This window comes from Rhodnius prolixus, unplaced genomic scaffold (assembly GCF_049639745.1).
Source record: "Rhodnius prolixus isolate KJV_2025 unplaced genomic scaffold, Rpr scaffold_13, whole genome shotgun sequence".
NCBI lineage: Eukaryota > Metazoa > Arthropoda > Insecta > Hemiptera > Reduviidae > Rhodnius > Rhodnius prolixus.
The window spans coordinates 14,139,275-14,283,453 of NW_027411583.1; the positions used below are offsets into that span (position 1 = coordinate 14,139,275).

A 144,179-nucleotide genomic window follows, 5' to 3' on the forward strand; every position below is an offset into this window, starting at 1 on the left:
GCTGATGGTAGAGTTCAGTAGATCAGCACCATGCGCGGCAGTCTTTCAGTTTAGCCAGTTTCAGTCTTTTCAGCTTCAATTAGTTCTTCGCCACGAACTGGTGCCGGTCTGTAGGCGCCACATTACTACTCAGTCTGAAGCCCTAATGCTATTTACCTCGTTATAACCCTAATATTTTACCTCATTAATTTAATTTTTCCTCCAGTCTAGATTGCAACTAGCTCGTGGTTTTCTGTACGGGTTAGTGTAGATGATTCCAGATTCAGAGACTTTTGAAAGGTGACTCTTGAAATTTTGAAGACTGTTGCTCGGAAAAGTTGAAGGTACAAATGTATTATTGCCGGAAATGAAAGTAGAAAAGTGAGCAAAAGAAGTGAACCGGATGTTGCCAAATCTAAAACTGAGCGGATTAAATCTCAGTTAATTATTGAATTAAGAACCATTAGATAAGGTACTCTAGGTTTAGATGGCTGCTGAGGAAGCTGGGGACATCAAACATCAAAACGTATAATCTATTTAATCTGCCCATCGAGATTGGCTAGGAAATCCTCTTGGACTTGGACTTGCTGACGCAAAATGCCTTAATTTATCAGATTGATTCTTTTTTCACCCCTTATTTATCTATTATCGAATTCTATTGGTCCACAATCCCGTAAGTGTGAACACCTACACCACCTCCTCTTACTGCAGCTTCCGCAAATAGTTTGTTTTTAATTTGCTCAAAAAAAAGAAGAAGAAAAACTAGAAAATTCATTCTCTAAAGTGGCACTTCCGCTCAGTCGATGTTCACCAAATTTGATTACTATCAGTATAGCAGTGGCAGGGAGACCGTACATTACACTTAATCAACTCACAATTAGCAAAGTGAAGCTCACCTCTCCCCCAGAACTGCCACAAGGAGCATTTTCCTGGAATAATGCTTCAAATGCCAGATCTACAGCTGTGGGCTTACCGGAAGTCTTGGTATCCGTTTTCGAGAAAAATTAAATTAAAAACTATTCAGTGAATTGGCTCTTCCGATCAGCTGACTTCCGCCAGATTATCGGCGTCCTAAGTCACAGTTTCAAAGTATCAAATTTGAATTACTACGATTTAGAAATTATGCTAATATTTCACTGTTTCCGCTTTGAACTCAACAAGGGAATAGTTACTATTTTCTTGGGATTTGGCCACTGCTGTTCTCAAGTCGATCTTCATTGGTCACGTTTTCCCAAGAATAAGCCGGCAGTTCTGGGGAAACGGCTAAACATTGATGTGCTACTCTTTGAACCAAAGTTAGATTTACCTTACTATTTCGTAGGCTACAATTTTGAAAAGACGATCATCTCGATTAAGAATAAAGATTTTAGCCTGCGCTGAACGAGAGCGATATTCCTTACTAGGCTCAAAGCCCCTATTAGTAGTGGTAGGTCCAAGCACAAGTTTAAGATAAAACTCTGTCGCTCGATATATTATTTAACGAGCCTAAGTAAACGGTTTTTAAAAATGCTATCTACAAACGAGCTGCTGGTCAAATATGAAAACATAAAACGAAATATGAAAACAAACGTAATAAATTAAAAAAAATTATATCGGTAGCTAAGAATAAGGAAATTTAAAAATGGTTCACCGTGGCTTTTATCACAAGGGTATCTCCTTGACGCAAGCTAGAGGGAGCAGTGTTATCAGAGAGGGACTGTTGAGGAGATAAAGCCTGGTAGGGGTGGATGGAGGCGACCAGCAGTGGAGGGGATAGTGGCCGTGGGCCGGAGTGTGCGCCTAGAGACCCAATAGGTGTGGAGTACGCCCCACTCCGGCACCGCCCATAGCCGTCTGGTGGGGGCTGCCTGTGAGCAGTGCTGCTCCCTGGCGCGCCTAGCCGCAAGTTCCCGCCGCAACCTGCTCCGGCCCTGCCGTTCGGCCCCATTACCATTAGAGTTGCCGTTCGGTTAACAGCTCGCATATTTTTTTATGTTTATATATATATATAGATTGGAGCTCATTAAAGTGGCGGTCAGTGTTTCGGACTACGCCCCGTCTGCAAACCACGGACCCATAATTAGCGGTAATCGGGCCGGCCGGACCTCATCATTTGGGCCAATTTTGTTTATTATTAGTTTTTCTTTTCTTTTTGTTCTTTGTTTTTGGTAATCTTCAATTGTTTTTAATCTTGAAGAGGATCAGTGCAGTGGGCCACCTGTTGTTATCTCGCGACAGCTCGCAGCGTGTGTGTTATGATAACATAGAAGTGCATTTTATGTATTAGTGTAGTGCTTTTGTTGGTTTGTTTTTGTTTTTTAATTTTCAATTATTTTGGGACCAAGCTGAGGAGCCGCGACCATGGCTGCCAACTGAGCCAAGCTGCCAAAATTTGATCCTTCCCCCTCCTGGTGTGACATTGAAGGAAGAATCAGTGCGGCCGGCTGGGATCTAGCTGTGCAAAATACTCTTCAAAAACTATCTCCATCAAAACCAGAAAATTATTGGTCCTAGGCGACCGGAAAGCAAACAGGAAAAAATCTCTGACCGGGTGATTAAGTGTTCACCACGCTGAATTACACAGACCTAGGGAGCCCCTTCGGTGAAGGGGCCTCTGGCGGTTCGAACACGCCAACGCCGACGAGTATGGCCGCCGGGGATATGGATCACCATCATCTGGCCGGAGCTGGCGGTGTGCACCAGGATTCGACGGGGGCGGGTACCCCGGCGCCTCCGACTTCCAAATCAGCTTTCATCGAACTGCAACAGCACAGCTACAATCCTGTACGATCCTACCATCCGCATCATTTCGGCACACCACAACAAAGCCAAGGCAATCCTGGCCATCATGAAGGACCCGGGTTTGCCAGTCCTAGAGCCGCACTTTCCGCTTATCCATTTCCACCGATGCATCATAACTCTTATACTGGATACCATCTGGGAACTTATGCACCACAGTGTCCGTCGCCACCCAAAGACGGTAAGTGTTTATTCTTACTTGCTTTTCTCAATAAATCCTCCCAGCCGAACCTTTTGGCTCAGTACCCGAACTTCACGGCCTAGTTTAGTGATTCCCGCCTAGATCGTGTTTTGTCAAACGTCAATTTCCGTTTTGTTCTTTTATTTTAAATTGTGTACTACGCCATGGCGTTTTCAACAAACCGCTGGTTGGTCAATCCACAAAATACAAATTTTGTAGAGAATTCGCTTAAATTTAAGCATATATTTGTCTAAAATTTTCTACCGCCAAACGAACATCTAGAAACCAAGAAACAAAGAAAATTAATCTTTTATAAAATATTTAGTTTTATAAAACCTCGGACACAATTTTGAGACTTTGTTTTCATTTAACACTCTCGTAAAACATTTTACTTAAATTCCGCTGATCAAAATTGAAAAAGTAAACTGTTGAATAAATTTTTTTAGATTAAAAATAAACAGGATTTGTTTGATGAGTTTAGGAAATTAGAAGATATTTAAAGAAAATAAAATAATACACGGTTAGTGCTTTTTCTTTTCGGGAAAATTTCTAATAAGGAAAAACAATTTTGAATTTTACCGATTTTTCCGACTAAGTGGCCGTTAATTTAATTTAAAGAACGGAGCCTATGATTTGGATTCCAAAAACACAATTGCAGCTAAGTGCAACGGTAAATAGTTGATTATCTAAACAAGCCGTCTGTTCTAAACAAACACAATGAAGGTGTCCTAAAGTGATTAGTTTAGTTAGACTACTTCAGAAGGGTGGGAGTAAGACTTAGACTAGTTCTGTTTTAGTATTAATTTTGGGGGCGTAAAATAAACCCTCTGCTGTCCGTTAGGGAATCAATTGGGCTTATTCTCGCGGTCCATTGCGCGCATAAAGATCGTTTAGTTTATTCCAAATTGTAATTTTAAATCCAGCGGTAAACTTGGCACAGTTTAAAGAATGGGCGAGCTTAATTTAAAGTGTTAGTGTTCGAAAAATTAGCGATGATGTATTGTAATACTTACCATGATAATCACATTGAACATATAAAATATCTTTCATAAAATAGAAATTGATTTTTAAGTAATTCATTTGACGAAATCCAATTTGACGGTTTTGTTAATGTGACTACTTGGTTCTCGTACTTTTTACCCTGTTCAGTTTTAGTTCTCGGTTCAAGTTGCGAAGTAGTTTTCTTAGCATCACGTTGAACGCCACGGCGGGTATTAGTGAGTCGCAATCACAGTAAACATCTAGAGTAGTTTGGTCTACTATTAATTAATTTATACAATTCTATAAGATATTGTAGAGCATTTTTATGTTCAAAATTTGGTCCCTTATTTATTTTATTCTTTTGTACAATTCCCCTTCTAATTGTTAACAATGCGCTCAATTTAAGAATGGGCTTGCGCGATTTGGTCTTTTCTCTGGCGATAAAAAGCTTTAAACGAAATTGGTAGGCTAGCGTGGCTCAGCTAAATTCTGATGCGCTCCCTGTAACCGCTAAAAGTGGATTTAGTCGGAAAAACTCTCTATTACAAAAAATTGGGAAAAAAGTTTAAATAATGAAGAATAAATCATAGCCGAACCTTTTCCTCGAAATTACCACTTTTATTTGACCAAATAACATCTTGCTATTAATTTTGGCGACGTTAAAAAATTGGCCATTGTACTGACTTAAAAATAAGGATTCGTTTTACTAAGGAGCAGTATAGTTGCAGAAAATACCGAAGTCAATCGCTAACTGACTTCGCCGTGAAATGCTACATACAATGAATTAAGTTTACTTCTACAAAATAGCGTGTCTAAATGTTCCGTGGTTCAAAATGCTTATTAAATGATGGGTATTTTGTTTTCGTTTAAAGTTTAATTTAAATTTTAAAATTTGTATTTAGAAAGGTGTTTAGAACACCTTAAAGTTTTAAGAAAGTGCGCGGCGTTTTGCAAGAAGATTCAAAATTAAAGGAATTTTACGGGAAAAATGTGGTTTATAATTAGAAAATTTGTTTATTTTAAACGTCTCAAATTTGATCTAAAACTATTTTAAATTGGATTCGTTAAAATAAAACTTAGTTCATTTTAGCGAGTGTTTATTATTTTAGTGTTCATTAATTTATCTTTATCTTTAAGGCAAACTGGACCAATCTTTAAATTAGTCACTCTTTCGAACGGTTTGAATAAAGTTAAAAAAATATCTCAATTTTTTGTGTGTAAATATCTTGGTTATAAAGAAATTAAAAATACCTGTAAAAAATAATAGAATAATAATATAAACGGCGATTCAAAAGAAAGTAATAGAATAAAAATATAAACAGATAGTTGTGCGGAGAGGTTTTTCAAAGGGAATGTTTGGAATCCGCGTGGGACATATTTCCGCGCTGGCCGAGGCATTTGTTTGATGTTGGCCGACGCTGTGGTCTTCGCTAATAAAACATTTACTGAGCTCGAACGGCCGCGGTAAGCTGGTCCAGTCTGCTTCTTGCCCGATTCCTTTTCCTTCTTCTGCTTCTTCTCTCTCAGTTCATTCAATTCCTATTCTCCTGCTTATCGCGTACAGTTCTTCATCCGGTATCTATCGTACATGTTCTAAAAAATCTATCTCATACGATGTCTGCTGCGCGCTAGCTGATCAAGTGGAAAATCTTTTAACCAATTTGCCGTGTGTTTTGTTTTCAGTGCGATTTTGAAGAATGTAGAAAAATAGAAATCTGCTTTGTGGCCGCTAGATGCTGGGTTCAGTTTAGGAAGGGTCCATTGATGTTGGTTTTTTTAGGCGAAATATATATTTTTTTAATGCTCCAAGTCCTGATAGTTAAATCAAAAGTATTAGAATCTATTCTATTGTTCGATGATAGCTCTACATATTATCTCTACATAATACAATATAAGAACATGTATTAAATCTGTAGCCGAGAAATTAGACAAACTTGAATGAAAAATCGGTCTCTTTTTGAAGATTCTAATAAGTGTAACGTAAATTACGAGAATAAGAAATGAGAACTGGAAAATAACTAAACCAATTTGGAACTTCTTGTAATTTTATAATTTTTGAGATTTTTCCCGCAGAAAAACCCATTTTCCGGGAATGAATAAATAAACAATTATTGCAAAAGAAATATCAGATCGTGTTTAATTTTTTAAATTCACTATCTGAATAGTTTTAAATTGAATGTTGTATTTACGAAGCGATTTATTGCCTTAAAAACGGCGCGTTAAGTTTTCTTGTTCCACGAAATGATGATTCTGCAAATAAGAATAGTTTACAAACTTATTGCGGTAAAAATCGCTAGTCCTTATCGTTGGAATCATAGTTCAAGAAATCGCCGTTTATTGCCTTATCAAAATCAAATTATTAAACAAAATCTCTCAAATATGACCAGATGTTCTAAAATTATTTTTATTTATTTATTTATTTTCGAATAAGAAGCCGAAAATCATTTCGAAAATAGAAATTGTGGTTTTATAAGTACAATAAGCTGATTACGTTTTCCCGTTTTCGTAATGTTGGCGATGCAGCTTCCCCACAAAATCCTCCCAAAAAATGAATTTTTCTTTAATAATTGTTTCAATTAAAACTGAGAAAGCTAATTATAAAATTCTTGCGTTTTTAGAGAATTTTTTTTCTGAGCAAATCTCGAACTCCTTAAGAAACAAAATGCGAGAATTTTCTTACAAAACTCCTTGTTGATCTTTTATTTAAATAATTTAATTTAACTGTTCGTATTCTAAGACTAAAATCGCGCCCCGTACATTGTCAGAGCTACACATGGGTGAAATTTGTGTACAAATTGAATCAAGTTATTTTATTAATTTTAGGCACGTTTGTTTGCAATTTCAAACGTACTTTATGAGCAATTAGGGATCCAAAATTGGCGAGGAATCGATCCAAATAAAAACAACAACTCAAAAGACAAAAGATGGGCAAAAAGACGAGTTGTTGTTTTTTATTTGGATCGATTCCTCACCAATCTTGAATCCATAGTTCAATAATTTACGGTCACGAAACCTAGATATTCATATTTACAAACAATGTTTGTTAGCAGCACAAACAATCATGCGTTGAAGCATACTTAAGGCTAAAATCTTCAGCTAGAGGTGTGGCCAATCTTGAACAAAAACTTGCACAAGATTTTCTCAAATGTTTCCCTAATTTTCTTATCTATCAGCATCTCTGTTTAAAATCTATTTTTAGATCGAATTGAATTTTTTTTTTTTTAAAAAAAAAAGAGTCGAACAAATAATTGCGATAATTAAGAGAAAAGTGTTAGGTGGAAGAAAAACTTACTATTTGAGGAAAGCGAAACGGAAAAGCGCAAAGAAATGCAGCGAAACTTCTTTTCCCGCTTTTCACGATGTGCGGTAACCGGAAACTTGCTGAAAGTTTCTGCATTCATTCATTCGCGTCATCAAATAAATTTACGTTAATTTGTGTATTATTTTATTGTAATATATACTAAATAATGTACATTAGAACCGCAAGAAAAACTGTTATAATTGAGCTGTTCAATTAAAATAATCACAACCTCCTAGATATAATAATAATAATAATAATAATTCATTAACAACATAGCTTTAAATTTTTATATAAATGTTTAGTTGGTGGTAGAAATAGTGTGTTCAGTTTTAATAGTCGGCTCATTGTTGTGAGTTGGTATTGTCGGCTTTGTTAGTTTGTTATATCGTGACAATGGCAGCTTTCATTATTTGTTAGTTTTGGGTTGAGATAATTTCTTTCTTTTTTCCGCACAAACAAACTATTTAGTTTATTTATTTATTTTTGTTTGTATAGATCCAAGTTAGTTTTAATAATAGACATTTTTATTAAATATTTTGTTTTGAAATTTCAAATAAATATTTCTTTTACAAAAAGAACATTTTAATCGCTTTGATTAAACTTTTGATTGTATCGTTTGTGTCGTTTAGTTCCATCGTCAAATTAAATTTTACTGTAATTTAAACGAGATATGAAACTTAGGAAAGTTTTATTTTAAATTAGGTTTAAATTATTTCGTTTTTTAAAATTTTTAATAAGTGAACTAGTCAACCTTTTGGGAAATTGTTTTCCCTCTGGGTTTCCTTCAGTTTTAACGTCCTCTGAGCTTTTCCAATTTTTATGCTTTTCTTCTCGCGAAGTACAAGGCGAAGCGATAAAAGCACTTTTTGGTAACTTTTATATTTTGTTTCCGTTTTATTGTTTCATAAATGAAATTAAAAATCTGAAACAAGATACTGGTACAGCTTGCTCCTAATGCAGTTAACGTCATTGAATTTTCATAAAACCACGAATCAATGCTCACAAATTTTTGCAGTAAATTTTAAAAGTTACCTTGAAAATAACGACAATTAGTACGGGACGGGTAGAAAAGAAAAATGGCCATGTTAAAGGAAAGGAAATATTTATTACCCAATAAAGTATGAGAATTATCCTATAAGAGAGATGAGGATTGCGGTCAAAACAAGAAAAATATCATCTAAAAGGGGAACTTTTTAACAGGATTGCAGGTTAGAAGTTTATATCTAATTGTATCTGTGATGCATTTATACGAGTACATAAATTCATCATCTCCTGATGTATGAACTGCAGCTGAGAAACTGTGTTCCTGCAAAAAAGAAGAAGAAAACAGATAATGAAAAGAGAGCAAAGTAAGGGTTAGAGATTAAAGGAAGCGAGACGTCACAGTTCCCTTAGTACCCTATTAACGTCAGCGTCATCTGGAGAGAAAAAAACTCTTGATTCAAGTTGAAGGATCCAACCAGGTCTTGTCCAAGTCGGAAACTTTGTGGCGGAAGCCTAGCAAACTGTAGAAACAACCTCAGAGACGCCTTTTCCGGGCAGTGAACTGACCGACTGGGTCAAATGGGGGATATATGGCCAAAAGAGAAATTTACTAAACTCGGAAATCCTCGAAGATAGAGGAGTGAAGAGGTAGGTGAAATGCATAATTCTTGAAGATGAGAAAGAACTCCGAAATCGTGACAGTTGTCCAGTAGAAGGTGACATGGACAACTTGGTTAGTCAGCTTTGCCACCACCAGGTCCTCCTCCTGGGAGTCTGCGGAGGAGGTAGGAGGCAACTAGAAGTGACTTCTTCTCTTATTTTGTTAAGTTTAAAAAGGGCAGGTAAGCCGACTGGATCTTACGCAGGACAGAGCTTCGACTCTACGAGTTTTTTTGTTTTTTTGTTTTTAGAGGGAAGATAAGTCTGAGAGATCTAGCAGGCAGTGAGTACGACCACGCCCCTTCACTGACGGGATGCTGGTTCTGCTTCTTCCTCCATCCCTCACTCCTCACTCTCTCTTTCTCTAAACAAAAACAAGAAAAAATATTTCATACATAAATCATTTTTATTTTAATCGGGAACCACCCCCCCGGTACAAAGCTGGGCACAGCCTCCTCAAAAGCACTCGCTATCTCTCTGTCAGTTGGTAGTACTGTCTCGCAGGATACAGCCAGTGCTGCCACAATCTCCTCTCTCTCTCTGGCTATATACTCATGCACAACTATAAGTCAATGTGACTAAAACACAACTACAAAGTAAATAAAAGTATATAAGAGCTGCGAGCTTATGAATTTTTATTTATTACAAAGGCCGTGCATATTTTTGTTTTTACCGTCGCTGATTATTTATTAGCTATATTAAAAATAAATTTAACGAAGTATTTATTATACAATACAAAATATTTTACATTAATACGTATAACAGACCAGTAAGTGTTGTTTTCAAGTCATCCCTTTTGATCGGAATATAAAAGTTACCGAGTATGAACCAGGGATATCTAAATCTGCATCCCAGGAGGCCCTCTGAAGTAGATGTGAAGAAACGTAAGATAAACCAACGGATTTCCTTCGCAGCGATTCTGTCACTGTCGCTACCCTATACAACAGGAGATCAGAATATTACTGGGGTTATAAGGAGCAGCATCGTCATGTTTCCGCCAACAGTATCTTTGTCATTTCCGCTTATCCCTTTTAAAAGGAAGTTTTGCCAGGGGTCAATTTTAAAATTGACGCAAACTATTTAATACAAATTTTAAGTTAAAAAAAAAATATGTGTAATTACGTCAAGTGCAGTAAGAGCGAGAACATGATACCGGATGTTCAATTTCTTTGTCCAGGTTCGAAGAGAGAACTATAAGAAGTTAATGAACTCAAATATTTCAGGGGAGTTTGCGCTTTAAGCTGGATATCTGCAGGAAACGTCGGATGTGACCGTATCGCTAAAGTAAATGACATTTTTCTCGGTTAGGCTGTTTGCATTTAATTTCTAAGATTTTTTTTAAGTATCGCGATCGACGTCTACTTTTCGACCTCGAAATTTCAATTAAGAATGTGACCCGGGTGTGTGTATTAACAACTTAGCCTAAAGCCCAAAAAATTAAAGAAAACTTTTAGATAAGTTTTATTTTGGCACTTTGTCGTTGCCACTACCAACAAATTGGCCGGAACCCGATCGCAGGAAGTCGGCCCTTACTCAAGCGATTTTATAGTTTTTCACGATTTTCTATAAAATAGCTCCAACGATTTATTTAACTATTTACTCACCTAAGAGCCAATCACTATTTCTTTTACGTTTTTCCAAGGAAAATAGATTTTTTTCCACATTTAGACAAGTTTTCAAGGAATTGTGTGCCAGTATGAGGGTATTTAATTATTGCTAGCATTCCAAAATCGACTACAATCGATTAGCCGTAAGTTTGCGTTGATTTGAAAGTTGGTCAGAAACCAATTCGACGGTGGCCATCTTGTTGCTTACTTTTCCAACCTCTCAGTTTGCCTTGGAGTAGTGACATGTTCAAGAAAATTCACCTTTTGTGGAAAACTTATCAATCAGAAAATTTGTTCTCTTCCTTGAAGTCTAAATTTTATATTTTCCAAATTGGTTAGGGTGAAAATGGTTTTAATTTAAACTCAAAATAATTCAAATAATCAATCAAATGGGTGAAATTTAGAGAAAGGAATTTTCTTGACGAAATAACAAAACCTCGTAAAATGAAAATAAAGAAATATTTCCAACTACGGGGATTAATAACACAATAAACTTAACCTTCTCAGGTTGAGATCATACATTAAACTTTATTTCACTTCAAGTTTTCAGCAAACTTCAAGTTACCCTCAATCCGTCATTAATTGACGTCCGTCAAGGAGTTCAAAGGTTGGTACTCCACAATCAATAGAGGGCGATATGTGTTTTAGTAAGAGAATTTCCCAATATCAAACTGATTTTCTCTTTCTAGATTTTAGAAAAACAATTTCATTTTAGTTGTAATTCGATTTCTAAAAAAATGGCTGCCCAAAACAACAATCATATGACTTAATTTGTTTTTTTTTGGTGATGGTGAAATCAGCTGTTTTTAAGAATTGGAATTTAACTGACAGTCAAACTAGTTTTTGTTTTGTAAACAATTTTTTCTTAATTTATGAGGGGGGCTTTCGATTATTATTATTCATGGGAAAATTTCCCCTTGTGAGGGGGGAAAGATTCTAAAATCACGGCCCACGCCTAAAATACTGCATTGGTAGGAAGTATTAAAAAAAAAAAACGGAACACTTTTATGAAGATTCACCAAGCTACGCCATCGTTCCTGCCTAGCAGAAACCCCAGCTTTATTCGGCGAGAGAACTGTTTTTATTGTCAGTATATTCTTTTTTGCATTTAAGCTTTAAGTTGTACACATTTAGAAGAGCTTCTGGAAACGCTGAAAAACGTTTTGTTTACTTTCAAGAAATCGAGATTGCTTAATTAGCTGAGCAAATGAATGTATCGATTACCAAAAGAAACAGAAATAATGTTTGAAAACGTTCTTCTGGAGGTTGTAAAAAGGTTTCCTTTACTTAAAAAGATAATGTATGTAGAAGAGAACCACAGTAATGTAATAGAAAATACATACTTTTTACTTTATATAGAAGGCAGTGTAAAACACGATTCTAGCATTAATCTATGTTCCATTAGAGCCTCCAGTCCTTAGAGGGCTCGCCGAGGTTATAGGAGGTTATAGAACACACAACTTTAGGGCTCAAGGGGTTGGCCCTATTAGTTCTTCTTGTCCCTATAATAACCATCATTAACCTTTACATGCACAGATATTATAGTTCAACAAACCCTACGCCAAAGCCAGTGAGAGTTGGCCAGCATTTTTGCAAGTGGTTATGACGAGAAACATTCTCTGTTCTCCTCTAAAATGAGGCAAGTTCTGGGAATTTGTAGTTTTTATTAATTTGTTTTAGTTCGTTCGATGAAAAACAGGATATAAAGCGATGGTGGCAGATTTCGCTAGAATAGCTTTGGCCATATTCAGTATTATTGGGATTGGGCGCGAAACGGTTTTCGACCGCTAAGCTGCAGTCAGGTCCTGTGTTAAATTATAATCGCAGCTTCCTGCCAGTTTTCATGCCTAAAATACTTATTCACCGTCAAAATAGTGCGTCATCAAATCACCGTAAATTTAACTAATAAAATTAATAAATTATTAATTACAAAATGGCGCAACCTCTAGTCATGCGCAAGCGCATAAAATATTTGTTAAAACAAATTGAAACATAAATCCAGAAAGAACTGGTTACAAAATGTGATGTTTATTTTAGGCGATGAACACATGGGCGACATTGTTCGCTCAATTTGTTAAACTGATTACTTGCTTAAATATCCGTGAATCAAAAAAAAGGAGTAGAATTTGAACTCTTAAACGATTTATAGAAATAATTAAAAATATTATATTTTACAAGAATACTACTAGAACTTAATTGTCCAATATTTGAACTAATAATTAAAATGGAAGGTATTATACATCAAAATTGAGTTCTGTTCATCTTTTGTTCGATGTTTGATTGATTCAAGAGTGAGTTGAGAGAAGATACTGCCAAACTTTTTCATTTATTATCGCCAAGTTTCAACTCTAAATTTCGAAAAAACACCACGTTGACATTTGACCAATTAGGTGGCCGTGGTTTTCTTCTGGCAAGATAAGCGGGCGAATGAGGATCCCATTGCGAGATAATTTGAACAGATAGGTGTTATCTGACTCTAATTATCTGACATTTACAGTTTACCCCGCATTGAGTCGAAATCGATGATTTAGTGAAAACGGAAGCTCTGCTGCTTTGTTATTAGTGCTTATCGACCTCAGGCGGCCGGCCAACTTGATCGTCCACTTCAGATCAAACAAGCAGATCAAAATTAGTTTGGCTACAAGCAAAGTAATAAAAAAAAAAAAAAATTCAAATTTCTGTTTACTTAGCAATTCAGCATCCTATACTTTAGAGTAAACAGTTAAATAATGTGAGATAGGGATGCTAATAATGGTCCAGTGAAGTCCCGCTGTATTCCTACATCATCAAAGCCAGATAAGATCCGTAAGATCACAGGGGGTTGTGCAGAGAGCCACGAACTACCAGAAAAGACGGACCAACCTTCTCTTTACAGGATACAGCTGCTGCTGATGAAGAACCCGCTCTAACGACGACGTACTTAGCACAGCCTCCATATTTAAGTCAGAGCTCTGGCTCTAATACTGAAAGTAGTTTGCACGGTGTTGTTTGGTAACGTGTTATTTAGATTGGAGATTAACTCTTAGTCTGTAATGGGTTTTTAAAAGAATATTTTAGATATAAAACAGTAGTTTAAAAGATATTTTTGATTCTAGTTTATTTTATCAAAAAGCAAACAGAAAACCTTTTTTTTTATTTTTTATTAGACACAAACACACACTCGAGTTTAGCTGCCCTTAACATAAAGATTGGAGAGGGAGAGAGAGGGCTAACCCATCTCGGAATATGAATGTGATCACAGAAACTAATTACAGCACTTTAGTTCGGGCTAAACTACAACTATAATGAACAACCCCAATGCTGTTCTTCTTAAGGAGTCTTGAAGAGATTCCTGCCAACAAACTTTACAGGACCCAAATCCCAGCATAATAGGACACAGGGCTTCCTTTTAGTCTTCCAAGACTGATCCTCCTTAAAATATTTAAAAAAAAAAACTTTTATTAGGTTTCTATTACTAAATTTCAGCATGCAAATGTAGATTTTTTAAATTTTGGAAAAACAAACTTCATAAATAAGTCAAGCTCGAAAACGTCTCGAAATTAAGGAGTTAAAGTAATTAACGATCCAGCTTTTTAAAGCCGCTGCTGAATCTAATTTGCATTTAAAATAAAATAAAAACTTTATATTGTAGTCCGTTTAAAATGATAATTTAAAAGACTAATATATGATTTATATGATATTAATTGCCCACATGTCAGTAATGACTGTAATCAATCCGGCCAATAATTACAATTGCAGCCGAACAATTACCGTGCAATTTATAGCATTGAATGAACCTTACTATTCTGGTATTTGTACTTCCTTGCAGTAGTTTCCGTTGCGATTGTTGCAGGGGTCCCAAAATCCCCTGCGCTTGGAGAGGTTACAATCTTGCCATTTAAGTATTCAGGTAGAATATTTCAGCTTTAGTGGCGATTCTCGATGCATCGATAATTACGAAGAAATTGATGTTTTATGAAGACCTTTAAATTGTCAAAGAGTCGAAAGAACCGAACATTGTGTCGAAAAGGTTCCGCGGAAAGATGCTTGAAGCAGCAGGTGTAGGTCCTATTTCGCCAATTTTTCTTTTTTTTTAACCAAGACTAAAGGCTTTAGTGACTGATTATCAGTCGTCAATCAGTAGTCTCTAGTTAGAGGCAACACTTTCCATCGCCGGGCAGTTCAAGTTTTTCATACAAATTGGAAAAGTTTGATAGATACATTTTCAATATCTCTTCTTTATAATGCTAATAAAGCTGAGAGTTTTTCCGCGTTGGTACTTTAACCCACATAATACTTTAAATAACAATTGGCTTCATAAAAGTAAATAAAATGAATTGAATTCAGCCACCTAATAGTTTGGTTTACTACAAACAATCTTTTAATCATTTGTGACAAGAAAATAAAAACAGCTGTTTTTAGAAAGCCAAAATATTAAAAATAACAGCTGATTAACAAAATGAAAATATAGATTACCAAGTGAAATGTGTTAAACGCACACTCAGTGTTTTCTATGCACTCAGTTGCGTACATTAGTCGCTACATTGGACAGCTATTCTTGACCGAATAATTGAATTTCCGGACCGCTGTAATCCGAGTAGAACTAGTGGGGGGAAGTTGGTTTAAGTAGTAATTGTGATCTAGTCAGTCACGCGCAATCCGTCACTCGTTTAAATCAAAACAATGCAAAGTAAAATTTTACTTTTAATATTTCTGTTTTCTTTTCCATGGAGGAGCAAACTAAGGGGCTGTTCGTTGTCATGGTTTCTTTATTCGTTTGATTCTATTTCCTTAATCCAAAAGCTGAAGACGGCTAAAAATGATTCTTCTTAATCGAGGCATATTTTCAAAACATGGTGAAGTTCGTACAGCCTTTGAGACGGAAAGGCGGCAGGCCTACCACAGTGGTTGTCTCTTCCTTTCTTCAAAGCAGAATTCCAGACTCCCAGATGGAAGTAGACCTATTCACAGGTGGTTCTACAGAATCCTGAGAGGTTTTATCTTAAAGGAAGTTTTATAATCGTTCAAAACTTCATCATTTGATTTTACTCACCTGAGGTTCACGTCTTGTGATCTCCTGAGTAAAAGGAATACAGTGTGTAGAACTGTACACGTTACTATGAGATGGCATTTTAGAGTAAAGCCTCATCCCTTCTTAGGACAGTACTAAAATAAATTTTACGAGAAAAATAATTTGAATGAAAGGGTTGGGTGAAGTTTATGTGACGCTCACAGGAACCCGCAGCAACCATTTCCGGGGAAAATCTCAGAAAAAAGGGCAAAAATCCATCATGGACATTCATTGCCACTTCGGAATATGGTTCCATCTGTGCGAGATGTTCTTCAGGTCTTGTTCCAGCATTCTCCATTATCCAGTCTGTGATATTTCAGACTTTGTATAACAATACTTCCTGAAGAAGAGTTCCAAAATACTGAAATCAATATTTAGAGCTACCAAATTGTATCTGGACACAGTGGTTATATAAAATACAAGAATGCGCCAAAGTTAACCAACGACTTGATAGAAATCAAGTTATTGGTTCGTTAAACACTAAGAATATCTCTTAGAGCCGGCAGTAAATCATCTAGACTTTGTGGCGATATCGACGCGAATGAGAGTGAGCTTTGAAGTAGCATCAAAGCTACATGAACTGGAAAAAGAATTCACAGCTTTTTGGGCCGCATTAATCAACTTCTCACTTCTGGCAAAATATTTTCTGCGGACATTTTTAAAAAAAGGAGAAAGAGAAACTGAGTGTTATAATAAGAGGAGGATGAATTTTAAATTCAATTTGAAAGTAACTTTCAAAAATCTATGAATAAATCATTGGATAATTTATTCAAAAGTAATAAATAATAATATAAATTAGTTCATGAATCTTTATTCTATTTTTAATTACAATCACTTCGGGAAGGGAAGAAAATTGATTTACACAAAAACAAATTTCTAGTTGAATAGAAAATTGCTTGCAGGTTCGAATCCGGGATGTGGGCGTTTATTTTTTTTTAGTTTGAAGTTTCAGTACTTGGCTCTAATTTGAAAAACAAATATGAGGCCAGATGTAATCGATGTGAGCTGGCCGTTTAATTACTAACTCATCGTTTAAATAGTATCCCAGTCAATATTTTATAATCGATATAATTTAGATGAATTAGTTGATCTCGCTAATGTATGTAATCAAATTTGTTGATGAATATTCTGTATCTGGTTGGAATTAATTATTCGATAAGTGAGATTGATTAGACGATATTAGTTTCTGGAACTGCTCTCTCCACCTCCCATGAGTGGGGGATGTGAATTTCCGGCGTTTCAGGGTTTCAGAGGAAGAAATGGTCCCGTTCGCATTCCCCTTTTGCTTCACATTCTGGAATATGATAGTTTTGGTTTTCGACCGTTGTTATGATGAAATAGTTATGATGGTGTAGCTTAACGTTAAACACCAGAAATTTTACAATACCCAGAAGAAGGTAATAAATTTAACGAAACGTTGGAATGAAGAGAGAAATCTGTTTGTGAATGTATTGACCGCGTCTCAATATTCCCAAAAATCATTCTGGAATATCTCAGCATTCAGGAATACATGAGGCCAACATTGAGATGTTCAACCCAATTCGACCCTTAGCTGGGTCACCGCTGCAATCAGATCAGTTGCCAGTCTCTGCAATGAAGCTCTAATTTGTATACGAGATCTCCTAGTCACAGTTTAGTCAAAATATTTATTAATCCATTAGTTTGAGCTTCGGTCACCAATCTGAACTTAAATTAAGCTTTTTTAAACTCCAGCTTTTTTATAACTTCAGTATACTCTATATTCCTTTAAAATAGTATTGTTACTTCCAAAACTACCTGCCCTTTCGAGTCCTTTGTCCGGCTACCTGCCGCAAGAAATGCATTTCGAGATTGGTACTGCGGCAAAAAAGCAATATTCGCGTTTCTCCACAAGGTTTAAGAATCTGGTTTTCAATACTTTTAAAAGTGCGGAGCACATTTAACTTGATATTTTTCTCGAGGATCATTAACATACAAAAATTATGTTGAAGAAAATAAATCAAGTTGTATTATTACAGTTTGATGAAATCTATTAGTAAAGTAACGCCTACATCTTCAGGCGGGGCTTAACGTCCAACTACCAATTAGGTGACGTGGACGGAAGCGACTAGCAAACATACTTTACTATAAATTTCTTATTTAACCATTAAATAAAATCCAAGGCCTAAGATTCCCGAATCGAACCCACTAAACCAACAATATATCTTAGCATTGCGGGTCTAGCGTATAACCGCCTAACATACTTTACTATTAATTTCTCATATTACCCATTAAATAAAATACAAGGCCTAAGACCGGGAATCGAACCCACTAAACCAACAATACAGCTTAGCGTTGCGGGTCTAGTATCTTAACCGCTCGGCTACCGTGACACCTATGAAATCTATTAGTTTTATTTCATTAATGTTATTTTGATTAAAGGTTAATTTAAAACAAATTCGTAAACAACGAAATATCAAATTTAAATATGAAACATGTGCCAGATGTTTCTCACGAATTGCTGGAATATTTGGTCGAACTATCGGCACTGCTATTTCCTTTTCCTGCTCTAAGTTTTCCAGTTTGAAAATAAACTAATCCAAGAGCAATCACACATTTCGTTTTAATTGACACTAATCTTTCGGGGATCATTTTTCATATTTTGAACTTTCCGCGTTCCGAAGAATCCTCTTCCGTTTTGAAAGCTAACAGCACATTAACCTTCTGTTTTACATGAAGCATGATCTAGTCTCTCCTATCTTTTTTATTTCAACGGAATAAATTTGACGGTCATAATATTATTAGAAAGCGATATTTTGTTCAAATGAACTTCTGATCATAAAGCTAAAGTAAGATGGTGTCCGATGCTCCCCTCTACGTTCTGTTGGACGTCTTTATTTCCGCTGCCGATGGTAAGTATTTTCAGTTTGTCCTGGCGATTATTTAGAAAGAAATTATATGAGAAAACTAAAAGAATTTTTATTAGAGTATACAAAAAAAAAAAAAATGTTTAAAATGATAATAATAGTAATAAAAATTGATACGCTTCTATTTCCGGCCAGGTGGAGATACCGGCTATTTGCCGGCGAGCTCTTTATAATGACGTGACTCATTAGAACTATCGTCCGCGGCATTCAACTTTCCCGATTATTAGCGAAAGAAGTTCAATTAAGTTACCACTTAAACGAACTCCAGGTTCTCTAACTGGACAGCACTTATTGGCGCAAACAAATAGGCCTACCTAATGCCAGATAATATTTGGAATTCTAAACAATCCAAATTAGCTGATACTACCATAACATCGATGATGTGCTTCCGCTCCAAATATGGTGTTCGTATCAATAACCGAAATAAATGGTTTATCTAATGTAATAATTGAGGAACATTGTTCATTTCTATTAAGAATAAAAACACAGAACTAAAGCGCGATTTGGACTACAGCAAGACCACCTCACATGCTGAGTGGTTGGTTCTAATTTAGTTGAAGGGCTGGCATTGGCCCTTAAAGGACTTTTTACTAGCCATTAAAAAAGGAAACTGGTACTGTACTCTAGATTAGAAGAGTTGGGAAAGCTTGTCTGGAGGATCTACGTGAATTCGGGTTACAATTTAAACATTTTCGATGGGAGTTTGTTTTTAAATAAGAAAGGGGACAAGGAAGCTAACGGCTGCAAAAAAGAAGGTTGGTAAAGCCGAAGGAGTAGAAAAACAACCTTTCAATCAGAAGAACCGAAAGAATGGAGGAGAAATATGAAGAGTAGCTGTTATTCCGTTATGTAGAACTTGAAGGAAAGAATCAATGTTGTCTGACAATAGGTAGTTGGTACAATGGAAGGTTCCAGCCGAAGTAGAAGAGGGTGTTGGCTGGAGGCACAAGTAAGAGAGAGGTTCTTCAGAGCTGAAGTGTCTTCACACTTGGCCATCAAACTGGAGAGGGAAGTCTCTCGCTACTCTGGTCTATTGTGTACTCACGCACTGCTACAGACATCTTCACGATCTAGACTGGATATTGGGAACAAAAAAGTGAGCTTCACTTTCAGTCTAGAAGGGCTTGACTTCCAGATTGAATGTTGTCTCCAGATAAAGTGGTACCATATCCAGCAAGAACTGCTTATAGCCGTTTGCTTATCTGTAAGTCTCGCTGTTAAGTATCATTTAGTCTTGTCGTGATTTGTGAGCTTACTAAGTTGCTGATGATACGATGGAGAATAGATGGGACGATGAGGTTTTTTTTAACACTCTTCGTCATGTACAGATCGCAGCATCCCACTCGCGAGTAGTGGAAACTATTAAGACATTAAATTACAAGTAACTTGTCGAAAATTGTAGTTCATTCCATGTGCTTAGACTACATAGACTACATAGTACTTCATATATAAGTTGTAGCTTCAAAAACCAAAATGGCGTACAAAGATATGCTAACAGAATAAATGTTGGAGCTGTTTTCCGAGTAAATCCCCTCCTAAAATGAAGAAGATATTCAGCAAAGGGACTTTTAATTAGTTAGATTTTATTGACGTTTCTGGAATTCCAAAAAACGGAAGTACTTAGTTAGTTGATTATTCAGATTTATTTTTCTTTAAACATTGTTTCCTCATCTCGCTAGTGTTGACTTTCAATTTCCGTTTGAGGAATTGTTCCAGGACAATTCTATTAAAGGGACTCTTGGGAGAAGATTTGGATTTTCTACCCACTAAAGTACATTTCTAGTATAATGTACGATTCTTCCTGATTTACATTAAGGAAAGGAGGTTAAATATCTTAATAAAATTATATGTTCGTTGACAATGCCAAAAGTTTCGCCAAAAAGCACCGGAAGTACCACATTATTCAATTAACTTTTCTGAGATTGTTTTGTTTATTTGACTTCAAAAGTTTTTATTCGGATGATAGTTCTGGGACAATTCGTTTCGGACATTTTGAGGGGTAAGTGAAGAGGATCCTGCAGGAGAACAACTCGAGTCTAACAGATAACAGGAAGCGGCCACTCCAGCTTTTTTGGTCTCTCTGTCTATTGGCTGAAATATCAATAGTTCAATTTAAAACTAAAATTAAGCAGTATTACTGCAACTTGCAGTACCACGAGCTGTGTAAGATAGCATCTCATTGGTAGAATCTACAATACATCTACATTGTTCCTGTAATCTGATAAGTGGTAATGAGTTCTAATAATAAGTTTCACATATTTTTAATTTTAAATTTATTTACACATTTGTATTTTTCCAATATCTAATTATTTTCTTTTCTGTTTTCCGAAAAAAAACCCAAATCTAGAAAAGTGCGGGGAAGAAGGCGGTCTCAGGGTGAACGGAAAAGGCAAAAAGATGAGAAAGCCGCGAACCATCTACTCCAGTTTACAGTTACAACAGCTGAATCGAAGATTTCAGCGCACCCAGTACCTTGCCCTACCTGAAAGGGCCGAACTAGCCGCATCCTTAGGACTTACGCAAACTCAGGTAAGCTGATTGAATTTCTGTGTGTTGTAGTTTTTAGTTGTTGGGGCAAGGCTGTTTTTTTGTTTCGGTTGTTGTTGATATAAATGATATTGGCACTGTTAGCCTGAATGATTTCTAGTCGCGGATATTTGCGCCAATTGAGATTTTTTTTTGACGATTTACGTCAAAACGTCTGAGAATATGCTCACACTTTTTCATTTACAAAACTTTATTTAGAAAGAGAAAGTATGAAGTCCGCTGTAAGTCCCGGTTCCCAAAGTATTCCTCGAGAAACCCATTTTATGTTCTCCCCTCTTATCTCATTTATTAAATAATGAATAATTAAATACATTAATAAAATTATCATGGAAAATATAAGGAATTCCTGTTTGAAATGGTTAATAAAAAACATTCTTACGTGATGAACATAATTTATAATAATATTATAAGGCGATGAGGGGCGAAGGGAGAGTAAAATCAAGTTTTGAATTTTGAATAAATTCCGTTTGAAGTGGTGTTATAGTGTATGGCAATGTTGTAGTTTACATGGCATATTCAAAAAGGTAACGGAGAACTAGTAATTATAAGCTAACTTTGTTTGTGTATGTGTGTGTGTGTATGAGCTGTCAGATTTGTGACAACTCAAAAAAAGAAATGTATAAAGCTCATTTCCTTCTATCTATACAGAGGTATAGACACAACTCGCCTTCTTCCCTAATCTATCATTGCATGAATATTACTGGTTCCGCCTCCACACAACTTCATTATTGTTATTCAATTTTATTTGTAAGTGCTTATCCGCAATAAAGTGGTGGCAACACTGCAAATAGGGCTCACTTCCGATTTTGAGTATTTAGGGAAGTGCCTGTTTGGGAAGCGGCAATTGTGGTTTTGGACGAACCTGATGTGTCACTGTAACTGTCCAATCGAAACTATTGTAGCTTTTAGTTCCGCTGTTTATTAGTTTATAGTTTATAGTTCGTGTTATCGTCAACTTTGTCTACACCGGATGTTTATTTTGAAAAATGTAAAATAAACATAAGATGTTACTTTTTTTCTCCTCCTAAGTGAATTCGAAGTTTTTTTTGGTACTTTCAATTTATGTAAACATTTCGTTTAGAATCAAGAAAAAGCGGATACGAACAGCTAGAGATACTGAAGGCAGTGGAATTTTAATATATCTTGAGAAGATATTTCGTAGTATTTCTCAAGAACTCCGTTTGACGAAGTTACACTATACAAAGAGAATACAAATTGTTGTGATAAATTGTAATTTGGACATAATATCCCTGTCTCTTTCCCTTAACAATCCCATTTACTTTGGGGTTAGGGCTTCTCGCGCGCGATACCCCCACCAAGTGGGACGGATGGTGATCACAACGAAGGACAGGAGAGACTGTTTCTTTTTGCCCTAGTTAGGGCTTACACCCATCCACTTTGCGACACTCCGTGATGTTATTTCCACAGCCCATAGTGCCCTACATAAGACCAGGATAAAGTTTGGATCGCCAGTTTTTCACTATTGAGCTTGAATAATGCTGCACGAGAATCGAGACAAATCTCGGTCTCGGTTTTTCAAATATTTATTTTTAGCTACAAAATTATGAAATTGTGTTCTTTATTAATAAATAATCATTACGGGTATTGAATTAATTATTCAAAGATACGATTTTATTATATATGTTCAATAATACTACATCTATTTGACTTCGAATTACATAATTTTTTATATCATAAATTTCACTATCATTAACCTAATACTTTGAAGTTTGATATTATTTGAATTATATTGTAGAATGCGGGAAGTTTTATTTTTTGGTTTATTTCACAAATCGACTTGTCATAACAGGCAGATATGTTATCTGGGGTCTTTCATTTGGGGCGTTTTTAACATCTTTTTGAAATTATATAAAGATATAGAACAGTAATAGTAACATATGATGCATTAAAGTGTAAGTAGTTGTCTTCTTTTACACACATTTTCATTACCAATATATAAATTAAAATAATTATTAGAAAATAATAACAATTTTTGAAAAGATTATTAATAGCAAACCATTTTTTTATTCATTTTTAATACTTAGAAAAAAAATCGAAAAACCCAGGAATCTCGACCTCGACTGACCTCGACTGAGACGAGACTTGATCGACCGAGATCGAGACGAGACACTTGTCATACAAGACGAGGCGAGATTTGCATAAAGTCTCGCCTCGTCTCGGTCTCGTGCAGCACTAAGCTTGAGTACCCAGTTTTCGAACTTGTGGGACCTTAACATGGAACATTTCCGGTGCTAATACTATTCCGGAAGTCTATTTGCTAAGCTCACTAAGCTCTAAATTCGGTCCCTTCACTCAACCTCATGCTGCAATATCGCCAACAATGTTGACAATTTTATTTACATTCAATTAAAATAATAAGCCAACAATTGCATATTTATTAGATAATTTTATTTAATGTTGTTGGTAGAAAATTAATATTTAATAACCAATTAATTAAGAGACATTAAAACTACGAACAGCTGTTTAATTATCTACATATTATTATTACATTAGAAATTGATATTTTATTGCGCTTTGAACATTTACAGTTTTAGCTGCTTTTTTTCCTTCAACTTTCTTCCCTTTTAGATAATTTCTTTGTAAAATATATTGTCATGTTATATTGACGCAATTTTATTGGCCATAATTTCAGTAGCAGAAGTTGTTTACTAATTAAACATTATTAAACTGAGAATTCATTCTTCAGTTTTGCTTAACGCTGAAGAATCCGGTTGTGAATCGATTCATTACACGATATTAAGTTGTTTTAAAATTATCTGGTATGACAGAATTTTCTTAGTACATAATTTGTGAACATAAAAGATGCTCAATTGACTTGAATTGTGCATTCAGGTACAGGATTGTGTCGATGTTAACCAATAACTGGTGAAGGATAGATTAACTGAATGTGACGTAGTTAAGTGTTCAGTGGTGACGTTGATTATGTGTTGAGTGTAGGATACAAGGGAGTCTCTCCTGCCCTAACTCCATACTTCTCTAATTCTATTCCCCGTATTCCTCCAAAATCACCTTTTAGGTTGCTTTTCCACTGCACAGATTTCATTACGTTCGTTTCGGGATAGTGTCCAAAATAACCCTTTACTCCTCTCAACTTCCAACCGTTTTTCGGCCACAAATTCGGCATTAGATAGAACAATAGATTAGAGCGTGTAAATCTGGGTAATAGAGTGGTAACCCAACAATTAGTCCATTCCTTGGTTAATGTAAACACTTTTGTCGGCAGGTGCACCGTCATCGTAGTGAACAATAAAAAGAATCCCTTCAACCGGAAATACTATCCTCAAGATCTTTCCGGCGGAGGAAAAAACCCACTCCTTCTTTGTTTTTAATGCGGAGCCACCGGCTCCTACCCATGGCTGGCCACGTTCGGAACGCAGTCACTAATCGACGCACAAAATCAGTTGAATCTTCGGAAAATGATGCCAAATATTGCTGCTAAGTTCGTTTCCGGTCGGCATGAACTCGCCTGTCCGATGCTTATCTCGCAATTTTCGATGCACTTCCGTTGACGAGAAACCATCAAAAATGAAGAATTTAATGGCGGCAAGATATTTTAACCAAATACTAAAAAAACATAAAACTTTAAAATCACGTAGAAAGGAAACTTTATTCTTTTGATCAAGTTGGCCATTGAGACACGTCATTGTGTGACGTGTACCCACATAACAAAAAACAAAATTTCATTGATAGCAGCGCCATCTCTGTGCTAGGCCGTAGTATTAAAAAATGTTTCTCCTGTTTATAAAAATGTAATAAATTATAATTTCAAAGCAGCAAGATGTCGCTGTAGTCTAGTGGATTATTTGATTTGGCTAAATGTAGTCCTTCCTCGCTGTAGACCAATAGTGCAACGATGTACTGCCCTATTGATTGGTGTGCGGTCACAGACTGAATAACAAACGAACACCTTATTAGAACCAATGGGGCCTCAAGACAACCATTAGGAGATTGTAAAAATGGAATTTCATACCTGTGCGCTCTGCCACAACTTGATGATTTAAATATACGTAAAAGCTAAATTAAGTGTTCAGTTTGTGCGGAGAGTATTTCCTAGAGCGTGTTCTGTTCGGCGCTCTGTTCCGCGGCTGTCCATGTGTGTGTGTGTAGGAGCTGACCTTAATACATGCACACCAAAACAATGCTCCGCAGTTTGGTGGGTGGAGGCTTGATTCCAGCGAACCGGCTCTCCTAATGCTAGAGCTCGGCCGAGCGTGTCCTCTCCACCGTCGTAATGCATGTCTTTGGAAGTCTGTCGTTCCCTTCGACATCCTCAGACCGTCCTCGATACGCTCGGCCGCTCGTCCTGTCCCACACAGCCCCGCCTACTTCTCTTCCTATTTTGTCTATTTTTTCCTAAACACATCCTTCCACGCCTGTTCAGGCCTGTACATGTTTTTCTTTTTTAATTTTTTTCATCTATTTCTCTCACAATGTTGCTTCCTCTTACCGTTCTACAGGAGAAGGTATTGTAATCGTGCATAGTTTAGATCTTGCCCGTCCGTGCCACAATCAAACTCGTCCCTAAGCTTTATCGCAAACCTAGCAAGCCAGCGGTACAACTGTATAGTGTTTGGGGGATTCCCTGGATCACGAGATTTCTCTAGCCTGGGATACTCAATGCACGCATCCAGATCTTACAATCTGGATTTCTAACTTTTCACCGGGAAATCATAGTAAGAGAGTGGGCTAAACTTAGTGTAGCACTTGAACAAACTATTCCCGGCAATCTTCCACTTTACTTCTTATACTTAGTCCCCACCTCAACCCCCTTGCGGTGTAGAGGATTGCTAAATAATGAGCATAAAATTGGGAAGTCATACATTTGTTGTTAATATTCCTAGTTTCATGGAAATTTCCCGACCGGAAATGGCTTTTCCGCTTCCTCCAGATTAGCTGCACACATTTCTCTTTTAACAAGTTGACTTCAATAATTAGGATTAGGTTTCCCCTAAAGTGTCATCTAAATTTTAATGTACAGTTCTACTATATGGATAAAATTAAAGATGTCACAAAATGCGCGTGCTGATTCTTGTAAAATCAATTAAACGGAAGTGAGATAAATATCTCGAGTTTTTTTAAATTTAATTTTCTTAAAAATTGCTCCGACGAGTTTTCTTTTTACGTGGAAAAGTCACTTTCTTAGGTGAACAATGATCTAGAGTAGGAGTCGGCAACCTATTTTAAGTCGAGAGCCATTTCTCCTTAAATAATTTTAATAAATCTTACCAAGAGCCGCAAGGATGATAGTGTACAAAAACTCTGTAGATCATTTGTATTCACAAATTACTATTTTATGATATTCAATAACATTTAAACGTTTTATATATTTATTTTCACATATTGCAAAGTAAATAAACAAATAAATAATAACTAAACCTGTGTTTGAATGTAAATGGCGGCAGTCTTTTATAATTACGTACTTTATTTTAATATAATTCTATTCAAATTACTAACCTATCATATTTAAAATTCTTTTTGAAAAAAATATCTTTACTTTAATTTGTTTACTTCATTTGTTCCAATAAAATTGAAATATACAATATATTTTAGGCACGCTGAAGAGCCACACAATTTGGATAAAAGAGCTGCAGGTTGCCGACCCCTGATCTAGAGTAATCCTAAAACTGTGGAAACCGTAATTGATCAATTTTCAACTGTCTTGACATCATTCTTTAGCTTATTTTGTTTTTACTTAGATTTTATATTTACTTTACCTTATATTATAAATAAGAATTGCTAAAAATACTTGAATTAGTAAAGAAATTTAGGATAACCTGACCGTAACCTTACTCTATACATACGCAAATGGCCGCCTAGAGAGATGTGTTCAAGACAAAGGTTCTTATTGATGTGGAGAAATCTAGTAAGGAGCAAACAAAACGATGCATTTTGAAGGTGGAAATTAAAACAATTAACTTAAAGAGGGGAGCATAAAAAAGGGCCACCATATTATGCAGAAATTAATGGAATTCAGCGCGGCCTACACCGAATGATGGATTGCAATATAATTGGACAGTTTAGTGTGTGTTAATTATGTAACTGGTTAATTTAACATACTTTTGCAGCGGGAGGGGAAACCGCTAAAACAAACCATTATTAAATAGTTTTGGTTTGTTTGCTTTTTTTAATTTTTGAGCTAAAAATCATCGGGCAAAACTCGACGTGTGTATCGATTTCGAACGTTCATTCTCGTCGAATTCTTGTGTTATCATTTTTCTTGTGTTTAGGCGTTATTCCTCTCTCGCTCACTCTGTATTATCGCCGAATGACCTTTTTGGTTCGTCGACTCTCTAAAATCAAGGAGAACGCACTATCCCTGAACTAGTTTGGACTAGGTACCGAGTGTTCATAGATACAGTCCCGTTCTAGTGTGACCAAATATTCTTTACATAAATGTTTGCACAAAGTATGCAGGATATGACTAAATAGTTTGAACATTTAGTGATAATGGGGTCTGAAGGAAGTCAATGGAGTGAACTTTGATAAATTAGCCCGTTCTCCAGGTACAAGTCTGAGATGACCTCACATTTATTGCCTTTCATTGTCTGAGAGTTTATTCTTTAGTTATTATAGGCCATTGTTTCTTCTAACATTAAATTGGTTCTTATTACATGGGCGGGATGACCCAGAGACGAACAGCCGAAGATGAGGATCATTCAGAGTGTAAAGGAGATTCGAGATCGTTCCAGGAAATCCGCAAGGCAGCTTAAAAAAGAAAACGTCATAGCACCATCGGAGCTGGTTTCTTTTGAACCCGCTGAAATCTGCTAGCGACTTAGCAGTAACATTCCATGGCCTGGCAGCGCTATTCAGGATTATTGATTTCCGTCGTAGCTTCAATAGAATATTTTTAGATGAGTTTCAAACCTGTGTTAAGCCTCCAGACGGACCAGAACTCTTCTACTCTCGAATACGGTGGCTTCCAATTGCCCTATAAAACTACATTCATTACGTTTGATTTCACAGTTTGACTGGATTTTGTGCTGTTATTTCCCTTTCTCAGAATTTTGGGAGCACAGTAGTCCGTTAGGTTCAGCTTTCTCGCAGACATTTCCTATATATTGGGCACACAGTTAGTGTTAACCGCAGGCGAACATGGAGGAAATGCAAGATACATTGCATTATCCTGGAATGGCCGTGAAATCAAGGAGACATTGGTCATCTAGGTTGTCAACAGCGCTGTTGTGCTCGGCCAATCTCCTGGGGGAGCTCGGCTTTACAATTGGTCTACAATTCAGCTAAACTTTTCATCCAAAAAAAAGGATAAATTTTAAAGGGGAAAGGGGATAATGTTTTGCATATCTAAGCTAAACAGTTATCTAGTGGGAATAAAATGCAAGGTTGGTCAGTTCATTAACACGGTTCTTTGCGAAATCCCAATAAAAAAGATTTCCACGCTGTGAAAACAGTAGTGATAACTGCACATCTCCTTCAAACTCTCAGGGAACCTCCTCAAAATTCTAAAGAAAATCAATTTGGAAAAATCGTCACACTCACAGCACTTCCGCTACTGTAAACTGTAAACATACAGGAAATTCTAATAGAAATAATAATAAATTAGTAAAAGAAGTTGATGGGTATGAGGTTAGCAAGCGTAAAATATGGTGGAATGGCCGTGAAATCAAGGAGACATTGGTCATCTGGGTTGTCAACTGCGGTGTTGTGCTCGGCCAATCTCCTGGGGGAGCTCGGCTTTACAATTGGTCTATAATTTAGCTAAATTATTGGTGTAATTTTATGCCGTTTATATGGCGAGGGTCGGCCCAGCTCTATTTACTGCTGGTCCACTGATACCCAAATCGTTAGCAACCCTTTCTCTGCCACTGATCTCCGAAAAGATGATCAACACGGACCACTAATAAGCACGCTGGCCGCCTATAGAATATCATCCGCAACTAACTACTGCAATCAACGTCAGCTATTACTCATCTTAATACAACTAATTATTTCTCCAGGGTGACCATCGCACTACGAACTTCTCTCTTCTTCAGGAGCCATTGTCTTCTCTTAGTCTACGGCTAGCGAGAGAAAGAATTGTAACATCGCAAATTTTCGATTTCGTTTCTGAGTCCGAACAAGTGGTTTCTACATATTGGTCTGTGTGTGCCTACCGTGAAAAAGCTCGGATGTTCATTGTATCTCTGACCGGTTTCGGAGATTCATCCAACATCAGAGGCTGTTTGACCAGTTTGGTGCAGAGATTTAGACTTCACCAGCTGACATAGCTCAGTTCAATTTCGTAAAGTCTGTAATAAAAAGTCTTTACTTCCTCTAACATGGTGCCTAAGTACTCGTATTAAACAATTTGATCACATTCGGCTTGTTCGAATCTCTCTTAGAGTCATTGTGAAGCGAACAAATAAGGAATTCGAAAATACAGTCTCTGTGTATCGATCGCTGTGGGACGCTGACCACGATCAGCTTCACGGGTTTTTCTCTTCTGCAGACGCACGCTGCTGAGGGATGTTTCAGGTAGCAGTGGACAGCCAGCTGTACTAGACAGTCCTACCAGCGCACTCTACTCCCGGCGATTGTAGCCTAGACTTGTCCATGACAGTCAGTCACACGTGTCAGGTCGTTCTGATTGTCGTACGATAGCTTCCTTAAATGTTATCGATTTATTTATTACTCCACTATTCGATATTTCATATTTATTCAGTAATTTATTAACGAGATATCTGTTTCTGAGGAGAGAATATGCAAGTGTGTACGTGTTTTTATTTTCTATTATGTTTTATTTAATGAATACAAGTCCAAGTTTGGCAGTTCCTCCGCCGCTTCCTCGGCCAGCCAGCCGAACATGCGAACTAACAGACAAACTTAAAAATTAATAAAGTAAATCTCTCTAATTAATATTTCATTGTTGATTTTTCATTATTTTTGTATTTACTGTCACACGCTATGGGGGCGCAAAGGGCGGCCTGCCTACTGTAGGGACTTTCGGCCTCAGTGGTTGCCCATCTGGCGGAATACCCTCGCATGACTTCCACTTACTCCAGTAATAAATTGAACTTCATTTTTCTTTAGTTTCACTCAAATTAACGTTCAAATGCTTGGGCTACTCCTCTGTAAGGTATACAGTGACGTCATGGAGAAAATGCCCGGAAGGAAGGCGATACTGCAGATCTCAGCGCCACCTCCGTGGATCCATTGCTGAGGAAAATCTGGTGCTGGAACGCTCACATGACTTTTTCTTACTATAATTGTAAACTTTCTATCTTATAAGTTTTTCCAGCTTCGAACGTTTATAGTTATCCTCTTTTTAGATAGATTATAAAATTTGTAAAGCTTCTGTGAAACTTTATAACTCTCACCATAACACTGAAATACCCTGGACAGAATTTTATTTGAACAGCAATAAGTTATCGTTAAAAGTTATCGTTCTATGTGCAGGTGATGCACAAGTCAAAGTTCAGATCTGTGGGAACCAGTTCCTAGAAAATCTAAGAAAAGGTGAAATATATATTGGGTAAAAGGGTACTTCCGGCTACACAGCAGCGTCTCCTGGAGAGACCAAATTGCAAGTTTCAAGCTTCCTTTTGAGGTCACATACGTCGACACTCATCGTAGACTATTTCCTGATTTTCCAAAAACACTTTTGCGGAATCAAAAACCTCAAACGGGATGTTTCCAGGTTACAATTACAATACTTCCCTCATCTGGGAAGGGAAAATAGAGAACTAATTTAATGCCAAAATCTGCGTAATCAAGCACCAAACTGGTTACCGGTCCTAAAAGAAATATGCGAAGTTCTGCAGTTCATGGTTACATGTACTGTGCTATCTAGTAGCGAGTATTTCCCGCAATAAAGTAAGCCTTAAGCCTTCTATCCTTCCCAGGTAGGCCAATCTCTTCTGCTGGAATGATTGGAGTAAAAGAAATTCTGTTGTAGTTTTGGGTTAAGGAGTTAATGTAGAGTTCAAGAGCTTTCGGAATTCAGAATTGCCACATTCAAGATCTGTAGCACTACAAGAGAAAACTACATCCCAATACTGGTACTGAAATGAAAGAAAATGATACATTTAATGCAGAATCACTTTAATTGGACCAAGATGAAGTCGTGTGTGAAGGCGCCTGCACCAGAATTGCTCCCTTGGCGATCTGAAGGCCCCAACTAAACCACTTCAGCCGCTTAGCTGAAATTACGATCAGAAATCAATAGCCCAAACCGTCAGTTTTAATGGTCGTCCAAGTGTTAAAGCGTCTACCAATTTATCTCTAATGTATTCCATTCATTCTTTTTTATACTCCTCATATTGGCCATTGTTGCTAATATTTGATTATTAATTAATTTATTAAACGAAAGAGTGTATGAATAATGAACTATGTCCATTAAGCTAAGATTATAGATTTCACGGAGACAATTATATGATGAATAAATGAAACAATAATTAGATTTAGCGGCCAAACCGTTGACAGCGCCACTGTTCTTAATTTCAGTAACCAGTGCCTTCTTAATCGGCCACCCTACATTTAAATAAAAACAAATTTCCATTTTCTCTTAATGCTGGTTTTGAGGGCGGCTCCTATGTTTTCGATTAATTTGTTTGTTATTCGATTCTGTAACAGTATATTAATTTTATCAATTATTCAATCAAAACTAGAGTCTAAAGTTTTACTCTCAATTTATTGAAGGTAGAGTGTTACTTTATTTAACTAGTGATTTATCTATTGACCACTTTATTTATTTAAATAATAATAAAAATTAACGCGAAAACAAATTTAAACCGTTTTACAAAGAATCATCTGATTTTTTTACTGTCGGACATTTTATCAATTTTCCCCTATTTGTCCCCAAATAGGTCGCACCTTAACACCAAGCGACCTTAAAACATCTAGTTCCGATGAAACATCAATTTCGTAAATTGAGACTCAAGAAAAGAAGTAAAAAAAAAAGGACAAACAATTGACTTTTTGAAGTGAGAGGGAAAGAGAGAGAGATACTTTGAATAGACGTCCTAAATACTGTGTTTAGTTGTACCTTCCACTTGTAATTTATTAACAAGTTGGAAGTTACATATCGATTAAATTCATTAAGAATGCTTGGTTTTTACATGTGCAGATCGATATGTCTAAATAGCGCTCGACTAGTTGGGACACCGGATATATATGTTTTCGCTCACATACGTACACTTATTCACAAACCACCACTGCCTTCTGAATCGTCTTTTCGAATTATTTAATCGCTCGAAGCTTTGCGGTAGATTTAGTAGATATTATTTGAAATAATTGATTTTTGAAATAATTTTCTTTTCTTTTTCTTCTTGTTATTATAATTTTTCCAGAAACCACTCATATAATCACCTCCAATTTGCATATTCTTGCCTTTATTGTCAGCAAATTGTGAATATTTATTTTTTTTTCCATTTTCAGGTGTCGTCAAGTTAATAAAATGTTGACTGATTTCAAGTGGCAATTTGAATTTATTTTTTACCGTTTCCGGGTACGTTTAAGAGCGCCCCCTAATCTTAATTTACTAGTTTTAAAAGGCATAAATGTGGGACAAAATTTGGTAACCGTCTGAGAATTCGAGCTGCTGCGTGTCTTGTAGAATTGGTTTCGAATAAAATTATTTACTAATCTATAGATTGTCTTACTTTCAGATTGAATCATTCTAATAATTGTACTGCTATAGAGCATCAATACTCAATGTTCCTTGCCTTTTGGGATATTTCCCGCAGTGAAGACAAGCATGTGATGGCGGAAGTATAGTGTCTACTAAGCTGTACAAAGAAACTAACACGCAACTTAACTAAGGAATAACTATTCCTGCTTACTACACTAGATAAGACAAAGCGTTGGGATCGAGTCCGAATTTCGATTCAAATTTACAATGGGAATATCCATCGAGGTGCCCTGTGTCCATAAAAGAGATTTTTACAAGATAATTTGTATATGTGTATATTTGTCAGTCTATGGAGTGCATACACAAAAATTTTAACATTTCATAACCAGTTAGGTGCACCTTTAAACCTGAAGGTATGCTTTTAAAAAATATCAGCTGGCTGGAAGTGCCACTTTAATGAATCGATTTATGGAGTTTTTGGCAATTTTGAACGAAAATGGTACCTTAATAGGTATAACATTGAGTAGATCGGCTTTTAGGGCAGATTACAAGTTTCACTATGGCCAGTTATATTAATGCCGGTCCGTGGAGTTCAGAAATAGCCCGGGAATCAGGGCAAAACGCGAGAAGATAGGAAATCTGCAGGAAAAGATAACTTTCTTCAAGGAGGAACGCCAAACTGGCTAGAGTGACAATAAACCTGGGACAGTTCTTCTCTAATTGAAAAGGTTACAAAAATGGTGTTGAAGGTTATGCTGGCGAGGCGACACAATCTCCATTACTACGGTGGATTATGGTGGAGACTGCGTGAAGTCGGTCCGTGCTCTACTCGCTAGTCCGGTGACAAAAACTCTGTAGCTATCTGTCTCTCTCTCTCCCTCCAGTTTCCATGGCGATGGACGCTCTCTCTGTCTCTGTCCCACTGTCTAGGCTAGGCTCTTCCAAAGAATCTACTACGCCCTGCTATCCTACTATTTTTAGTCTGTTCCCTATTTTTCCTTTTTTGGGCCGTTCTCTAGAAGTCGCCTCCATAGCTGCTGCTCTTCTTCCTTTTTTTTTTGGCTCGCCTGCTGGACCATCTGATGGGAAATCTGACTGACCCCTCTCCGGCCCTCCTTCCACTCCCGATACGACATCTCGATACGCTTTCCATACTTTCATATCCATATACTATATCCCCATAATGTAGAAATATACAACACAATGGTATTCCTTATAATTTACAAACTATCAACTGAATATTTCCAGCTGATAGACAGCTCGGTCAAAAGAAAGCTGTCCAAGAGTAGCAGACTGATCTTTCTTTCTCTAAAAAAAAAAACATGCTACGTGCAAAACATGAAATAGAGGCCCGTCGAGGCTGAAACTTCGCATATTCCGTGGGGACCAAACATGCTAAGACCACCGCAAACTCTAGCACTGTCTTCTGAGGCTTTCAGATGGTCTAAACTCCTTCACGTCACTCCTTTCTTCAATAGAACTTTCAATTATTTCGTGAAGTATATACTCTTGCAGGTTACTTCTATTAATAAGATTCCTCCAGCAAACTTTAAGCAGTGATCTTAGGTAAGTTAAGCTCTGCTCTAAAGTGATGCTTCAGTAAATTGTACGAGTCTTCTAAATTTATCGGCATCTAAGGGTTTCTTTTGAACATGTACTCGAACTACCACTTAGTTTCGTCACTTTTCTCAACAAATTGTGATTTAATAGATAGATAAAAAATTTTTTTTGACATATAAAATACATACATATATACAGAGTGGAGTGCCAGTTAAGTGCTATAACCTCCAGACAGAGTTTCTGTACAACAAATTTATTAAATTATATTCTATACTAAGGAGAAAACAATGAAAACCCCCAGCTTATAAGAGAGATTTCAATTCAGGGAGTCCCTAACTCTCCTATGCCTGTGCACCGTGTCCACATTATAGTCACCTATTCGTCTGCAAAGGTGGTTGTGACTGGATTCACACTTACTGAAGAAACCAGCAGCAAGGTACTTGATGTAGTGTTCTACATAGACCATGTTGGTGTAAGTCTATAATACGGTCTGTAGCGGGGGGAAGTTGTCACAAGCCTGAGGAATTTATTTTGAATGATCTGCAGCGAGGCGATATTGGATCGACATGTCAGACTCCAGGAGGGACAAGCATAAAGTAACATGAGCCTAACCACTACCTTGTACAGGTGGAGTTTATTCTCTTAGGGACAGTTTAGAGTCCCTGCAGAACAGCGGGAATAACACTCGAATGGCTGCCTTACCCTTTATTGACTCTATCCTTTATGTGGGGGGGTAAAGGTCAGCCCACGATCCATTATTACTCCAAGATACCTGATAGTGGTAGCTCACGGCACAATCCATCCCCCGAAGTGGACATGTCGACAGTGATTTAATAGTGTATAGAGGAAGCTAAGCGGCAACTTCCTTTATCTGCCTTTTTTTAAGTACAATTCTACACATCACCTGTATCAATATGGCATTGGCAATGAATACACAAAGTAAATACTAAAAAAAAAAAAAAAAAAAATCTGGCTGCAAATCAAGCCAATCTTGCAGAATCCCGGAAGTCGCTAGTTTTATATCATTCTGCCGTATGATCATTATTACAACTATTTTTTTGGTAATTACAAGTCTCAGTTGGCAACAGTGTTCTTCACATTAATTGACTCGCACACGAGGTTGTGTTTATGTGGCACTACTGTTCATTAGCGAGCAAATTCCGCCGTTTTCTCAAGCCGACTGTCAAGGTTGTGTGTGTTACATAAAGCCCCTCACTACAGACAATTCTCGCTCTTTTTTATTCCAATTGAATTCTTCTTATTTTATTATTACAATAAAAAATATTCATTAATAGCTTGTTAGCTTCATATTTATTATCAACCACGGAGAACAAAGTAATTGCCTTATTCTGTCACAAACGGGGTTTAGATCCTTTTCCGGTTCAGTGACAAAATCTGGGTGTTAATTCTCATTCCTCTTGCTGCTGTTTAGAATTTGTGACAGTTCGCAATACCCAAAAGCTTCTATCAGAATCTATTTTATTTGGCGTCCTTGGCTCACGACCTGATCAACCACGAAATTCTAGGAGTCTACGAGCCATTGATTGGCATCTATAGCATTAAATTAGAAAGAAAGTTCTTTGAAGGTCGCAAAGTAAGATCATTTCCTCTCTCTTCTCTGTTTCCACAACTTTCTTGAAGTACCATGTCGAATTAAACAATAAACTCTTGCTACAAGTTCCGTTCGGTAAAAGTGCCAAGACTTCTGCATACTTTAGAAGGATTACCGTATGAGAATTTTTTGCCGATCTTTTGCTCCGGGTCTTTGTTGTTGGTCATTTTGTATGAATATAATGCGCAGAGGAGAAGAGGTGAAAAAAAAAAAAAAAAAAATAGCTGACAATACAGTTTGCCGTGGGAGGATGGTGAACAGTGCTACCAATCTATCTAATTCAATTTGCCACATACTTCGATGTTTGTGCCGAACAAACTGTATCCTTGTATATCCAAGAAGCTGGGCCGGCCGGTACAATATTAACGTTCCTTTCGTCACGATATCTGTCCGCGCGTCTGTTAGAGAGCTGTGGCTGCGATTCTCAGCTTTAACTCTTGGTTCGACCTTTTACAATGCACATCACCGCGGCCCACTTGATCCAGTGTACACCAGCTTCTTTATAATTTCCTATCCTCGGGCCAGACGTCTACCCCTTGACTGCCGAACAGCTCTCTTGTCTGCTTCTTATTAAAATTGTAATAAATTGTTTTGAATGAATACAATTTCATTTTCAGATAAACACTTGCTTCACACAACTTGGCGCCTGCGCTTAGAACAATCTGAGCTTAACTATTTCTCGGCCTTCTCTTATTAAGCTGCTGCCAGATTATCTTCAGATTTGGCAGCATTGCTAAATGTTAGTAAGCTTCAATGTAAGTTGAAGGATCAATTTAAGAATTATTGAGGGAAGCGTCAAAGTTTTAATGGTAATTATTTCAAACAAAAAGCATTAATTACTAATTTCAAAACATCTTTGGGTCCCCCCCTTAAACAGGCGGAACTCGAGATTCTCGCTTCCGGCCAAGCAAAATTGGTTCAAATTAGAAATTTCAGCAACATCACTAGTGTACATCTCATTAATATTTGATTAGGTGGACCGACCGTTCGTGCCACATTTTTCTAAAACCAACTTAGAATTGTTGATGATAGTTTTTGATAATACGAAATGTAATTATGGAATAACTTGAAAGCAGGAAGTCCGGTAAATACAGAAAATAAGCGCGATAGTTTTCAAGATAATTGCAAGGAACGACAACTGAAGTTGTCGTTCGCCATTTACTGCAAAATATAAAAATATCTGGGACTTAAATTTTGTGTTTGCCTTTAAGTTTTCAAATTGTTAAGACCTCTGTATCCCATACTTTCTCTGCCTGCATTGCCTGTAACGTAGATACAGGAGCGATTGTTTTTTTCTTCTTCCTCTTCTTGGTAACAGTGCACTGCCTTCCAGATCTATACTCTGCACTTCATATACAGACCAACTCTGTAAATTACAGGTAGAGATATCTGTAATAAATAATGCAACATTTCTGCAGTTGAGTATTCATGCCGCAGCAATAAAACATTCTTAGTTCCATTCCGGAAATTCTTACGTCATATTTACCGGGAGAACATGCACACTCTCACGACAACAATTCTAATAGTTCTCTCGTGTTCGTAGTTTTCAAACTCGGAATCTTTGCTTCTTCAAGTGCCAATGAAATACAAAGTGGACACTTTACGTAATGGAATTTTTTTGAAAATGGCTTCACAAAATTTTAAAAAGTAAACCTGTACAATGCTGAAGGCAACCATCTTTTTTTAGTAAAAATTGTAAGTTTCAAAAAAAAGTTAACTACGTAAACAGCAGTCACAGGAAGTCATGAGAGGTTTTTTTTTCCACCAAATAGGTTTTTAATTTGCAGAACTTCCATAAGTATAAGCTGAACTGTTTGACAGAAGTCAAGGTCTGAAAACTACAGCTGTAACTCAAACATTTCACTACATCTAGATTAGTTGGAAATAGAAATAATAAATAAGGCAGAGAGAGAAAGAGAGAGGCTACATCATGGTTATATCAGCTGACTTGTAATCTGGTAGAGTACATAACACTACATGAAGCTGTGAAGACGATTATGGGCTTTCAGAATATTGTGTTTTGTGTTTCACACATACACATACATACACACCTGTGTTGTGGTCTATGTGAACATGGCACATAACAACATTATATACATATACATATAGCAGAGTCACTGGATTTAATAACAGAACTTCTAGAAGCAGAAGAAGAATCGGTAGTCATTGTCGGTAGTAGATGGCTGCTGTCTAACAACCAATCTTCCACATGTCATTTGGTGGTAGCCTGGACTCAGACTGGAGGGGACTTTGCCGTACACCTGCGAGAGAAAGGAGCTTGATTTGTGGCTGGGGCTTTTAGAAAAAGCTCACCGATGACTTCTGAAAAGGATACTTCAAGTTATTTTTCTTTCCATTTTTAATTTTTGCTGACTGTTTTGGCCAGATCCGGTGGTGTATCCCAGTTTCCTCAGATCCGGTGGTGTATCCCAGTTTCCTAAATAGCTGCTGACTCATGTATTATGGCCCGGTTCGTACTCTGGGAATGCCTACAATATATTGCCGTGAAACCTCCTAGTGGTGTTCTAGCAATCGTACAGATTATTGATTTTGAGTATTTGCCGGAAGTTCAATGTTTTGAGGTAGCGGAAACGAAGATGTGGTTCATGAAATTGGCAAGCGTGTTTGTGTCTGTTCAGCTTGTGAAAGGAAGTCAAAAACATTAGCTTCAAACTTCCTTCGCATGGATTGGATCTAAAATTTCTTTTAAATTTAGATATGCAATCAAAATTTCCAATCTGAAGAAATCAGTTGGCCGTAAGTGATATTTTTTCTGCAATAGATGCTCAATTTTTTAACGTTTCCATTTTGCAATTGGGTCAAAATTTTGAGGATGGTGTTTTCCAATGATAACACATGTTTTGAGATTCCCAAAAATCAAAAGAAAAGCTTTTTGTTCACGTTTTATTGTGAGTGTGAGTAATATCTCAAAATTGATCAGTTGCACAAAGCTCCAAGAGGAACCATTTTCGTTTCCACCACCTAAGATTCAAACCGGAATCTGCCAACAAAAAGTCGGACTTTACAGAAAGGAAGGAAACAGAACCATTTCCACAGCTCACTTTATATTGGCTTCACTTTTACGTCTATTTTTAGGGGAATTTAAGATAGGAACTTTAGTTAATGGTTTATTAAAGAAAGTAGTAGGTGCGTTCACAGCAGATTGGCTATTAGAAAGTATTTTTGGATTCGCCATTTGAGACACTCTGGCAATCACTTCTTCATATTTAGGTAACCTCAAAATAAATAACCTTCGTTCTGGCAGAAGCAAGTCAGGGAAACTAGAAAGTGCAATGAACAAGAACGTCAAAATAGACTAGTGTGCATCTAGAAGATCTGAGATGATATGGGTGGGTGCATTGTGAAGTGCATCAGGTAATTGGTAACAATTGATAGGATAATAGAGACGAGCTCGGGGCGACTGTTCTCCCCCTCTATCCGCAGTAATCAGTCCTAAATTGTCCGGCTATTAAATATAAGTTGAATAATCCAAGCTAGGAGCGTGTTGTCCCAACAGCTGTTTCTATTAGATCATATGATTCGGTTACTGAACGATTACTTTTAGCGCAACTTGTGATGAATTCACCTTGCCACAAGCATTCGGATCGCCGAAGTACAAACAGTATTTAGAAAAGTTGTATAATAATTTTAGATAAAACGTTCAAAGTGTAACTAATTGAAAATAAATAAATAAATAATTGTTTTAGAAAACGTTAACAGTACTCTAGATCTGATAGAAGGTGTTGCTTAGACAAAGAAGCTTTTTCCTCTGCCATTATTTAAAGCTCAGCACTGGATCAGAGGCTTTTGCAATAATATTTAACAAACACTGTTTGTTGCATTATACCTTCTCTGTTAGCGGCCGAGGACGGGCCACGACCTTGGGGAACTCTAGTGATGCCGCAACAGGAAAGGACGTTCTGGATGGTGGCAATGAATCACTGGAAATGACGTATCTTGTCCAACTTGACAGACGCGTGTAGAGTTTCGTAAGTTCTGTGTAGATATCTTGACTGGCTGAACTTTAGTAAATATTCTGCACTTTTCATCATAGACAAATTCATGTCATATTTGATTTCTGTTCTTCCTTACTTTTCCCGATTTACGTGGTTTGTTTACACTTCCAACTTAAAGAGCATACAGTGTAAACAAAAAAAAAATTTGAACTATTTTCGCAAGAAAATTGCTTTCTTTAAGCATTTTCTGCCGCTGCAATTTTAAAAACATCCCTCTAATGTGCTACGCTCAGTAAAACACGCCAAGGTATTATCTGTAAAATATTGTGAGACTTTAACGAATATGGCTGCACTTAGAACTTAGTTTAAGAGATCATGGCGCCAGATTGGTGCTGATTGCCGTATTTACTAAAAGCGTAATTGGGGTATTTTGGTCTTGGTGCAATTATTACCACAAGAAATAACTTGATATTTACATAGCTAAAAATAATATTACTACTGAACAAAAAAAGAGGAGGTAAATTTCCCTTTATAGCCCAATTAAAGGGCCCGGAAGTGTAGGAGTTTAGTTCTTCGAAGCGCCACGTAACAGGGAGGTAGATGTAGAATGTTAGGCCGGAACAGGGCGTCATTCCTAGCGAAACAGAAACGTAAAAGCTGGCTCTGGTGCAGTAGGATCGCTGACTGAGCTGAACAATCCTTGGCTCGAGCTCAGCCCAGGTGTGTACCCCCCCCAGCACACATCCCTCTAATGTGCTACGCTCAGTAAAACTCGCCAAGGTATTATCTGTAAAATATTGTGAGACTTTAACGAATATGGCTGCACTTAGAACTTAGTTTAAGAGATCATGGCGCCAGATTGGTGCTGATTGCCGTATTTACTAAAAGCGTAATTGGGGTATTTTGGTCTTGGTGCAATTATTACCACAAGAAATAACTTGATATTTACACAGCTAAAAATAATATTACTACTGAACAAACAAAGAGGAGGTAAATTTCCCTTTATAGCCCAATTAAAGGGCCCGGAAGTGTAGGAGTTTAGTTCTTCGAAGCGCCACGTAACAGGGAGGTAGATGTAGAATGTTAGGCCGGAACAGGGCGTCATTCCTAGCGAAACAGAAACGTAAAAGCTGTCTCTGGTGCAGTGTGCAGTAGGATCGCTGACTGAGCTGAACAATCCTTGGCTCGAGCTCAGCCCAGGTGTGTAACCCCCCCCCCAGCACTCATCAAGTCACGTTGCAATCTCTACTGCAATCAACGCCTGCACAATCCAGGTGCATTTCCGCCACAGCCACCAGCAAGGCGGGAAGAAATCGAAGAAAGGTTCCTCCATTTCCCCAGGAACACCCAAGATCTGGCGCCAATTTGTCTGGGGCGACCATTAACTGATTCCCCCAAAATCAGATAAGCCCCCCCCCCCACCGGACGCTATCTCTATAAAATTGCCCCGGCCAAGTTCTGGGAGCTTCCTTAATAGAAACCGGTTTACGTGTGGCTCTAGCCCGGCTGCCTCATTCTAAAAACCCCTCACTTTGCTGATAAAATATTATTTTTTATTACCTATTTAACTAGTTTTATTGCCCTCTTTAATTGCTCAACTTTTTCTTATTTTTTTTTTGTTACAATTTTATATTTCTTTTGGTTTTCTTTTAATTGATCTTACTTCCTTTTTATTGTTATTATTTTTCTCATTTTATTTATTTAGTTTTATTAAGTGCTGGAAACGTTCCCATCAAGCTAAACTGATGTAATAAAATGGTTACCTGGCTCTTATCCTGGAGTAGAGACGCTCCTGGAGTAGAGACGCTCCTGGAGTAGAGACGCTCCTGGAGTAGAGGGCAGCCAGCATGGTCTGCTTGCCAAAATAATGGGCTGGACCTTGATAACCTTTTCTACTTTGATCTCCTCTGTTTTGTTTCCATTTATTGCGATCAAAACGTTTCTCCTAATTTCAAATGGAGAGATAAGAACTCTGCCCTGTATTCGCATTTCTGTTTGAATTGATTTTTTTTTTTTATAAGATTCCTCTGAAGCAGCGTTTCCCAACCTGTGGTACGCAAGTTGCTGGTTGGTGGTTCACGAAAAATAATCAATAATGGCGGACATAAAAAAATTAAATCATAAAAATATCATAGAAACTTTTTTTTCCTATAATTCATAATTATTATTTTAATTAATAATATTATACAGTAAAGTTGTTAATATGTACACAGTAATAAGGTTAGTCTGTCTCAAGATATACGAGAAAATATAATAGCACATTTAACAGGATCAAAATTGTCTTTCATGAAGTATTTTCCCAAAACCCGAAAACACAAGTGATAATTGGATTTCAAAACCCTTTCTATAAAGAAAATAATAAAGAAAATTTAATAGAATTATCATGTGACAGAACCTAAATGATAACTATGTACAAAAATCTGCTTAAAGAGGCTGTAATGAGTAAGCTCCTATCCAAGCAACATTAAATCTAATTGGTACTTACAGGTAGTTGAATGCTTCAAAGAAATTAATTTAGAAGATTTTTGGACACAAATATAATAATCCTAAAGAAGAACTTTGTAAATTAATTAATAATTTTGAAGAGATAAATATGTACGCAATTTTTAATTGTTTAAAAAAAATTTAAAACTAAGATCTTACACTTTACGAAGTTTATAAAGTGAACATGAACTTGAACTCCTTTGTAACAGATACAATTTGTATCTCTATACAAATAAAGATAATAATAATAATAAAATAACATCCTGGGAATAACAAATTTCACGAAATACTATCATTTTTATGAAGTGTTACAATTTAGCATGATGTACTTACTACCAAGTGGTACGGTGAGCCAAAAAAAGGTTGGGAAACGCTGTCCTAGTAAAAGATTTTAGGGGCGTATCTGAATAATTAGGTTTGCCATTTTAGCTGCCTCTAGTGGGGGGCCAGGATGCAGTGCATTGTCGTGCAGAATGCACCTAGATCGTGTGTTCTGCCCAACTGGTATCAAATCGCCACAATTCCCTGTCTGCGAACTGAACGCGGAAATACGTTCCCTTCAACATTGAACATGGAACTTCTTTAAACTACTTCCGCCAGAAAACTGCTTTTTTGAGCTTCCTCAAACTGCTTTCGCTTTCACCACCAAACTGCAGGCGAATGAAAAAAAAGTAGAAAACTCCCCGAATCGCTTTGCAAGAACACCCTCAGTTTTCTTTGCTTTTCCCACGTGACCATGTGAACAATTTTCCAGTCACAATCAATGTGAAAAAAAAACTATTTTTGCGGTTGTTCTCAGTTTGACCTTGATGTACGAGAACCGAGACCCCCCACCATATGGGAAATTCAACGCTCATTGTAGTAATTATGAACGTAAACTCAATGGAAATATTTACAAAACATGACGAAATAATAGTTTAGAAGGAAAAAAAATTATATTCAGTTCAGTTTGAATAATTTAAAAATGAGAATAATGGCGATAAAATATTTATTTACAGTTCTACTTTACAATTGGAAATTTAGGCATTTTTAATGTTATGCACGTGTAGTGGAAAATAGTATTATAAAAAACATTGTTTCGTCATCGATTCCTGAGAGAAAAAGTTGTGGCCTCAGATTTTCTCACTTTACATCATGATGAGAAAATATTCCAATGGAAGAAGTTCACGATATGGAGTTTTGCTAAAGATTGCAGGTGTGGTGTTCTCTTCCTTAAGGGAATGCATGGAACCATATGTTTGTGTCCGAATATCGAATGTTCAGTGTGAAGGGTTTCGATCAGTTTATCCTTGACTTAGAGTAATTTCCCCAAGTACTCCTACTTGGCATTGGAGCGGTAATGTTTAATGGGGACTCTTAACTCCCATAGGCGCATGTCCATAATAGTTTTGTAATCAGTGTCCTAGCTTGAGGGGACGCGCTCATCACGAGGCAATCACGTTACCTATATGCAGCCCTAAATCACCGTGTTTGGGAGGTGTACAGCCTAGTCGGTAAGCCGCAATGATGCTATTACTGATTTGCTGAACATAATTTCAATTCAATGGTGTACTTAAGTATTCGCAGTTTTTTTTAACCAATTTGAAATAGTTTCACCAATCACCAATTCATAAAAACTTAAGTATTCGCAGTTTTTTTTAACCAATTTGAAATAGTTTCACCAATCACCAATTCATAAAACCAAGCTCCTCCCTACGTCACTGGTTCTCTCGTCTTGTCAAGCTCCCTAAAATCGGTGGAAAAAATCGAATAAAAAAATGATTGGCTAACTAAATCAAGTTACAGTCCAGAGAACCTATCAGAGCTTTAATTAGAAAGTTGCGGATTACAGCTGGCTGTATTCGTAATTCCAGTTTGCTCCGGAAGTAAGAACCAAAAAGTGGTTCCACGAATAGATATTGGGCGTGTTTTCTATGTCTATCTGTGAACAGTCGGCCAAACTAAAAAACGAACTTCCAAAAATTCGTGATCTGGTTTGGGAGGGGCTTTTATTGAACCAGCCAATCAGCTTTTAGATAATACCAGCCAACCGGAAGTTCTGCCAAATCGATTTTTTTTAATTTTAAATTTTTTTCTCGAAAACTGTTTCTGCGATTGAACTTGGTACCCTGACCGTGTTACTGACCTAGGTGTGTAGGTAGTGGCGCTTCCCTCTAAAGTCCCATTTCAGTGCAATGTACGGACTTATTAACTATTAATTATTAATAAGCTTTAAGTAAATAACCAGTATTCAAAATTCCGATATAATTTGGGTGACTTTTGCGTGATTGATCGGGGATAGAAGTTTTTTACGTTTCAGCGATTATTTACGAAAATGGTACCGTTATGAAGGACATGTTGACATTAGAGTCAACACTAGTTTTTAGTCAAACTGTGAGTTCCAAGAGAATTTAATTAAGAACTCCGCGATAAGAGCAAGGCATGTGAAGGTTCACAGCTGATTTCTTTGAATTATACTGACTGTACAAAGAAAACAAATTTCTCCCAACCACTTTTTCAGATTTAGAGGACTTCAAATACTTGGAAGACTTTTCAAAAACCGTAGTAACTGTTGTTAGCAACAGAAGAAATATGTTTACATCTTAAAGCATTAGTTTTTCTCTTAATTAAGTAATTAATATGGCGATGCTTTCATTACAGAGAACCAAGTTAACACTCCACACGGTTGCATCTAAATTACCTTTATTAATTGTGCAAATTAAATTACAAAAAAAAAATTGGGAAGGGGTATGAATAAAGCGGCTTGGCGGCAAGATCAAGGCGGCGGTGGCGCAGCGCGCGGGTGATATCATGTTAACGAGGCACAGCAACAGTCGCCGCGCTATCTAGCCATCTACCGCTACCATTCACAGTCTACGGAGCCTTCAGCCACTGGCCAGTTCTTCGCAACACCGGATATAGTCGTGTCCAACTCCGAGTAATCACCGGAAACACCACTGTCTTTTTGCAAAGCTTCTAACTCATATAAAATTCAAAAAAATCAACCCAGTTAGTTGGTAACCGTACATTACACTGAATTGTAACTTTACAGGGAAATGAACCTCACTCTCGTAATACCGTAATACTATTGGTGGAAGATAAAGTTATAAATCTACGTATTAGTGCAGGAAGTTTAAAGAAATACCTAGTTGTCGTTTTGTCAGAACCTAAAAAGAGCTGGAAAAACATCCGTTCCACAAAGAAGGGTACTTCCGGTTACGTGGTTTTTACAGCTACGTCACAGTCACGTGCGCCCTGGTGAGATTAAATGGAAATCTAAATTGCTCCAATTCTTCAAGTTTTGGGGCTATTTTGGCACGAACATTCTTGTCGAAGTGGACTCTAGGACACTGTCCTTTCAGTCGGTAGCTAAATTCCACCCTTTTCCCTAAACAGCAAAAAGAAGTTGAGCTACTTTGCGATAATTACAAATCTATGAATGAAAGGCTAGATGAAGTAGGCAGTGGAAGATTAGTTACTGTAACGAAGAGACTTAGATAACCAACTGCTAACTGAATCCAATTATGATTAGAATTCTCCATTCATTATTCCGTTCATTCTTTTAAAATTGCAAGTCACTTTTACTCCTTTGGAAATGGATTATTTCTTTCAAAAACCATTTTCAAGACAAAAATCAAAAAGTCTAAAACTATTTAAATGTACAGAAATAAATATTAAGTTGCACTATGCTCCACTTGTTTCGTTCCTGTTTTACTTCCTCTTTGCGGTGTGTGTGTCCATCGTAACTCAGAATGTTCGACGCAAGCAGGAAATGCACCAGCAATGTATGTTAATCGGAAGTCAATTTCCTCACTAAAACAATATTTCAGTTTTTTTTTTATAATTTTCTCAAAAATCACGCCCTTGATTTTCTCTGAACTCACCAAACTAAATGCTCATATTATCGATCTATTATAACCTTTTGCTTGAAACGTATCTTTAGGGAAATTCAATGAAAAGCCCCCTTCTGCGGTAGGGGCGTGCTGGCGTTTCACCAGATAGAGGCATTAATCTCGGTTTTTCTGATTTGTCACCTGTATATGACATTAATAAGAACCAAATGTGGGACTGAATTCCCAAATTTGAAGTTAATTTACTGGCCGGAAATGCCCATTTCCCGGATATAGAATGTTTCCGTACTTTTCCTAGATTTCCTCGCAAACAGCTCCTACGATTTTATCTAAACTTTGTACAATCATTACTAACACATAAATCTACAACTTCCGCTGCAAACATTTTTCTAGGGAAATTCGATTAAAAAGGCCCTTCTCTTTATGGTGATGGGGTAGGTTCCTTCAGAAGTGATAAGAATGGAATGTCTGTCTTAACATAAATGTCCGTATTCTGGAGTTAGGACTTTCAGCAAGTCTCGGGAAGCCCAGCCACCTGGGAGGACTTCTGCCCCAATGGTTAATATTCTGTCTCTCGCATCGTGAGAGACAGCAACAAACAAATATCTTGGTTTATTAGATTTTTTTTTTTTACATTTTATTTTGGAGTTATTTTTAATGAAGGCAGGTAACGCCTGGAGGCTATTTTCACCTGTTGTAGAGTGAAGCGGTAGTGCAGTGTTGCCGGATCGTGACGTAGTTCCTGCTTCAATCTTCTCCTGTCAGAACTTGTCTCAACATTACGCACACACACATCCAGACATCACTCTGTGGATACTATACACTACACTAATGAATGTATACCACAAGGTGAAGTTATAGTCGGTAAAAGGAACTCCTGATCTGTTAGTGATCCGCTTCAGCTGAATCAGGTGAAGCAGGATGGAAAAGAATGCTCTCTGTGAGTCGCTGATCTTGCACCAATCTATCGCTGGACGTTTCTGGTTGTCCACATTCTCTGACTAGTCTCTGGTATCTGCAGTTTTCCCTCCTTCTCAGCGCTGTTACTGAAGCCACATTCTACCAGAGTACCATTTTTTTTTAAACTCTTCTCAAGTTCTTGAAAAAGGCTTCAATGGCTATTTTTAAACTTGGTGTTCTCTTAGTTCAAAACATTTTCTAGCAGAATTCGACTGAGCGCAAACTTGCTCCTCTCATTCAGACAATATTTAGAGACTATTGATTGAGTTGCTGAAAATTTCGAGAATACCGGAAATGGTTTTTGAAAGTTTGTACTTCCTGATTTTTCTGCCACTTTCTGGAAAATCGATCGAGCTGAATGCTTCAAACTGGCTCTCCACCACAATCTCACCTTTATCAATTTTATTTGATTCTTTTGTTTTGCTGGAAACCCGCAGGATATCATCGCCTCCCAAACCATGAGAACTAACTAACTTAAGACTGTTACACACGCGATTTCTGTTTGAGCGACGTTCATGTTTACATTACACAAACACAGTGATCGCCACACCAATACTAACATACTGATGGTTTGTCTCAGTATTTGTTTGCTTTAGTTCTTTTTTTGTCGGAACATAACTCGCAGGTATAAATATCACAAAGGCAATGGCCGCGTTGGACAACTCATTTGTTTTGGAACTTCTTCTTCTCTTTGTTCGGCAATCAACTTCTATTTATTTATTTGCTTCTTCTATTATATTAAATCAGCTTAATATCATTTGAAAACTATAATTCATTGTGGCCAACATCTTTGTATATCACAACGTTAATTCTTAACGTCAGTAGATATTTATTTTGACAATTAGCCTAATTGTGAATTAAACCTTTTTTAGTAACACACGATTTATTCATTTTTTTAACACAATCGAGAATAGTCTATTTATTGATGCGTTATTTGGGGTCTATTTATTTGATTACTAACACAAACAGTTGTAGATGTCACGCAATTATTGATATTTCGATTTATTAAATGTTGCGATGAATATTGAATATTTTTTGGACAGTTTGTTGGATCTCCCAATGAAAGCAGCCCAATCTAATGCCATCTCAAAATTCGTGAGGAACTTTTCCATTAAATTGGCCTCAGTTGTACGCAAGGGCAATGGTTCTTCCGTCGGAAATTCGTTATTTATTTTCATTTTTTTTTTTTTGAACAACCTCAGCACAAGAAGATCGTGAGATTGTGCAGGGCAGATTTCAGAGCCCTTGGAGGCCTAAAACCGCCTTTTTGTGGCTAAAATGGAATAACTCTTTACTGGACCAAAGTGACCTTTTTCCTTTGCAGAATGAACCGCATCTCCAGACCTGGGGTACCTAGCATATCTATTTACAGACTTTACAGACAGTGTTGGGCGCGTATGTATGTGTGTTTTATTTCTTTCTTTAAAAAAGAGAGTCGAGTAAGAGATATAGGACTCCGCCCCTTTGGGCCAACCCACTTCTACAAAACCACATTAGGCCGGAGACCTGCATCATTGTGTCAGTGTGTGTAGAAACGTATTAGTGAAGGAGATACACACTCTGCCAACTAATCTCCAAGTGGTTTGGTGAGAGAGAGTGAGATATCTCGCATTCGCTCGGGTCGTTCAGCTGATCTCAGCCCGGAGTCAGCTGCACCGTCTCTCACGTAGATCTCTGGTCACCAACCTAACCAAACAAATATACATTCTGTGTTCGTATATAATCACATTGTGTATACAATTTTGTAGTGGCCACTAAACGCTAAGTGGTCAATATGTGTGCTGTTCAAAAACTTGGCAAGATTTCACAACAGCCTCTACATCGATGAACAGTTCTGTCTGGAACTGTGTCATGTCCTCGTCTGTTAACCAATCATCAGCAGATTGTGGTCATGCTTGGAAATATCATTACCTCTCATTTTTGTTTTATTTACTTTTTTTATTATTATTTACTACGCATGTATGTTGGCGGGAAGAGGTTACTCGTATTCTCTTCATTGCCGTGACGTCACGAACAAGGACAAGGATTAATATTTGGAAGGGATCGGCTTCTGGGATCTGGCTACCTTAATTTGGGATGTTCTTTGAGCTTCTTGCATTGGGTGAGGCATGTGGTAGCTGTCGGATGTTTTGAGCAGTACCTCTTCCACCTTTGGCCCTTGGAGTTTTGGACAGAGAGGTACTTACTTAAGGGAGTGTGCCATAAAATATAGGTAAAGCTCACATCTTCTGCTGGTTAAGACATAAGGCCGATGTCCTTACCTTAACATAGTAATGAAATCTGAGTCTGCGCATTCAGTCGATGGTTAAACATCCGCTGTGGACACTCACAAGACATTCTCTTATCGTGGTTAGCGTAATTAAATTTTCTTCAATCCTAAAATTTTCACCCAAATAGATCGATTACCATTAATCAATTATTTTAATTGTACCAGTTTTATAGTGGGGAAAAAACTTGTTTCTTCTAGTTTAGGTGGAAGGGAAACCCCTTTAGGTCCGCGGCTGCCATAATCGCAGCTCTTTGCTCCTCGGAAATATATTGCTTCGTTAAGAATGACGAAATAACTTTGGACTGGATAATGTAGTTTATTATTATTTTTTGCCTCGAGATATTTGATGAAATCTTTCTATCATGTTGGTCCATCTCTTTAGTCCATCATGTTCTTTCACTCATTGATTTCCAGTTTGATGGACAATTAATTAAAAAGGAAGTGACGCAATTTAATCGAAGAAATGCCAGCGTTATGTTTGCGACGAGTTAAGAGAAATGAAAAGAAGGAATGCGTGGCGCTAGTCGAACGGTGATTTAAGAAGGGATTGATGGATGGATGCGGCCTGTTGAACGGCAGCAACAAACATACCAGTGGCGGTGCCCCCCACCCCCCAAAGGGAGGGCTGGTCTAGTCCAAGTAGATTTAGGAAGATCGATTCGTTGAGAGCACTGACTTGGAGTAATTTGTCCAGAACGGGCCACATCTAGTTAGCAGCGTGTCCTGAGGCTCTGGCCGTCATTAGCAGCATCCCCCTCACCCTCGGTCTGAGTATTCTGTAGGTTTGTCTGTTTTATTGCCCTATCTTCCAGTGGTAATATCTCTGTCCGATATGTAAGCACATCCGCTAATGGCAAGCACATCATCTTAGCGTCCATCCAAACTCCTTCATCTATCCTGTCCATGTATCCAGCAATATCCTAATGTCTGGCTGTCATCATCAGCTCTTCTACTCCAGAGCGATAGCTTTGCCTCCTCACCTTTATCTTCCTTCTGTTTATCCTCCAACCAACCAGTCCTGTACTTCACTTTGTCTTCATTCTCCATTCTTCATTCTCTGAATTAGGGGATCCCTATTTGAATATAAGAACCCGGTATGGAACAGTCTTGCTCAAAAAACGAAAAATCGTAGACTCCTGCGTTTAGGTACCTCTGTGTGAGGTAACCTGCAGTCTGACTCACAGAGTTTCTTCTTCTTGAAACTGGTGGATTCATTATTTGTACAATTTTTCCAGAAATGGAGTTTTATTGGATATTTGTAGGAGAGCATGCCTCTGGAGTAACAATGTTAGGATATTCTGCTAGTAAAAAAAAAAAAAAAAGTAATGCCTTTCTTTAAAATCTTTAAAGGAATCTACAGAATATCATCTCTTACAACTGTGAGAATTGTCGTAAGAGACAGTCTAGGGAGGGTTCAAAACCAGCGGACTTTCGGGGACAGCCCAAAATGTACGATTATTGAGTGCTTCCTGCTAGCGTGGAAGAAAGATCAGAGTGGTGGAGTTTGTGCAGATGAGAGATAGCCAGAAGAGCTGGAGCAGTTGGACTCTGTCTCGGGCACTCTCATTATCCTGCCATTATGAGATTCTCCCACTCAGTGCACCACCTGTCGCTCTAAGGATGACCTTAAGGAAGTTCAGGAGAGCGGCGTGAGGGCGCCCTGGGAAAACCTGCTGTGCCATCGCGCACATCTGACAGCACAACTCCACAGTGTAACAGACTGACGGACTCTTCAACACTGCTAGCCGCCATGACCCGCTTGTACTGTCCATCGTCCCAGTCACTGCTGGCTGCCAGCTCGTCTCTCTTCATGCTGTAATCTTTCTTTTCCAAGTTGATCGTTAATGAGAAACTGGACTGATTACAACTTTGTCACGTGTTCTACACGTGGAGAGTGGAGGGGGAAAAATTTGGTCTGAACACTCACAAGATTTCCTATTCCACTTCTCTGAGTACAAACTCGTGCAAATCCTTCAACCGCAGTATTTTGAAACGTCACTTGTTCACGTTGTGAAACAGTACATTATGCCAAAATAACACTTTAGAAGCAAGCATAATCTCAGCCCAGCACTGACTCAAAAAGAATTCTCCCCCAAAAAATCATATAAATTAAGAATAGTATGATTATAGAGAAAATAGGAGCCGAAGGAAATCTCCAAATGAGAAAAAAGATTAAAGCAGCGCTACTTCTTTCTCTGGAACTCTAAACTTTTCGCAAAACATTCCATCCTACTTAAGACTTTGGACCACACATTGAGATGATACTGTAGATGGAAACGTGGCCACCAGCCGTTCCCTAGCCTGTATCCTGAATCCTTTATGAGGAAAAAGATGTGGGATTAAGTTGTGAGCAATGGTGGGTATCCAACCACTCGGGTAGTTTTCAAGATAATCTTTGGAAAAATGGAAAACTCCTCTCAATTTGTTATTTGAATCTATTTCCCACGAAGAACGTTTCAAATCCTGCACAATGTTAGGGAACAAGATTCCGAGGAAACTAAATCGAAAAGGAAAATTTGGAATCCGGAAGTGCGACTCTATGCAATTATTTTCTGTATTTATGGTCACTTAATGAACAGATGTGTATACATAGAACAATATTATGAGATTTGAGAGAACATTTTAGATTGCCATCACCATGGTTTTCGTCCTCAGAGAAGCTTAAATCTTCATCACTTAGGTAAGCCTGAATTGAAGAGGGATAATAAGTAAACAGAGATCCTGGTTTGGAAGTGATTACAGGCAATGACAGGTAAGAAGCCGCCTCGGAGGTAAACAGTAATCATCCAGCCAAGGCGATAAGGGGGGGGCAGGATGCCTGTTTGGTAACCTGACCATTAGTAACCCTAAGATAGGTTTGAGCGGGTGCTCCCAATCTGTCACCCGAAGGTCGGAATTTCCAGATCTGTTGGGCTGTCAATGCCTACATTACTCCCACTCACAATGTACATGTATTATTTATTTCTGTATATTAAATGCCTTTAATGGGATGTAATTAATTAGTTTGACGTCATGAATAATTACATTTACTGTAGATCTACTACATGGCTCCGTCATAGATCACTCTCTAACCACTAACGACCTGTTGGTCATTAGTCCATTGTCTTCATTTCCTCTTGTTAGTCATCCATTTTGGCTTACAAGATTGTCTTCACCTGCAATAAAGACGCAGTTCTTCAAAAACGTAAGGTTCCGGTGAAGCCGATCGACTATAGGACCGATCAGCTGTTCTGTTGCTCCTCTGCACACGACTCGCATGACTTTCTCAAATCCCCTATTTCCAGGTTACCCCCACTTCCTTCAAAATCTGAATTTCTCAAGTTCATTTAGCTGTTAACAACAGTTTTACGATTCGCAGACCACTCCTTCCCCTCCATCTCAACCTCCCTCTCAAGTTGCCAATGAAAACGGTTCAAATAAAAGAGTTATTGATCTACCTGTTTGTGATGCTGCATGGAATTCGTAGGAAATCTGAAACTTCTTTTCGGGAAAACTCTTACCAAAGCGGGAGATCGCTTAGTTAAGTTGTACTGCCGATTAATAAATTTTCTTTCGAATTTTCACGATACATTTAGTCATCCTTGATTGCCCGGATGTGACACGAAAGTAGGATTGCGAACAGACTGCAGTCTCCTCTCACAGCAGCGGTACAAAAAAGAAATCTTATCGATCTAAATGAATTCAGCATGTAAATCTGGAAGAAAACGGAAGGAGCAATTGTAGAGGAAATGCTGAATAAGTGGGAAACCGTTCAGTGAAGAAGGTTGAGATGTGATTGCTATTGCCCCATTAGTTCTAATGTCTGCCGCCTGAATTGTTCTTCCAGTCTAATTAGCTTCATTCTTATTGAAATTTTTTAGTTATTATTTTAAAAATTAATACGCTGACATGGGAAATCGATTAGATGTATCGGTAAGCATTGAGGGCAGCTGTTTCACTAAGGAGCAATTAATATGATCTGCTTTGATAGCTCGAAAACGTATATTTCCGGTGGGAACTTGAATTTGAAATCTGTACGATGGCAGTGGCTTCCGTTACTGCAGTAGATTATGAGAAACTAATACCCTGCATGCATTTAGACGTCCTCTTCTATGTTCTAAATAGACGATTTATTTTATTTAAATCTGACGTAATGAACTGCAGTAGAATAGCAGAGCGGGAAAATATGCAGAAATGCGCGCGCCCGCTTTGCCGCGCAGCCACAGTAAATACTCTGTGCGAGTGTGAGTGTAGACGCGGCAAAACTAACAGACGAGCGGAGGGCGGGAGGGGGCTCGCATTTGCCAATCCGGTAGCAACTATCCACCCAACTGAATGTTGGCTAACCTGGCTCTCTGGCATTGTTTAAGTTGTCCAGGGTGGGGAGCGGGCTTTGTGTTGAAGAAGTACCGGACGGGAGATAGAGACGCGCGCGGAAGCTAGTGAGTTTTGCCGCCAGGAATGGCTGGATTGCATGGAATCCACAGGCCTCATGTCGGTACGAATACAAAGGAGGCAAAATGCAAGTAATTCCAGTGTGTCGGCGGACTTGGTTGCTGCACTCACTGCACGGTCAGCACACGGAGACCGGCCATGAAGTAGAAGAAGAAAAGTTCATCCAGAAGTGCACAATTCTCCTCGAGGAGTCCCTCTACTGCTACTTCTTTTAGCGACAAAGCGAAAGACGGTAAGAGTGCATGACGGGAAGTGCAAGTGCAGTTATTATAGCTTACCTCCCTCGCGCATTCATAGCTTCGATGCACTTCTCTATAAATATTCAGGAGTCAATAGCAAGCGGCTCCCACTTCCGGTTACTGCAATGACTACAATGCAATGAAGAATGTGGCTTTCTTTGCTGAACGTTCAGTAGTTCTTGCTCACTTGATGGTGAAGTAGGGCTGCCTTAAATCGGTGCCCAGCGGTAAACAGACATGAAAACTCGACATCAACGGTCTAAAGAATTTGAGAGAAACAGCTGGACTTGGGAACATCGATTTGTACGCGTGAATGTGGCCATTGTTTAGGAGCCATCATTTACGCCCTTAGGGCTGAGAATGTGAACTTCAGGCGATTACTCAAAACATAACACTTGAAAAGGTCCCCAGCACCCCTTCTTCTCGTCTAAGTACTTGAATATTAATTAGTTTGATGAGCTGACTGAGCCAGAGTCTGCTGAAAAACTCTCAGTTTGAATGAAGTTTGTCGATCACCGTGGTAAGAGTAATGGGAGCGTGTGAGCGATGTTTTACGTTCCTAATTTGAAAAGTGCTGTACTTAAACGCAGATTGCCTAAATAGTATATAATCTATTATAATGACACGGCAATTAAACGATACCTGAGAAGCTTGATTAATTGATTTACCTGTAATTGGACAGTTATTAAAAATAGAGAAAAATAAACACAAACACACACAAACCTGTTAGAATTAAAATGTAATTACAATGTAACAATGTAATTAAATATGGCGGACGAAACTAGCACGTCAACGACACGTTGCTTTTTTAAATTGTTCCAAATTTAATACGAGAAGAATGTGGATAGGTTTGAAACAGTCACGTTCCTCTTCTGCATTTTTGCTTCCCACAGCAGGAGGAAGTAGGGCGATCGTGGCTAATTCTCCTGGTGAACCCCAAGTTTTAGAATCCCTAGAATACCGCGATCTTCCTGACTAAGTCTCCATCACGGCTTCAACAATTTGCCTTTAACTTCGTGAACTACTTACCCACTTAAATACTTATTTCTTTTATTTGAACCCACTTCCGGTTATGTTTGTCTTTAAAGCGATTCTTACCTGCTGACTAGGGCACACCCGTTATCTCACTCCCCACAAATCAACTCAATTCTGAATCTATCCATTTAAGAAATATTTGTCAGGAACAATAGGTGCTTATGGTACTGCACATGTGAACACAACAGACCTATCTGTTTGTAACAAAATCATTATTATTATTACTTGTAATTTTGGAGGCGACTTAAACACTCATTTACGAATTTGATTTTTTTGCAGTTAAGACTTAGGCAAAATAAAGTCACGTGTGTTAGTTAATTAATATTTATATTTTCAGGGTTGTTGACACATACATTGTTCTCGCCACTCAAATATCGATCAGTGAATTCGATAACCTTCTAAATAATTGGAATGTATAACCGTCTTTCGCAAACACGTACAGACAAGTACATATATTTTACAACTAGATTACACGCGTAATTAGCTGATTATCATACTGTAATGGCTCTATCAGTTTGTGAAATTGCCCCACCACTGTGACTCATCTGCCTCCACGTATTACTTCTGCACTTGCACTTCGACTGGGCATCTTCACTCTGTTACTGCCCTATATCAGTTGAAATTTACTATTAATGCAACTATTTATTATTTATATTATCGTATTACTTTAGTCCTTAATACTTGTAAAGAGAAGTAATGTTATCGTTCGAGATCCCCGGATATCCGGATGGTGGTAGGGAAGGCGTGAAGAGAACATTTAAAAAACGGAAACTCATATGAAGCTAGAATTTTATATTTTGATTGGGTCCTACCTGGGGATCCGATTGAACTTATCGATATAAGTTAAAATTAAAAGTTATGTTAAAATTAAAAAGCAATAATGAATCTTGCACTGTTTTTAGATTAAGCCGAAAATGGTTCCTTCGATCTTCTTTAAACTGAGTAAACTGAACTGAAATTGGTCCTAAACCTTTTTTGCCCAGGAAAATTCATTTTAGGGCAGTTCTAGGTGAGGTGCTCCTATTAGACTTTCCAGAGTATGGCCATGTTCCAGGATACCCTTTCTGCAAAGTCGCAGGTGAATCAATGGGCGGAATTCCGGTCTGACATTTCGACATGAAGCCATACTTTGGTGACGAGCTTAACTTCACCCCTCCTCAAGAACACCCCCTCTAAGTTTTCTGCAAGAGGTTTAATATTGATGTTATTGGTGATTTCCTCACACCTGAACTCAAACCATCCTCGCTCCATACGAGGACGTCGCTCCGGAAGGAACCTCTATCCGGATGTGACATTTCTGTAGATTGTTTGATGACTTAGGCAACATATATTCTAGAACAGAATTAAATTTTGAGCAAGAATGTAAATTTAGAATTCCTCGCCATCATTTACCCACCCAGTATGACATTTTAAATAAACTAGATAATTATACTAAAAATCCAAGCAAAAATTACACAAAACTTTAAATGTAATAAAATGTAGTAATTTTAGTGTTTTTTATTACATTTTATGGCCGGCGTGTTGATCGTAACATTGGCAAAGTTAGAGAATGTTGCATATATAGAGATGTGATGCACCTAACATGCACTGTTTACTGCCTGCACTTTGACCTGATCTCGCCTACTCCATCTTAAGGTCTAACTTTACGTCTTTTCTGGCCAGGTAGCCGCTTTTGAATGCTGGCAAATTATAGTACTAGTACGCTGTCTTGAATATTAGTCAAATTTCAATGTTCTCCCACCATTCTTAAGTGGGAGTAGTGCTTTCGCTGACACGTTTTTCAGTCCTTAACTACGATTTTTAAAAATTTATTTTAGAGTAGTTTGTATGTCTGTTACTGTCTATGAGCATGGGGGCGCCAGCTGCCCTCTAAAGTGCTATTATAGTAACTTATCTACGGCCTCATCATTTGTACAATAGCTCCTTAACAAAAACTTACAGTCTAGAAAGTTAAGTATAACGGTTAATTAAACGCCAAATAGTACACAAATCAGCAAGTACCAATCATTTCATTCATACTTCACCTCGTAATTTCAGCCATTTAGAAACGTTCGAAAAAGCTTATTATAAATTGATTGTTACTTCAATAAAATATTATGCACTTAATATTAAATTTTATTGTGTTTTACTTCAATTAGATTCCTAATCTAGGTGATCTCCTATGATTTATATATTTGTAGCTAAAACTACTAATTTAAATAAAATTTGGTAATATGTTCGTTTGTCAAAAGTAATAGAAAGTAGAAAAGCGAAAATACAAATCTTCCATTTTATAATGGGCCAGAGAGGGCGTGGTGTGGCGTACATGAAATGTAGGCGTGGTCTAATCAACAGATCTCACTTCTGATTGGCTCTTCAACCAGCCTACTTTTCACACTTCCATTCTTCACTGTGGTTGGCCAGTTTTTTAACTGTAATTATTTCTATGAAAAATAAGAATCTAATTTTTTTCACTAATTTCCCCCCCCCCCCCGTAGGTATTCGATGAAGAATCAAATTATGCAATAAAAAATTTTCTCAATAAAAACAGGAAAAATGAAAGATTTTTCTTGTTTAATGTCTTGTTTTCTTCACTAATAATGTAAGGATAAACAGAAAATAGGGAATAATGGTTATTTTCTGGAGAAGTAGGTAAAAAGAAGGTTGTAGGTTATGTTCACTTATTGTTCCCTGGCATTCTGTATGTTTATTTGCACTGAGCAGTTATTTAACTATTTTTAAAGATTTAATGTTACCAAATATCAAAACAGTTTGATACCTCCTATTACAGTCAATCAAAGTTAAATGGGTGGTACACTAAGTAATGAATGTATTGCTTATTCTAAGTGTTGAGAAAATCTGTAAACCAGCTCTGCAACTTTACAGAATAGACTTTTAAAGGTTTTAAAATTTGCTGGAAGACGGCAAATTTGGATGAAAATTAAAGAAATATTGAACTAATACTTTCATTGGACAAAGAGTATTAATTGGCTTTATGTTTCTAGGAAATCCTTGATATAAAATTAAAAAATTCAAAATACAAAAAGACATTTTAATATATAAAAATAAAAACTTATTAAGGCGAAGATTTACATAGATATTATTTAATAACAGTTTAAGAGGGTTCCTCCTTAAGTGGGAGCAAACTCCCTTCCTTAAGTATGAACACATCGAGACCTCAAAAAGCCATATCTACAAAAAATTTCGAATTGAATGTCTGTTCATCCATGTAAGTCGTCCACGGGTCGATAATTTGAACGATTGCAGTATTTCCCCTTAGTAGGTGTAAGAGCAGGATGGCACTGCAGTGTTAAGTAGGAGAGCCCCAACCCTTTCATTCAGCCAAATTATATCATAATCAGAATAAGATTTACAAAGTTATTAATCATCAATTTTTAAGAGGCGGTCATACATACAGGGGGCTAACTCCTCTCCCATTGGATATACAGCGTCGAAACTCCCAAAAGACACATCTACATGAAATTCCGAAACGAATGACACCTTGTTCATGAAAATCGATCCACGCGTTTAGTCGCTACGTTGTTTGCAATAAAGGTAACAGCAACAAGAACAAGAACAAGAACAGTTTTTAAAAACGCTATTTTCTCTCATTTTTAGCAGTTTTTTTTCCTCGAAATTAATTGAATCCTCGTTGTTGCAAATAAATTACTCTTGTAAGCGAGGATTTGCCCTATATTTTGCAAAAAATTTGGGAATTTTATCTTTTATAAGAATAGAGAAAAAAAAATTGGTAAAATTTGGGTACATGGTGAGGATAAAGTAAACAACTTTATGTAAACATTGTAAAAATCTCCATTTTAAACAGCTGATCTTTTAAGTGTATGTGATACAAAGAAATCAATTATGTAAATAAATACTAATATTAGGCGGAATCTCTACAAGGAGTGGAGTTTGGTAGATTATTCAAACCGGAAGTCGATATTTTCTGCCGACATATTGGTGTTAATTCTGGAGAAGTTGAGTACGTGTTTCACAAATTCTCTGAATTCTGGTCTCGCAGATCGCCCGCTGGCAACAGTCAGAGACAATGAGGTAAGAATTATTAGCCGCAAGTCTCTGTTGAGATATTGCGTGTTTTTAGGAGAATTGAGTCCTTGACGCTGTTTGTACCAGCTTCTTAGAATTATGCAAATAAATCATTTCAGCTTTATCCGTGTTGAAATCTTTTATAAAAAGCTGACGATCAGCTTTTATTGACGGCACGTTGTCATTTTCGGGCTGTGGCATGGAAGAAAGATAGGTGCTTGAAGATGCTGAGGAAGCTGTTACAGAATTAGGAAGGTTACCAAGCGATAGAATCCTCTCTGATTCCTCAGCAAGAGAAAGGCAGAATGACGAATGGCAGACTGTAGACTGATGAAGTCTTCTCCTGAAGCATATTGGGAAGTTAACGTCAGAACTAGTTGATGAGGCGACTCTTCTACTCAGAGTCCAGATCTCAAGATATCGATGATGCATCATGCTGTCAACCCTTCTTCAGTTCCCGCACTTTAACGCAATCTGCATCTAGTAAACTTATGGATGGTAATTTCAAAATCTATTTTTGTCCGTATTTTGGTTCTTGTTCTCTATTTAGTTTATTCTGTTTGAATTTTCTTTGTGCATGCGTGATTACTCAGCGCATTCTTTCCAAGAATTTTAATTGATATCAAAGTATCGATTAATGTATAACCATTCTCATACTATCAACTTATGGATGATGTTTTGCCTCACTCGGGGTGTGGCGACCATATTGTATTAGTGTACTCGATTAGAATATGTGTTCCAGTGTACTCGATATAAGAACTGTGGCGACAGTAAAGAAAGTTGTAGATTGTATAGTACGCTGAATTTTCTAATCAGCTGCTGAAAGTGATTGTGTTCGCTAATTGTCTTCATCTTCTCAAGTTAGCCAAGTTTCATGTGCAGAGTGTGGAGAATATTTTCTGAAAAACTCCGCAACTAGTTTCCCCAGTTACGCAAGTTTTCCCCTTGTGAAAACTCCAGCTCTCTAAAAGGAAGGCGGTTAGACTGGATGAACATACCCAAGGAGCTGGCTGTGCCCCCCACTGCTAGAGTGAGACAGAGCGAGACCATTCATCTTGGAAATTTCCCGCTGACCTTGGCCAGTAGCGTCTCTTTAATTTATTGCTTTCTGCCAATACAATGCTGTGGAATTATTCTTGCATTTCTACTTCCATTTTCCTATCTTATTCACAATAAAACTGATTTTCCATAATTTAATTATTGTTTTCTTAAGCTTCATTTTCTTTGTGTGTTGCAGGTATGTGGGTTTTGATGGATTTACACACTGATTGAACCCAAGGGTTCAGGTTAGTCATTTATTTTAATTTTTTTAAAGTTTCGCGAATATTTTTTTACTGCAACTCAGTGTTGTAACCCTCACAATTCACCTTCTAATGAAGATAGTAAATGTTTCGAAACGTTGGGAATTAGTGCAAAAGTTGTTCCCGCTTACAAGACCTTGATCAAATAAAATTACGAAACATTTAGCAGCAGGAAACTGTGGAGTAAGAGACGAGAACTAGGAGATGGTTGTAAAGGCAGAATGTTATTAATTTACCATCGTAAAACTGCCTTGATTTATTCTCTGCGGTTATTGGAACATGTAAATGATTGTGGAATAGTTAGGTATGAATTACCGGCAGGCCAGGTAGAGAGGCAAGGTGTAAACTGGCGTGTTTGCAATAACAGCGGCCAGTCAGTATTTGCTGTGTCGCGGCTCTATGTTAGTTTTTAATAATAATAATAATAAAATAAAACTGAAATGTAGTTCTTGTATGAACAGGTTGATGTCGATTTCACCTTGATGAAGTCCTTGTCGGTGAATGCGTACGTCCATCACTGTCGGTGTGCGTGCGCGCAGACTACTCCGTGTGGTCGCACTCCAAACTAACTTCGACTACTAAAATAGCTGGATCCGCAATGCTACATTAATCCACTGAGAATAGTCTTTCTAACGTCATAGTGTTGTCCGTAGCGAGAGAACACTGTCCTGAGGCCGGCAGTGCAGTAAACAAACTCTGAGCGTCAATAGCCTGTCATGTTAACGCGCCTAAAAATAAAAAAACTCCAATCGGAAGTTAACTCTCTCGACTTGCTGTTACTTCCGATCTCACTGATGTAAGTGACGATCTCCTTCCTCTATCTTTGCAATAGGAATTTCAGCAACCTTGTGGCACAGTAGCAGTGAGTGGGAGGCATTCATAATTTTGGCCCTCTAGATGAAGGCTGCCACACTTCATATAAAAATATATAGAAAAAAGCCCAAGATTTATATTCCGTTTGGGTGCCTGTATGAGTCGTAAATTTAGCAAACTTCCGGAAATATCATTTTATTTGTTTCTTCTTATTATTTTCATAATTGTTTCGAGAACCGGTTCGAGTTTCTGCTAACATTGCGCATGCTCTTCTCCTTTCTGTCTGGTCCATGAAGAAGGCTGCATCCCCAAAGCACCAAGATAATCGAATATGACACTCGGAACAGCTGCCAGGATTTCGCAACTGGGCGTGGCCAAATGCAAAATGCGTAAACGACCTTCCTTAAAAGCCTCCCACATCGGGTACGGCTTTCCAGACTATAAACTACGTATCCCTACTAAATTCTAACCTCTACCTCTTCGTGAGATCACCAAGGCAATGCAGATACTGGAGCCTGTAGGGTGCAGCTATAGAGGCGCCTTTCTTCAATGCCACTTAGATAGTTGTAGCAGGCAATAAACTGATATTTAGTAAGAATTCCAAGTTAAGTGAAAATAAATTTAGTTAGCTCGTTGAGTGAAATGTCAGTTAAGGTAATGCGGTATGAGTGCATACTTACGTTCTTAAAGGACTGCTAATCGTGGTGGATTACTTAACGGTCTTGCTAGCAGTAGCCGTCCCGGGTGAACGATGTAGAGGGTTGGAGGCCAGTTTGTCTACTTCCAATACAATGCCAGGATGGAGTATGGCAAACAGATGTTGCCTGTTGCTGGGTTTTATAACGGAAAGGAAATAGTTGGGCACTCCTTCCGACCAACAGTTCAGGGATCTACCCGGGTAAGATGATCGCAACAACTGGGCTTAACCCCTTTTTTCTATTTCTTCAAATACTTCTCTTCTCGGGTACTCTTTCTCTTGATTGTTTCTTGCAGAGAGAGAGCGGAAAGAGCGGATCGGGCAAAGTACTGCCAGTGTCTCCCAGCCGTATGGCTTCATTGTGCGGCTTCATTGTACGGCGCTTCATTGTGTCTCGGACCACGCCCCTCTTTTCTCATACCTCGGCATCACCACTCTCCTCACTCCTTTCTTTAGCGAAGTTTGTTTTTTATTGCCTAAATTTACATTAATTTTGATCGAACTATTTGATGATGTTCACTGTCTTTTCATTACAAAAGTAATTTACCTGAAAAGAAGTAGTTCACACCCAATTTATTGCCTTAATCAAAGAACGATTTTGTTCCTTGTTAATCTCATATTCATCGTGAGGGAAAACATTAGGATCTTGCCATATTTTCATCAAGTACTCAACTCAGCGATAAATGTATTAAATAAAGTATATGTTGTTCAAAAAAGGTTTAATAAAGACAAATCCATTCTGAACTAGCGAATTAATGAAGTATTGTTTACGTAGGATAATATACTGGCCCACAATGCACACATACAGGGAGTCAAAATGAAGGATCTAGAATGGGAAAAACATTCCCCAATCAGCATCCAAATTCTTGATTGCATTGCTGCAGTTTCAAATTTGAAGAGAATCTAAGAACCGTAAATGCAACCACAACTCTTTTGTATTCTTAATTTCTTTTATTAAAAACATTTTTCTCAGAAAAAAAGGAAGAATTTTTGATGGATTCTGGAAGAGAAACTTCCGTGCCTCAGAAACACGAGAATACGAACGGAAACTAAATATCAGCTTTGTGCTGTTTTTATGACTCTGACTAACAAACTCATACATTAGATCTCGTATTTTATGCAAATATATTGCATAATCAAGACTTATCTCTTGTTAATTAAAAACTGTTTGATGAATTCATAACAATTAAAGGATTAACCAAGGCTGAGAGATAGCAAATCCAAGGCTGAGATCGGATTGGTGTAGCCAGTGCCGTGTTTGAAGCGCCACAGGATCTCACTTCCTATTGATATCGATCTCCGATTAACATTCAACCACTAACTGGGGCTCCAGCATCGCCTTGACGTAGTCTCTCTGACAGGAGGAAACAACCTTGCTTCGAGTCGCACTTACCGTCTTTCCAACAGGCAGCGCTACTGGATGGTAAACAGAGATATCAGCCTGATCCTAACCCTAGGAGTCATATTTCCTCACCTCTAAGACCAAACTTTGATGATCATACCTACAACAGCAGCAAAATGCCAATCCATTCTGAGGCGATGGAGAAAAATCAAAGTTCGAAGTTTTCCGCAAAGTTCGAACTTTCAAAATAGCTTTCCTGGAAAACGTTTTGTTTTGGGAGTTACTGACCCAGAAAGAATTCAATGTAGAAGATTTGCAAGTTCACTAAGCATTAGGCGTGATAAGGAAAGAGGCAAGAGAAAGTAAAAATACCGATTTTCTCTCTGATAATTTCTCTAGGATGAAGGAATTGAGAAATGAAGACAAGCACACTGGGACACCAACTAAATTAGAAAGCTAGGGAAGCGTAAAATGGAACAAGAGGAGTAATCAGATTTACAGATCAAGTAGGCATTGTGGCGCGGCCCAGTGTATCCAACCTTGCAGTCAGAACATGCATAAAGTGACAGCCCCTACACATACGTAGCTCACTAACAGCCACCGAAAAGGAAACAACAACAATAAAAGCGAACGTTTGTAGCGGCGTTTGTGTTATTGTTTCACATTACATGCTGTCTTGATATTGTTACTATATTTGTATACGAGAAAATACCAAATGAGTTTCTCTGCTTTCTGGTTCGTATTCCACGGCCTGCTGTATCGTGCAGGATCTGTAAACCGCAACTTTTATGTGTTAGCCAGTAAATGTGTGTAGGTAAGTGTGGTGGCTGTATAGAATTGTACGTGGATTTCCGTTCGAGTTCCGACCCCTTGCTATTCTCTTCCGGCGAGTAGACTTTCTCACGACTAACCAGACTTCTGGATGTGTACGCTCATCCGGTCTTCATTTCGGCACTCCAGTTATATTTATGAAGAAGCACTTTGCTGCAGCAACTGCGACAACATCCGCGATGTCCTTGCATTATTCTTTACTAATTGCTCAAAATGTAAGCTGTAAGTTTTTTTGTAAAAACATCTTTGAGGAAAAATCCTTTTTTGAAGATTCTGGGGGATATGTTGGTTCCTGTTCGACAAAGAGGGAAGTTCGAAAGGGCAGAATGGCTCCAATTTGTATCTAAAGCAAGGCAGAGAGATCTTCACGAGGAAGGGATTGTGTTGGATGCTGAATGAAGAGATACCGTAACATATTTGCGTCTCTAATCAACTTCTTCCCCCTCTCACACTTCCAAAAAGAAATTCTGGCCGCATTGGCCTCCAGACCAGGACTAGTTCACTATTGTGTGAAGAAACTCTTTTCGTAATGAAGACCTAGATTTGTTTTTTTTTTTATATTTTCTAAACTGTCCCAAGTTTGGAAGTGAGATAGATCTCTAGCTAGGTGCAGTGGGGCAGCCCTGAGGCTGCGGTTGGACACCCAGGGTCCCGCACTGGTTCAATCCCCCTCTCCGGACCACCACATTCACCATGGAGAAGGAGAGCCCGGTAACCTAAATGTCGGCTCCAGCCTTGACCGACCGCTGGAGATTGTGCTTCCAGTTCTCCCTGTCTATTCTATTTTTTTTATTTGTAAAATAAATTAATTAAAAAAAACAAAAAAAACTAAAGCAGAGTATTAATTCAGTCATTAAAGCCACATAAATAAGACAATGACAGATCTAATGTTATTACAAGTGGTTCGTTCATTTAAACTATCAATTAGCGCCACATTAACATTTCTTAATATAACATATATATAAAGAGAGAGAAAGAGAGAGCGAACGGAGAATATCTAGAGCTAAGCACAAGTCTGTCAGTTCTCCATTCGGCGGAGTTTCCTCTTTCTTCTCAACAGAGGAAGTCTCGTGATCGAATTTCGAGTTCGGGGTGATCCATCAAAAAGTTGCAATCAGAATAAATGAATTATGTTCAATTACTTAACTCAACATAATTACAGAACTGTATTTGTTTTAAACTTAAACTAAGGCTACAAAAATTAACGGCGTAAAACTTTTTTCCACACCCAATTGGAGGCCTATTTGCAAAGATATTTTGGATGAAAGCAGCGTTTTTTCCAGTCTACATCCTGGAGGTCGCACAGTTTAGGCAAAACGTGGCACTACAATGACACAGTCAGCAATGCTGGCAGAAGTCTGTGTGCAGTGAAACAGTGAAGAGTATCCAGACCAGATTGATTGTGGCCAGACTGTAATAAACATGATAAAACCAGCGCGAATGTGACCTGAATGTTACGACAGAATTTACGTGAGCCCCTATACTAATTACTTGGGAACTTGGCCCCATGCTAAGTGATAAACTTTTCTCTGAATGCTCGTCAATTAGTATAATAATTCTACAAATTTTCCTTGTCGTTTTCGTTTAGTTCAGGCGGCCTTCCGATAAGGTCACGTTATCCGCCTGTACGATGTACAACTCAAACTATTTTTATTATTTTTCTAAGAAATGTTTACAAACGTAAATTAATGGTTTCATTTTTTACCTCGTAAGTTGTCACCTCAATAATTTTAGAGAGGAACTGCTGCCGAATCCCCTATCCTTCATTCCCTTTCTCGTTCTCAAAAAATTGTTTGAATAGAGTGCAAGGATTTTGTTGGAATACTTCGTGATCGGCTCGTTTGATAGCAGGTAAACCGAAGCTCAAATTAGTGTGATTGTTCGTATTGCAGTTACACTGACCACAGTCGCTCCCTTTTCAAGATTCAGGACTCACACTGCTGGCATTTCCGGTAAATACAAAAAGTTCGATTACTTCCTCTTATACACGAGTCTATCACCTTTATTGGAACAACTTTTTTTTTAAGAAAAGCAATTTGAAGTGGATTTACGCAATTGAGGAGTGTCTGACGGGAGTGAGGCTGAATGATGGGTAATCAATCTGTTCTTCCTGGACAATGAACACGGAGTTCTCGCCATCTGTACTCGGCGCTTGCAGTCGTCAGAATTTTGGCGCGATGAAGAGTTGAGAGCAGCTCGGCGCCGTTGTACTGTGTTCTGGTAGATAACTAGATAATTACTAATAACGGAGCTAGTACACCCACCCTCTGCTCAGGTAATCGCTCAGAGAGGACAAAAACTATAATAGTGAAACTATTAAATAGATAAACAGAATTTGTTTATAAAACGAACGTGAGTAGGAGGGAGGCCAGCAGGTGGGGAGTAGCCTCAGGTAATTAAAACTCGTGTCGGCAGGAGGTCAAGGCCGCTCTGGACACGATCTAATCAACATCACTGCCACCTCCGCTTCTTTGGATCGCCGGACGGACAGGCTCCCCACTACCACACTGCAGGCGCATTCTCCCGCACAGGAGAAACACCCAAACTTTGCCAACTCCAATCCTCCCAACACTTTACACAACCAAACCAACTTTTGTCCCCTTTTGGGATGAAAATTTTTTTGTTTTGTTTTCAGTAAGCGGCATTTCCTCTCAATTGATTTGAAGGAGTCGCAGACCGATAATATCCGGCCGGAGGACCGGTGAGTCAGATGACGTAGTTTTTAGAAAATACTCCGTGTGTATGAACACTGAAGCTTGCCGGAAGCTCCAACAGACTTGACCGGAACTTCTAGCGGTCAAACTCTCTCAGCCGGAAGTAGCACGTCACCGAGTATGTTTCCTTCTTCGAGATTTTTATCCAAAACAATTTTCTCAAAGCTACGAGAACTAGCTGCTTTCAAGCAGATCTACAGCAGTTATATATCCGAGAAAATTTGATTAGGGCACTTCTCTTTGGTGTGGGGATTTAGTGTGATGCATGGTGCATATTTGATTAGGGTATCTATGGCTTAGAAGAAATGTTAAATGTATGGCTTAAATATACTGCATCAATATTACTGCAACGATATTAAGTTCACCCCGTCAATTTCATCTTAACTTCAATATTGTGGCTAATATTGAAGGATATCTGCGAAACAGCATTGACGAAGTAGAGTCCGCTTGCTGCCTTTTCCCTTCAACCTGCCAAAAGCGCGACCCAGATCCGCCAAGTAGGTCCATGCCAAGTGGACAGTGGCTGCCATACCAGTGGAGTGCGTGGGGCTCGTGGCTCTGTCCCCAGGCCCACTGTAGTACCAATCTGCTCATACTATATTCATTACGATCGATTTGATTGCTATAGTGTGTAGGCCAACAGTTGGGTTTTCGCTTCATTAATAAATCGTAAAGCTAAACTCTGTGTGTGGGCCCTGCGGGGTGCAGCCCCCTCTCGTCCTCTCCTTATCCTTAAAACGGTGGTCTGAGTGAAACGAGTCGATTATTACACCTTATATAGCTTTTCTTGTGTGTCCCTCAGTATGGTGGTACGAGTGCCTTCTAGAGCCGACTGTTTGGGGCTGCCAGCGTTGCTAAAGTGCCGTTACACTTCTATTAATAGTCATGCTAATGTTGCCCACAGTCACTTCAGTCTCAAAAAGGAAAAGAAAATTGTCGTTTCCCTTTTTTTGTCACCCAACGCTGTCCCCCCTTTTTAAAATTCTTAATTATTTATGACGTATATGTAAACAAACTACCTCAGGAGTTTCAGAATTCAGGTTTCACTCAATTCAGTTATTATTTCCAGAAATGATAGGTCTGTCGGTATGTAAGTATCTATCATCATTGTGGCTTTTCGTTAACGAGTTCACTTCACAAAAAAAAAGACGATTCTGAGTGCAATTTATGGCAACATATAATAAAGATGGTCGATTACCAAACCGGTCTGGCTAATACTCATACGACTTTCTACTTACTTCCGTTTACACCTGTGTTATTAACAAGTGTTTAAAGATAATGAACGACAATAAGTGTAAAACATAAGGATCACAGTGCAATGTGGTTTGAAACTAAGTGTACAGAATTCTTAATGGATTGTTTAAAAAGAGCTAAATTTGGATTGTGTAATTCCCGTAATGACGTACCTCTGGGAAATCCGGACGCTCAAACAAAAAAGTGGGCGATCCTGCTTGACGAGTACTTTGGAACTGAGTCGTATTTTGGGTGACAGTTAATGATAAGGGCACGCCTTGTCCCTTACTGGGATGCTGGTCACCTTCTCAGGGTCGAAGACTACAGCATGGCCAAAAAAAAGTTTAATGAAGAGCCTAATGTAGAAACAGGATTACATTCAATGAAAACCACAGGAACCACTTTCGTAATAAATTAAAACCAAAGGATAAAAACTTGGGAATCCAGGTTCTTATTGCATAATCAGTTTCCTACTTCCTGCAAACTTGACACGTCACTGGAATAAAAGGCGAAATCGACAAACCGAGAGAGAGAAAAAAGGTTCGATTATTTAACTTCCAGTCGTGCCAATTCCGGTCAATACACCCCCTCCCCTTTGAAAGCACGAAGAAGAGTGAATTTGGAGAATGAAGCCTAAATGAGAGTATGCAATAAATTAGGACAGGCAGAGGGGAGAGGCAAAGCCCGGTCCGCTGTTGCGGTGAAGTGTAAACGTTCCACGCTTCGTTAGCTAATTACCCAGCGCCTACCGTAATCATTTTATTATTCTGTTAGATTCCTTTTTCCAACTCTTTAACCTCGACTACTTTATTTTTATTATTATTTTTTTTCACTTTATATTTCTTTATTAGAGTTGATTATATTTGAAGAGGTAAGAATTTATTACCACTTAGCATCTGCATTAAAAACAAAAAATTGAGAAAAATGCTTTCCGCAATAAACAATAATGATAATGCATTAACGACAATTAAATATTTGAGTTGCGGAAAATTGCATAACCTGTAAAAAGTGGACAGTCGTCCGGTGTAGCAACCGAGAGCTCCCTACCGGCTGCCCAGTTAACTTACCTGCAAATAGGTTGCAAAGTGAGCCAGAAGGGCCGCCAGTGAAGACTCTAAAAATTAAACAACAAATTTCCAAATTAATAAACAGAAAAAAAATGAAAAAATAACTTTAAATTACTATGATGGACAGTCTGACGAAAAATAATTCTTGAAGTTGATCTTGACGTTAAAGTAGATCATTCCTTGAAAATCCTTCTGATGGGAAACAATGGTTACTTGATAGCACAAGTCTTGCAGGTTGTAACAGGCATGACGTACAAAGTAAATGGTGTTGGAATTGGTTCTATTTAAAGTCATTGAATTTTGAAAGAGTTTTTTTTTACTTTTTGAAGCAATCAAAAATTCTTTTTCTAATTTTATTTAAGTTGATACAGACTTTATAATGTTTACATCCACCTGGAAGGGACTCTACTCAAACCGCCGTCTCACCTGCAGCCTTCAATATAACTCTAAACCTACCGATTCCGTCTAAACTATAACCGACATGTTTTTCTAATCTATGAAACCACAATTGCAGCTGTAGCCCCGAACGGCCGTGCCAATGTTTGGGGCGATGTGCCAAACATTCCACAGCCTCACTCACACTAAACTGTCGTACATATCAACTAATTACAACTACTAGAACTACAAAGTAAGTTAACTTGAAGTAAATGTTAATACTGATGAAACAACTTACATAACTACGATCTAATATTTTAAAAAAATCTTTACACAAAAACAATAACTATTGAAAATAATAAAAAACATCTATTAGCTATTATCTTCTTAATATCAATATTTCTTTTTAAAAAATTACGCAAAGTTTCGGAAAGCTGATCTTAAATCAACGAATTGAAATCATTTAACTGGCGGTGTCACACGACGTAGTACACAGCCCCATTTCCGATGTCCTTTGTTTGGGGCGATTGATGGGATGTAGGCGCTATTATGTTGAATCTGGGTTCGATCCTTCCCCATTTGGGGGTCTGTCCAGCCAAAATGGAGGGTCCATTCTCTACAATACTGGGAATGAACCTCTTTGCGTTCTATAAAAAAAAATATTTTTTAAAAAAATATTTTTTCAAGTTTAATTTTTGGAATAGGATGTTGGGAGTTGGGAGAGCGCCCCTCCCTGCGGTGCTCATCATTATTTTTGTTCAGTTCAGTGTTTATTTGAAGGCTGCAGAGGAAGGACATGAGTGACTCCGTGACGCCGGCTCTCCTGAGAGGAGTGTCCGCACGCAACGCACAATGACAATTGAATGTAATTACATGGCCAGATACAGATGTTGGCAGGCCTGGGGTGCCGCCGCTCTAAGAACGCTTGATACGGTCCAAGAGCTCCTCCCCCTACCGTAACATACCTACAGTTTTACTTCAATGTCATCTTCTGTCCTTTACTAGCCGGAGCTATCGCGCCCTCTCTGTCGCACAGTCTGCCATGCGCAGTTCCTGCCCGCCTCAGTCCCTTGGGAAAGAAATAATAAAAACACAGTCACATAGGTACGAGTATGTATGTTAGTACCCAGTTAAACAATAAAAAATACTGCAATAGACAATCACCTACCCAGCTATGTATATCTACACGGTCAAAACAAAAATGATAAGAAACTGAAATTCTGACCTTTTCCTGGTTCCCGCCACTTTAGTGTCGACATTTTCTTTTAAACAGAATTTGAACGGAAATAAAGACGTAAACAAAAGTCACCTAATTTATTTCCGCACTTCCGCTCAATCGACCTCCTTCAAATTTCCCTTAATATTTCCTTCCTTTTAATGTTCTGAAGGTAATCAAGGGCCGCACCCTTCATTGCACTTTAGGGGGGTATCCTGCCGAAATCAGAAGAACTCTCTGACCAAATACAAGTCGTAGGTCTGTTTATGCCATGAGTGTAGCATGTTATTAAGGAAATCATGCTTATCGAGGGAATACCAACAAACTTCCAACGATTTCCAACAAAGCTTCCGCTCTTTGAACACTCAATTAAATATGTCCTTCCAGCGATTTCCTGTTCATTAATCGTGATGACCCAAGTCAGTCGATTACATGTGTTTCTAGTCATTTATCATTTGATAAATGTGCCACAAAGTCGTAGGATTTGCTTTCACTAGATCAGAATATTTAAGAAAATGCCCCTAGACTTGAACTGCATTAAATCAAATATAAATCAGATAGAGGATTCAGCTGTTAAACGTCATCTAAATTCAAATCTGAGGAATTTCCAGCGCGCGAATATATCAGAATTATGACCACTAAATCATTTCCGCCTTAGATCGATCTTTTCCCGCTCATTAATTACCTGCATCAAGTTTTTTGAGTCGTCTCAGTTTGGTTCTCTCTTTCCACATGCTCAGCATCTCTGGTCCGGACTGCTCCGCCAGATGAATACAGTGTCACTAGATATCTATCAGACTTCTCTTAAATAATAAAAACTGGTTCTTCACTTTCTTAACGAACCACTTCTTTTATATTTATAATTTTTTTTTTCCTTCAGTTGTTACCTTTCTCTCACGTGCTATTACGTCTTCATTGCCGTTATAACCACTCCATTAATAACAAATCTCCTGCTGAATCCAAATGATCAACATCCTAGATCGACCAGCCTGGTGAAAGAAATTTCACTATCTCGGCGGACATCACGACCGAAATATCGACGGACAGGGTTTTGTTACATTCAGCTACCAGATAGCGTCTTACTATTTATAATTAATATTTCTTTTTTTTTTTACCAACAAGTTTATTTTAGTGGGCATTTAATTTGAAAATATCCAGCAAAATATCCGGAAATTACTGAAGAATGCTTCTAATGAATACGAAGGATCTTTTCAATTAATACGAGTACAATCTTCTTTTGTGAACACTCTGGTCTAACGCGACATTTCCTGAAAACTGAAATTCAGAATTTGTACTAAAAATCACAAGTTTAGACGAACCAGGAGCCCCTTCCTTGAAGTCTCATTTCAGGATAATGTACGGGTTTACAAACTGAAATGAGAACTCGTATGATTGAAAACGATTTTGAAGGAGATCCCATGAGAATGTTGGGTGGGAGTAGCAGCAAGAGGAAGTCGTGCGAGTGTCCACACCGCAAATTCTCGTCTCTCAAGTAAAATATGAAACTTTATTTCAGCTAACGAAACAAATAAACTGAAACAGCTGATTTTTTTTAGAACATGTGATTAAATGCAAAATGGTAATAAATAAATCAGCTGTTATTGAACGGAAGCGAACGTGTGCTTCGTGTAATGTTGTTATTTTAATACAAAGTAAACATCAGTTTATTCAATTAGTTGAATATAATAAATTACTTCTAACCCGCCATGTAATAATAATATTCTACATTTTTTTTAATAAGTTACTCTACTGTGAGCTAAGAAGTGAAATAAATAACTACTCTTCCAGATTGCATGTCTTGCTCAGATTAATATAGAACGATTAAATGTGACAGTTCGGTCGTATGTCCGACTACCTGGAGTTTGGGAGTTTGGTGCGCTTACCTTACCTTGGAAACTGGGGTCTCCCTAGTACTGCGGTCTTGTCATACTCTCGTGATTGAGTTCTCACCGTAAACACATGGTCTGAACTCAACGGAAGTTGGACAATAATCAGCTGTGAACACTCAAATGACTCTTTGGCTTACGTAATTAATTTATATAATTCTTTTTCTTCAAATTTAGAATGTTTACTGAAATTATACATGTTCACTTGCTTCTTTATAATGCATTGGTAGTGCTGGAGGTTTAATAGCGAAGACAAAATCCCAATTACGGCAACATCTCCTGTGAGAAAGTGTCTGAGCTAGAGGTGGGGATAGACCTTTCTTCCCCATTTGATTTTATTTAAAGGAAAGCTAGATGTGTTGCCATTACGAGTTTGAAGGAACATCCAGAACCGGAAATAGCTCTTTACTCCATGGATTGTTCACTTTTTTTGGAGGGGGATTTTCACAAAGATGGTGCCAACAGTTTTCTGTAAACTGGATTCATTCAATGCCATATTTCACTATAGTTTCCACGACAGTTGGATTCTTCCTTTTATTGGTCAATTCCAGAATAATACAAGGGTTATATAAGTTGTTAATTGACCGAGTTCACCAAATGGATTTTATTCTTTTCCCCGTCTTTTCCCAAAATGACTCCCAAGACTTCTCTAAACTTTGTAAATGGTACGCCATCAAGTTAGTTTTATCAAAAACATCTTTATGGCACCCTGAGGAGAGTGCAGTCAGTTATAAGTAAAAAGTCAGAGTTTAAAGAAATGTACAAGACAGAAGCTGAGCTAAAGAAAATTGTGAAGATTTTTTTTCAAGTGCGTGTCAGTGACGTTTACTTTGGGATTACCTTGCGATGCTCTCTCGTTATGGTGAAAACAGAGTTTTCCTTTAACGACGACTCAGTGTTTTCCGGAATTTTTCTCTAAATGAACAACTTAGTGGGCTTTCAGGGTAACAAAAAGCTGAGCATAAAAAGCCATGTTGCAGCGAAATGGTAACCAAGGAAACGGTAGTAGGAGAATGTCGTCTAAATGTTTCGGTGCTGTTGTTAAACAGCAGGTGTGCGCAGTTAGGTGTGCGTAATTAAGCTTAAATTTAGTGTTCTCTGGTAATCTGTGGTGGTCAAGGTGGGGTTTAGATTTATGGTTTAGGTTCTATTTATTTAAATAGAATCACGTATTCTAGATAAATTTCTGATTTGAAAAAAAGAAATAGCTCTAAGGAACAAATCAGTGACGTCTTGATCACTTTTTCGACCCAGATTTAGTGTTTATTCGTTCTTCCTCTACGAGACAAAACTGGCTGACTTCCTTTAACAGCCTTGTTATGTCCACTTCCTGATTGCGCAGTTTGGCTGAATTAGAACTTGAAATGTGGTGGTAAAATTTGCTGAGTACTTTCTTTTTTTATAAAAAAGGTTGATTGCCCTTAATATTTCATTAGTAGTCGGGGGGAAATTATTTTATATTAAAGGGGAATTACGGGAGAAAATTATTCACCAAACTGGGGCTACAAAACTTTTTGCGATTTTGGTAGTTTTACTCTGAAGAGTATTTATAATGAAATCAGGTTATTCTTCCAATGCAATCAATCCATAGTTTTTAATCATCTATCCATCTTTGCGCCAATCTTTTCATTCCTTTTTGGTATTGAGTGAGGAAGAAGTTCGAAGTCTAGCTGCTTACTGTTAATATAATTTTATAGTTATTTTAATGTATTTATTTGGTCAAAATTCGAATAACTGCTTAGGATGTCCAGTGAAAGCTCAGGAAGAGAGAAGAGACGGCAATCAGGAGTAACTACGTCATGCGCCTTAACAGCCAAGTTTGCTCCTCCACCATGCTGGCTTCCGGGCAACTCAGAATTTCCCAGGAAATACTTGTTGCTCAGTGAGGTAATTTTCTGGTACCTCAAAGACTCCGTTCTCGACCAAATCACCGCCGTGCCATACACCCTCCTCCGGCATGATAACTTGGACTAAACTGTACTATTTCAGTATGTGTTGAAAAGTGCCCATAAATAAACTGACGGAAGGTCTGTAGCCTTGCACATCAAAGTGCACGAGGAAGCAAGCCTGACGTGCATATAATTGCACGCCGAGGAAGAATGCCGACTGTTAGAACTGTCATCGTTAGAATTATATAGTCGGCCCGGACATGATTGTAATGTGCGAATTAGACGTGTGCTAGGCAGCCTTTGTGTTACTGGTGGATCACCTCTCCATTTTATAGTGTTCGGGTGGAGCTGATAGCCCCGTTCGAACCGGTGGGTACCATTCAATCAGCTTTTAGTTCCGCAAATGATGGTGATAAAAGCGAGTCTTTTATTGTGCTTCGCCCCCCACAGCATTCAATCACCCCTTGAAGAAGGGGAAGAAAATCTGGCAAATTATATAGGATTACCGGTCCCCCCTCTTGGAGGAGGGACAAATAGAAATCTGTGGAGGGAGGGTCACTGTCAGTATTGCCACCACACTCTCGTAAACACACAAAACAAGAAGTAGAAACATATGTGTATGCCCGTCTAGAGATATGGCACGCGTGCTTGTTTACCGCCCAATAGCCGGCTCTGAGCGAGGGTTGGTGCCCCTGTTTGTTCCATGTAGTATAAGTACATCCACCGCCACAACCTTCCGCTATGTAACCGCCATTTTCCGTTCAGCTGTCCCATCTCTGTCCCAAAAAGAGTCCACGAGCTCTCCTCCTATTCCATGTTTACTTCTAGTTACAGAGAGAATTGCGTTCGGGTCAAATATTCAGTTTTGAGCTCACCTTAAAATGTCAAAATGAGTTTCAAAATTTTGTATTTCAAAATGGAAGAAAAAAAGTTCCAAATTGAAGTGGCCATTTTGTACCATTTTCTCAGCTCATGAAATTATGTCTGGTGTGAACCGGAAATACAGTTGAAGTCGAATCCTCGGCACCAAACTGATTGACCAGTTTGTGACGATTGTTTCAAGCTCGAAACCAGTCAGCGACACAATAAACTTGCGTTAAGGAAAAAAACGCTTACGACAAGTTTTAAGAATTGTAGAGAATCTGCGTGATTGGATTGCTGTGACTTCTGGAAACCTGGGTAATTTCATTCCAGACCTTTCAGCAAACACAAGACAGATTTTGTACAAAGGCGAGGTAATGAACAGCGATCACAATCTAAACAATAACCCTGTAGCTAATTGCTGGTGTAAACAATCCTAAGTTACCTAAAAAAAATAAATCGGCTCAGTCGGTGAGATCGTGTGTTATTAGAGCTGTGGTGAAATAGAAGAGTTCACCAACTGCGATCTGGTTATTTATGAATGGATTGTGCTCAGATCTAATACCTATAATTTAGAAATTATTTATAATTACGCAGGCGCGGGCGGACAGCGGAGAGGGGGGAGATGATGAATTAAAACGCCACTAAATTTCAGATAATTATTTAATGAATCAGATTTCCGCATGCCTGACCTAACGTAATCTTTACCTTGAGACTGGAAATCTAAACTTTATGATTTCAAATTAAAATTTATATTTTAATTGGCTGTTATATTTCTTAAACGGTGGTGGGGGAACAGTTAATGAACCAACCAACTCATGGGTTCCAATCTACGGTAGATTGCTCTTGGCAGCACGCTAAGTTTACTTTTTCTCATCGTTTAAGAGGCTGTTGTAAATCAATCAACACGCTTCCAACGGCCACATGGGTACTGTTGGTGAGTTTTCGAGTGACATCTGTACTAAAACGGAAGTGCGACTTTACAGATCAAATATATTATATGGTATTATAGTTCTGGTGGAAACATTGTCATTGAACACACATACTTCCGTCATTCCGTCCAACAACGGTTTTCTTAAGTGACATTTCAATAGCGAGCTGTTTTCCCGCAGTTCGAGGCCAGCTATTTCCCTTAAATCCACGTCCAAAGTGTCGATGAAGCTCAGAATAACCACATCTGATCTTATTACGTCCGGTAACAAGAAGGGTCCAGTTTTTCTTCTGTGAGTTTTCAGCAGAAATGTTCGCACACTTTCGTACCAAGAAAGTGTTTTCTTTGCAATTTTGTCTGTTTGTGCGCAGTAAAGCAGAAGTGACTTTAATGAATCGATTTTTCAATTTTCTTTAAATTCTTTTCGCATGTGTTCCCCTCTGAATGGTGGTCACAACACGATCAAACACGTTTCGTTTATGCTAAGTAGTATTGATCAATCAGCCGTCAAATCATCGATACTTCTGATTTATCGTCAATCTTAAAGGATCTCAACAGCAATGGCCGCATGGTGCCCCACGTGGACACCACGTGACCAATAAATTCACCCTTAACACGCCCATTATCCTCCATAGTCACTTTTAATTGGTGGATATGAAATCAGGACAATTTTTATTTGTTTACAGTTTGACAAGTTTGGCGCCCAAAATGGCAGTTTTATCCCGTTTTTGTTAATATCGTGGACATTTAGTGGCGAATTGGATAACCATTAGTACGATCTAGCTCATGGCTTGTCAGTTTATTGGAGCCTCTTCTGGAACTAACCAACATATAATCACACCTGCTACAGGAAATATTATCTAGCATTGAGCAGTTTTCAGCTCATTAAAACACCAAAGTAACGCCACGTTATCGCCAGTTTGAGGCGATTGTTTAATTGAGTCCCTCTTTTCTTATTTTTTTTTCCACTTTAATTGCCTCCACTCCTCCTCCTCCGCTATTTGAGCAGGGGGTGGGGGAGATAAGTGTTTGCTAAGTTAGACACTATCTGCTGATAATTGTTTTAGTTTTTTTTTAGTTTGTCTTTTTGTTTTTTTTTTTAATTATTTAAATAAAACTAATCATAGTGATTATAACTAAACACTAATAGTATAACAGAGAATCACAATTTGTGATTTATTCTACTGTAATTCGAGTAACGGGGTCAGCGTAACCTCAGAAACTTGAGTGTTTATTAAAACATTTTGCTGGATTTTGGTTGAATTTGCAACCAATTTGCAAGGAGGACAAAGTTCAGCGATTCCAGACAGCAGGCAATCGAATTACTCGATGGGAACTTCATCTTGGGACTTAAAGGACAACCAAAGTTATTCAAGGTTCACCTCTTGAACACTATTATCACATAACAGACTTAGGTTAGCTCACATTTAAGAACAGGAATACATAAACCATAGAGTGATCTTCCACTCTTCATTTCCCCTACAACATTCCCTTCCCCAGATCCTGAAGTATCCCAATTCTTGGTCCCATTACTTGAACTACAATAACATCCAACTTATCCTTCTAAATCTCCTTTAAGACTCCAAACATCCACAATAACTATTTTCTTCTTCTTTTTTCCCCAACAAGTTTGGAGTTTTTAACTTGCAACAAGTTAAAACTGGCCCGGCTGGCCGTACTGCTAGAGTAACTGTGTCTATATGAAGCTGCAGTCCTTGTGATCTCGATGCGATATGCAATAAAAACCTTTACTACACCAACTTGATCCTGCTGGCCACATTAACATTCCCAGAGGTGCGCTTCTCACTACCACACGGACCCAGCGATCCTGTGCGCATGTCCAGAGTGTGAAAGGTGCCCTGTCACTCTGCACTTTACAGCTCCCCCTATAAAACTAGCCGAGGAGCATCTAGAGCTGAAACTGTTGCCTTCTTTCGCTCGCTAGTTCCCACAGCTGCAATAAACTCTATAATTTATTCTCTTAAAATAATAAATTAATAAAGGTATTAGAGGACTTTTATTTATTTAATCTCCTTTCTATGCAGGATAATTAATGGAATGGTTGCGCCATTTTTATTTTACAACACACGAACGGCGAACAGGTGATTTGGGTAGGAGAGAAGGTGGGAGTGGAAATCAATCAGCTGACTGAATCTGGGGCTTTCGAGCGCTGAGGGGAGCTGGTGAATGTATACACATAGATTTGGTAAAATCTTGGGATCCACAAGAAGATGGTATCTAGATGTGCCTTCGAGCGGTCAATCTCCTGGAATATCTCTTTTTTACCACAAACTCCCAGCCATTTTAGTGAAGTTTGGAGGCAGTAGATCCACTCGAGAACTGCCATACTTATGCAGATTTACTACATTTTCCTCTCTTGAAAATTTCACAGTTTACTTGGCCAGGAATATTGCGGTAACTGTCAACTGTAGCTGTAGAGGGTGCCTTGGTTTTCTAACTCCTGCAGCAGGTCTTCGTGTTAAATTAAATAAAATTTCACAGAGCTGGCCGTTATAATGCGGTTATAAAGTATGGAATTCGATTTTCAACCAAGTTCCGGTAACTTTAATAATTAAGAGTAAAAATATTCAGCCAGCTCTTCATTACAATAATTAAGAGCTTTCAACTCTGTTACAACATTATTATTGAGTGAATTAATGAGTTATTTAATTTATTAATTAATATATTTTAATGAATGAATGTGACCAGCTCAAATATTTATAATAAAAACAAGGTCAGCTCCATAATTATATCAGCTGTTAAATTATTTCTATCAGCTGGTGTTGCATTCCTCCATTATTACTCACAGATCAGATGATAATTTCAGTTTTATACTAGCGTTACATTCATGATTTAATTACGATTAAAAATAGATCTTGATAAAGTTTTTATTTATTGATCTATTTATTTCTATCTTTTGTAATAACTACCCAATATTAGTATCAAATTAGTAGATTAGGTTTTGAAATTAGCTAGGTGTGCTACGAAAAAGTAGTTGCGGCGAAAAGCTTAAACACATTTCTTCTCTTCTGGTCTAGGCTTCAGCTCAAACTCAAACTTAAGCTTACATTCACGATTTCTCTCTCTTCCCCTACATTGAAAAGCGCTTTTCTTATTTTTTAAGTTGTGTATTCACCGGAAATCGGTACGTACTGTGTTTTTAGTATGACTTTGAAACAAAAGAAAAAATAGAGATTTCTAATTTTTTTGTTTTAATGCTAAAAACAAGATTTGGTACATAAAGGGAGAGAATAGTCTGACCAAAAGTGTCATTAGGCCGAATAGACTTCTCTCGATAGCGGCTTCTTCGATTTTATTAAAACAGCTGATCGCACAGAGTTAATCTCTTTTACTGGGAACACTTTTCCTGAAAATTCCATTAGGAATACGTCACAGGGAGAGATGGCTTCTAAAGCAGTCTCAGAAGTAAGTTGGCATTTCGAGGATAGTGTAAGAGAAAAGTCGTGTGAGTTAGTATACTACATTCTTTCTGGTCATGGAGGCCGTGGCTGCAGATCAGCTGGTGGTATAAATTAGCTGATTTGGCAACAAAGAGAGAAAATAGTTGTATATGTTGGGAGGACAGAGGTGTAAATATATATCTTGTGAAACTGATGGAGACGTTGTGTAAGCGGTAAGGATTGCCTTGCAAACGGTTGCCGCGGGTCAGAGCGAGTGCTGCTGTGTGTCGGCGAAGACAATGGAGAAGAAGGTCGTGGAATGCAAACTACGAAGAGAGAAGAGAGACCGCGGAAATATGTGGCTTTGGTCTTGTGGTCGGGAATGCTGCCGAGTACCTCCGCACCCCGCACTCCTCACGGGATGGTCAAGACGGTCTCTCCAACTTGCCGACGGACAGAGACGCGCTACAGCATCCTCCGTACTGCTTCTGCACATCCATCAACTAAACTTCACTAGACTGCAGTACTAAATTTAAAAAAAAATGCACTTTCCATACACACACACAATCTTGATGCATCCTAGACCTCCATGCATGTCCGCTGCACTCTTGCATCTCCTGTCTATCCTGTCATGGTGAACCCCCTCTTCTCAGCCGCCATCTCTACTTTATCATAGTGACCTACTTATTACTGATACAGGGTTTACGCTACTTTTAAATTAACAAAAAACAAAAATTATATAATACATAATTGATATCTCGTTAGTTAGCCGTATCTGGAAGCGAAGTACATTACAATGAACGTCCACTCATAATTACTCCCTCTCACTACACGGGATTGTAAGAAGCCGAAATTGAGGTTTTTTTAACCATATTTTAAGGTTAACCGTTCTACGATTAATTGTAAAAGCTATTTTTAAGCTCAAAAATATGTTAAGAGCTTATTTTTTTTTTTGAGTAAGTCCAGCTTTGAACAGCAAAAGGCGAGGTACGCCACCGCCGGTATCACATATGAAAGCACTTTTGCAAAATAAAACGAATAAATAAATAAAAAGTGACTCGTATTTCCAAATTAATTAATCACTTTGACATTATTTTGTCAACAAATCGTCGGGAAATTATGTTTAATTACGCACTACTACGGCATTTATCATTATGGAAATCAACACCCAACTGACAGCCAAGAAATTGCTTTGTTTGAAGTCTGGTTGTGGACAATACCTTTAGAGGACGTTCCTAGTTCATGGAAAATAAAAATTTAAAACAAAAATGGCGCTTCCAAAACAGCTGTTAGTATAAAAACGACAAACTGCAATTAGGTTTTATCATTTTTTTTTTTTGTGTACAGTAAATATCTTTAAGTGTAGAGAGGTTATGTAGAGAAATAGTACAGTTAGAGATGACAACTGTTGCTGTGAAGTTTTGTAAGGGGTTGTTTTCAGTTGTTGTGGATGGTGTGCCTGAACCGTGTAATAGATGCTACTGACATGCTGTCTGTACGCTCGCCCGCCAGATGGCGTTGGAACTTGGTGCTTTGTGTTTGTGTGTATGTGTGTATGTGTGCCAAGTGTTTGTCAGTGTGTAAGTATGAGAATTTCCAATAAAACTATTATTTAGTGGAATAATAGTAGAAGAATTATAGACCAAACAGAAGTGGACCCTTGGCGCAACCAGCGGCAGAGTTACGCTTCTATACTTGTGCAGGTTTCCAGCGTGGCAGGTTAACTTATTTATAGAAATATTTCCATTACACCGGACAACATCTCCGCTGTGGTGCGCCCCTGTTCCTCACACTGCTCTGGATGTCATTCGCTTGGCTTACCCACGACGAATAACCTCCGGTTTCCGGCCTGTTATGCCCTACCCTGCATTCAACTTTATTCCTCAAGGGAATACAGAAACACAATCGTCTATAGAATTATGTTATGAACAAAATAAACTACAATTTTCTATCCTGGATTTTCTTGCATTTAATTTATTTTTCCAAGGATTGGAAAACTGTGGGAAATAAATCTGGTCTTTGACACTCACACGACTTAAGGACATAATTTTTCTTCCAATTTTACATTTTTTCCAAAAATATTTTTGGCTCTATTAATATGAGATTCTATTTAAGGGAAGTTGGACCTCTCAACTTCACCACAGCCTCGCTAAATTCATTGTTCTCTCACAATATATCAAACCAAAGCGGAAATACTCATTTTGTCTTCAAGTTTATATGAAACTCGATGGCCTTTCTCTTGACAGTATACTGAGTCCTCGAAAAGCTTTACTGGAGGGACTTACTTCAGGAGAAGTATTTTGGGCGAACTGTTGGTACCAATACCGTTTAAAGAAAATCATTTGAGCCATTTCAGAGAAATACCAAAATATTGGGAGATTAATTCACTTTTAGCTAGCTTTGAAAAGCAAAGTATAGAGCCTGGGCGATAGCCGTACTCACTCCAGAGAAGTTGAGCTAGAGCAATAGCTTTGAGCCTAGTGCAGTCTAGAGTGATAAACTAGAAACTGTAAGTACCACGGCACTTAGATTTGCTTTTTGCTTTTTCTAACTTCGTCATCTAGTTTGCAATTTTGATCTACGTAACCTGCAAAAATGTTACAGTTTATTAAAAGTTTTAAAGTGAACTAATAAAAATATATACCTATATATAATGTTATTATTTGTATTACATTTTCTTTTTACGCTAGTCATAAAAAGTCAAGGTTGTAGGTTTTATCTGAAACGTCACTCACTACAACCGGATACAACTTTCAAGACGTCCGCTCTGCGCCATTCTGCGTGGAAATTGTAAACAACATAATGAATAATAAAATGTTCTTGAACGTGGATTTTAATTTTATTAACTGGCAATTAATTTTTCTTGTCACATTCTCTATTGGAGTGGCCTTACAAATGGTTGGATCGCTTTAATTGATGGGAAAAACGGATTTATAAACGTTGTGAACTCTAGTTCGTAAGGTGGAGCACTTGAAAAGAGCGATTTGACCACAGAGTGACTGAAACTCAGTCTTAGTAAGCCCCAAATCCCAGCCGAAGGTTTTGGCGAGATGCACAATCCGACGATTGCGTGTGGATTGCCTTCAATGAACTATGGCACTGACACAAATCGGAAGTCAACTTTCCATATTCAGAGAACCTAAAAATTGGCTGGGAACTCTTATATAATGCAAGGCTTCCGGAACCAGATAATATTTTTTCAGAAAACGGATAGACATCAATCCGGCTCCTTTGAAAAACTGGTGAGAACTCTCTGAAGGAGGCTAACTGCGGGGTTTCAGGGTATTTTTGGCCGCGAGGAGGATCTCACACAAAGAACACTTTATTCTGCGAATTTGAACGATTGATGTCACATTATAAATAGCTGTGGTACGAGGGGGGCCAACAATTGATTGCAATAAATTGGTTGAAAATTTTTGCAGAGTGCAGCGAAAGTGCGCTCATAGATTGCATTCACCCCAATTGATTAGCTAGCTAGAATGCGTGTCCAAACTTGCAGATCTTCTCTAAGAACCTGCCTCAACTAGTTTTATTACCATTTCTTTCAATAAATATGTTAACAAGATGGTAAAGCATTATTATTTAAACAAGAAATTGCTTACCGGCAGATCATATTCAGTGCGCATGACAGAGAAAGATTTCTGATTAGCTACTTTTGGACGAATATGTCGCAACGAACTGATTACCTTAAACTCAATTAAACTCTTTTCTGCTTTCTTCACTTTGTTATGCTCACTGACCTCTTAGGATTCTGGATCCGAAGGCAGCTAGAGCTTCTCCGAATCGAAGAAGCTGCATCTCGCCTCCTTTCTTGGTACTTTAATCTGGTATTTGCTGTAAATGGCTTAGAAACCAGGCAGGCGGATTTCATCTAAGAACACAGTGTTTCACTTAATGAAAATTCGCGAGAGAACATGGGTATCTTTGGGACATGCCAGTATCTTGTAACATGTTAGTGTCTTGGGACATGCTAGTATCTTGGGACATGCCAGTATCTTGGGATTACTGATTCAACGGTCTAAAGTACGTTTAGTACTTAAAGTGTTCAGATCTGTTTGTGGGTTCGTCACAAAAGATCCTTCTTATTTCCAAGAAATACTTATCTTAATCAGTAAATTGGAGCCATGATTCCTTAGACTGTGCTAATTCTCAAACTAATATTGAACATTATTATGTTCAATAATATTAACAACCCTTTTCCAAAAGTAATTGCTATTTAATTGTAAAATGTCCTCCATTACGACCAGTTTCCAAATTAATACCCATTTTGAACTTATTAAATTATTTAATAGTTCCCGGATATGATTACTGTTACTGTGTGCGTGTACGTTGGATTTAACAACGAGGTCAGAAGCATTCGTGTGTGCACCCACCATACCATACACAGAGTTAGCATCGATGCTCAAGTTCGATTAGTTTTTTAACTATCAACTCCCTTAAACATATGTTTGTGTAGAATTATCGTCCTTACTGGCGACCCCCTCCTCCGGCGCCGCCAAAATTACCCGATATTGATAAAAAATTTAAATGTTACAAACCACCAGCTCTTGATTCCCCCCTGCCCATCACCAACACATACATACGCACGTGCATATATATATATGAACAAAACACATGTTTGACTCGAGTGACTATTACAGTATTCAATGTTAAACAAAGATGGCTGTAGGTCTGTCTGTAAGTTTGGTGAATAAGTTAGGAAGTGCTGGTCTGGCGGAAGTCTAATTGCTATTTTATGGTCTGTGCGGGCGTTTTCTTCTTGATTATATGTCCCAGTTGCTCCTTACATCCTTATACAGGATCACCAGGATTGTCCTGCCACAATATAAAAATAACATTAAAAACCGTTCTGTAAAATTGTGAGCAATTTTTCTCAACAGAAGTGATGAATTCCATCAAGTGGCAGTTATCGAGAAGTCACTTCCGTCAAGCCGTCCTCTTGAAGAGTTTTCCCAAAATGGCTCCCGACAATTTCCTTCTAATTTTCTCACAGGACCTCTTCTATTTGAAGCATTTTCTCTAGAAAATTCAATTATGGACACTCTCATGAAAAAGCTGGCTCGGTACATCTCCCTTTCATCTGCAATTTCAATGCAATGTTTGGTTTGACGCACTAGAATGTTGGTGAGCATTAAAATGGGTCAAATTTGCCGAGTTTGGTGAATATTAATGAGCTCGAACCTTGAGAATTTGTGGCAAGAGAAGGTCACACCAGATTATTTGTTCTTTTCTCTCAGAAAAGTGATGATCCAGTGTATTTATCTATTTAATTTACTATGGTTATTATTATCGCCTTTCTGACAAGAGATACCAGACTGGGAGACTTCAGGACGGCCTGCAACACGAACTAGTCACAGACCTGGTCTGTCACTCCGCTCCATTACGCCTCCTTGGCGATACTCTGACTGCCTCCAATTACCAGGTAGTTCCTGGCTCCCGGTCAGATATCTGGGCCAGCCAACTGATTCACTTCAGCCACCTTCTCTCTCCTTTCTGGTCTCATCCTGTAAAGAAGCAACCAAAAACTGATTATATTCGCTCTTCCTGCGTTCTGTCTGTTGGCTAAAAATATTTCTCGCACGTAGGGGCCTTGAAACTTATATTTCCGGTGAAATATCAATTTAAAATATCTGCCAGCATCTACTACAGTGTTACTTCAAAACAACGGAAGTACAGTCTTAAGGTACAGTCGATTGTACCGCACATTAGTCAGTTGGAACCACAGCAGACCAAGTTTGAGTATAACATTGTTTTCGTGCCGGAGTATTTTTCGTGCCGACTGTTTCTCTTCCGCCCCCATTGCATTCAAGTTGAGAACTGCCACCGCCAGGAGTAGAGGGAAGCTCTCCAGAGCGTACCTGTTACACACGAAACTTCACTGGAAACTGGTCTATAATGTCTATATCGTGAGTATGGCGGTGAATGCATGCACATAGACACTGCGGCCGCTAGTTGTACATCTGTGTTAGTATTCAAGGCACCTCCGCTTGTGATCGATGGCAGCACTCACGCGAACTTTTATTATTTTGGTTTTAAAATACTCAAAATAAGCAGATCAATCATTGGCCATGTTTGCAATATTTCCAGATTACCATCTGCAGTTTTCCAGGTTATCGCTGCTTAGATGATAGACTGCGATCGGGTCAGCGGCACGATATTGAGTACACATCGTAAATACTCTGCTAGATTACTGTAAGCGATTGGCCTTGAGCATGATTGAACAAGAACGGAAACTCGCTCGGTGCTCAAACTTAGTGTGCCGCTGTGATGCTTCTGTTACTACAATTTTTGCTGGCATATTTCTGCCGGAAATGGGGCATTAATAAGATTTTTCTAGATTTTATTTTAAGAGTGGGTCAAATGTTATTTACTTTGTTAATTTTCTATCAAAATCTGTCTGGAACATTCTTAGGTTACCATTTCAGTGCGGCTTCCCACGTACTGTGTCCTTGTAGTAAACAGAATCATTAATGAACTCTCCATAAATCGGTTAACTGGAGGTGATACGATCAAAATGTTTGGATTTCTTCCAAGTTTCACACGTTAGAGGACTGGTTTGTAAAATAGGAAGTTTGGTATGGCAGTTAATGTCCTTGCTCTTGCATAGCGGAAATAACTGTGCTGAAGATAACTAGTCGTGCGTAATTGTAAAGATGCTGGGCAAGTCGTGTAAGTATTGGGAAGGTAGAGTTTTGCAACAACAGCAGCACAATGCAACTGGCGGAGAGTTTGCACACAGATTGCTACTAGATTTGCGTACTACGGCCAGTCGCCATCTGAACGGCGTACAACTCTATAAATGCGAACTATGCTGACTGCAGGTAGCAGTGGCTGTAAGCTATTGCGGCCGACATGCCGACAAAGCTACAATCTCTGGCATCCAATTAGATATACTAACCTCCTCCCCTCTCCTGTGTTTGTTGGCTCTGTTGAGTGGAAAGTCCGACACAATGAGGCTGCGAGTCGCCAAGCTGGACCCCACTCTGTCTGGGCTGCCTGATTCAGTCGGCGCAACGTTATTGCGGAAATCTGCGCTAAATCTAATCAAAACCACCTTCACTGCGTATCTTTGTGACAATCACCTATTTATCTGTACTTAGCCTTATAATTCCTCTGTTATTTCCAACCGAGTTATATCAATCTATACATTTACAATCACTTTAACTACCAAGGTGACTACAGACTCCAGGACATTCGCTGTTTTCATTGAAAACAAGAATTACGGCAACAACAAAACTGTACAGAATGGAAATATTTCTTGTGCTTTTTTTTTTTTTGAAAAATTGTTATGAATAAATTCTTCTATAGCAGATCATTTGCGCCCAAATCGTCCTCCGTCTACGTACACGCAATTCATACCTAGCGAAAATTTTGCCACAAACTGCGATTGCGGTGCAGTGATTTCTTTTTGTCCGAAACAAAAGTTTTGTGCAAAAATATGTGTCAACTTCAAAGAAGTACAATCTGTTCTTTGTATCTCTAGTCATATTACTGAATGCACCAGCTGTAACACAATATTTTCATTTCTATCCAAAAAAATAAATCTCTGCGGGAATATTCAGGAGTAATTGAACAGCATAAAAACATTGTGAGTCCGTAAGTGTTACCCTCCGACCAAAATAGGGAACTAAATCGGAGTCTAGTTTCCTCTTCCGGCTGAGCAGAGGAATGCGACACTCATTCGAGTTCAGTTTCCTTCGAGAGCAAGTACAACTTCTGTGGTCACGTCTGACATGATATAGTGTTTTCTTTTTTTAGCAAAAAGCACAATTCAAAAAAGCTGGGAGCTCAAATTTGAGATTGGACGTAGACGAAACTTGGAATCCAGCGGTAACTTTTCAGCAAATTCAGCCAACCGCAGCAACTCTTCTAAAAGATTTTGGGCGATTTTATCCGATAACTTACATAAAACTCGGTATTCTTACTACTTTCATGTCCTCTGCTTTTATTTGGAAAATGTTTCTTGAAAAACTCTTGGAAGGGGCTCAGCTCTCCTCCCAAATATCTTGGAATGTCCTAATTCATATCTTGTAACGGGAAGGCAATTGCGCAGGCCGGCTTTGTTGATCTATTTGTAGTTTTCAAAACGTTTGTTCAACTTTTAGACTTCCTGAGAATTGACGGATTATCGAGATGGACATCGCCAGATTGACCCTGGAACATGTTTGAGATTGGTGAGTCTATCCTTGGTTTGAAAATAGAAAAAATAAATAAATAAATAAAAAATACAAACTTGAAATGAAACCAAAAACAGCCTTGGCAGGAAATGTTGACATTCTCGAATGTTGGACGACCAACACAGGAATTACTTCAAAATATAGAGGGGGAGGAGGGGAATAAGATGTGGACAGTTACCATGGAGACCACAAACACACACACACAGTTTCCTGTGGTCAATCTTTATTGAAAACCAAAACTTCTGGTCAACCGCATTCAGACCCTCGGTTCTTTTCTGTTCGCCAGCAAACCAGTAATATCAAAACTCGAAAATGTAGTTGTCCGTTTGGTCACGTTCACAAAACAACACTCACAACTACATTCATAAATATTTTATTTATGTTTAAAGGAGTTGTACCTCTGGTTTTGGTTAGGTTAGATATTTCTGAACGAAAACATTTTTATAAACCTGGTCTTAGAATTTGGGGCAAAGTCATATTTTCACCGAGTACAAGAAACTAGAGAAAAGTTAAAATAGATTACCATAAATGTAAATGCATTCTCAATGCACACCCTGCATTAGCAAACAGTGCACTCATAGGACCTCCTCTTTATTGAAACTTAAAATTTCTTCAACCCCTTTAATTTTTGAAACACTTTTCCTGCAGTTCGGACCTAAAACTGCGGCTTAAATGTATTGTTCATTTAGAAAGGCGCTAAGCAAAGTAAGAACATGTGGTAATCGATAAAATTCGATTGAATCCCTCTTTAAAGGTTGTTACTTTGGGTGTCTCTTCTTCACAACGCAATGTACTGAGCAATAAGACTGCACAGCCTTCAAAAGTATCAATATCTTAAAGCGTATTTAAAAAATAAGGTTTAAGTTCAGGGAGGAATAGGAACATATTTGCTGCCAGCCTGGAATCATGCATCTACCCTTGTTCCAACGTCCGTTCATAGTGCGCGGCCAAACTAACTACCTGGCTGGTTGCTACCAACCCTTTTTAGCCTGTACCTGCAGATCCTTTATTGTAAAAAGGATTCCTGAGCTTGTCTCTTCTTGTTTTCTCACCTAGTTTCCTCAATCAAAGCATCGCCAAAGCTTGGATCAAGGATTTTGCTTTGTCATGAGGACCCACTACTGGCTGTAATATGACAGGATGCCTTCCTCAAATTTTGCTGTTTTTGTCGCTCAGGAAACTTCTGTATTTCTACAGAAGGTTTGCCTCAAACCTTTTGAGCGAACGATTTTTCCTTCAATACCATCCTGCTTAGCGAGTTCCTTCCGAAGATAACAAATGTGATCCTAGATACTTCAAAGAATCCTCCTCCTCTATATCTGGCCCATTAACCTCCACACGTGCTGTTCACTTTCCTTCGCCATCACCATAGTTTCTGAATCGACGTATACAGTGTATTACTCGGGTAATAGAGGCCCAATGGTTACCTCAGTTCAATCATCAGAACGTCATACATCCTTCACTCAATTTACACACAAAGATCCTCAAGTGACTGGTGACCATCCGGGTGGGGAAAATGACAGCGAGGTATGATCTCTTTCTGGCTCCAGAAATGATGGATCCCAAGAAAGTATGCACTACTAGAGTCATGCAGTAATTTGATTTAATAATTGAAGAACAAGACGCCACGTTACATGAGAGCGGTATCTAAGAGAAATAAAGAGAACAGCTGTTAAATAAACATATGGTGTATAAATAACGGTAAAAGATGGTTATAATGGAGGTACTATTTGATGCAGGAGGTCTGTAGGAACTTGGGTTCCAATTTGTACGGGGAAATCTCATTCTTACTCACGTTCTGAGGGTGGCCTATCAGGCTATTGGACTTCCAGCTAACTCGCATTACATCTTCAGATAAGTCTTATTTCATTCCATGTCAGAGGTGTATTTGAGTAACGAATGAAATAACTGAAAACTTGGTTAATACTTACTAAAGTACATTGGTAGTAAGTACTACTTATTGTCCTTATTGCACATCCTGATTTATCGAATTCTCTAGAAGACATTCCATGACAAAAGTCTGGAGCGAACATTCAACTTAAATTAACGAGTTGTCGACTTAGAGAATCGTTTCCTCACACCTCAAAATATCCCAAACAAATCCCTCTCTAAAACTTATTCACATAAAAACTTGATATAAATACCATGTTTAGAGAAAATTTAGGCGGCTTTATGGAAAAACAAATTTCAGAAACGTTAAAAACTGCACAAATAATGCGGTAGTTCCAATAGTTTTAGAATGTCCCTGCGACCTCCGAATTTAATCAGTACAATATTTTAATTTAAACATGTAGAGTCGTACATTATACTAATAGGGTACCGCCCCATCTCCGAAGAGTCCCTATAATCGATATTTTCTGGAAAAATGTATCAATAAAAAACTTGTAGATCATCATTAGTGCAACGAGAATAGAGTGGTTAATGAGAGTAATTTTAAGGGAACAGCAAAGAAGTTGAGGGACTTCGATCATCAGAGATGCAGTCGGAAGGAAATTTGTTGCTACTGACCCGAGTCTTCGCCCAATGCAGGTTGCCTAATAACCTTCCAGGAGACCCAACATCGCCATAAATATTGGTAACTGGTGTGCTGGACTAGGAAGCTAATTATTAATCCTTCCCACTTTTTCGGAGCAGCAACAAAGTCAAGGAAAAGGTGATAGAAACCCAGGGAGAGCGGCTACTTCAATGTGATGTTTGTTCCAAGGCACTCAAATAGTTTGTAGTAGAGTAACTAACATTTAGTAAACATTCCAAGTTGAAAGAAAATTGTACAAGTTAGCTTCTGCAGAATTGTAGTAAGAGACGGTCGTGTGAGTATTCAAACAGTTTGACCAACTGTTAGCCATTAATTTGGTTTTGATATACTACAACTTTATGCGGCTTTTTTTTTAAAAAAACGCGATAAATCTTATAATTTAAAACCGATTACAGACGGGAGAATGATGACTAAATTGGGCAGTTATACTCTAGAAAAAAAAAGGACCCTGCGACACTCTATACAATGAATTAATAATTTGTAAAATCACCATTCTGACAACAGTAAAAAGAAGGATACGGACCAGCAAAACAAGACAAAAAAGATAAAACAGACAAAAAAAAGTTTATCTATAAGTATGTAAAAGAAATAAATAATCATGTTATCATTGGTGTAAACTCAGAATTAAAACAGCTGTTTCGGTTTTTTGTTCTTGTGTTTGTATTATTACAAAGAATCACCTTTGTCAACAGATAAATAACACTACCTAAATGGAAAGGCGTTTTCCATAACCTCTCCTACTGTTAACCTCTCCTGTCCTTAGTGTGTTTGTGTTTGTTGTTGTTGTTGTTGTTTTTTAGTTGTTTAAGGTTAGTGTAGCACACTCGCTTACTTTCAAAAGTGCCGATCTTTCTGCAATTCTTTTCTTTTAAAAGCACAACACAAGAGTAGAAAAGAAACTTAAAACTAAAAGAAGGTTCTGAGAAAAGGCGCGTAATGTTTTTGTTTGAAGAGGTGCTTAGATTTATTGGGATCTTTGCGAAGTGTTTGTTTTGTTGTTTTTGGTCTTGATTGGCGGGGAAGAGTGGGAGACAGGGCCAGTTCTGAGACCAGCTCAGCAGTCCACTCTGTGTGTGTTTGTGTCTGGACTACCGGACTGTCCACTAGATGGAGCTCCTGCACACGAGCCACGGCCAAACCTGACCAGGGAGAAATTTAAACATGTTCTCAGTGATGTTTAAATTTGTCAGCCTTTACGGCGAGTGGGAGATTCGCTGTTCACTCAAATGCTCGCTCTGTCGGCTACACCGATATTTATGCACTCGCTTGCTAGTTTTTAAAATTAAATTGACTTGCCCTATCCATCTCCTCGTGCTCCTCAGCATCACCGGATCCAAACTCACTTCCTCATTGCTTTCTTTCTTTCTTTCCCCCCCCCCTTGTAACTTTATTTATTCCATTTCTTTATGTCCTAATTTCTAGAAATCTCGTTTATTACCTGCTGCTCAGGTAGTCCTTGATTCCACCACTCTGATAGCCCAGACTACATCTCCTAATGAAGCTAGCTCTGCGTGGTCACCTGGTCACTCACTACCTGTTATACACCTAATACTACAAAGTCGGCTGTCACACCTCATTGTTATTTACATTCAATAACTTCTCTCTCTTTGCTTTCCGTTAGTTTTATTCACTCTCCGACACCTTCCTTTTGTTTTGCATTTTTTTTTGTTTTTTTAATACAAATTTTTATTGATCACGTTTTTAAATATCCTTTACTCCTCATTAACGTCATAAATTTTATACATTGTTGTTTGTGGAGATTTTTTAGAACTTCTCTTACTCTAAGAAGAAGTATTGTAATCGTGTAGATTAGCGTTTCCCAACCTTTTTTTGGCTCACCGTACCACTTGGTAGTAAGTACATCATGCTAAATTGTACCACTTCGTAAAAATGATTGTATTTCGGGAACTTTGTCGTTCCGAGTGTGTTATTTTACTATTATTATCTTTATTTGTATAGAGATACAAATTGTATCTATTACAAAGGAGTTCCAAGTTCATGTTCACTTTATAAACTTCGTAAAGTGTAAGATCTTAGTTTTAAATTTTTTTTAAACAATTAAAAATTGCGTACATATTTATCTCTTCAAAATTATTAATTAATTTACAAAGTTCTTCTTTAGGATTATTATATTTGTGCCCAAACCTTCTAAATTAATATCTTTTAAGCATTCCAACTACCTGTAAGTACCAATTAAATTTAATGTTGCTTGGGGTAGAGCTTACTCATTACAATCCAGTCTCTTTAAGCAGATTTCTTCATAGTTATCATTCAAGTTCTGTCACATGATAATTCTATTAAATTTTCTTTATCTTTTATCGATAATGATGTAGCTTTTCCTAAATTTTCTTTATAGAAGGGGGTTTGAAATCCAATTATTATTTGTGTTTTCGGGTTTTGGGAAAATACTCCATGAAAGACTGTTAAATGTGCTATTATATTTTCTCCTACATCTTGAGGCAGACCAACCTTATTACTGTACATCTTAACAACTTCACTGTTATATTATACTATATTATATTATTAATGCAAAAAATTGTTATGTATTACTGGAAAAAACGTTTCTATGATATTTTGATGCTTTCATTTTTTTAATTTTTTTTAGTCCGCCATTATTGATTATTTTTCGCGTACCTCCTACCAGCAACTCGCGTATACCTCCAGTGGTACCACAGGTTGGGAAACGCTGGTGTAGATTTTAGATTATCTGTTTACACGAGAATCACGTGAATTCAGTGAATGTGGTGTCTTCAAATAGGCCAGTATATCTGTTTGTCTAGGAATAGATATCCACCATCCTAATTTGGGAAAGGAAAATCCACGCTGAAGTTTTCTTTAATAGTTCTGTCACGGGAGAAGACAAGCTTTGGTCCAAAATTGGTCCACCGGAAGTGCTAAGCTACCACTGAGTGGATTTGGTTGTGGATGGTTTGTGCCGGTATGTTGACTGAACGATTAAATCATTTAAGTTAATTTCTGGCGTCAACTTATGCGCAAAGTTGAATATATATTTTGCCCTTTATCCCAAAATTAGCTTCTCTTTTTATTTTGCGAAAATATTTTTAGAGAAATACTAAGAAAACTCTCATATTGTTTCTCGCAGGACTGAATCTATGATCTATAACAGTTACAACTTTTATTGTACCTAAAGGGGAAAACGTTACTACTTTGAGAGATGGGATGGCATGAAATTTCTAAAAAAAAAAAAATAAAGCAACTTTTTGTAAATCTAACAACCTTATTTCATAAATTTTTTGTTTGTCTGTCTAGGTGAAGATCTGGTTCCAAAATCGACGGAGTAAGTACAAAAAGATGATGAAGGCGGCACAGCAAGGAGGCGGCGCAACAGGCGCCGGAGGCGGAGCCCCGCCCCACATGTTGGGCAACCCCCCACACACCCCCGGCGGTCTGCAGGGCGGACCTAGCAGCCCCCAGCCGCCGGCAGGCATCCTTGGAGGTCAGTCTTCTCATTTTTATCTTGAGCATGTTGCAAATAGTCTAGTTAATTAATGACGGACCAAAGAAAGGTCGTGTGAGTGGTAGCTCCGTAGTTAAACTGTTGGTTTCCTTTTTCAATTCAATAATTCATAAGAGCTAACACCAACGAAGAAGTTGTATTTATGACGTGCGAACAGTTCGGTCAGCTCGATCTGAAACGGCCAAAATGTATACTTCCACATTGACAGGTGCATGCGGGTCTTAGTATGTGACGTCACACTCAGTTTGGACTGGAGCTGTTTAAATTATTAACATCATCATGAATATTCAATAAATATTGTACGTCTGTCTGTCTATACAAATATATATATATATATACAGTAAATATATAAAACTAATGATGTATACATAGAAAAAGTTAGTACTTCCAATTTAATGAGGTTCTATTTGAGTTAGGAGGTCTGTGCTGTAATTAAGCGCCTAATCACTAAAATATCATGTTTAACTTTGATTTGTTGATGTTGTTGACTCTCTAATCGATAGTGTTCTCTCACATTCCTTAGCTGTTTGTTTGTTTTTGCTTTCTGTACCAAGTTTCTTACAATTTGCTAACTCTGAGCAAGAAGAGCTGAGACGACCTCTAAAGTCAATTTCAACTATCGAATCACCGTTTAAATATCAATAACAATAAGTACCGACTAGCGTATTGAATTCCCATGCGAAGGTCCCGGATTCGAATTCAGCTGCTGACCCTTAGATTTGCTCTTCCTTAGGAGCTTCGTACAGCTCACTGATGGACAGTGTTGTCTGTAACGAGAGAACACTCTCCGGAAGCCGGCAGTGCACTGAAAAAAGCACCAGGCGCTAATAAATAACCTCAGATGTTGACGCGCCTTAAATCAATTAATTAAAAAAAAAGGTGTCCAACCAAAATGCCAAATTTAATTAAAATCGATTAACCGAATGTGTCCCTTTATAATCGATAATGTTTAGCGATTTCTTTTTTCCTCTGAAAATGGTTCTCTCGGAACTTTGTACGCACAAAACAAAGTTCTCCTCTGAAGTACCGTTTCCGTAAGTTGTACGGTCTGACGCCTGTCTAATATTTATGAGCAAAAAGTGAATACCTAGAATCTTTAGGTCATTAGTGCTAATGTACTGAACAGCTTTTCGGATTTCCTGTGATTTTTTTTTTGAGGATTCGTCCGAACATTTCATCTGGACCGGGGCTTATTGTGAACTTCCTTCTCAGTATAAATTGTAACCTCCAAGAAAATTTTATTTTATGGAATTTACAGCAAATGAAAATCGTTCATTTTTGCTTGCTTGAGATATTTATTAAAATATTTTTTTCCACCAATTGCGTCCTTTTTTCGTTGACCAATAGGACGCCTCCTTTCTTTACGATCTGCACAAATACTGTGCGAGTCCTTCAAATTACCACGGCCATTTATATCTTTCAGGTCTTTTCCTGCAAAAAAAAAAAAACAAATCATTAACAATAAATTAAAAAGAAAAACAAGAGACTAAAAGCACGCGATATTTTGTATTCATGATGACTTCGCTTTTAAAGAACCTTCTCATTGGATCATGTGAAATTTCATGCAGCAGTATTCACTGGAATTGTATTTTGTGGTAAATTGGTTCTTAAAAAAAATTGCTTTTATTCATTTTTTTTGTAAGAGAGAGGAAGAATATTATTATTATTTATTTATTTATTTTTTAACGCTGCCATTTTTGTAAAACGCGATCCTGATCAGACAGGATTAGACATGTACGTTAATGGAGATCCCGCTTCGTATCCCACATGTGGCTAGTTTTCATTTCTTAGAAGAAATAGTTAAGGATGTGCTTCCGCCCTCATCCATGATATCTAATTTGTTAGATGGATGTTAAGCTCCGCCTGAAAAAAAATAGTCGATTCCTTTAATTACTAGGCGTTTATTTCAGAACGTAGTGTGTGACTGAAAATCCAACTTGCAACTTGCAATCGGGTCTCTTGCTGACAGCAAGTCAAAGAGACTCGATTGCAAAGTTCAGCATAATGTGGAATACCAAGTCTGGTATTCTTGAATCCTGGCATTGTTCCTAAGATATACTGTTTCCCTTAAATATTTCAAAAAGTGAGCGAAAAGGATTAGATATGAGAGCTGGGATTTGTTCAAACATTTTCTAAACGCAGTAGAAGCTCTTTTAATATCTCACAGATTTCATTTGAAAAGTCGAAATCCTCTGTTATTGATCTCTGGGTAGTTTTCTTTACCTTCAGCACCTGTTTGCGCCTGCTCGGTTTGAGCTGCAAGTTCTTTAATCATTCTGCGAAGTTTTGAAGGAGGGCGAGATCTTGTAGATTAGGAGATTTATTCTAATAATTGTTTTAAAAGATAGTATCTCTACAGAAGACATGTTATCATCTTGGGTATAAGTCTTTAGGAAGAAGTTAATGTATATGTTATCTTGTTGTTACAGGTGGCAACGGCGGCTCGTCGAGCGGCAGTCAACACTCGCCGGGCGGATACCTGGGAGGCCATGTTGGCAACACGCCGACGCCAAGTTCCACGCCAGTCTCGGACATGTCGCCACAACCTCCACACGGCGGCTCTCCTCCAGGACCCTGGGAGATGAAGCCGACCAACCTGCCGCCACCGCACCATCATACCCACCACCATCCGGCCAGTTACATGCCCCAGTATTCCTGGTACCAGACGGCCGAACCTAATCCTGGACTTTTAACGTGAGTTTTTTTGCATTTGTCACTTTATTTTCTTTTGTCTTACAGCCCTCGATGTGTCGCTTACTATTATCACTTACCCTTCGCATTCCAATCGGTAGGGTTTCCATGTTCACTTTCATCTATCCGTGTGGATGTCTGCCAGTCTGTTTTTTGGCTGCGAGGTCAGCACCATTCGAAATCCGTTGTTTAAATTGGACATTTGGATTACGTCATAATATCTAATCGGTCCTTTTATGTCCCTTAAGAACAGTCAGTAAGTACAGGATGTGACAACTCTATACATAAACTGCGGACAGCTATCTTAAGTGACTGCCCAATAGATCATAAATCTAGAAATGTGCAACCGTAGGTAATCAATCAATCAAATAAAAACTGACTGCAGATGCAGAATTGTAGATACACGATCCTGGTATGCAAATATCGTAAGAAGTGGATCCATATAAGGGTCAGTGTGTGTCAGTCGCTCATCACTCGGCTGCAACGTGCAGGTGCATTCCAACAAAGCGTAGAACATGCAGGGCCAAGTTGTTGACGTTCATTTATTGCTTCATCTCACTCCTCTGCAATACGAGAGCAGATTATTCATTTTGAGATTTCTTAGGGTCCCCGGAATGCGATAAAGATGGTTTTTAGAAATCTGTTTGGGCAATCAACACAATGATAATAATGCTGCGAGTTAAAAATTAAACCTTTCATTTAGATACAGACAACAGACCATCCCGGTTTTCAGTTTTGTTTTACACAATTTTCAGGAGAAAGGTTTGGTCGATTTCCTGTAAACTGAACACGCTGGGAGGTCGGAATTCCTCACGAGATTCAGCTGTTATGGAGGCACCATTTCCTGTATTATACCGCTACGATCCTCATTCGTGAAATAAAGTCCCAAATTAGAGTAAATAAGGCCACTCGTAAAAAACAATTTCACTGAATATTTTCCTTTTGCATTAGCGACTTTTCCCAACCCAGTACATGAACCTGGATGATTTCTCTGCTACAGAGCCTGGATTGTTTATTTAAATATTAAAGAAAAGCTAAAAGTAGCTCGAGGTGGGGGGCGCTCTTGTGAGTCAGTCTGGCAATATGATTGGAAGACAATCAACTCACCCAGACAATGGAAACAATGGCCTGCCCCCGCCCACCGCTCGTCCTCTAGGTTTGGAGATTCAGTTTGGCTATTTTGAATTTTAAATAGTTTGGCCGTCACACACTGCACCTACATCATGCTTACACGCAGAGCGAGTTGTCATTCTAGGAAGCTGCGACGACCGCAGGATCAACTATTCCTAATTATTTACCCATGCGCGTGCGTACGTATCAATACTTGTATCTCGCAGATCGCATTATTCATGTATTAGATACAACACAAATAATGACAACAATAATAAGAAACCAAGAATGACGTAACAAGTGAATTTTGTTATTTATTTAGGAGGGGTGGGGGTGAGGGTGCCTAAGGTGGTTGCCCAACTCTGAAGGTTTGGAGAGTCTGTTGATTTGCAACGAGTGGGCGTTGACAGTTCCCCACAACATCGACAGCATTCACAAATTTTTATCTAACAATAACCACACAGAATCAGTAAATAAATATCTTAAATAAGAGAATCTGTAATGGTCCTTTAATAGCACTTCCTCTTGGCGCAGTTTACCTTATTCTATTTTCAATAAACTTAGAATCTGTACTAAAATGATATTTAGTATTTTACAAACAGCAAGAGATTCTAGATCCATGCAAAGATCAGCTTCCAAATCAAAGTGGTAGGTCTAAGGTATAAGTTAGGTCCAGTTTCAAAAGTAAGCCTTCGGCGATGCCCTAAACGAGTCGCAAAATACCCGTTCCGGACAATACCACTTCCGATGGACTGGTATTCCGCCCAAGTGTCCAAGAAACACAAGCTGCTTCCGCTTAGACTTACTTCGTACACACACCTACAGATCTGCGTACTAATTTCTAAAACCCACTTTTCTCGTAAGCAAAACATGTATTTCTGGGAACAAATTGAATTAGGAAAGTTTGAGACCATCGTAATACCTAAGATAAGAAAACCTAATCTTTGTATTCACAATTCATTTAGATAAAAGAGTCGGTCAGAAAATGTACTGAAATCTGTTCCAGCATTAATCGGGAAGATCATTAGACTTATGAAAGTACGTAACAAATTCAAATTTTTAGCCAATCATGTAAAGTGTTGCTCTACCATTAGGTTGGTTTGCTAGATAATATTTCCAAGATACGCGGCCAACGTATTGATTGGCTCAATAAGGTAATTATTAATGAAACTGTTCGCTGTATCCAATACAATCGATTCTGTGGCCAGTAGCCTCAATTTGTGGCTAGTAGCCTCAATCTGTGGCTAGTAGCCTCAATCTGTGGCTAGTAGCCTCAATCTGTGGCCAGTAGCCTCAATCTGTGGCCAGTAGCCTCAATCTGTCCAGATAATCATGACGAACATATTCAAATATGTATTGGGTTAGAATTATTTTTGACTTGGCGTTGTGGCTTGTTTTTTGAGTAACAGCTGGATATTTCGGCACGTAATAAATCACTAATTAGTCACTTACGTTTTTATTTAAAATTTAAATATTTATTACTACTTCCTGTTAAATTATAAGGTTTTCCGGTCGTCAAGAAGAATTAGGCCCATAAATTTGCAAAGAAAAATAGTTTTTATGTTTCTGTGGACCTCTAGAAGATTGTAGGACAGTCGGAGCTGTACAAGAGATTGGTACTGTATCACCTGGGATGCCAGAGTGTTGCTTCCGGCAGAATGTTTTTCTGTGGCCGATGTACTCGGCGCTGTTTCTGCCGTGAGAAAGAAGAACATAATATTCAGATGTTTTTATTAATTTCCTTATAGAGCGGCAGAAACGTCGACTACAAGATGTACGGTCGGGCTCATTTTTCTTCTCGTTTCCACTTGAACACGCAATATTTAAAATGTAACTTCCAAGATGGATGGGGCGAGGCGGAGATGGAGCGTTATTAAGAGAGCACGAGTGCGACTGAGAGGTCTGAATGTTTGAGGGTGGAGAGGGGGTCGGAACCGAGAGAGACTGGGCTGCCTCTCACCTGCGTGGAGCCAGCAGTCATCGCCAGGGACTACAAGTGTCTGGGAACCGCAACCAGCCGAAAGACATGGAAAGAAGAAATCAAGAAAGCAACCCCTCCCCTCCCAGCGGGTGGGGGCAGTTGTGCTGGAGGGGAAGTACAGCCAGTCGGCCGTCTCATGGGGCACGCAATGTCTCATGTATACCCAACAACTTCTCCGTCCGTGCGTGTCTCTAAATTCATCAACAAAACATTATTCTAGATTCAAACATTTCGCTCTCCTCCAACTTTGATAGATGGACGAAATAATGCTGGAATACTGGAACACTTATTTCTGTTACTCACTCCATCAGATGAGCGACATTGCTTTGGGAAAGTATATGTTCTTACGGCTCAATGACGTCTGGAAAAGTGACGTACGTCTTTTACTGACATCCCGTTTAATTTGGAGATCAATTCGTAGTCTGAGCCATGTGTACATTCTATTCAAACTTTCTCCAAAATTGAAAACTAAATACCCCCCTTCGCCCCTGAACACCCCTCTGCATATGGCAGCCTCCATCTATTTGTCTTAAATAAATCTAAAACAAGAATTTAATTTTCCGCGAATTTTTCATTTTTGCCTAACTCTCCAATTCGTTAATAAAAAACTTCTTTTTCGTATATAATTGTACAACTGTACAATTCATTGAAATAGCACTTTAGAGCAAATACCTCTGCGTCGGAACTCTCCTAAAATAAATGTTTACGGAAAGGTTTAAAAAAAAAAAAAAAAAAATACGACGGATTGTGTACCTAATCGTTAAGGATTAAGGTGCGGTTTCGAGAAAATTGCAGGGAGCTGGACAAACTACAGGCAACTCCCTAAATCGGCATTTTTTAAAGGAATTTATGCTGGACAAATATTTCAAATAAAATTTGATGTACTAAATTCATGGAATCAGGATACCCTCGTGAGAAAAAGAAAATTGTTGGACTCATTCTTAAGGAAGTCTCAAGGCGGATTTTGCTCTTCCGGTTGCGATTTTCGGGATTCACTTTATTACGCAGAGACATACGAGTATTTCCGGTGAATACGTAATTTCGTAAATTTGCAACGATTTTTTGTACTTCCACTTTTAGAGTAAGGGAAAGTGCTCTGAATTGCGTCATTAGGTACTCAGCATGAGCTCCGTAACATGTCCAGTGGTACTCTCACGAATAAAGGAAGCGTATTTCCTGTAATCTCAGTTTAGGGTTTTATCGAGTTTTTATCGATAGCTGTTATCGATAGACGAGATACCAATGATCGATAATGGAAAAGGGAACTACGATCACGAGGCACGATCAAGGAACAGAGCTCAAGGCAAGTTGGGGGAATACAAACAATTACTAGATGTCTACTAATTAACTTGTCCATGAGGCGGCAGCGAGCTTAATTAAATCATAAAAAACTTGGAAAAAGAAAAAAGATAGTGATCAGGATGGCATTTGTCACACAATGACTGCAACAGGAGTCACGAAATACGTACAAGAGTTTGTAATTTAGAAGAGGAAGTAAAGATGGGAGATACGGAGACATCCTGATGAGTGTGAATGATTGTGTAATTGATGGGATCGAGACTCGTCAAGGTGATGTCAATATCACGCGCAGCCGTTCAATTCTTGATTGTTCTTGCAAAAATCACACCCAGCAAGATGGTGGCAGTAAAGCTTTAAGACTAAATCAGCCAATCACTGAAACGATTTTCTAGTTTTCCGGGGTAGTTGGAAAAGATTCCAACAATTTGCGCTAAACTTTCTTCCGGTACCACCAAAATGTCCGTGTTTTTTATTTTTATTTGAAGTAATTTCTCCAGAATTTATAGTGTTTCTATATCTACAAACCTTTCTCATCCCTCTAACGTACCACTTCAGTACAGTTTGCGGCTTCATATTACGCAATATGGAATGTCGTTAAAAGTTTTATGGAGTTCCAAATTTTAAGTAGCAGAGAATAGGTTTTCACGGTTATGCGTCCAAAAATTCACATTAAATTTAGGCCGCTAATCGATTGTATTATAAACAATCACTTTTCTTTAAAAAAAAAAAAAAAATATCAAGAAACGATTGTTTTTGGCGATGGCCGGCATTTTGATTGTGAAATTAGAATCCACTTTCCCAGTTTCAATTCAAACGCAAATATTATGTGTCGGGCTTCCTGATTTCTGCTTTAAAACCACATCCTCGATCTCAGAGGACCTCAACAGCGATATTTCCTGCTTCGAAATCTTGACGCGAGCGTAGTACTTCCTCTTGCTAAGTCAGAGAGAAACACCGTCACCACTTTCTATCCCTAAATTTTCCTTCCAGAATACAGAATCTCAGGGCACATTTGCCGGTACTAACTGAGCTACAGTCTGTAGAACCATACAACACACTGGAATAACACGTTAGAGGATAGCCATTTAGCATTACCAAATAGAATATAGAGATCTACTTATATAAAAAGAGAATAGCAATTTTTAAAAAAATCCAGGACAACGGCCTGGTGATTGAAAGCTTATCGTCCTAGCGCAGGGGTCGGCAACCCGCGGCTCGCGAACCGCATGCGGCTCTTTTATCCAAATTTTGTGGCTCTTCAGCCTGTCCAAAATATATTGTATATTTCAATTTTATTGAAACAAATGAAAATTTCATTTATTAAAGTAAAGATATTTTTTCAAAAAGAATTTTAAATGAGATTTGGTTTGAAATTGAATAGAATTATATTAAAATACAGTACGTAATTATAAAAGACTGCCGCCATCTTTATTCAAACACAGGTTTAGTTATTATTTATTTGTTTATTTACTTTGCAATATGTGAAAATAAATATATAAAACATTTAAATGATATTGAATATCATAAAATAATAATTTATGAAAATACAAATGATCTACAGAGTTTTTTACACTCTATCATCCTTGCGGCTCTTGGTAAGATTTATTAAAATTATTTAAGGAGAAATGGCTCTCTACTTGAAATAGGTTGCCGACCCCTGGTCTAGCTCCTGGTAGCTCAATAAAAAACTTAAAATTCATCCGTTTCCATTTTTGAATTTAATGTTGCTCCATCCACAGAGACTTATTTGTGGAAACCTCTTTTCCACCGACTCAGGAGAGCTCCAAGTATTGCTGATGAAAAGTTAAAAAGGAAAATTCGCACAATCGGTGCACACTTCCTTTTTGTGCAGTGTAACAGGAAGAACACTGAGTTTTCCACTTTGACCGGGGCCATTTCCGTTTCAACAAATACCCCCCCACACTATCTCTGAGAATTTATATTATTTTACTACAATTAATCTATTTCCTTATTGTGTTACAGGGTATGGCCCACAGTTTAACGATAGTAGGACGACTCTCTAGTAAAACTGGGTATAGTGTGAGTGTTATCAGTCGATATATATATGTATATGTTAAATATATATATATAGTGTATGTCAGCTATATACATACAGCTGATAGTTGTATAGTTAGATCTAGTCTCCACTGGTAGAGAGATTGGGATCAGCTGAAAAGAATATTCGAGAATATTGATTACACAAAGAGAAAAACTACAACAAAAAGACAAAAGCCACAGCCTACTGTATTTGAAACTGACAAAAATGAAGACAAGTTTTGTGTGTGTTACCTGTTTAAACAAAATTTTATGAAAAATAAAGTAAACAAATTCATATAAAATTATAAATGATAAAGACAAGATCTGTGCTGGATCTCCGCTGGAGGTCGCTGTTTGTTTTTAGTTATTGTTTTTTGGTCTTTAATAAAGAACCGGAAATAAAGAAGAAATAATTTTTAAAAGATATATATATATATATATATAAATATATAAAAATATTATATATAGTAATAAATATATAAATAAAGAAGTAACTAAAAAAGATAAGAAAAACCCTCTTTATTGTATATGTTAGTTGTGCGCGTGTGTATGTAATAAAGCTGATTGTGTAAAGTTTGTATGTCAGTCCACTATTTGTACAAAATGACAGAAAAAATGAAAATACTATATTTAATTATATATAAAAATATATATATATAAAAATTAAAGAAAAGAAATAAATGAATTTGGTCCATTTTGTTTAATTTTTTTTTGGATTATTTGGCGGATATTGGCGATATTTTAGCGACAAAACAAAAAATCTAACTCTTCCTCATGTCCTCAAAACCGGGGGCGATTTGGATGAAAGTGAGGGTATTGAGGATTATGGAAGGAGCTCAAATTAAGTCCTCATTCCCCTTGAATACAGGCGGTTCCCAAAACTTACTAAACTCCTACATTCTGTACCTTACCCAGGAACTTTAACTAGGCAATAGGGTGCCGGCCGTCCTGGCCTATGGAAATTCCAGATTTCCTTTGTGTGGAGGAAAAGTTTCTATGAACTATGTTCTTCCAGTTTGATCAACTGTTTTCTAAAGAAAAAAAGGCGGCCAATCTATAATCTAAGGCTTCGTGACAATTTTTTCTTAATGCCCTTAATTTCTGGCGGGTTAGTTCAACAGCTGATTGAATTCCACCAATCGAAAGAACATTAATTTCCCGCCAGATGGAGGTCCTCAATTTGCTTACTAATAGAAGCAATGATATCATTTCCGTCCACCAACTCTTTTCCTATTTTAGTTTTCTTTCCCTGTTTTGCACAACAACACTTCTGATATTACATCTTTCTCCCCACCCCCCAGTGACAATCAACTTTTCTGAAATTAAGATTCTGCAATGGTGCAGCCAGCCATTCTATGCAGAATCATAAAGATTGTGTCACCAGATGGTTGCGTTATGTTCGTCTGGTGACAAGTACCTGGTGAAAACAAACTCCAAACATGTTGAAGATGTCGATGTAAGAAGGAAATGTTCCCCATAAGTGAGCGACAGTTCACAAAATATGAAAAATACGCACATCATTTTATGAGAATATTTTATCGGAGAAATCATAAATTTTGAACCCAGCGATACGGCTTAGGGGACCTCTGTACTTTACTAGTGAACGCTAAGTATAAATTCATTTTCTTCTAAATTTTCGTTTTGGAAAAACTATCAAAAGGGACTTATCTTAGGACGATATTTACAAAATTACCAAATATACATATATAAATGATAGTAAGAGAGTTACAGATTTAGAAAAACAAAATTGAAATAGAATTTTGCGAACAGTTGGCAGCCGCGTTGTGCGAGCCACTTTCGCTGTAATTAATCGCCATTCGAAGAATCCGCCTCCTTCATCCGATTCGGGGAAAAAGATGAGAATGTTTTTTTTAAATTTTATGTATTAAAGAAGAAAATATAAAAAATAAATTGTGTAAATAGTTAAAAAAAAGGTTAAAATATAACTTTGAAAAATGTCAAAAACAACTACAAGTATGCACTCCAAGGAGCTGTACATCTGATATAAATATATACATATATAAATACTTAGTATATAATAAATAAATTATCTGTGTTCAAGTTTTATTGCGCATGCGTGTGGAGAGCATATTTTCTTTCTGAATTCCATCTCCTATCCAACCTCCAAGCTGGTATCCCCGCTTCCGGTAAACTACTATTTCCTACTTTTTTTTTTCTTTTTCTTTTTATTGCCAAACAGGAAGGTTTTTCAAAGTTCACTTGGCTTTGCAGGTTTCCGCTGGAAGGAAGTGGAGCTTTTCGAGTTGGTGGAAATCGTAGTTTTATAATTTATCTTTCCGCAAGTTTGGGTGATGGTGTTTGAACTCAAAACTATTAAGCTGTGGTGAGCGGTAAACCTGTTCATAGATTCAGTGACCTAGCGTAGTTACTTTTTTTTTGGGTAGGTTAGCCGTGAGGAAACCCCGAGGTAGTAAAAACTTATTTTAAGGCATTTCACTGATTGCTGGCTGATCAAAACATCATTTTCCAATTTCCTGGCAATGGTGAAATCGCTTCTGGGAATGATCTGTTGATTGCACAGGCCCAAAATTTAAAAGGGATCAGGAATTCTAGAGTAGTAACATTATTGGTCTACTGTTTTCTGATGTTGATCCGCTTTAACGATAGTAGAATAGGGCTGGCTTACTAGCCGAGATACTTCTCGGGACACCAACTCTACTCCAAGATAACTTATCAGCATCAGATTCGAGTTCAATGAATCGCCGTAAAACATTCCCAATTTACTCCGGATTTGAAGATTCTTTTACGTAATTGTCAGTGTGGGCGATCGAGAGAGAGAGTGGCGCTTATGTTGATAAAACTTTATGTGCTGCGGAAATTTGTTATTTAAACAGGAACCGGTCGGTTGTAAACAGATTGCATTAACCATGCTCGCAACAACACAATCAGTAACTTTCATTTTTATGAATTCTTAGAAAATAATGTTTAATTGGAATAAAAATAACGCGGTAAGAGTCAGCTGTTTGAACATCATTTGGGCGGGCGAGTTTTAATTATTTCTAGGAATCAATTTATGAAAATAAATAATCCAAATGAGATTATGGAATGTTCGGGATATAATTCATTAAATACTCAGGATTAAATACTGGAAGGTGGAGGTCCTGCTCAACATGCTTCTGAGTGTCATTCCTTATTAGTACTTTATTTCCTGTGATACGGTAAAAAAAAAATAGATCGATATGTGGTCACGATAGATAACTAGTTGTCATGCTCTCCCCTTCCGGCCAGCAATAAAACAGGCTGTGGTGTAACTTTATTTTTCCGCTCTCTGTTCTAGCGTGAGGCACGGTACGCCGGATGTGCAGAGGAATTTCCATTGCACAAGTTGGCTCGACTCACTCGTAGAACCTAGCGCGCTCTATGAATCTATTTTCAACTACTTTCTACTTCCGCTTTCGTCAACTTGGCAGATAGATAGTTGAAAGACTAGGATAGCCTTTAATGAACGACTGAAATCAATGGCAATGATTGAGGTGCATTAGAAGCGAGACTGCTGATCAGACCCTTGAGAATCATTTGCTCGGCAAGAGTGGCTGGTGATGAAGGGAGGGCCTTCTAAGGGCTCTTTGGCTTTCTTAGGCTCCCCAATAGTAATAACAGGGGAAAACAAACCAACGTATTCTGATTTAAACGACCTAATAATACTCAATAAATCCGGATCGCCTCAATTTAGGATTAGACACATTTCGCTGAAACGGCAATGTTCCTTAACCACTTTCCAACAAAATAGCCCCCCCCCCATTCACTGCAAATCATTTCCTCACAATCCCTCTAAATTGAGCGGAACCGGAAATCTGGTTTGAATTAAAATTAATTGGCTTGAAGCTTGAAAAAAATCTTCTAGGCCAAGTGAACTAGGGATCGAATCTTCAACTCATAGAAAAATGTATTATTATAAATTCCTTTTCTCCTTTTCTAATTCCTCTCCACCAATTTTCCTGTAAAATGAAGCACAGCAGTTGAGAAAAACAAGGAAATTGAGAAAACTCATTTAAGAAAGTGTACAATGTTGTTTTCTTTACAGTTTGTTAACTTTATTTTTTAATTTATTAATTTTTTTTAATCAAGTTTTTCCTCCTGTGCTGCTGGAAAATGAAAGAAACAAAGAAAATCATTTGCTTTTCTGGACAGCAAATTTGTGTATATATTATGTAATAATTAAACAAAGGAAACTAGGCAGAAAAAATGAAAAAAAGGCGGTAGTTGAGACAAAAAGGAAAATAAAAAGAAATAATTAAAATGCGAGTCTCTTTGTGTCTATCCACAACCTTATCCTTCTTTGTTCTAAAATGTTTTCCAAAAAACACAGGTGATATTTGTCAGCTAATCCCGTGGGAACAGGCGGTGGCCAAACGGACAAGAGAGAGGAATCAAAGAAGAGTAAACTCAGGTTTTTATTGAATCCACCGCCTCCAAAATAACTTTGGTGGTGCCAAAGAGGAATTGGATTTCCGGTACAAAGTTAGATTGAATGATTATATTTTGAATAATGGAGGGTGAGACTCATTTTGAACTTCACGTTAAAGTGGAACTGCTGCAAAATGAGAATGTTTTGCAACACCCTGGTCAAATGAATCCGTTGACAGAACTGTGAAGTCGCAGCGGGGGATTCTGCTGTGACCACTCACACGACTTCCTGTTACTGCTAGCCTCAAGCTTCCGACTCAGTAATATTCTCCGAACTCGGAATATTTGGCCCATACATCATTCTCACCAACATTATAGTTTTGGTAAAACCGTACACTATACTGAAATACTAACATTACTGAGAAGTCTAACCCCTATTATTACGTAAATTACAGAACAGCCCCGGGAGTCATTTTCAAGGAAGTGAACAATCCATTGAATAAAGATGTACTTCCGGTGGAGGTGGTTGCTAAAAAACAGATTTTAGCGACAAATTCAACTCTTCTTATCAATACACAAGAAGTAGGATCGTCCTGTACAGGATAGAGGCACTTCCTATCAATTTCCTTTCCTGGAAACTGCCTTAATCGAATTTTGCAGGAAAAATGCTTTGTATTAAATTTATAACTCTATAGTGATTCACCAAGTTTAAAGAAACCGTTGGAACAGTTTTAGAGGAAATCTTGAGAAACTGAAAAATTATGGCACTTCCGGTTGACCAGCTTTAACCAAAACCATCCTCTGGAAGCTCCCAATAGAAATACCAAATTTCAGCTTTCTACGATTTTTGGTTATCGAGCATTTTGTGCAATTTTATTGGGAAAATAGTATTTAAAAAACAAACAAAGAACTGACTCTACGAGTATAGTTAGGGTGGAGGTACCTAAAGGGCATGCCTAAGTGATAGCCCTTATACCACTGATATCAACAATAAAGAGAATTATTTCTCTAGCTCAATTTAATCACAAAATATCGCATATTTTCTATCGAGAAAAACAAAAACTCATTAAAATTCCCAGTTATTGGTACTTAACCTACTTCCGCTTTAACTGTATGTTTTTCCTCAGCTACGAAATAGCAGTTCATTAAGTCATTAGCCAGATATAAACGAACTTCAAGCAGTTCACATTGTATGCAGTAGTTAATTACAAAATGGCTGACTTGACTTGTGTTTTTCCAAAATGGTAGCTGCTTGCAAAGCATTAGTGCTTAAATTTTTGAATAGCACTCGGGAAGTGAACTATATTAGATCTAAATTGTTGCGAAAAAATTACAGTCATAAAGGAGGATTGGCCCTATATTATACAGAAAATTTGGGAATTTTATCTTTTATAGAAAAAGAAAAAAAAATTGTCAAAGTTGGGTGTTTTTCAACGTTACGCTTTTTCGTGTAGTTTTTGACCATCAACCCTTATACAACTGTCCTACCGGACAGTTTTAATTTACTACTTTTCCTTCGATGACAAAATCAGCCTTCAAGTGAGGTGAGGAAATTGCAACGGGCAGTAGGATATGTTTACTACAAACCGGAAACTAATTGTTCAAGAAGTGGACGCTTTGAAAGCTTGGAGAACGGAAGCCTTGGTAACAATATTCTATATCCACTCAAACAGAGGTAATAGATCAAATATCGTAATATTAAATTTGAAATTTCAGCGATTTTATTATATTTTGAGTTTTAGCGTATGTACACAGACATTCTCTCATGGCTGCGGCTAAATTTCCAAAGAAACCAGAAAAGTGGACGTTATTACAGAATAAACAATTGAGTTTTCCGGGATTCTTTGGAAAAGCTTCGATTTTATTTAGAGTTGGAGTGATAACTAAACCCATGAGTTAAAGTTAAATTGATCCATACAGAATCACATCAATGTGACTGTGGAATGAGACGTACTAAACGTTCTTGTTCTTGTTGGCTATAGCCCTAATTCAACATCCCTCCAACATTGGACGTTTCGGTCAAAGTAAAATTTTAAAGTAAATTTTTCATTTAGCACGGCAAGAGCTGAAGTAAATAGTTTTTAAGAATTAGTCTAGATGGGTTAAACTTGGAATACAGCGCTGAAGGTGTCCGCAGGATGTCCAACCTCAAGTAATATAACGACTTCCCTTTAGAATAAAATGACTAGTTTTCATTGGTGGAACACTTCTTAAGTAGTATTTTGATCAATCTAGTAAAGTTCGACTAACACGAACAGCTGCGTGATTGATGACAAAGTAAATGATTTGTTCCCATAAATTTAGAGGTTTTATTGCGCAGATATCGATATTTTATTTATTCTCTTGGTTTATAGCAATGATGGCAACAAACTCCGATTAAATCAACAAAAAACACAAGAAAATCACCCGAAATCGTTTCCTTATTCGGCCGCATTCATTTCTTTCCGGGGTCGCATGCGGCCCATGAGTTCGCACCTTCCTGAGTTGCAGGTCATCAAACCAAACCTCTTTCCTTTTTTAATTACCAAAATGTGACTACTTCTTTGGCAGCAGTATCAGCAGTATCTCTTGTAGGATTTGAAGATTTTAAAAGAAAACTCTTAGCTGAATGGAGGTGAAAAGTATACAGCCTCCCAGGAGGATAAGATCACGCTATATTAGAGCTGCTTAACTAAACTTTAGATAATTATAATGAAGGGGTTTGTGATGGGAGAGGGGGGTAACGCGACCTGGCGGTAGAGCTGGGCTGCCTCGCATGGATGTTGCATGCAGCGGTAGCAGTCCAACTGTAGTTATCTTGTTGTGACGGTAATTATAGAGTTCGCTGGTATCGCAAGTGGCGCTGACTTCTATTTTATTTTTTATTTTATTTTTTTATAAAAAGTGTATATCCTTGAAGCGGTCTGACAGCTGACAGAGAGTCTTGCGTAACTCCCCTACACGCCTCATTCTCCAGTCCTGGACGTAGAAGAAGATAATTCAGATTGTCAGGAGAACTACTTTCCCAGCCTCAGACACGCTGCATTAGTCAAAGAAACACTGTACACGGCTGTATTCTGTATAGGGGAGATCTGCTTGCAGTGTCCTTCCTTCTCCCTAGGGAACACGAGTTCAAATCCAACATGATGATCTTGAAAGCAACATATCTGGGGTTTTTTAGTCATTCAGCTTCCAAATGAAAGTAAGCTAGAAAGCAGTGCAGCGGTAACGCAGTGGTCCAACTGGCAGCTTCCATGGGAACGGAAGTGGGAAAAAAGGAAGTTACATGTGACAGCCGCCGGGGAAGCTTTTCTCAGCTAACTATTTCCTGTGTTCCTTCCTTACAGGTGCGTTAGGCCTTATGCCATCAATAAATCAATTCCTCAGCGATGACCAAAAAAGTCGAACAAAGCAGTGACGGCTCTTAAATAGGTTTTATAACGTTAACAGATTACAAAGATAAATACAGAAACTTTCTAAAAAATATGACAAAGATTGGATTCTAAAAAATAAATTAAGCACGAAGGTTAGGCTTAACCTACGGAAACAGCTGTAAAATTTTCATAATTAAGAACAAAATATTTGGAATAACTTTCAAAGACATAAAATGGTCTTTAAAATTTTATGTCTAACAAGACTTGAATATTTCTGGGCAAGGTGGAATTGAATAATGTCTGCAAAGTTGTAAAAATGGCATCGATATCAGTTTGGTCGAAACAAAAAAGAAGAAAAACGTCATCTTGGAAGTGATAGTATCGATCGATTCAATGTAGATTTGAGAAAGTTAAATACTACTTTAGCGGCCAATTTAAACATCATTATAGCGGCACTGAACTCATTCTAATCGATTACATCTTGTAATTCAACCTTTACTCGGCAATTCTTATCTATTTATCTTCAGTTTTTATTAAACGCTTTCAAATTAATTCTCCATTTCAACCGGAAATACGTTCTTAGTAGGAAGAAGTACCCGGCAGGAAGCGCTACAGTCACAGGAAGCTGGTAAAGTTGCAGCGATTCGAGGTTTCAAAAATCAAATTCACAATTAATTTTTTCTTAAGATTTCTTGGTTTTAATTGAGAAAAAGTTTTAATTGAGTCATCCTCCACCTAATTTAACTAAATCTGATTTATTTTTGCAACTTCATTTGCAATTTCTTGACAGTGTTGTTTATGTCTTCCAGTTTTTTTGTGCACTTTCTTTTTAAATTAATAGTTAATAGCTGCCTTGATGAAGATTTGCATACAGCCAGATGTGCATGTGCGGAAACGGAAATAGGCGGAGAAGTATGAAATGCAGGAGTTCACATCGTATTATAAACTCCGTAAACCTGAATGTAATTAAACTGACTCGGCGAGATTGGGTCATATCCGGCAGTTTTACCTACGAAGTCTTAGTTTTACTGCTTTCCAGCTCACTGCAGGCAGATATGGGTTCAGCTGATGCATTGGAGGAGATCCCTGGAAGAACTTTAAGCTGCAGAAATATGGGCATCCTCAGAGTAAGGTAAGGAAATCAATTTTGATTAATTGTTTGATATGACTACCTCATTTTTACGTTTACTCTAACAGGAAGTGATATTTCACTGGACGGTATTTTTACTTTCTTGAAGTTATTTTTTTATTTTCAATGTTTCATAACGGTGCCCATAATTGGCTCTATAAACTATGTGAACATGTTACCTCCCCACGTGGATGTTACCTCCCCACGTGGATGTTACCTCCCCACGTGGATGTTACCTCCCCACGTGGATTCTGTACACTTTATTGGAAAATTGGTTTTGAGCAGTGAAATGTTCCTAAAAATATCGTATGATCTGAAGTTAGAATCTCGAAAATGATGTTGCGAGGAAGTCGTGTAACTCATTGGCTTACTTCCTCTGTTTCTAATGTGGAGTTTCTATTGAGAACCGTCGGCTGAGTATAACCTGACTCTTCGAGACTCTTGCAAAGACTGACACCGCCAATGGCAGACGTTTTGAGACGGGTGACTCACAGGTTTTATTTTGATTGGCCATGAATAAACAAAAATCGGTAGCCACTAAGTATCGGGTCTTTGTCGGCTAATGTTTGAATTCAAACACACAGACACTGGCAGCCCGGATATCTCAATTAAGGGTTCTGGGTCTGTCCGCATTGCCATTTATAAATAATATAAAAAGGAGGATGGATGAAGAAGGAGAGAAAAGTGGCTAGAATTGTCTAGAACCGAAGGTCCAGGGTATGGGACAAGTGCCACTCTCTCTTCCCAGGTATTGCCAATGTTCGTGTATAGATGGTTAGTATATCTAACTAATTGCAGGTTAGCTGGCCGAAAGAGAAGTCAGTTCTCTCTTTATTCCACTATGGGCTGGTATTATTGCGGTGAGTTCAGACTGCAAAGTATTACACGGCCTAAATGCCTTCTCTGGGTTTATTCCACGTGTCTGCTTGTCTGTCAGTCCACACTATAATATATTCACCAAACACACACACACACACACCATCAAATAGTAGTTACCCTGCATGTTTACCAACAAAATATAACCCTAACAATAAGCAACAATAGGTTGGCAGTACTTAAATATGTATGAATTTATATACTAGTTATGTGTACATAATGTAAGGCCCGCCTACGTAAATATAGAAATAGTTGGCCGCGAAGCTTTGACGCTCGAGTTTCAGAACATCAACAGCAGTCTGGGTGTAGCAGTCTAGAGTCCTTAGAAGGGAGTGAATACAAGGATAAGGGCTTTATTAACGGTGAACTACAAGCAGCCCTATTATTTCCCTGTATATTTAATCACCCTTATAGCAGACTAGATCTATGAAAATTACTACAGGAAAAAAAACCCTTCTGTAGGATATTGCGATATAATTTTTTAAAAGACCAAAATAAGGATTGTTTACATAACTAAGGGCCCTCAATTACAGAGAGTGTTTGGGTTAGGGTTCTGGGCTGCTGTATATGGCCGTCACGTGGTCGTGTTTGTCAAGTTAAGTAAGTACCGCTACTTGGGGGGGCCAAGAATCACGTTTACTTGAAGGGAGAGGTTCGGTGTTATTAGTGAATATTACCCCTTTTTGTGCTCAGTTCGTCCCCACAGTTCGTGCCGCCTCCTCAGTTCACTTCAGGATTTTTATATTCCATGCCACATTCCCTCCTTTTAATTAAAGAATTTCATTCGATTAAGTTTACAAAATTGAGTGTCCTTCGCAGGCACAAGTTTCGTGAAGTACAGGTAAAACTCAAACATTAGTTTCCATAGTCCTTCCTCAGAATTTAAACTTGGTCTACAAAGAGGATATTCCGATTCTGTAACATCTGCTCAAATCATACTTCCAAGAAGATTAGATGAAGGGCACTTCTATAACTGGAGGATGGTTAGGTATCCCTCACAGGGCTAACACTGCCTCTTGTCCTTTCTTGTCGCCCATACAATTATAATTACAGTCAAAACCTGCACGAATAATCGTATCTTTGAAAAACAAAGAACACCCATCATTTCATTCATACTTCAGCTCGTTTTTTCAGCCATTTAGTGACGTACGAAAAATCTTATGAACTTTATTCAAATTTTGTAATAATAATATCATTTAGGTAATTTTACTGCATTAAATTTTCATTAATTGTGTTTAGAATGTATTAGATGTCACAGACCCTTAAGCTGGCAATTTTTATAAACAAAATATTTGTTCAGTAAAGTGTAGCTTTATTAACTTAAATTGACTGAAATCAAAAGTATTAAACTATTATTTAAATAATTAAAAATCGTTGAATAACAGCCATATGCAAGTAAACACACAGAATGCCAGGGAACAATCGGTGAACATACGCTCTCGTATTCTATAATAGCAAAAAAACACTCCTAGTTTAAATAAAATTGGCTAATATTTTTGTTTGTCAAAAGTAATAAAAAGTAGAAAAATGAAAATACAGATCTTTTTCCCTACTTCTCCAGAAAATAACCATTATTCCCTATTTTCTGGTTACCCTCACATTATTAAAATGGAAAACAAGACATTAAGCAAGAAAAATCTTTTATTTTTCATGTTTTTATTGAGAAAATTTTTTATTGCATAATTTGATTCTTCATCGAATACCTACGGGGGGGGGGGAAATTAGTGAAAAAAATTAAACTTTTATTTTTCATAGAAATAATTACAGTTAAAAAATTAGCCAACCACAGTGAAGAATGGAAGAGTGTGAAAAGTAGGTTGGTTGAAGAGCCAATCAGAAGTAAGATCTGTTTATTAGACCACGCCTACATTTCATGTACGCCACTCCACGCCCTCTTCGGCCCATATTAGAATGAAAGATCTGTATTTTCATTTTTCTACTTTTTATTACTTTTGACAAACAAAAATATTAGCCAATTTTATTTAAACTAGGAGTGTTTTTTTGCTATTATAGAATACGAGAGCGTATGTTCACCTATTGTTCACCACAATTTGGCATGTTCATTTGCTAGGGCTGTTATTCAACGTTTTTTTAGTATTTAAAGAATAGTTTAACGCCTTTTATTTCAGTCAATTTAAGGTTAAATAAGCTACACTTTACTGAACAAATAATTTGTTTATAAAAATGGCCAAGATAAGGGTCGGTGACATCTAATAAATTCTAAACCATTTTGAATAATTCTAAACCATTTAATTAAGAGCGGAAGTATAAATGAAATGTTGGGTACCAGCTGATTTGTGTAACTTTTGTCGTTTAACCAACCATTATACTCAACTTTTTAAAAAGTAAGTTGTTGTTAAAGAGGTGATAATAAGTATCACATAAAAAATTTAGAAATGTAGACATTTTGGCGGATCTAAAGTGTTCCTTTACAGTATGGATTTACTGAATATATTTCAAGATTTCCGGAAAACCTTTCTTACGATATCCTTTAAACTTCTTATCGTGATTAAAAATATTTAAACATACAACTTTTATTTAAAATATTTTTTTATTTTATGCGGACGTAAGATCTGAGCAGAGAGGAGGAAACAGGTTTGAAAGAAATAAGGTCATGGAAGATCGTAGCGGGACAGAGGTCCGCAGAGTTGGCTGTCATTAGAAAGGAGAGTAACTGGTATCTCATCCGCACCTAATGATAACTTGTTCCATAAACTTCTATTATGACAGAAAACTGTCCGCAATTAAATATAATCAAGTTATTCAGTCGCTCAGTAAGTTGGTGGCTAATACTGGCCGGCCTGCTATAATTGGTACTTGTGTTTTATATCCTGTAAAGTGAATATCCGCTGGTTGGCAGGAAACTGTCCAAGGATCTTAGATTTAAAGAACTTCCTGCTTCCGAAGCCCTCTAATCCGATAAACGTGACTTACTATTGTCAAGTTAATGTCCAGAAATAATGAGCTATTCTCATTCAGTTTTAATTTAGACAAACTGGCGCCTCATCTTTACGTTCCGGAAACCATGTTAGTAAATGGAATAGAAGCCAATTGGAGAAAGTTTTAGTTTCAAATTGCATTTTCTGTAACACCTAATTAAAGGTGTTTCTTTGAGAGGGTGTCACTGTTTTCCAGGCCAAGGCTCAAGCTATCCTGGGTACTGCTTCGGAAGAACGAGCTCGTCGAAAATGGCTTTGCAAAAGTCACGGATAGACTGGCTGCATTTAAGGCGCTTAACTCTTGTACCTCCTCTTCCAGACAGATTGTTGCTGGAAAGTTCTGGCAATATGGAATAGCGCTACCTTCAATTGAGGATGTCCATGATTCCTCTGCGTCGAGGAAGACAAGGAACATCCGTTCGTGAAGAGGACCAGTTTGGAAGCCCTAGATTGGCACTTGGCCTAGTATAGCGCAGCCAAAATAGTCTCATTATGCCGACCCAGAAGGTTCCTCTCACTGTTTTAAATACAATTTTCCAATCAAACGGTTTTCCACTTTACCTGCTCTGGTCACAGGATCAGCACCCACCAACTGTAGGACATCTTGCAGACCTTGCTACAAGGCGGAATGGCAGATTCAATCGGCACGGCCACTCCCCAGGTGTTCGCCATTCCTGTAAACTCTAAATACCGGTAGTAGAAACGAGTAACAATTACTTTCTTTAGAAACATTTTCTCAACAAAATTCCTGCGGGAACTTCCAGGCTGAGTTAGACGCACCTACCTGGTGTCATTGCCTGGTGCCTGGAAACTGCCATTCTGGACTAAATTATGCTATTCAATCTTTTGAAATAACAGATTAGAGTTGCTAAAAATTTAGAGTTTCGACAGATTGGCATTCTCTGCAAAAGAACATTTTCTGAACTTCTCTTCCCCAGTGTTCATTTTATTGTTTAAACAGTCAAACTGAATTCTTCAAAGTGTGTGATTCGAAACCTTATTCTTTGCTTTAAAGTGAATGGTCTGAGAAAGCAGAAGTTCCGGTTGTATCATTTCCGATATCAGGGTTTCGGCGAAAGTCCCAATTAAAGAGCCTAGTTTCCCTCGCAAAATGATTTTTGTGGATTTCCAATGAGATATTACAGTTTTAAGCACCTTTCCAATGTGCAACTTTAGTATACGAGGGTCGTTTGAAAAGTCCGTGCAAAAATAAAAACTACTTAATTTTTTGGGGTAAACTTTTTTTATTTTTCTACATAGTCTCCTTTTAGGCTTATACACTTCGTAAAACGCTGCTCTAGTTTGTTGATCCCTTCCGAATAATAGGATTTGTCCAAGTCTGAAAAATAGCCATTCGTTTCTGCAATCACCTCCTCGTTTGAATAAAATCTTTTTCCCGCCACCCATTTCTTCATATTGGGGAACAAATAGTAGTCCGAGGGAGCCAAGTCTGGAGAATAGGGGGATGTGAAACGAGCTGGAACTCTATTTCCATTAATTTTGCGACCACAACTGCTGAGGAGTGAGCTGGTGCGTTGTCGTGATGGAAAAGAACTTTTTTGTGGGCCAATCGTGGGCGTTTTTCTTGCAGCTCGGTATTCAAACGGTCCAATAACGATGAATAATATGCACCTGTAATAGTTTTACCCTTTTCCAGATAGTCGATGAGGATTATTCCTTGCGAATCCCAAAAGACAGTCGCCATAATCTTTCCGGCCGAAGGAACGGTCTTCGCCTTTTTTGGCGCAGATTCCCTCATGGTAACCCATTGTTTAGATTGTTCTTTAGTCTCAGGAGTGTAGTGATGTATCCATGTTTCATCTACAGTGACGAAACGACGCTTAAAGTCCTGCGGATTCTTCTGGAACAGCTGCAAACCCTCCTTGCAACACTTCACACGATTTCGTTTTTGGTCAAGCGTGAGCAATCGCGGCACCCATCTTGCGGATAGCTTTGTCATGTCCAAATGTTGATGCAAAATAATATGTACCCGTTCATTCGAGATGCCCACAGCACTAGCAATCTCACGCACCTTCACTCTTCTGTCATCCATCACCATATCATGGATTTTATCAATGATTTCTGGAGTAGTAACCTCAACAGGGCGTCCAGAACGTTCAACGTCACTTGTGCCCATATGGCCACTCCGAAAATTTTGAAACCACTTATAAACTGTTCTAATCGAAGGTGCAGAGTCACCATAATGTTTATCAAGCTTCTCTTTAGTCTCCTGAGGCGTTTTGCCTTTCATAAAGTAGTGTTTAATCAACACACGAAATTCTTTTTCGTCCATTTTTTGAAAATCACTCGACTTCCTCGATTCAAACGAATGCCAAACACAAAGAAATAGACCGATCTGGCTGAAACTTGGTGTGTGTTCTTCCAAGAGATGCTACTAACTAAACATAACCTCGATACGCGCCAGTGGTGCTATCTCTCTGACTTTGCACGGATTTTTCAAACGACCCTCGTAATGTATGATTTTACCATTTATAAAAAACACCATGTACAAAAAGGAATGATAAAAGTGCGTCTTTTAATTTCGACAAGTCTAGTTGATCCCAACACTGGGATGAGTTCCCCCCGAACTAGGATGATCCTGAAAACCAAGAAAACTGAAGGATCCCTCCAAGTTACCTCACCCTTCTGCCTACTCTACAGTTATAAAAAACAAAAACAACAACACTGTAGTTTCGGTACACAGATCCTTCTCAATTAAATGACACTAAATTATCCAATTAAATTCAGTCCGGCCGGAATGCTTTTTTGTAAGTTTATAAATTCCGATCACCCGCATGTTTTAGGGGCCCGCTTAATAACCAATTAGCTTACAATAATTTTAAGCCCCCCCCCGCGAACACTTGGGGTGACCGTTCTTCAATTCTCGTGTGCCCCTCTGAAGTAGAATTTTCTATTTTCCACTGATAATCTATTCGTTGAAAATCTCTCAACAGTAATAATGGAAAAAGTTTTTATTTTGTAAACTGTGCGCTCTCCATGTGCTCATTTAGAACTACTCTTTTATTTGAAACAATAACAAAATAATCAATTAGGGAAACTTAGGAAAACCTCTTAAGTGCCAATTTATAATAATTTAAGGGGTTATAGGCAGTCAGAGGCGCCAAAAAAGTCATTTTTTCAATTTTTTTGGGGGGGGAAAAACGTGTTTACTTTTTTATTCGGGAACTTTTGTGTCATATCAGTCCATGTTTAAAGAACTTATTGTAATTTTTTCGTTACAAATTAATAATAATTGTAATAATGGCGAATATTTTAATGCAACACGTCAAAAAAATGCAACCCTCTCGTGGACATGATATCTTGAGACTGGATTATCTGAAATCAAAATTTCGAAAAGATTTCCTTAGTAGATGACTTTATCTCGTACTTGACCGAAGGATTTAGAAAAAAATTGAATTTTTAATTTTTGGGACAACTTTAAAGTTTGATTCACGATTTTCACTAAAAAAAATTGACCATTTTATGTTTGTAAAACAAGTTCTATTCATTGAAAAAAAAAATCCTTCGTCCAAGTACGATTTTAATATGTGTAAAAGAAATACGTAAAATTTCAAAAAGATCGGTGCAGTAGATTTTGAGATATCGTGTCCACCGACTTTGAAAACGTAGTTTTGAGAAAAACGCGTTTAAAGTTTTCAGCGGTTAAAGGTTTGCGAATAAAACCTGGATAATTTTTTTTTTCAACTTACACAGTGTCATCGATTCCAGGCCTATAAAATAGGTCCTCCATGTCTTCCAAAATGTCCAAGTTTTCCGATTTCTGCTGTCTGCGTAGGATTCTTGCCTCCCGCGTAGCAAGTTGAGCTCTGTGCTCAGCGATGGTAATTCGAACGGTCGGGGCTTGTAAACACTTTCACTCTTACAATTTTGCTCGGATCGACTTGAAATTTTAGGACAACATTCCTGAGATACTATACTTTAATATATATATATATATATATATATATATAAAATCGATTTTTTTCAAATTTCTGACTGCCTATAACCCCTTAAGCTCCTACCAGTTGTAGGAGCTTTAATTGCAAAGACGCTGAAATTCAGAGTTTTTTTCTCGACAACCACGGCCATCTCGAGCATTAACTTCCACGTAATAGTTCAAACTTGATGGCAGGCTTATCCCTGAAGCCTTTTCAGCTTAGTTGTCAGTTCCTGCTAGAAAGCACAACCCGCTCGCGGTCAAGAAGTCTGAAGTGCACTTCCTGCGCGTCTAAATTGCTTTTATTTGAAAAGTTTCTTGCCAAGAAAATTGAGGAGCCGTTCAGGGACTTTAGCTCCTGAGAATGTAGTTCTCCCGAGCGGTGAACGGGTCACATCCTGAACCCAAAGGAAGCCGAAGAGAATCAAGCTGGATATTTTATCAATGGATGGAAAACAGGATGGACAAGTTGAGAATAACGTTGCCATTCGAACCAGGAGTACCAGCTGCCAGTTTCACTCATTATAAAAATGATTGCTTAGTTCTTTGTTAAAGGTTTTTTTTTAAAACTAAGTTTCCACTAAACAGAGGCAATTAACAGATAAATGCAGCAAAGTAATTAGTGCAACTTGGCTAATTACTAATATGGCCTCGCTAAATGTCTTCAAGTTATCGCTCTGTGGCCAGCCACAATATCTTCTATCCTACATGATTAGCCACGCTTCTTAATGGCCGCTCATTGCGATACTCTGGTGCTTTCCGATAACAGCATAGTTAGGCTCCTTCATAATAGCCATCCAACTCGTATATTTGCAAGTAGGTGGTTGGTATTGTAGAGCACGTAGATCGTAGAGAGATCTGATTGGCTGCAGTTTGGCAATCGCTCGAAGACCATAAAATCGGCGAGGCTCTAAATGGATGCCGGTTTCCGGATTATGTCGAAAATGTTTACTTCTTTTAACTTACCTAGGATCAGGAAGTTGGTTAAAGAAAATGTGAGTACCAGCATGAGGAAGGAAGCCTTCCGAGAGCTGTTAAACCAGGGTAACCCTATCACCAAGCCATAACTAGCCCCTACTTCTCGACTTTCCTTTAACAATTCCAATAATTTGAATTCTAGAAAGATCAGGAATTTAGATGTCTGCTTGCTTTTATGGCATAAATTCTATTGATTCCAGATTTCAGGAAGTTGTGTTCAGAATGCTCTTCCGTAAGCTTGAAGTCTCTTGGAGGATGCAACTCCTCAAAATAGGTCTGAACACCAAAAAAGAGCAAGCTTTGCTGTCATTAGCAATGCCCGAGCAGTGCCAAATAAATTGTACTAGTAATAAAATAATAAATAAGTAAGTATTTTTCTTTAAAAGTGCAAGATTTTACAAAAACTTATCATTAATTTATCCCCAAAATGTGCTTAAAGCAGATTTAGGATTCCATGGAAAATCAAGTTCCTCTTTGGCGACCAACTTCATTTGTGAAGTATATATAAGTTCAGTCGCTAACAGGCTCACTAATCTATATGTCTTGTTATGAAGCGCACACGTGGACTTTGTCCTCAGTACTGGGGTGTCCACGTGTATAATTTAGTTGGGGTGTATCCCAGGACTACATTCTATTCGACATCCACCAGAGGGGTGCCACCCAAAATTATACACCCCCACCTAATACTTAACTTCCACATGCTTATTATAATGTCAAATCAACCTGAACGCAGTCTGTACGCCATTTTATTAAACAATTAACAACTAGTTCTCAGCAGCGCAATACTAAACAACAACAACTAGAGTAAACTGTTGTTTACAAACTTAATGATGGCTTGATGAATATTGAGAGAAGTACACACGTTTATGATTAATAATCAATTAATATTGTGAAGATGTAATCGGGAAATTCCCACTTCACCTTGGAAACTGCGGCTAACAACATTCTTAAACTGTTCTAAATTCCCTCCAGGAAGTTTAATAAGAAGGTATCCAAGGGGCCACTGGTGGGTCCAAGATTGCTTTCCTACAGTTCTGTCCTTTATCCTACCAATACAAGTTGATGACCCAATTTAGATCACTTTGACTACCTCCTCCGTCTCCATTTCAATTCGATTAAGCCGCATACTCCGAGTGATCTGATCGAGTAAGGTTAGCTCATTAATGTATACAATAGAATTCAGAGTACAACGGAGCCTTGCACTTATATCATAAATGAGAAATTCTACTCCTGCAGCAGACATGGTCCCTTATTTCTTGCAGATAATTCCCTAAAAAATACAATTGCAGTAACAGGATAAGAAAATTCGATTGAGGTTTTTTCCAAACAAATGATTGTTGAGGGTGTTAGTTGATGATCTGGTAGCTCTAATGTTAGTTGCATGCCTTGCGGTTCCACCATGACTTATGGTCATGCAAGATTTGAAATCACCAATGAAAAGGTGCAGACATAAAAGTCAGTGAATTATTATACCATTTTGTTGTTTTTTTTCCCCTGTCCAGTAGGGAAAACGGAAAGAAAAACCATGAATGGAAAGGTAGACGTAGAAAAGGCACAATTTTCGATAATTAGAGATCGATATGGACAATCAAGGGAAAAAACACCACAACTATCGATACTGTACAACAATGGTAAGAAGAAATCAAGACCAAGGCAGATAACTGCAAACGGACCTTCGTGATTGTCCGGCCAGTTGTACTTTTTATTTCCTTTTGATAACAATGGCTGGAAATATTGAATGAAAAGTGCAGGAGTCACAGCATCAAGGGGAGAGATCTCTTTTCCTCAATATAATAGAATCCGTCGATAATAATAAAAACAGAAAAACAGGTATAATTTCCTTTTGGCAGTTTTTATGCTGAAAGTGGAGTTTTAGACAGTGGTAGTTTGGTACACCAGCCAGGCGGACATGTACAATATGGCTGTATGGATGTGCGCTAGTATTAGTGGAGGAGATTGGTTGCTAACTACCGTCTTGGCAGCGTGTTGGTGTAACAACATCCCATACTGTCGAATCCTCCACACCTCCGCTCCTCTTCTACTCAGTTTCCAGTTGTTTTCTTGGCCGCTTTAAAGATACTTTATCTATTATCAATTAGTCACGGGCAGGGAAACGGTTCCAGCTGAGCGGCTCTCAGTCATCCAATCAAAGACACGGACTCTACAACGGAATCGCTGTCAATGGCATCCGGCCTTCTGTAATCGCTTCTCCAGCAAACAGAACTCTCCTCTCCAGTAATATACTATTTTTGCATGCAATTGTTCTGTCCTATTTTCCTACAGTCTAGCACCAGTATAATAATGCAATCTCATAGTAAACAAATGGTGACTTCTCGATTTACTGTATCACAGCATCATACAGACTTTCCGTATTTCTGAACTGGATATTTTACTTCTTTAAACTTCTACAAATTCTAGATCTAGAACTAATATTTTTTAGAAAGGAAATAAGGATACTTGAAGTACCATTTCAGTGCAAGTGGCCCTGCCACAAGAATTGGTCCTTCACTGGTTTCGGTGATTATAACTCTCACAGTAAGGGTTGATCTTTCTACACAGGGAGGATGCAAAGACTTTGGAATTGATATCAACTCCAAATCGGCAAAATAAGCCCATATTTCTGAAGAACAACTAAAACAGTAGATCTGGATTAAAAAGTGAGTTTTAATCAGAGTGTAAGTTTTAATGGAGTTCTAAATGTAAAGCCTAGTTCTTAGATAGTTTGTAGGTTTGGTAATTTAACTAAAGTTTAGTTTGAGAAAGCAATGTAATAATTTTACTTACACTCAGAACACCAACATGGACTATGTAGAACACTACATCAAGTACCTCGCTACTGGTTTTTTCAGCAAATGCGAATCCAGTCACAACCACCTTTGCAGACGGTGCACAGGCACAGGAGAGTTAGGGACTCCCTGAAATGAAATATTTCCTAAAAGCTAGGGGTTTTCCATTGTTTTCCCCTTAGTATAGAATATAATTTAATAAATTAGTTGTAAGAAACTCTGTCTGGAGGTTATAGCACTCAACTGGCACTCCACTCTGTATATATGTATGTATTTTATATGTGAAATAAAAAATTTTTATCTATCCATCTATCAATGTACTAATCGATAAATTTGAATCTAAATTGGCTGAGTCTAGACTAAATTTTACTGAATTTTTACTAGAACGGTTGGTGAACTTGCGAGAGAGGCATATCTGGACTACAATTTGTTGTTATGTTTCAATTACCAAGAGAACTGCAGGACTATAGAATTAGCTGAATATTGGGACATCCTATATCTTTGCTGATTGGATGTTGCCCAGATTTGTTCAGTAGTTAGTGCCCCGGTCTTCCTTATAGTTATCCCGGGTTCCATCAACTTTTCTGTAGCTGAGAGCTTTTTAAGGATTATCATGTGCTGGACAACGCTGTTTGTAGGGAGGGAACATCGCCCGTAGGCCGGCAGTCCACAGGAAAGTCTCTAACAGGAGTCCTCAATATTCAAACACACGCCTTAATAACTACCACTTCCGGTGTCCACTGAGACCTAAACGGATATTTCCGGTAAAAGCTGGAAATCCTAAATTCGGCGCCATCACAATAGTTACTCTTAACTGGTGCAGTTTTTGAAGTTTTCTGAGTTAGATAGATCGATCTCTGGGAGAAGACCACTTCTTGCTAAGATATCGCAGTGGGTGCACTCACCATTTCTCGTCACTTCTCACAAATATTCAACTTTATTGTCATTTTTTTAAACGCCTAATTTCCATGAAGGTGGTTGTGAGGAGAAAAAAACAAAAAGAAAATCAAAAAGAAAAAACAAAAACGCCATCCTGGACAAGTTGGGTAAACTATCAAAAGACACAAAGATACACACCAACACATGGACACAAAGAATGTATAGAAAGATGATCTGATGTACGAGAGGAAGGTGAAGATGTAGTGAAGCGGGGAAAGCTATGCTTGGAAATGTGCAAACAACAATGGGAGCAGCTCACGAGAGGGATGAATGAACGGCTGTAAACTTGGAGACCTCCACTTCCTTCCAGCACAGACACACAGACAAGAAGACAAAGCTGCAGGAACAGTGGAACGCTCTCCAACTCCAGTAGAATATCTACACAGGACAGCGACACAACCAATTTTTGATTATTTCCGCACTTTTTTACGAACACAACACGAAGTCAAACTTCTTGGTCTAACTGGAGGCGTGAAAATCTTGTATGCTGGACCAGATCTCTTCCTCTCTTTCACTTCCTCTCTCACTTCCATACCGAGTGAGAGCGACCTATGTCTGGATATGAAGAACAAAGACGGAGAGCCACCAAGAGATCAGGCCAGCACAGATCAACTGCAGATCAAAGAGAATCTACTTCTTTATCTTCTTCTTCCTCAAGGCGGGGGAAAAAAATTATATTTTCATGAATGGAGGAGAATTCTGGTGGCTTGCTGGGAAACAGACAAGGAGAGGGGGGAACCATTTCGTTCATACTCTGTTCTAATTCACAACTAGCACCGCCCGCTGTTTGGTACGCAAGGAAAATATGCCTCTTAGATTTCCTGCCTTGGAACATTAGATCTCTCTCTCAGAACTTCTGGAACTGATCCTGGGTGCATTAGCAAGGATAGCTTTAAAAACACTCAGTAGAATCTATTCTCCTCATTGTTGGGGGGGATAAAGCAGGACACAAATAACCACCTTCAAATAAAGGAAGCAAATTATTCACCAGGGAGAGCTCGAAAGAAGTTCCAAAGGAAAGTAATCGCCCATTTTTACTGGGCTTAACGTCCAACTACCGATTAGCTGTCGTAGACGGAGGCGGAAGCCCACACTTTTTCTAATCAATAAAAAGTAGCTACACGCAGGATTCAAACTGAGGATTAATTACAAAGCCATGCTCATAGCCATTAGAAAATCTTTCTATTTTGATGCGCTAGCGAGCTATTAGATGAGCGGTTTTCTCTGTGGTCGAATAAATCATGACAATGTATGCAATAGTTTATATCTGTGATAACATTAGTTTACATGGTGCTGTGATCAGATGTTAAGTTGACAGTAAACACTCGATTAGTTTGTTCAGACCAAACGCTGGCACATTCAGCACTTTGTAAGCCCCCCTGAGAGGTAATTCGATTTGAGGGTACTACTCTAAATATAAGCTACGCTTTGGTTTTTACTGCAGCAAATCCTCTAAATGGGGGATTTCTGGTTTAGTCTTCTTCAACCATTTGGTGCTCAATGGATAAAGCCATCCAGTGTTTTTGGTTCAGAAGGTTTTTTTCGTTAATTGAAACATGAGATATAAGAAGCCACGATCTGGGATTAGTGAAGACAAGATCATCCAGTTGTCAAAATCAGTTGATCTCCACGGATTTTCTGAACAAGCTCGATGTATTACTACCTCTTAAACAGGATGCCGTCCTAGTACATCCCCCAAGGTACTTGCCTATCTAAACTCAGGCTATCTAAACCACATGGGCTGTCCAAGTGAGAGGAAGAAGATCGGGCAGTAGGGTTTAGTTTATATCCTGGTGATAAGATACCCTGGTTTATCAGGAAAGCTGGTTTCCCATGCCGGGTCGGCCCACTTCCATTCACAAACTATAAATTACTGACGCTTCATTGCTCCACCCACAATCCTCTAATCTATTGAACATGCAAATTCAACTCCAATCCTTTCAACATATCGCGCCAATAAATCAGTTGATTGAATTAAACACAAACTAAACAATAATTTCACTTAGTCCCATAAGTATTCCACTTTTTAACGTCTTAACCAATGATCACGTGCTCTGGTTGGGTCCTTGAAAAGACAATCAATAATACTAAATTAGTTTACGCAGCCATCAATCAATTATTTATCAAACTAACAAATGGAAATCAACAAATCAAAAGAATGATAATAAATCTGGTTAGAACTCACAAATTATCTTCCAACTCTGGACGTTTTAGTCATAATTAATTTTAGTCATAATTCCTATCAATATAAAAGGAATCTGATGGAACTCTCTGACAGGAGTAAGTTTACTAGAATTCCCGGGGGAAGGTTTTCAATAGAAGTCGGGGTAAGCCGGGGGTTCTCTCGTCAAAAGACGTTTCTTCCTTCACGAAGAAGTGCGTACTGAAAACTTCCGGTACCGTAGTGCGTACTAACTTTACATCCGGAAACACAAACGATCCGAACTGAAGAGAACATGCAATTTGATAATCAGCCGTTTCTGATGTAAAAAATAAAAGGAAGCGAAAGACAAATACTTTTTCAAGCGGATATTCCTCTGCAAGTTATTTGCTTCCTTTCTCTGTCTCTCTCTCTCTCTATTTGGTGTGATTATCTAAAAGGCATATTTTAGGAGACCGAAAAAAGATACACTTGGTTACCACGAGAACATTCCCTCTGTCGCCATTCTGCCAGTATTCTTGTCATGACAACATAAATATTCTGATTAGAGGCGTGAAGTTTTCTCCTTGGTCTCAATATATACTCGTACTTATATATATTCCATTCTGTTTTTCCCACTTGTTAAAACGTATCGTTTTTCGAATTTCCCTTCAACCGGTTTTTATAATAAAAACTTCAATAGCGGTATTCATAAATATCGGCTGAATCACCCCAGGGATGTTTGGAAGATAAGATCTGAACTATAAACTAAGAAGCATTGTTCGATTCAACACAAAATAGAACTCTACGATAGAGTACTCAAATCTAGAGTCTGGGCCCCAGGTAGAAATGTTATCACCGGAAATCACACCACTTCTTGACCAGCCATTAATGTAATTTTGAAATTCCTAAAACTTGGCATTTATACGAGAAAAAAAAACGTAAACAAATACTACATAAATTATTCCATAAAATGGTACTTTCGCTTACCGGTTTCTTCGTGTTAGATATTGAGTTGGTGTTAGTGTTATAGAAAGTAATGAGATAGTACCTTACCCGGAAGTGACACCTGACTGGATAGCTTATCACCACCTCTTCCCTAGATTTGCCTTAAGAAGCATTTTCATGGGGAAATCCTTACGAAGCTTACGAAGTTTAAACGAAATCATTGAAACTTTATTTGAAATAACCATGAAAATAGCCAAGAACATTATCCAAAGTTAATTAAGTCGATATAAGTCCTACGAGGATTTCAAGATGGAACCTGGGTGAAAATTCGATATATCGAAATCTGCACTCGATAAGTTTAGCAGAAACAAAGTTCACATAAAGCGAAAATAGTTTTAAAAAAGCATTCTTTTATTATTGTGCCAGCCACGAAGTAAAGAGTGCCCTTTTTGGAAAATCAAACACTTCCGTCCTACACTTTAGCAAATAGAACTGTTAAAAAAAATCTGAAAAATGAGATTTTTTTTGGCTACCATTTTAAAAGTTTGCTTTTGAAAAACAAAGTTTGGAGTTTTTGCACCCAGAATACTGGAAGAAATAGGATATCTTGGAAGTTCCCAGCAGGGGCTAGGACAAGGTTGAATAGTTGGGGGGGGGACCCCAGGTAGCGTGTAGCAAGATCTCATGTAGCACAAAGGGATTATCCTCTCGCCTGGAACCAGAGCGGCTAGTCTGTGTCCTAATGCACATCATTGTGCAGTCCGTGCACAGGAGGGGGGCAGGATGCACAATGAACCAGTCTGTCAGTCTGTCATCAGGCTCCACTCAACTTGCATCCCCGTTCCTTTAATACCAAATCTCAGCGGGTACTCTGTGTACAGCAGCACTGATTCAAGAAGCTGTCTGACTAAAGTACACAGTTTGTTTAGCAGTCAATAAGGGAGGTGCCCCGTGTGATAATCGGCCTTCTAAACAGGCTAAGTACCGTGTAAGTACCCCGGTACTTAGCTCTAACTACCTCTCTCCCTTTTTAGGTATTCTGCTTCCTTCAATAAAGTCTCCAAGATTAAAGCTTTGCCTCAGGTAATCTGGAGATATCTTAAACTTTCCTTGTGGGTAAAGGCTCGAATCCTTTTTAAATAAAAATTGTAACGCAAGAGGGCAAATTAACTTCTGATTACAAATTAACCTTTGAAAGAACCATTTCTACGTGCTCTTCCTTTTGATAAATGGAATCAACAGTTTCACACCATCGCAATACCTTGAAAATTTGAAGGAGAACAAAAATTAAACAAAAGGAAAATGGCGTCAACCTTGAAATATATATTTCACAATAATAAAACGACGAATAAAAGTTATTATTATTAGTATTATTGTTATTATAATCCCCCCACTATGCAATTATAAATATATGTATGTATATGTATGTGCTTAATGCAACGGTGAGTGCCGACAGGTTGCTGTTACCAAGCTGGTGTTTCCAACGAGGATTGGCCGCCATAGACCCAAGGTCTTCCAGTAGAACTCCATGACGGCTTTTTCTTTAACTTTCATTTACTTATCCAAATTATTCTATTAAATTGATTCAGAAGAAGGGAGAGAGCATGATGTAAAGTGAAATGATGCTATGGTAGGAGAAGATTTTAACATTCTGGATTTGATTAAAGAGACCATACTAAGAGGGAATTGGGAGGATGTCCCTAGACAGAGGTTTCATGTGCGGCCCTTATCTTATCTGTATTGTAAAGAAGAGATAAACGTGTTGCTCAATTTCTGAGATCAAAGAAAATTTCACAGCCTCCGATACAAATTGCGTTTTCACATTGCTGAGATTTATCCAAACAACGGTTGCTCCAATCGCCTCCACTCTCATTCGCTAGCGGCCGAACGTGCCATCGAGGCATTCCCACCTAATCTCTAGTAACTTTATAAAATGCCTTCCTGATAAATTGTGAATAATTCAACACCTTGTATAAATTGAGTTTTCAGCTTCATCGAGCAGTTGATTTACTAAGCTTAAACAAAAACAGCTGATTAGGTGTACGCGAAAAAGCGGAAATAATTTCCACATTTCCGGGCAAGTCACTAACTTCAAACTCAGAATTCTAGTAATCACTCAGAAAGGAAATGGTCTGTTTGATCGATTTTAGCCAAGAGGTTATTAAATAAAAAAGAGATCAACACAAAAAGAAATATTTAATTTCTGTCTGAAGTGCGTGAAAGACACCCAGAGTGCCGACAAAAGGGTCCTTTATGGTGGCGCTTCCCGAGAGAGAGAGAAGTAAAAGGAATTAGTTGAACTGGCCGGGTCAAGGAAAGGTGCCGCAGACCCTGATTAGGAACGCAGTACCAGAGTGTATCAAAGAGGAGGCGTGGCTGCCATCTTCAGGTACACTTTCTGCCCGTTCTCTACTCTGTTTGGTTCAGGTTTGTTGACAGAACCAACTTGGACATGTCTGCAAGCACTCAACCTTCGGTATTGCTTCCAATTTAGGCTTATCTGTGCACTACTTGGATCAACTGACTTCGGTCTTCTCTTACCCGAATGAAGTTCGCCACACCAGTACTGCCTAGAACTGTTGTCTAACTGTTTGACACGATTTCAAGTCCAGGTTAACTAATACGAGTAGACTGGGCATGCTCCTTTTGATGCTGGTATCCTCGTTTGATGAGGTATCTGTTACTCGTACTCTTGGAGGTCCAATCAAAGACACCAAATGGAGAATTTTGTTTGATTTTTGATTCCACAAACATAAAAATGTTCTTCAAAGAAAATTATTGAAACCTAGCGAATAATTAATTCTTGTTAACAATATACGAGTAAATCGTAACACGCACTAATGTTCTGAAAAGTAGTATTTTTTTTCAGGCAGACTTTACGTCCAACTTCCAAATTAGGTATCGTGGACGGAGGCGACTAGCAAACATAATTCACTACAAAGTTCTCATATTAACCATTAAATAAAATCCAAGGCCTAGAGATCGGGAATCGAACCCAGTTCCACAATACATATTAGCTTTGCTGGTCTCGTCTCTTAACCGCTCAGCTACCGTGGTGCCTTACACCAATGTTCTGAAAAGGGTCACTAAAGAGAAGGGTACACCCATCCATCTGAGAACACCCCTCATGTGAAGTTTCCAGGACGTTGTTTCAAACACAGCTTCCCCTTTTGCTAAAAGCGATTCTAGATGTATTTAAATTACCTCATAACGTGTGTGTTTCCGGTGAAACACAGTTATGAACATTCACCACGATCGCAAGCACTTCCTGTTAGAGGAAAAAAGAAGTTTTCAATAAATTCGAATCAAATGACGCTGCTGCGTCAGTTGCGGACACTCTACCCCATCATCTGTCAACATGGTGTGCCGCACCTTACCCTCTCGTGACTTTGCAAAATATGAAGAAAAATAAAATAAAGTCCGCTGTACTTAAATTTTTAAAAAAATATAAAAGAAGAGTTATAAATATGGTGCCAAATATGGCCAGCCAGGTCGTAGGTTCAAATCCAGCAGTTTGTACAATTATTATTATTTTTTTTCTCTCTCTCCTGTGAAAATAATTTTTATTGCTGCAGCTAATAAGATAGAATTGTTTCCTGTTTGCGAGCTTGGGGGGGCCGATTTACTGTACTCGTGGTAACCTCGTCGAGGCGGTTATTTACCTCCTTGGCTTGCTAACAGTACATAGAGATTCCTGTTCTTCGGTTGAGTTTACAAATAATCCTGCCCAATTCTTGGAACAGAGCCTCTCCCAGAGTAACTATTACAATCATGCAGAGTTTCGATTTGGAATTTTAATTGGAAATAAATGTTTCAAATCTATTTAAAGTTCGAAAAATGGGTTTAACGAATTCTCGCTAAAACCAGAGTAGGCGACAATAAGATTTGGTCTAAAGAATGCATGTTAAAGGAATTGTTCCTCTATAAACTTCGTATGCTCATTGCACACGTAGATCTGCATCTTTCATTTGAAAAATTTACCCAAGAAAACGCCTGCTAAGGCAGGTCTAGGAGGGAAGTGGGGATAAGATGCAGCATCACTTAAGTATAATCTATACCCTCATTATGCTTATTAATAATAGGAAGTAATTCTGATAGAGAATCGGAGAAAAATGATTCTAGTAGGGATTATGACTGTTAATTTAAGAGAATTTTTTATAAGTCTGTCTAAGAATGGACCAGCTCTTTCTTTATTGCAATTTCTAAGATGGATGAGTTTAATTCATAAAGAGATCGCCCAGTTGCCCTCAAAACTGGTTACCACAGGCAACTGTACCACTGAGTCCCGCTCACTACTTCAAATAGATGACACTGAGTTTGGAAACTGCAGCATCACAGTTCACTGAGCCATCAAAACATATTCTGTTTCATGCTAGTGTAGATGCAATAAAATACGATTAAGTTATCAACTGAACATATGTTAGTTTTCTTTTTTGTAGCTACGTTTGCGGTCTGTTAATGTTTTTGTACGTGGAGCTTTTTCTATGACAACAAATAGAATAATGGTACCATGAACTTTGCTAGAAGAGGGTAACAGCCGATGGTTATATCTTCGCTTACAATGCTGCGATGTTTATTGGCGGTGGATAACAATGAGGTTAGCCCTCCTTTTGTGTAGGTTATACTTTTTGTGAGAGTTCCTCTGTAATGTAGGGGGGGGGCGACAAAGGGTAGAACATCTTCCCTTGTCATGGGGAGGGAATCAATGGGATTGGAGAGCTCTATACAGAAGTACTGAGTCGTGTAATAGGAGTGGAGTGGCTAGGACTGGTCTCAGCAAGGTCCAGTAGCCACTTCCAGCCACCTTAGGGCGGCTTCTAATGTGAGCTTGCATACATCGAGCACTCATGCTGCGCCATTAACTTACAACTTGTGAACTTAACATTCAATTTGGAAAAGATGCCCTCGAATGGTCACTTAAGGCTTGCGCTTCACAAACCACTCACCAGCTCCCTTCCAAACGAAAATGTCCTCATTTCTTTCACAAAGAAAAGAAGAAAATCTTTCCAACCAGTTTGCCCTGAATGCCATTGAAATAGCTCAACTTACCAATAAGAAAATATGCCCAAGAGATAGGTAATAAGGCAAAATGGAAAACCAAGTTAGTCAAAGTGGCTAAAATAAGTGGCTTGACAACCAATCTTCCGTCATTTTGCACTTCAGCCTAGTTTTATAGACTCCATTCCCTGGCTATTTCTACTTTCTCCCAAACCCCCAAGTGGATTCCAGAAGTGGGAACAGAAATCTGGGGTAACACTCGCACGACTTTATATTAAACTAATTCTGCTAATTATAAATGACAACTTTCTGAGGAATTTTAGCTAACTTTGAGTTTGTCATATTGACAACGCCATTCATGAGAGTTTAACGTCCACAGTTCAGCTTGATTCAACTTTTGGAGTAAAGAGCCAATGCTGGAATGAACATCAAAAATGAGCAATCCATTGCTCCAAATGGTACTTATTTATCGCAAAATATTTGCAACACATTCCCTCCTTGCTGAAGGGACACAAGTACGTCACGCAAAAAAATGTCCTTTTTCGGACTCCGGAGACCTCAAGAAAGTATATTTCCGGCGGAAACTCCAAATCTTTACGATTATCACACCTGCTCTTACCTCTACAAAGAGAATGAGACTGCACTAAATTATAAATATAAAATTGATCTGCAAAACTACGGTGACATCATGCAAGAAGTAATATTAGGAAGGAACAGCTGGGACTGTTCATTAGATAAAATGGCATTACTGAGCGAAAAGTCATGTACAGCTGATAGATCACTCATTCGCAAAGTAAAAGGTCCGCCATATCATGCAATAAAGGAATTTACTTTATAGTTCGTTTTTATTTAATAATTATAAGATAACCTGCTAGATGGAAAGGTTACATTTCGCTGTTGCTATAGTTACGGCTCGAAGGCAGTCGCAATGGATTTATGATCTCTGTATCGATTTTAGCAAAACTATTTCTCATCCTGTGGCCATTTTAGTTTGAAACGTCACCCCCCGAAAAAATTGATCAGGAAAAGCAACCTGAGTTATCCCTCTAAAGTGCTTCTTGAGAACAATGTACGGTTATATTAGCTTTAATAGGAGAAGATAAAAAGTTTCTCGGGTTTGGAATAGAAGTCTCATAGTCAAGTGCATTTATTTTAGTTCAATGCACTTCGACCTTTTTCTAATTACTATTTTCCTTTTCTGAAGCGTAATCCTCCAGATGTGCAAAAAACCTTTCTTCGGCTGCTGCAACCTCTTCATTTGATACAAAACGTTTCCTCGTTCTACATTGTTTCAGGTTTTGGATATTAGAGGCCGCCAAATCTGGTGATCAGGATGGATGTAGGACAATACTTTAGTTTTCCCATTGCCAAAGTATCTTCATCGATACTTTGATCTGATGAAAGAATGATTGTTTGATTTGATTGGTCACTTACAGTGAGGTGTCAAGAAGGGATGTAAGGGTGCAAGTGGGAGAAGTTGGGGTAGTGCCCCCCAGGTAGTCAGTGATATAGATACAGGCAACATTGTCAAAGTGCATTAGGCTATCTCCAGCTCCGATCTGAGATCTGTCGAACCCCACTTGTCTCGGCTACCTATCCATTCACTAGATCTAATCCAGATCATTGATTCTCTGCTCCGCACATTTAGTTTGAGATTTTTATCGGTTTGCATTTCTATTTCTTTGGTGATGGACCAGTTTGTAGACAGAAATCTGGCCAGGTAAGAGTTAATGTTTATCCCAAAATTTGGTTTGGTTTCTTTGGTTCATGTCTCTCAAATGGTGTCCGTAAAAGGTCAACTAGATCTTTGAAATCTGAGTCAGATGAACATGAACATTTCTGTCATAAAATTCACCTTTTTGAACGGTTTATCACCAATGCCACCATCACCGGAGACAGCAACTTCAATTTCAAGATAGTGAAGGAATGTTGTTTTGAACATTCTTTCAACGATTGGGCGAAAATTTTGGAGGCCCCAATTTTGTTTATGGCAGATATAAATAGTTAAAGCGCATTAGATAGATCTAAATATTTACATTAGATAAATGACAAAGTAACTAGATGAAGAGTAGAACTAGGAATAAATAGGTAAATTAAGTGTGATAAACGACTTTGGAGGGATTAGAAGTGACGTGATTCATGCGTCTGAAGACGAGCAGTTCAATGATCGCTCCAATCGGTTGGAGGAGAGACACAATGCCATAGTTAATGCTATGACTGCCATAGTTAATGCTATGACTGCCATAGTAAATGCTGTGGCAGCCATAGACATTCGGTTAGCTCAAGATCTCTATTGATTTATTTTTTAGTTCTAATAATTGTTACTTAGGTAAAAATATCCGAATTTTCATTGTAGATGCGACAAGAACCTAAAGGAATATTCTATTCGTCTCTTTTCCAACGCTTAACGCTAGCCTTAGGCCCATCTGGATCCCCTTAAATAGTGGCGTTCTTAAAAATCAGAAACCTTGGGTTTGCTCCAAAATACCAAAAGAAACATTAAACTCCTGTATCCGGTCTTTTGCCTTCATGTGTATCCTATGGTAATGTAGACGGATCCTTAACAGCATTTTAGTGCTAAGACACCTCAATGAGACTTGCGTTTCCGGTGAATACGCTAAAAGGAAACTCTAGAAATCGACTTCCTGGTTATTAAGAGTAAGACAGAAACTAGCGAAACGAGCGTAGAAACAGTTTTGTTATTAGAGTTAAACCAGTTTGTCAGTTACTGGAGAGGATGAACGTTAAAGGAGATGACCGGAAAGTAAATCAAAGGAAGACACCGGCCAATGATGACCGCAGAAACCAGAAGGTGGTGGTGGCAGCACCCCGCAGTGTTGAGGCCAACAACTGTGAATACTTACAGCGACCCAGTGACCTCTATCTGTCTTAGAATGTCCACCCCTATTAAGATCGAGATAACTACAATCAGCGCGCCAATAGTTCTTTTTCAATACGTTTCCATTTATTATTGGAATCACTTCTATATCTGTAGCAGCGGAGGACCGTTAGAGAAACTATTCTCGGACTGTCCCCCATTCAAATCTTCCAGCTGCCTACCAATCTGAGAAAAAGAACCGTCCAGGATCTAGAATATCCTTGATATTCCCAACTCACCCGGTCCATCCATCGTTTTCCCCCTCCTTCGCACCACCTGATATATATTCCCTAAATCATTTTCTTCGGGGACTTCCACTATCGGTTGGTCACTGCTAGAACTCTCTCTGATTGTTCAACCCAATTATTAATCCAATTCTTCTGAGCAAAGCCCAAGAAAAAATCACCTTAACAAGAAATTACTTTTTAAAAAGTTAAGTATAATGGTTGGTTAAACGTCAAAAGTTGCATAAATCAGCTAGTACCCAACATTTCATTAAAACTTCAGCTCGTAATTTCAGTCATTTAGAAGGGTTCGAAAAATCTAATGTGTTTTATTCTAATTTTATAACAATTTGTATCATTTAAGTAATTTGACTGCAATAACTGTGCAGCAGAAGGAAGTAAACATCATCGATTTCAGTTCTTTCGATTAAATTGTTTGTTACTTCAATAAAATCAAATGTGATTGATACTAAATTTTAATGTAGTTTACTTCAATTAGATTCCTAATCTAGGTGATCTCCTCTGATTTATATATTTGTAGCTAAAACTACTAATTTAAATAAAATTTGGTAATATTTTCGTTTGTCAAAAGTAATAGAAAGTAGAAAAGCGAAAATACTAATCTTCCATTTTATAATGGGCCAGAGAGGGCGTGGTGTGGCGCACATGAAATGTAGGCGTGGTCTAAAAAAAAGTTCTCGCTTCTGATTGGCTCTTCAACCAACCTACTTTTCACACTTCCATTCTTCACTGTGGTTGGCCAGTTTTTTAACTGTAATTATTTCTATGAAAAATAAGAGTATAATTTTTTCACTAATTTCCCCCCCCCCCCCCCCCCCAGGTATTCGATGAAGAATCAAATTAAGCAATAAAAAATGTTCTCAATAAAAACATGAAAAATAAAAGATTTTTCTTGCTTAATGTCTTGTTTTCTTCACTAATAATGTGAGGGTAAACAGAAAATAGGGAATAATGGTTATTTTCTGGAGAAGTAGGGAAAATATAATTGTGAGTCCTGTTCACCTATTGTTCCCCACCAATTGGTGTGTTTACTTGCATATGGCTGATATTCAACAATTTTTAATTATTTAAATAATATTTTCTAAAATTTGAATCCATGAAAGTATTTTAGGCATATCATTGTGGCACTTAATCGTGCATTTCACTTTAGTGCATTTCCAAGGAAAATTTAAAATCGACAAGTCAACAAGATTACAATATCTCTTCAGACGAGTGTCAAGAGAAAGTAAAAACTCCATGTTTCATGAAATTTATCAATTATAATTTCAATGCCTATGGTAGTAACCCAGCCCAACGATATTAGTACTCGTACCTCAACGAACGCCTAGATTGGGCCAGCGATGAGCGGTGAATAGCCAAAATATTGTGATCAGGGCGGTTGGATATCGGGGCTGCCATAACTCAAGGCCAATCATGAGTTATGGTGCTGCGGTTAATAAACTTGAAAACCAATTTCGACAGGTGTACCAAAATACCATCACTACTATTTCGATGTAATATTCCTTTAATGCAATAATTCCGATAATATATTTACATGTAGTGTGAATATGGGGCCGTGCATCCCCATCCACACCTGTTCGGTCACTAATTTGATTACTAAGTGAGGAAAAAAACTCTCTCACAAATTTGGGTGTAGCACGCTAAATCGTGGCTCTACGAAAGCATTGTTTTTAATAGATTAGATTCTACAAAATAAATGCTAACTAATAAGGTAAATCGTAGCGTTTAAATTTTAAGGCTAAATTCGTCACTAAAACTAAAAATTATTTTTAAAAGAATTTTGCACTTCCGGTAAAGGGTCTTTTTATAAGCTCCGTTCAGGTTGGCCAACTGAACGTATCCAGATTGCCTCAAGCACTTCCAGAATAGTAAAAAATATATTTCCAGCCTAAAAGTTACAATTGTTGATCTGCCTATTACGAGGATCGAGTGAAAGTAAAAACAAATGGACTTCAATAAATACACTTTCAGCTTGAAACGTTGGAATAAATAATAAAGCCCTAGACCAGCAGTTGTCAATGATGTAGTTTCTAGTTGCAAATATTGCCGCAGGCCCGACTACTACAGCTGTATTTATTTTCGTTGTTTGCAACCTTGGGCCAGAGGCGGCGACGGCGATATAATCGCCCCAGTTCTAATAAATGTCCGCTCTAGAATTCTCCCCGCCTTAGGTTTTCTCCTCGTTTACACACACACTGTTTGTATATATGATCTAATTATCTACAACACTGATCTCTAAAAATATTAGATAGAAGGCATTCATTCTGAGAGTTCGGCAACATGTCCGCTACTAGTTCGGTGGCACTCCGCGCGGGCCGCTGTAATCTCGCTAATACCAGTGATTTATTTAATACTTAATGCCAGTGACGTAGTCAATACTATAGGAACTCTATCCCTGAATATGAATCTCGCATTCTCTAACGGCCTGATCCAGTCTAGTTTCTTAAGGTTGAGATTGTTAATCAGATATTTTGTTTTACTTTCGCTTACTCGGGTAGTATTATGCCCGGGACAGTTTCAATGTAGTATTCTTACCAGGAATATTCGGTTTAGGTCCCTGAGGAGGAGAAGTGATTCTTAGAAGATGATCTGTGTTTGGTTTAAACTTGGAAATGTAAAAGCGAAAAACGCAACAAGCTCCGACTTTATCTTTCAATTGGTTACTCTCATTTGGCCAATCAGAAAGTTACTGGCTAAAATCTCAACACCGGAAGGAACACATTTTACTTTTTCTACTTCTTGAAGATTTTCGCTCCAAGCATTTCCGTTATATTGTATTTCTCACAATCTCAAGCGCCCAAAATTGGGTACTGTTCATCATTTACATTTTTAACGGCCTTCTAGTTTAGTAATCCCCCCCGCGCTGTATCCATTGCAAGTGTCCAAGCGTCTTGCTTAAAGGAAGAAATCCCAGGAACATCGGGGCTAGGTGTGTGTGTGTGTCTGTGTGAGTAGGAGTATAGATAGGGCTGCAGACCCTGTAATTATCATGTACTACGTCACAGAACATGTCGGACACACCCCCTGGCCAGTGTGCATGCATGTTGGGTCTAACTCACAGCCTGCATGACAATGCCTCTAGCGGCCACTTCTACATTGTCTTCACTAACTACCACCATGTATCTCCTCCGATCTGCCTCTACTTCTACTTCTTCTACTTCTTCTGGAATATAATTCATCAGAATATTTCTTTTAAAAGTAATCACTCTTGAAACAGGTTCACTGGCGAGGACCAGGTGGTATTGTCGGCGTCAACTAATTACCTGTAAATACTGCTGGTATCTGCGAGTTCAACTTCCTAACATTTAATTTTTTTTTTATTATTGATTTGGTTTTTGCCGGAAAAATTGTGACGTATCTACGGCTATTTTCGATCTTATAAATTTAAAATTGCCACCATTACTGCTGAAGACATAGATTTACTTTTTATTCCCTATGCTTTGCTCTAATACGTCATTCCACTGTACAGTTACAGGTTTACCAACTGCATAATTTAAGTAAGTATTTGATACATTTCTGAAATTTGAAATTAGGAGGATATCTATAAGGTAGTAACGATGGGAATTGCATCACGAGTAAGTCAAGTGTGTTCACATCTGTGGATTTTCAGTTTATCTTTTATAACAATTTAATAAAAATAATAAAATAAATAGAGAGAAAAACGACGTGTAGTAACGAAGTGTGTGAGCAAATCTTAACCCGGAAGTAAAAATATTTCTTTTTTATGTGTAAACGCATGCGCATAAATTTTTTATGAGTTTTTTTTTGGAAAGAGATGTCCAGAGGGGGGGAGGCCGGGTAAATTGCGTTAGAGAAGGAGGGGGAGATGCATTAAATATGGCCATTAAATATTTAATATAAATTAAATGTGGACAATAAAATTACTAACTACCTAATAATGCGTTTATTGTGTATTTTACATCACTGATTGCCGCTGATTCTGCTCCTCCCCAGGGTGCCCCTGCTACGCCAGGTGTCCTTGTCGGCCATCTAATTAGCAATTGGCCTAATTATTCACACTGCATCCTTCTATCCATTCTCAGCTAATATACATAATTCAGTTATGCACAATCTCTCTTTTACACGATTGTTTACTATCGATAGTTACAGCTGTATTCGACTTATTCATTTAATAGCGTATGTGTATTTTTTTGTTTGTACATCGATTTTCTTCTTTGTAAGGAAAACAAGAAACCCAAGAGGTTACACCATACATTATTTCAAATCGAATGACATGAATTCATGAAAATCGTTCACGCATCGATAATTTAAACGATTACAGTAGTTGCCCTTAGTAGTGTAAGAACAGGATAACCATTAATGTTAGCTTTAGGGGTTAGCCCCTCCATTCTGCCAAAGGACTAGGATTTACAAGAGTAACACTAGTTTTAGAGGAGGCCCCTAACTCCTTAACCTTACTTATGCGGCTAACTCCTCTTCCTTATAATGTACAGTGACCTTTAAAAGGAATTGTGACCAAATTGTTTACCAGAAAAAGGTAAGAAGAGTGAAAATGCCGTTTCACTTTAATGAAAATCTTGAGAATTTTATCTTTTATAGAAAAATAGAAAATAATTGTCAAATTCGGGTGTTTTTTTAACAGTAAGCTTTTTGACAATCAAGTCTTTGACCACTGTTATTGTTGAAATGTTCCTCTAGAGGGAAGGCTAACTGCGCCCCTCCACAAAACTGCACTAAAACGGGATACCCAGATGCACAATGTTTTAAGAGAATCGGTGCAAACATTTGAACAAAATGGCTAAACTCCAAAAAATATTGGGACACTTTTGGTCACCTGTAATTCTTCAAAACTTAGACTTTCCCTTCCTCAATCAGCTCAAATTAATATCAGACAGAACACTGAAGCAGCGCTTATGGCAGCAGCCTTGCCTCACCCCTCGCCCTAGTCGAATTTTCTCGGGAGAAATTTTCAAATAAATCTTTTGAAATGTTTTCTTTTGGTTTTTCGATTCGAATAGAAGGACGTCATCAAGTTTGCGTCATTTATCCAAATTTACTTGAAGAGAATATTCTGAGAGTAGGTTGGAAGAATTGGGACCAAGTTGTAAACAGGACACAGCTCTTCTTGGAGGCGGAAGTAAACTTTATTAATTGCTGCAGACACGCAATTCTATGTTGTCGTTGTTTTTTTTTAATTAGTCGCTGCAACAAGTTTCCGATCATCCCCGGCAATCAGAGACAACTTCAATTGGAAAGGCTCGAGTGTCCATTTAAGTTACCCTTAAGATATGTATTTCCGGTGGTATCTCAATTTTTCTAAAAACTGATCTCAGAAAAAATGCAATTTCCAATTCTATTGAAATTACGTATTTAATTGAGTTGTTAGGTGTATTATGGTGGCCTGTGCAGCACAATTTATGGAATGGATGAATTAATGTTAGCAATTTAGATTTACTTTCTGGAATATTCACTAATATGGAACTGTAAGTAATATATTACTGGAGGTAATGGATCAATCAGCGAGCCTGTCTCCAGTGAACTTATCTGGAAATGGGACGCGCATGCTCTATGCTACGATCTTGCGCCGCGCCGATACACTCGGCGTGATAAAGAAATTACACAGAAATATATAAAAAAAAGAAAGAAATATGGAACGCTGGACCAGTTCTCTAGTGCCGGCCCGAATATGGACAAAGGTATCGTAACGATGTGGTAGTCTCTTTTGAACTTGCACCGCGATCAGAGCGGCTGTGTGAGCGAACCTAACACTGCAGCTGGCTGGACCTAATACTGATCTTCTATTTCTACACAGACTCCTTGCCAAACTTCATTCAATACTAACCTTTATTTGCCACCACCACTGAGTGGTTTCAGAGTTCGAGACTTTAATACAGTCTCTCCTTCTCCAGGGCTTTCATAAGAAAATACCAGAAAACTGAGCGAGTAAGCCTGATGTGAACTCTTAGGCCATCAAATAACTTTCTTTTGACGCAGTTTATGATCTTAAGCTTTCATGAAACTTGAACTTGCACTGACAAGATAGTTTTTTCAACAGTAGTCCAGGACATCCTCAAGTTGGTCCTGCGGATACGGAAAGTTATGTTGCTTTCAGGTCTCTTCTGAAGGAAAGGATTCTTCTCTCTAGATTAGCATGTGTCCAGCACGGTCACGGCAAATTGATAACTGCAAGTAAAGCGGCCGATAAATGGCCTAGGGCCTTCACTCTCTTGATCTTGATCCTTTTCTTTAGGGTCAGATTTCAGATTAGGCTCCACAAGGGGGCCTTTTTTAAGTCTTAGTTCCCCTGCATATCATGACAGAAGGAGGATATCCTGTTTGAAAAGCGTTGCAGTAGTCTGAAAACGAATGAACCCTGAATCTCCCCTAGGTTAGGTGGAAGTTTCTGCCAGTGGCTTTTCAAAGGATCGCACCGCGAATCCTTCTATTGCTCTGCCTGAAAACACCCGCCCTATGAGTGAATCACTTGGAAAACTCTACAACCACAACAATATCCGATTAAGTTAGAAAATCCTTCAGATTCAAGTCGTTGATTCATTGTACCTTTTAGTCTAAAGTCTTCAAGTCTTTCTTGTAGACACAAAGAGTCTGAATATACTCGTAAAGAATAATCTGCTGAATGGTTTCTGCAAGTTCGTTCTGTTGGTTTACCGTCTTAAAACAAAGAGACTACTTGAAACGTATCAAGCTGTATTTCTAAATGGCTCCTAAGATCTGGTCGCTTTCAGTTTCCAGAAATGGAACTGTCCAAGAGTATCTCAAAAATGAAAAATCTTTGGAAGTCCGATTCAAATTAATTTCAGTCAAAATTATAGTTTATTAAATAGTAAAAAACCGATGACTAACATTAAACGCTATTGGTGGCTTTAGAAAATAAACACTCGCCAATAAAAACTAAACAATTTAATAATAATAATTTAAAAAAAATTCAGATGTAATAATCAACATAAATTTTTACACCCATCCAATAAAAACTGGTGCTAATTGTTTGTTTTTTATTATTACCATTATTAACTAATAATTTCTTTAATAAGACGAAGCTTATTATTGTGCTTCTGGAAATTTAATAAAATATAAGGTATTTAACAATTTATGTAAATTATAAACATTTATTGGATAACTTTCACCAATTTTATTGTGAGGTAGTTTTTATCACATTAGACTTTGTTGTCGCTTTTAGTATTTTATGACAATAATAGTCGGTAATGATTTTAATTGTAGTTTAGTTAATTTAGTGCTAATTCGTCCTTTGTAACAAATTTAGTAATCATCTGTTTGGAGGGTGGGCAAAATTTTCCGCGTTAAATTTTAAAATTTTGAATGTTACTATTTTTGTAATAACCAATCAGGATATCGCTAAACACCATGAAGTGTTTGAAGTCATTTGGCCACTTGGAACACTAAACAGCAAGTGCTTGCTCTCAGTAAAGCTCTCTATTGGCTCTGATCACAAACTCCTCATTTTAGAACTTACTTAATCTCACTTTATTTGAGATCGGAAACGATTCTTTTGATGGCAGCCATTCATCCCCTCAGAAGCCACTCCCTTTAAACGAATTTTCCAAGAAAGTGCCTCTAATAAAAGTTCTAGATCGATATGCGAGCATTTGATTGGAAGTTTTAAAGAAAATCGTGTGAGCCATTTTGAAGAAAAATCGATTTCGGTACTTTTAACAAACTATCGAATTTTAACTGACTTACTGACAAACATAAAGGCTTCAATACGGATATCCCCTTTAAAAATCAAAAATACAAATTTTCTCTGATAACCATACTTGCTACCTTCTTAGAGGGAAAAGTAGAAATGATTAGGTGAGGAGCCAAATTGGTGTAATTGACTAAATGAGGAAATAGATTCCGACGACTCCCATAATCACCAGCTTTGGCGCCCTCTGACTTCCGACTATGACTTATAACTTACTTTGTGACTAGAAAACCACTTGCAACAAATCAAGAGGTAACGGCAGTCCCAGCTGGAAATTATGCACTGCCAAAGATCGCACTGGGATGGTATCTATTCAATGGAAAGATGGAGGACAAAGTGCATTGAACAAAATGGAAAACAAACGCCAGGCTCGGTGTAACTTTGAAATCGCTTGATTGAGTAGCAGCTCTAACGGATGTTAACTATCCTTACACTTTGTCATTGTCTATCCGCCTTCCTATTTCAGCTTCGAGGAGAAGAGCTCACAGTTCAAGATGCCGACGAATTTTTCAGCAGGTGCTGAATCACAGAGATGTACTTCACTAGACCAAACAAGTAGTACGCCTGGTTTCGTCACGTAAACAGCTATGTAGCTGATAAAGTGCAGTAGATAATTGGGTACCTGTAAGGTCAATTTATAAAAATAGTGTCTAAATAGAAATATACTTTATTTATCTGAAAATAAAAACAACTATACTGACTTTATATAATATAAAGCTTCTATTGTATAATATAGAAGCTTTATAGTGGGCTGCAGTATACTACAGTGCGTACTGCCTGTCAGCATTCGGAAAAGTTCAAGTTAGGTTTCGTTCTCCTTTTTCCACCGCCTCGCCGGTAGGAACTCCAGCGCAGAATATGCGATAGATACAGTCAGCTGTTCATTATTATATGAAAGCCACATTGCGTTGTAGTTACGTCTCTCTGACTTCAAAATGCTTTCTATGGTTTACGTTCTCTTTGCGAATTTGAATGGAGCTGCCATTGGTGAAAGCCTTCAACTTCTGGCATCTCTACATCAAGTTACACATGATGATCTAACTCCAAGATCTGAGGTTGTGCCCCTCATTGCTTGCAAAGCCACTCGAGGCACATTAGAAGCAGCTGCCACGCTCTCGCAGGTAAGCGACTTGGCATCCGAGCAGACTACTTGCGCAAGTTGGAAACCCA

General features: G+C 38.0%; 1 protein-coding gene across 1 annotated transcript; it reads left to right on the plus strand.

Moving 5' to 3' along the window:
* The first annotated feature begins 1,866 nt into the window (after positions 1-1,866).
* On the plus strand, positions 1,867-107,077 carry LOC141448254 (uncharacterized). The gene is made up of 5 exons (XM_074116500.1): positions 1,867-2,938; positions 20,754-20,935; positions 93,486-93,672; positions 96,123-96,387; positions 102,758-107,077. The coding sequence occupies exons 1-5, from the start codon at positions 2,605-2,607 to the stop codon at positions 102,774-102,776; spliced, it is 987 nt and encodes a 328-aa protein (XP_073972601.1). The 5' UTR covers positions 1,867-2,604; the 3' UTR covers positions 102,777-107,077.
* The last annotated feature ends 37,102 nt before the right edge of the window (positions 107,078-144,179 follow it).

Coding starts and splice junctions, on each gene's coding strand:
- LOC141448254 (XM_074116500.1), top strand. CDS start 2,605: ATGGCCGCCGGGGATATGGATCACCATCATCTGGCCGGAGCTGGCGGT. Junction 2,939..20,753: donor TCCGTCGCCACCCAAAGACG/GTAAGTGTTTAT, acceptor ACCCAAATCTAG/AAAAGTGCGGGGAAGAAGGC. Junction 20,936..93,485: donor TAGGACTTACGCAAACTCAG/GTAAGCTGATTG, acceptor TTGTCTGTCTAG/GTGAAGATCTGGTTCCAAAA.